This window comes from Ursus americanus, chromosome 33, assembly GCF_024610735.1.
Source record: "Ursus americanus isolate L20-20 chromosome 33, mUrsAme1.1.p, whole genome shotgun sequence".
Lineage (NCBI taxonomy): Eukaryota > Metazoa > Chordata > Mammalia > Carnivora > Ursidae > Ursus > Ursus americanus.
The window spans coordinates 30471126-30608917 of record NC_142159.1 but is presented as its reverse complement, the minus strand read 5'-3'; the positions used below and the strand labels follow the sequence as shown (position 1 = coordinate 30608917).

The 137792-nt window shown below is 56.0% G+C and overlaps 5 protein-coding genes and 1 pseudogene across 11 annotated transcripts; 3 read left to right on the top strand and 3 right to left on the bottom strand.

Moving 5' to 3' along the window:
- Nucleotides 1-14629: 14629 nt before the first annotated feature.
- LOC123802035 (histo-blood group ABO system transferase-like) lies at nt 14630-21703 on the bottom strand (annotated as a pseudogene).
- Nucleotides 21704-71949: 50246 nt separating this feature from the next.
- SAMD11 (sterile alpha motif domain containing 11) lies at nt 71950-96101 on the top strand. 3 transcript variants are annotated; one of them, XM_045798201.2, is made up of 14 exons: nt 71951-73022; nt 74169-74260; nt 78135-78316; nt 79704-79754; nt 83755-83879; nt 86894-86983; nt 87157-87291; nt 89184-89346; nt 90391-90506; nt 90744-90822; nt 90906-91177; nt 91650-91774; nt 92147-92257; nt 92371-96101. In XM_045798201.2, exons 1-14 carry the CDS (start codon nt 72506-72508, stop codon nt 92614-92616), a joined length of 2304 nt encoding a protein of 767 aa, XP_045654157.2. In that variant the 5' UTR covers nt 71951-72505; the 3' UTR covers nt 92617-96101. The 3 variants fall into 3 exon arrangements, with proteins under 3 accessions (XP_087714682.1, XP_045654157.2, XP_045654148.2); XM_045798192.2 differs by having other exon boundaries at nt 90906-91420; XM_087858556.1 differs by lacking the exon at nt 91650-91774 and having other exon boundaries at nt 71950-73022; nt 90906-91420.
- Nucleotides 93131-106070, bottom strand: NOC2L (NOC2 like nucleolar associated transcriptional repressor). 2 transcript variants are annotated; one of them, XM_045798216.2, is made up of 19 exons: nt 105986-106070; nt 105683-105835; nt 104044-104218; nt 103835-103957; nt 103023-103143; nt 102846-102936; nt 101866-101944; nt 101628-101738; nt 101074-101187; nt 100172-100360; nt 99727-99866; nt 98816-98927; nt 97124-97237; nt 96641-96742; nt 95589-95732; nt 95357-95470; nt 94229-94364; nt 93738-93857; nt 93131-93419 (listed from the first exon to the last, which is right to left on the bottom strand). In XM_045798216.2, exons 1-19 carry the CDS (start codon nt 106009-106011, stop codon nt 93313-93315), a joined length of 2271 nt encoding a protein of 756 aa, XP_045654172.1. In that variant the 5' UTR covers nt 106012-106070; the 3' UTR covers nt 93131-93312. The 2 variants fall into 2 exon arrangements, with proteins under 2 accessions (XP_045654172.1, XP_087714683.1); XM_087858557.1 differs by lacking the exon at nt 97124-97237.
- Nucleotides 106071-107434: 1364 nt separating this feature from the next.
- KLHL17 (kelch like family member 17) lies at nt 107435-113409 on the top strand. Of its 2 annotated transcripts, XM_045798167.2 has the most exons (12): nt 107437-107736; nt 108603-108862; nt 108950-109071; nt 109219-109440; nt 109905-110021; nt 110223-110436; nt 110757-110901; nt 110986-111153; nt 111581-111669; nt 111773-111846; nt 112054-112235; nt 112519-113409. In XM_045798167.2, the coding sequence occupies exons 1-12, from the start codon at nt 107627-107629 to the stop codon at nt 112745-112747; spliced, it is 1932 nt and encodes a 643-aa protein (XP_045654123.1). In that variant the 5' UTR covers nt 107437-107626; the 3' UTR covers nt 112748-113409. The 2 variants fall into 2 exon arrangements, with proteins under 2 accessions (XP_087714806.1, XP_045654123.1); XM_087858680.1 differs by lacking the exon at nt 110986-111153 and having other exon boundaries at nt 107435-107736.
- Nucleotides 113410-113531: 122 nt separating this feature from the next.
- On the top strand, nt 113532-122349 carry PLEKHN1 (pleckstrin homology domain containing N1). The gene is made up of 16 exons (XM_045798180.2): nt 113532-114427; nt 114529-114628; nt 117321-117467; nt 117558-117638; nt 117762-117834; nt 118125-118252; nt 118333-118464; nt 118776-118856; nt 119633-119708; nt 119827-119975; nt 120113-120262; nt 120449-120589; nt 120761-120901; nt 121059-121268; nt 121557-121605; nt 121690-122349. Exons 1-16 carry the CDS (start codon nt 114345-114347, stop codon nt 121803-121805), a joined length of 1857 nt encoding a protein of 618 aa, XP_045654136.2. The 5' UTR covers nt 113532-114344; the 3' UTR covers nt 121806-122349.
- On the bottom strand, nt 122343-127610 carry PERM1 (PPARGC1 and ESRR induced regulator, muscle 1). Of its 3 annotated transcripts, none has more exons than XM_045798128.2 (4): nt 127496-127610; nt 124398-126500; nt 123701-123826; nt 122343-123444 (listed from the first exon to the last, which is right to left on the bottom strand). In XM_045798128.2, the coding sequence occupies exons 2-4, from the start codon at nt 126355-126357 to the stop codon at nt 123341-123343; spliced, it is 2190 nt and encodes a 729-aa protein (XP_045654084.1). In that variant the 5' UTR covers nt 126358-126500; nt 127496-127610; the 3' UTR covers nt 122343-123340. The 3 variants fall into 3 exon arrangements, with proteins under 3 accessions (XP_045654084.1, XP_045654093.1, XP_045654087.1); XM_045798137.2 differs by lacking the exon at nt 127496-127610 and adding an exon at nt 126613-126911; XM_045798131.2 differs by lacking the exon at nt 127496-127610 and adding an exon at nt 126626-126911.
- Between the last annotated feature and the right edge of the window lie 10182 nt (nt 127611-137792).

Here is a 137792-nt window from a genome sequence, read left to right as displayed (position 1 = left end):
TGATTTTAAAATGGGCAAAGGAATTGACTTCTCCAAAGATGTATGCAAATGACCAACAAGCATATGAAAATACACTCATATGACTAATAATCAGAGGAGACTAAACCAAAACCACAGAGATATCAGCTCACATTCATTCTGATGGGTACTGAAAAAAAAAAAAAAAAGACAACCAGAAACAGAAAACTCCAAATGTTGGCAAAGATGTGGAGAAACTGGAACTTTTGTGCACTGTTGGTGTGATTGTAAGATGGTGTACCACTATGGAAAACAGTATCGAAGCATCTCAAAAACTAAAAATGCAGGTACAGTATGATCCAGCAATCCCACCTCTGGGTATATATTCAAAAGAATTAGAAAGCAAGTCTGGAAGAGATATTTGCACACCCATGTGACAGCAGCACTCTTCACAATAGACAAACGGCCAAATGGTAGAAGCAACTCAAATGTCCACCAATGGATAAATGGATAAACCAAATGTGGTCTATCCATCAATGAAATATCATTGAGTCTTACCGAGGAAGGAAGTCCTGACACCTGCTACAACATGCATGAACCTTGAGGACACGAGGCTCCGTGAAATAAGCCCTCACAGAAAGACAAATACTGTAGGAATCCACAGCTGGGAGCTCTCCAAAGTAGCCATATTTCCAGAAATAGAAGCTAGACTGGTAGTAACCAGGAGATTCAGGGAAGGGGGAAAAGGGGGAAGCTGTGATTTAATGGGTGCAGACATTCAAAGGCCCGTCAGAGAAAGACAAATACCATATGATCCCACTCATATGTGGAATTTAAGAAAGAAAATAGATGAACATGTGGGAACAGGGAAAAGAAAAAAAAGGAGAGAAGGAAACAAACCATAGAGAATCTTCATGATAGAGGACAAACTGAGGGTCCCTGGAGAGAGGGGGTGGGGGAGGGGCTAGATGGGTGATGGGGATTAAGGAGGGCACTTGCTGTGTAAGCACTGGGTGTCCTATTAAGTGATGAATCACAGAATTGCACTCCAGAAACCAATATTGCACTGTATGTTAACTAAAATTTAAATTAGAAATTTAATGGCAAAATTAATGTTATGATTTCTTACAATTTTTTAAAAGTACATTCTGTAAGATTTCATTTTCTAATAAGGATTTTATTTATTTATTTTAGAGAGAGAGCGCATGGCACGAGAGTGACAAGAGAGGCAGGAGGTGGAAGGAGAATCGTGAGCCCACGCTGCACTGAACCTGTGTGGGGCTTGATCCTATAACCATGAGATCACATCCAGAGCTGAAATCAAGAGTCAGTGGCTTAACCGACTGAGCCACCATCCATCTCCTTGGGCATTAGTGTTGTTCCGTTCCCTGCTCTCTCCACCACTGCTGTGCTGAACACTCCTGAAAATACAACCGAAACACTGGACCAGAGTTCCCAGAGGGGAGTCCGAGGACAAGCGTGCTAGGTGATGGGTGCACCTGCGGCCTGGGATGCGTGCTGCCCACTGTTCTCCCAGACAGGGGTGCCCGACACCCTCCTCTCCAGGGCAGCTGTCGGGGCCACCATGTCCTCAGGCACCTGAGGGCCACCCGGCCCAGGAATTCACCTTCTCCCACAGAGAACAGATGGTAATTCTTTCTCACCAGGAATAGGAACCCTGATCCTGGGAAAGGAGAGCACTCCTGGGACTCGTGGCCCAGCCAGGCAGCCGTGGGCACCGTGTATGTGACGGAGCCAGAGCGGCTGGGCCTTGGAGGGAATGTGTGCCTTACACCAGCCGTGTGCGGGGCAGGCAGGAGCAGCAGCCCCTGCTTCCTGGGGAGCAGTGATGTGTGCAGATGGAAGGAGGCAGGGGCGGAGCCTTCCCAGCCACACCACAGTCTCTCCCTCCGTCCTGAAGCCAGCAGGAAGGGAGCCCCGAGGGCGGAGATGAGACTCCAGGAGGATTCCCACCCAAAGAAGCCAAGGATGTCCCTTTTCCTCCAGAGCTGGGGAAGGCAGCCACTGTCCCGGGGCAGGACCTGATCCAGGTGTGTGTCCTTTCTGAAGTCCCCGCATTCAGTGGGCATCATTGTGCCTGAGAAACGCCCCCTCAGCCTTAGAGTCGGGAGCAGTGAGGGGCTGTCTCTGGCCCTGGCCCAGGATCACGACCCGAAACCATTCTGCCTTTGGGAGGACATGCCCCTCTCCCCTCCCCAGGTCCAGGATGCCCAGGACTCTGTAAGAACTCTTCATTCGAGGAGTCCTGGAGAGCATGCGTGTCTCGTCACCCCAGCAAGTGAAAGAACCAAGCCCCCCCCCCAATGCTCAGGTTCTAACCAAAGCAGAATTTCCATGTACTCAAGTCCAGATTCACTGTGCGCAGCAAGGACGCCTGCCCCTCCCCACTAGGTAAGTGGGTGCTGGGGAAGGGCTGTCTGGGCATGGGGACAGCCTCCTCCCCTCTTACGTGGCCTTGGGGGACCCCAGGGAAAGTCTTCCTTGCTCTCCTTCCCTCAGAGGGAGGGGCTGGCCTCGTGCTCCTGGGGTCCCCACTGTGCCCCCACTCCTGAAGAAGAGCCACCCAGGGACCTCATGTCAGGAGTGTGGTCTGCCACTGCTCCTGGGTCCCAGCCAGGGGCCTGGCGGCTGCGTGGAACACCTAAATTGCTTTTGGGGGGAGGGGTGCTCACTGGTGACCCCACTCACCATCCCCCACAGTGGTCTGCAATCCAGGCTCTGTGCCCAGCGTAGGTCAATCACCAGCACCCCACATGTTCCTGCCATGGGAGCAATCATTCAGCATCACCCCATTGCACAGAGGAGGAGAGCGGGCCCCAGAGAGGGGAGGCAAATGGCTCCAGCCACAGGGCTCCTCCGCAGAGAAGCTGGAAGGCCAGCCCTCCCAAGCCCCCACTAGCCCACCCAGAGACTCCCTGAGCCCAGAGTGAGCCCTCCCCTGCCTGCCCAGCCACTCACTGGTCCCTGAGTTTGATGACGGCCTGTTCTTCTTGGCTCTGAAGGTGTTGCTGGTCGACTAGGAGGGGGAGTCCAGCTGGCGGGACGGGCTGTAGCTACAGGACAGAGAGACACGTCTGAGCTAGCAGGAGCCACACTCTGGTCTCCCTCCCAGAGCCTGCCCGGGAGCTGGAATCTGGGTGCCCTAGGGGCCAGCATGCAACAGAGTCTCTGCTGACCAGGGAGCCGTGGCCTTCAGGGATAGTCCACTCTCCTTTCCCCCCTCTTGCCCGTCCTCACCTCTCCTCACTGTGGGGCTCCGAGACCCAGAACCAGGCCCCATAGGGCTCCTCGGGCTCCAGCTTGTAATGATTTTGCAGCCTCCAGAGCAGCTGGATTTCCTGGGGCTGGAGGGAGGACTGGCTGCAGTCAAGGACTGGGCTGGGGAGGATGCAGGGCCTCGTAGGGGGGGGTAGGATGGGGCAGGGGGCAAGTCCTGGGGCCATTGCTCATATCTAAAAAGGGCTGAAATCCCTGAAGGCCCACGGGGTCCCTCATTAGAGTAACAACACCCTCACACTCGGGCACCCTGGTGGTGGGCCCCTCCTCCCTGGCCTCCTTCCTGTCCCTCTGACTCTAGCCAGGGCTGCAGCCAGGGGCAGGCTGGACCTCTGTCCCGGGTCCTGCCAGGAAGATGAGGCAGAATGAGGAGAAGAGAAGGGGAAGGGATGGACCAATCTTCTCCATGCCCTGAGTCAGCCTCCATTGCTGCCACCAGGTCCCCTGGCCCAGCCATGCACTTAGCTAGACCCTGGGAGGGAGTCTGCATTCCAGGCCAGCTGGGTGGGGGGGTATTCAGTGACCTTTGCATCCCCAGATATCCAACCCACCTGGCCTTGCACCCTGAGACTTGCTGCCCAGCGTGGGCATGGTTCTGGGGCTCAGCGGACTCTGGGGCCACAGAGCACTTGGCGGTGGTGAGGGAACATGAGGGACCAGTCAGGTGTGGAGCCATGGGTCTTGTGCACGTCCACAGCAGGACTGGGTCATGATACACATTCTGTGTGCAGGTCCCCTGTGAACACCTAACCCTCTCAGTGGGGAGGCCTGTGTGACTGGTGCACCTGTCCTCCACCTACCCCAGAAGAGCGGCCACATTCAAGCATTTCCATGCCCAACCCTCAGGGACAGTTGGGAAGCTGAGGTCCAGAGAGGCAGGGACTGGCCCAGGACAAATGAGGGGTGCACAGTCCAAGGAGCAGGGCTGCTCTCCAGTCCTAGGCCAGCATCAACCCACCCATGAGGTTTGCTTTGGGGATGAGAGCCCCTCAGATCCTTGGGGATAGCTCCCCACCCCGTCCCATGTGGGGACATGACCTTGGGCATCCCCAGGCAGGTAGAAGCATGTGTACCTGTGTGCGCAGACACACACACACACACACACACACACACACACACACACATATACTCTGACTGCCCAGCTGGGGGTCAGAAGGGGAGGACACCCTGGGAGCGAGGTGGGTGACAAAAAGAAGAAAGAGGTCGGAGACAGCTGGGCCATGGGGCAGGGGCATCAGGACTCCTGGCCATACCCCAGATCCATAGCATGGGGAGGGGAGACACTCCAGGCTGATGGTCAGGGGGTCCCCAAGGGGCCCAGGAGGGTTGCCAGGGCACTGGGAGAGGACAGGGTCTGGGGTCCGGTGTCCATCACCTCCCTGGGCACCTTGAAGTAGGAACAGAAACCCCCCGCTAGGAGGGGGCTACAGCACAAAAGGCCTCAGCTTACTCTTCTATCAATTGGGCTGTAGAGATGGGTGTCCCTAGGGTCCCACAGGCTTGTAGAAGAGCCTGCTGGCCTTGGATCTCCGTCCCTGACCCACTGTGCTCCCAGTCCTGGGAAAATGCTTTGTACTCCCTTGAGGTCCTTCTGAGCAGAGGGCAGCCTGGGGGCTTGGGGGGCTGAGGACCTGGTATGCAGAACGTGGCAGAGCACTGACCACTGCTCGGGGGACCAAGGTCAGGACCCTCCTAGGTGCAGCCTCAGGGTTCCCATTTGGAAGAGGTTCCAGAGTCAGTGCTCTGGGCATGGTGAGGAGGCCTTAGGAAGGAACTGAGCACCAGGACAGGAAAGGGAAACAGGGACAAGGGAGACTTCTGAGGGTTTCTCACATCGTCCCCGGAGCCCTCAGATCCTGCTCCTGTGAGACACTCAGAGACAGAGACAGAGACTGAACACAGGAGAGAGGAAACCAGGAGAGAGGAAACCAGGAGAAGTCACAGACTTTCCTCCAATGACATCCCATCCATTTGTTCCATTCTCTTCCTTAGAGCGCAGTCACAGAGGCCATCCACCCTGGAGGGGAGGGGACTCCCCAGGGATGTGTGACCAGGATTCGGGAATGCCCGGGAACCACTGTGGAGACTGCCCCGCACATGGGCACAGACAAGGCCCGGGGACCTGAGCCTCAACTTAATGGGAGCCCCTGGAAGTCTGTGTCACCAGGGGAAAAGGTTGGAATCAGTTCATTGCAACCTTCCCACGGGGCCTGGGACAAAGGGGTGGCTTTGCCTGGACCCCAGAGCAGACCCAGCCCCTATGAGCTGTGTTCCATGCCCCACCCAGCCCCTGACTCATCCTTGCATTGCCAAGTGCGTGCCCCAGCCTCCTGTGATAGCAGGTACGAAATGTATGTAGAAGTCCTACCCCTGATGGTGTCCCTAGAAGTAGAAGCCAGAACACCCCACTGTGCAGATGGGGAGCCTGGGGAGGCCCTGAGAGGCACAGGGTCTGTCCAGGGTCACGGCCCTGGTCACGAGCAGAAGCCCGGTCTGAACCCAGCTCTGCGTCCTCACAGCGGGGACACTGGCTGCACCCAGGCCCCCTGGGGGCTGTGGGTGGGCGGTGTGGGTGTCACTGTATGGATGAGGCATGGGGTGGAGGGTGAGCATAGAGCAGCTGGGGGAGGGGGGCCCTTGGGGGCTCTCGTGGGAGAAGGAAGTCGGGCAAGGGAGCCCCAGGCAGTGGTGACCTCACTTCCCTGACAACGGAGCCCAACAGAATTTGGAACTCGGGTAACCAGGCACCCACATTCCAGAGCCAGCCCCCTGCCCAGCTCATTTCGTTGGAGATCCTCGAACGAAGAACATGTTTGCGTGTTGCATCCCCAAGTCCGGAGGCTGCAGGCTGAGGAAAGCGCGCCCTGCAAACACTTCCCCTCGCTGGGGATGTCGTGTCAGGGCTCCCCGACGCCTCTGGCCATTTGGCAGGAAGGACCAAAAGGTGACACCATGAGGCCCAGAGCCGGCCAGCCCAGCCCCACACACTCTGATCTGACTGTGCAGCCCCAGGTCCCCTCCGTGTGTGTGTGTGTGTGTGTGTGTGTGTGTGTGTGTGTGTGTGTGTGTGTGTAAGAGGGGTCTTGTAGGGTGGGGCCACTCCGAGCAGGAGCAGGCTGATGAGGGGTCAATGTCCAGTGGGCAGGTCATGTTCACACCCCAGGTCAAGCCTGGCTGGGTGGGACAGGGTGTGCGGGGGCTGCGCCCTTCTGCCCAAGGTTTATCCTGAGCCCTGCAGGGATGGGTCACTGTCCCGGGTGCAGGGCTGTGCACGCACAGGTCTGTGTCTGATCTGGGAGCAGCAGGGGGCCTGGGCAGGAGGACAGTGAAGACAGCCGGGCAGGGCTGTGATGCCTCTGGGCCGGCTACCGGTCCCTGTCTTTGCAGAAGACCGTGGATGAGACTGAGAGGAAGCTGGTGGACACGCCCTCCTCTCCAGGAGCAGGGACAGGGGATCACCTGGGAAGGGTGCTGACTCCGCCCAGGCCACTGTCCCCAGTAGTCATTCACTCAGTGACTATGATCCAGGAGCCAGAGCCCACGGAGGCCGAGCCCGAGGGTGAGAAGTCTGGGGCTGGGTGTGTGTGGTGTGTGGGGATGGGTCAGTGCTGGCCCCACAGGGAGGAGCCCCCAGAGGCTGGTGTGGGTCCAGGAGCAAGGACCGGGCTCAGAGCACCCAGTGGGTGGACTGCAGTCGGGGACACGTCCTGGTCAGGGTTCCTTCCTGGCTGCAGCTTCTCTGGGAGCCCCTGGGCTGGGTTCTGTCTCTGCAAAGGCCACGAGAGGCAGGCATGTGGGTGAGCTTTCTCCTCTCACAGCTGCTCCACCATCTGAGGAACTAGAGCCGGCTTCAAGTTCATGGGCAGCTCCAGAGGGAGGGGTGGTGCCTGCAGCGACTTCAGCAGGAGACCAGGAGCCAGCGGGTTACCTGGCACCTGCCCACGGAGATCCTGAAGCTGTCCAGGAAGAGCCTGCTGGAGAACCAGCCCACGGAGAGCCTGCCCCTGAGCCCGGCACTGCTCCTGCCCCCACACCTGCCCCTGTCTGTGTTCCTGTTCTTGCCCCTGAACCAAATCCTGCACCTGCCCCTGTCTGTGCTCCTGTTGCTGCCCCAGACCCAGCTACTGCCCCTGCGCCTGCCAGAGCCACTGCCCTTGCCCCTGCCTGTGCTCCTGTTCCTACCCTCCAGCTCTTGCCCCTGATCCTGCCTCTTCCTCTACCGCTGCCAGAGCAGCTGCCCCTTCCCCCGCCCCTGCCTGTGCTGCTGTTCCTGCCCCAGAACCAGCTCATGCCCCAACTCTTGCCCCCTCCCCTGCCAGAACTGCTGCCCCTTTCCCTGCCCCTGCCTTTGCTCTGGTTCCTGCCCTGGACCCAGCTCCTGCCCCAGCTCCTGCCCCTTCCCCTGCCCCTTCCTGTGCTCCTGTTCCTGCCCCAGACCCTGCTCCTGCTCCTACCCCAACTCCTGCCCCTTGCCCTGCCAGAACTGCTGCCCCTTTCCCTGCCCCTGCCTGTGCTCTGGTTCCTACCCTGGAACCAGCTCCTGCCCCTTCCCCTGCCCCTGCCTGTACTCCAGTTCCTGCCCTGGACCCAGCTCCTGCCCCAACTCCTGCCCCTTCCCCTGCCAGAACTGCTGCCCCTTCCCCTGCCCCTGCCCATGCTCCTGTTCCTGCCCCAGAACCAGCTCCTGCCCCAACTCTTGCCCCCTCCCCTGCCAGAACTGCTGCCCCTTTCCCTGCCCCTGCCTTTGCTCTGGTTCCTGCCCTGGACCCAGCTCCTGCCCCAGCTCCTGCCCCTTCCCCTGCCCCTTCCTGTGCTCCTGTTCCTGCCCCAGACCCTGCTCCTGCTCCTACCCCAACTCCTGCCCCTTGCCCTGCCAGAACTGCTGCCCCTTTCCCTGCCCCTGCCTGTGCTCCAGTTCCTGCCCAGGACCCAGCTCCTGCCCCAGACCCAGCTCCTGCCCCAGCTCCTGCCCCTTGCCCTGCCAGAACTGCTGCCCCTTTCCCTGCCCCTGCCTGTGCTCTGGTTCCTACCCTGGAACCAGCTCCTGCCCCTTCCCCTGCCCCTGCCTGTACTCCAGTTCCTGCCCTGGACCCAGCTCCTGCCCCAACTCCTGCCCCTTCCCTTGCACCTGCCCCTTCCCCTGCCAGAACCACTGACCCTTCCCCTGCCCCTGCCTGTGCTCCAGTTCCTTCCCTGGACCCAGCTCCTGCCCCAACTCCTGCCCCTTCCCCTGCCAGAACTGCTGCCCCTTCCCCTGCCCCTGCCCATGCTCCTGTTCCTGCCCCAGACCCTGCTCCTGCCCCAACTCCTGCCCCTTGCCCTGCCAGAACTGCTGCCCCTTTCCCTGCCCCTGCCTGTGCTCTGGTTCCTGCCCTGGACCCAGCTCCTGCCCCAGCTCCTGCCCCTTCCCCTGCCCCTTCCTGTGCTCCTGTTCCTGCCCCAGACCCAGCTCCTGCCCCAGCTCCTGCCCCTTGCCCTGCCAGAACTGCTGCCCCTTTTCCTGCCCCTGCCTGTGCTCTGGTTCCTGCCCTGGACCCAGCTCCTGCCCCAGCTCCTGCCCCTTCCCCTGCCCCTTCCTGTGCTCCTGTTCCTGCCCCAGACCCAGCTCCTGCCCCAGCTCCTGCCCCTTGCCCTGCCAGAACTGCTGCCCCTTTTCCTGCCCCTGCCTGTGCTCTGGTTCCTACCCTGGAACCAGCTCCTGCCCCTTCCCCTGCCCCTGCCTGTACTCCAGTTCCTGCCCTGGACCCAGCTCCTGCCCCAACTCCTGCCCCTTCCCTTGCACCTGTCCCTTCCCCTGCCAGAACCACTGACCCTTCCCCTGCCCCTGCCTGTGCTCCAGTTCCTGCCCTGGACCCAGCTCCTGCCCCAACTCCTGCCCCTTCCCCTGCCAGAACTGCTGCCCCTTCCCCTGCCCCTGCCCATGCTCCTGTTCCTGCCCCAGACCCTGCTCCTGCCCCAACTCCTGCCCCTTGCCCTGCCAGAACTGCTGCCCCTTCCCCTGCCCCTGCCAGAGCCACTGACCCTTCCCCTGTCCCTGCCTGTGCTCCTGTTCCTGCCCCAGATCCAGCTCCTGCCCCAACTCCTGCCCCTACCCCTGCCCCTGCCTGTGCTCTTGTTCCTGCCCTGGACCCAGCTCCTGGCCCAGCTCCTGCCCCTTCCCCTGCCCCTGCCTGTGCTCTGGTTCCTGCCCCAGACCCAGCTCCTGCCCCAGATCCTGCCCCCTCCCCTGCCAGAACTGCTACCCCTTCCCCCTGCCCCTGCCTGTGGTCCTGTTCTTGCCCCTCACCCAGCTCCTGCCCTGGATCCTGCCCCTGCCACTGCTGCTGACCCTGTCCCTCCCCTTGCTCCTGCCCCTGTCCCTGCCCCTATCCCAACCCCTGCCCCTACTCCTGCTCTTGCAGGGCTCCCAGAGCCACATCCAGAGCCCACAGCCCTGCAGGGAGAGCTCCTTGTGCAATTACCCTTAGTTCTTTCACCCGAACCCGATGTCCCGCCAGAATGTTTCATCCCCTCCCCCTATGTTCTTTCTCTCTGGTACATATTGACTGTTACTTTATCTTTTCATGTTCTGTATACTGTATATTATTTGTTTTAAGTAAAATTACTTGTTTTCAATTGAACACGTCATGCACATTGAGTATATTCACAATGTTGTGCCACCCCACCAGAGAACATTGCTGCAGAATATCTCCTTCCCCAAAGGAGACCCCGAACCAGAAGTCTCCCTGCCCATTTCTCCCCCAGCCCACACCCTCAAAACCCCTAAGCTGCTCTCTCTGTTTCTTTACCTGTTCCGGATGTTTCTGTAAGTGGAGTCACAATAGGTACCTTCGTGTCTGCCCACCTATTTTCAAAGGGGACTCTTTTTTTCTGTGTTTATCTGACATAGCATTTCCCTTATTCGATACTGAAATCCCCGATGGATTACAGATCAGACATAATCATAGAGACCACTTTAGGAATTAGGGGCACAATCTCAGGGCCGAGACCCCTGTTCCTGCTGGGACACCACGGCCTGACCTCAGACAGGAAACAGCTGGCTCTTCCTGTGACCCCCACAGAAATCAGGGAAATGCAGAAAGCTAGTAGACACACCACAATGGGCAAAAGCATGGCTCACAACCCAAGGCCAGAGAAACATTTCCCCTGCCTCTGGTCCAAACCGTGCTCCAAGTCACTGGGTTCCACACGGACAGAGACCAAACACATGCAAGTCCAAGGGGGAGGATAGGCACGTGGGGAGTATGTGTCAGAGATGCAGGAGCTCTTGGGAAACGACTCCGGCAAAGGAAACCCTATGGAGGCAGCACTGGTCACGTTCAGATCAGCAGGTTTCTGGTCCAGGGACCAGCAGCCCTGGGGAGAATGTGAGGACACAGAAGTCCCCCGCAGGTCCCCTGGAGAGAAGGGTGACGGGCACCCCTGTCTGGGAGAACTGTGAGCGGCACCCACCCCAGGCCACAAGTGCACCCACCACCTAGCATGCTCCTCCTCAGACTCACCCCTGAAAACTCTCACTCGGTTTTTCACAGATGTATTTTCAGGAGTGTTCATCACAGCAGCGGTGGAGAGAGCAGGCTATGCACCAACGCTAATGCCCAAGGAGATGGAAGTGCCCCGTGTCACCATCCAGGGCCCGGGTTATGATGCCCTCGGACCTCACCCCAAATAATGGCTCCTGATGTAGGGACCCTACTTCCGTGGTTTCACTCCCTCCCTCCCTACATCATTTATTCACTCCATCATTCATTCCCCCCCGTCTCTTTCCTGCCCCTCCACCCTTCCATCCTCCCTCCCTCCCTCCCTCTTTCCCTCACTCCCATCCTCCTCAGGCCCTCCCTCATTCAGCAGAGGATCTGGGGGCCCTGCTGTGTACTGAGCACTGGGGCTTCATCAGTGAGCACCCCCAAACCATGCAGTCACATCCACTGTGGGTGGTGACAGGGGTCAGTCCTCAGGGTGAGCAGGGGTGATGAGCACCAGGAATCTGCTCCTGAAAACAGAGGCCAGTCACGCAAAGAAAAGAATGGAGAGACCCATGCTTAGCACTTCCTCTAGAAAAATCTAGTCCTGAAAAGTAAGTATGTCCTAGACTTAACGCAATGTGAGTTCTCATGGCAGGTACGCACTGATTCCTAGAACCAACGAAGAGTAAATCATCCAGTGTTGATGGGGGTTTGTGACACACCTTTTCTGACCAAATGACAGCGATTCAGCCAACATCTCCAGGACCTCTGAGTCTTCCCAAGGCCTCTGCAATCCTCTGACTCTTCCATCGACCTCCTTGGGAAGCTCTGTCCTGTTGTCTTCCTTGTCGCCTGATTCTTCTGGAACCCTTCTGTGGCCTTCCCACCAGGGCCACCCTCACCGGGATTTCCCGTGACCAGTGACTAGGTGCCCGCATCCTGTGCTGGGCCCCACGAGCCCTGTGCTTTGTGCAAGGCCTGTGTGCTCACTCTGGGTCACTTGGCATCTCCCCTTGCAGCGGCCTGCATCTTCCCGTGCTGGGTCTCCTCTGAGCAGTCTGTGAGGCCGGACTGTGCCCATGTCACGGGCACTGAAGCACGAGTCTAGAAGGTCCAGATGACCTGCTCCCAGTCTCAGCGTGTAGAGCCTGGGCCCAAGGGTGGTTCTCGAGCAGAGGAGGACTTGGGCTCAGGGAGCCTGAGGGAGGACGTGGCATAGTGAGCCTGCAGAAGGAGAGCAAGCACCGTGGTGGCCTGGTGCTCAGGCCTGCTGGGAGACCAGGTCCCACATGCACTGGCTCTGTCCCCAGGACTGGAGGCCATCAGGGTATCCACACTCCCAGGCTGCAGGCTGGCAGTGACTTGCAGGGGGGAGGCACCGTTGGTGCAGGAGACAGCCCTCCGCAGGGAGGAGGGGGCAGGTGCTCCCCCAGCAGCTAGAGGAACTCAGGGTATCCACACTCCCAAGCTGCAGGCTGGCAGTGGCTGGCAGGGTAGGAAGCACCGCCGGTGCAGGAGAGAACCCTCCACAGGGAGGAGGGGGCAGGCACTCCCCCAGCAGCAGGTGCACTGGGGCAGGCCGAGGAGGCATCAGCGGACAGCAGTGCCTCCAGCTGGGGTCCCCACACAGGCCCCCTCCTCAGGCCCAGCACAAGCTTGTTTGGATGGCCTTTGTCCCCGAAACACAAAGTCTGGTCCAGGACCCCTCCCTCAAGTCCCCACTCCCAATCCTTTGTACTCAGCTCAAGGGACAAGAAATGGCCAATAGTTTAGGTGGTGTTGGGTGCACAGGGACATTTGTTTTTCTGGCCCATGTTGTAACATTGCTGGCATTTTAAAGATTTCAGGGCTTTGATTAAAAAACTGTAGGAAGGTAGCTTTCTGGAAACCTGTCTCTGTGTCTGGCAGCCCTCCCATCCCACCAGCTCTGCTCAGAATCCCTCCAGGCCACAGACCCACAGTCTTGGGTCCTCAGATGGCCCAGACGATGTGATCCAGGTGGGGCAGCAGGACACACTGTGGATTTCAGCAACCCCCCCCCAAAAGTGAGGGTACCACTGGGAGAGCTGTCTGAAAATAGCCAGGTCAGGGTTCCAGGAAGACACCAGAGGCACAGGAGAAACTGGGGAGCATCTGAAGGTCAGGTAGGGACAGTCAGACCTTCCAGGCCCTATTCCCTAACACTCCTCATCACTCAGCCTTTCTTCCAGTGAATCTGCTTGGTTTCTGTTTGCCCCAACTGTTACCCATTGCCCTGGGCAGCAGAGACTCACATATGCCTTTAAATGTTTAGGACATTGAATGCCCTCCAGTAGCCACCTCACTACAGTTGGTGGTAAGCAAGAAGTCACCGAGGTCTCCAAGGGTCTGGACTTGGTGTTTCCCTCTCCTGAGATGGGGACAGCTGTGGGAGGAGCAGGTGGCCAACTGGGTGGGGGGTAGGCACCTGACATGGACAGATGGGGTAGGTGAGGCCCGAGGCCCCGGGGGTGTGTGTCTGGCATCTGGACTGAACAGGTCTTCAAAGCTGCAGATTGGCTGGGATCATCTTCAGGCTGAGAAGGAAGATGAGGGGAGCAGAGGGGACTGAGGAGGCTCAGCTTAGACAGGAGAGGGCTGAGCCACTCCTTTGGGGGAAAAGTGGTTCAGGTCCAGGCTCATGGGGACAGACCCTGAGTCTACTATCTGACATGAAATAAGCCAGTCCCTAAAGGACAGATACTGGAGGACCCCACTCGTGAGGGACGGAGAGCACTCCGATTCATAGAGATGGAAGGAGCTGCTGAGTGCTGGGGCTGGGGAGGGGGAATGGGGGTTAGGGTCTCGTGGGTAGAGGTTCAGTTTGGGATGACAATGAAGTTGTGGCGGTGGATGGAGGTGGCAGGTGCAGAGCAGTGAATGTACGTATTGCCACTGAATTGTACCCTGAAACGTGCTTAACGGTATCAGTTGTATGTCCACTACACCACAATAGGAAAGTAGTGAGTCAGGAGGACGGGGCCATCGCGAGTCCCAGGAGGGCCCTGGAGCAGGGACCCTGTATCTTGGTTCTCACTCTCACGCTCTGCCCCTTGTTGGTGACTGAGCTCACAGTAGGCACTCAGGAAGTGCTTGCTAACACATAGTGCAGAGAGAGTCCACAAGTGCAAACCCTCCAGTGGGCACTGAGGGATTCCAACAGGACGCGCATCCAGACAGAGCCAGTGCCCACATCTCACAAACACCAGCACAGAAATAGCCATTTAAAACCAAGGCAGGAACCAGAAATAACCCAGAGGGCTCCATGCTCCTGGAGGCCGTGCTAGCGGTCACAGCCTCTGGCGGTCAGGGGACTGGGGGTCAGAGAGATGGCTCAGCGCACCCCTGACCCTGAAGGCCCATGGCTGCTGCGAGGTGCAGGGACTGGGAGGAAGGCTCAGCCAGGGCCCGTTCTGGCTCCAAGGCTGCTGCAGGGCCGCTCCCAGCCCACCAGGCCGTGTCCGTTTAGAACCAGGGAGAAAACCTTTTCCCTCAATTGTTCTTTTTAAAGATGGTTGCTCAGCATTGACACAGAAAAACATTCAACATAAAACTGGAGCCGTTCGCAGCTGCAAATGACCCAGAAGTTATCGAGATGCACCGACCACAAAGAAAGGAACTTGTGCCCCAGGCAGGCCTCCTGTGCATGGGGGCAGCTAGGGGCCCTGGACATGCCCAAGCAGGCAGTGCCGGACTCCACAGCTGAGGGGACAGAAGAAGGAATCTGCTCTTATGGCTCTGCTCAGGGCAGCACCCCCTGACGGAGACGGGGCAAGCCCCTCATGCGTTCTGGATGTCCTGGTGATTCCTGGGCACTGCCCGAATCTCAGCTTCTTCATGACCTGGGGGGGGCAGCCCAGCAGCCGTGGGTCCCATATGGCCTCCGGGGTTCAGCTCAGCAGCTGTGGGTCCCACAGGTCCTATGGGGCCAGCACATTGGTGGGCTTGTTCAGGTGGCTCTTGTCAGGCCACATGGTCTCCATCCCATTGGCCAGGTCGACCCCCATCACCTGGTGACAGGCCAAGGTCAGTCAGTGAACCTCCGCCACTGTCCTCCCCCCCAAAAAAGGCCCCCATGTAGTAAACGTTGTCCTGGTCCCTGGGGATGTGGGCCTGGGACTGCGGCCAGTGCTCGTAGCTGAAGTCCTCATGGGCTGCCCAGTAGAAACTGGGGTACAGGGTGCCAAAGAAAGGGGACAGGATCTCCACACCCATGTGGTCATGGAACTTCAGGTCTTCGTCCGTGCACGACAGGATGTCCACCTCGTGGAGGAAAAGCTGCTCGCAGAAGCTGATCATCGCCATGTGCTGCATGGACACATCCTGCCAGCGCGGGGCACTGCGGACCTCGAGGACCACCACCCTCCGGCCCCCCCGGAGAGGGACATGGGCCCGGCAGCCAGCTGATCGGTGAAGATGTACTAGGTGACCCTGTGTCCACCATGAGGACCACCACCCTGTGGCCCTCCCAGAGGGGAACGTGGACCCGGCAGATGGTTGGTCGGTGAAGACCTAGTAGGTGACCCTGTGTCCCACCATGAAGTGCTTCTTCACCGTCTGCAGGACCAGCTCCAGGAAGACCACATAGCTACAGGGACAGGGGACAGGGTGAGAGGAGGGTCACTGCCAGAGGCTGGCAGCAGGACACCAAAGCTGAGGGCCATAAACCTGTGTACCTTCTTCAAGGGGGCAGGCCCTGGGCTGCTTTAAGCAACAGCCACTCTCCTGGCCTCTCCTGAGTGAGTCTTCCCATGGGCTCCCAACTTTCTGCTCCCAGAGATGGGGGCCGTCAGCACCCCACCTTACAAAGGGGTACCTAAGGCTTAAGAGGTTGGAAGCCCATGCAGCCCCACATGGGCTCTAGCATGCTGGAGCCAGGAACACTCCCCCTGTGCTGAGCTCCCGGGCAAACCCCCAGGTCCTGTCCCCACCTGCCAGGAGAGGAGCACCTTGGGGCATAGCCCTGGTTTCTATGCTCTACAGTCTGGGTAGAACCAGCAGGGCCGGCCACCTGCCCCAATTTGTTTTGAGTGAGATGTCACTGGCCCCCACAGAGCTGTCTCTACCTCCTGTACGGTCCTCCCTTGAAGGCTACTGGGCATCCTGCTGACAAGGTCCTCAGTAAACCCCTGGTATTCCTAGGAGGTGTCACCCTCGAACTCCCCCAGGTCAGGAATCAGGTCCAGCCCATGGTCAGGGAAGGGGAAAGAGGACCTCTGGAAGAAGAAGGAGCTTGCTTAGGCCCCAGCCGTGAATCCAAGGGTGTAAGCTTCCAGGTCCAGGTCTACATCTCCCCAGACAAGAAGCTGGGAGTCTTGTCCAACCGCCTCACATGGCTGGTCCCCCTTTGAGGGGACTACCTGCTCCCCACCATGGGGACAGCAGCTCCCCCATCATCAGGCAAGTGTGGTGAGCCCCTCTGGGACTGATTTTTTGTGCAGACACTAAGGCTACTTTCTTACACCTGCCCCATCACGGGCAGGTTAGCAAATTGCTCACATCAGGAAGGCGGGCACTACATTTAAATAGGGGACAAGCACACACACACACACACACACAGAGCAGGCATGAGTCAGGTCATCAGGGGGCAATTCGAATTTGTGCCGGGCAATCCCCCGGCCAATGGGGAAACAACCCAAACATGAAGCAGGGGGAGAGAAGAGTGCCCTGGCAGAGGGCACAGTGAATGCAAAGGCTTGGACTCAGGCCAGAGGCACATGTGGGACAACCACACCCCTGGGTGGCCCACAGAGAGGCAGGCCGTGGTGGGAGAGGTGAGGCTGGAGAGGATGGGCAGGAGGGGAGCAGACCACAGAGAGGCCCAAAGGTTATGTGTCGAAAAGATCACTCTGGTTACTGGAGGAGAATGGGCTCTGTGCGTAAGAGGACAGGGAGACCCCTAACCCTAACCCTAACCCAACCATAACCCTAGCAACCCGTAACACCAATCCTAACCCTAATACCAACCCCAATGAAATCATCACAAAACCAGCAAATACATCCCTACACCTGTCTTAAAATAGATGTAAGAAGCCTGATCAGAGAAATTGCAAAACCAAGAGCTCTTAAATATATTGTGCATCATAAGCAAGTGTCTCTTCACAAACATCTCAAAGCTTGTTCAATATACTGAAAACAAGCAATGCTATACTCCGCAATAAATTTTTGAATAAAAACATGTGGTCATATTAATTGATGCAGAAAAGGTTCTAACCAAAATCCAATGTCTGTTGCCGATATAAACACTCATGAAAACAGGAATAAGGGGTAATCTTTTTCAATAAATCTATAGCAAGCACCATGCTCAAGTCTGAAGATTGACAGCTCTACTCTGAAATCAGGAACAAGGACAGGATGCTGGCTTTCACAGAAGGACAGACACTGTGTGATTCCACCTGTATGAGGTTTCTAGAGACAGAAAGTTGAACGTGGCTGCAGGGCTGAGAGGAAAGGGGAATGGGGAGTTGGTGTTTCATGCATACAGTCTCCCTCGGGGAGAAAGAAAAAGTTCTAGAGAATGGTGTACAACCATGTGAACTCACCTAAGGCCAGAGAACTGTGACCCTGAAATGTTTTAAGTGGTAAATGTTACTATGTTTAGTCACAGTGAAAAAATGAAGGACTGATGCATGTCACCACGTGGATGGACACTGAAAACAGCCCAAGCGACATAAGCCATCCAGACAGGCCACCCAGATTGGAGCCATCTGTGCTCCTAAATCCATCAGGGTTGTGCAAATACAGGAAAGTCTCGGGAGCAGTTGCAGAAGAAGAAAACTGGATCCGAATGGAGCAGGACATTTCAGACAGCGGGGCAGGTGGCGACAGTTCAAGTGGGCCTGTGGTCTGGATTATAATATGGAAACTGCAATGATTTCCTTGCTCAAGGCTATGTGGTGGTTCCGCGGGAACGTGTCCCTGTTCGGGGTAAAACGCACTGAAGTATCCCGTGTGGTAAAGAAACGACAGCTGGGGAGTCCGAGTGTGGAGATAAAGCGTATTTGTGCTGCTGTGACAGGTTCACTGCACCTTGAAATCACCACAGAGTCAAGTACTCTTACAAACAACCAGGTCAGCACCAGGTCACAGGAGCTGAGACCACATCAAGCTTCCTGATGGAGGCCAAGTCCTCCCAGACCTGGTTCACCCACCACAGAGAGGCCACTCGCCAGTGTAGGACGCCACAGGTTAGCAAGAGACTTGTGGGAGGATGACATCGGCGGCCCCTGTGTCTTGGGTTCAGGAGAAGCAGCGGGATCTGGAATTCCAATTTTCCACGACGCTCCACCAAAAACCGGTTAGAACTGTGAAAATGCATGAAGGGAAGGCTCAGTACAGTGGACTAGGGTCGCCAGAAGGGGGGCTGGGCAGCGGAGCCGATCACAGTGTCAGTCACAGGAACAACTGTCAATTACAGACCCCACATTAGAAGCCCCACAGCAGAGACTCATCAGTCACAGGCCCCAAAGGGGAACATGCAGGTTTCACCACCTCCCAGAAATCACCACCCCTACAGCTCAGCCGGGGAGAACCTCCATCACCCCGAACCCCGCTTTTCTCCAGGGGACTTTCCTCCAGAACAACCCTCCCCTTCCCTCCTCCTCCTCCATGAAATACTCAACAGGGGACAGCCCTGCCCTCGGACACCCCTGAGACACCAAGGACAGACGTCAAGGGAGATGGACAGCCCTGCCCTCGGACACCCATGAGACACTGATGACAGATGTCAAGGGAGACGAACAGGCCTGTCCTCGGTCACCCAGGAGACAATGAGGGCAGACGTCGAGGGAGACGGACAGCCCTGCCCTCGGACACCCATGAGACACTGATGACAGATGTCAAGGGAGACGGACAGGCCTGTCCTCGGTCACCCAGGAGACAACGAGGGCAGACGTCGAGGGAGACGGACAGCCCTGCCCTCGGACACCCATGAGACACTGATGACAGATGTCAAGGGAGACGGACAGGCCTGTCCTCGGTCACCCAGGAGACAACGAGGGCAGACGTCGAGGGAGACGGACAGCCCTGCCCTCGGACACCCATGAGACACTGATGACAGATGTCAAGGGAGACGGACAGGCCTGTCCTCGGTCACCCAGGAGACAACGAGGGCAGACGTCGAGGGAGACGGACAGCCCTGCCCTCGGACACCCATGAGACACTGATGACAGATGTCAAGGGAGACGGACAGGCCTGTCCTCGGTCACCCAGGAGACAACGAGGGTAGACGTCGAGGGAGACGGACAGCCCTGCCCTCGGACACCCATGAGACACTGATGACAGATGTCAAGGGAGACGGACAGGCCTGTCCTCGGTCACCCAGGAGACAACGAGGGCAGACGTCGAGGGAGACGGACAGCCCTGCCCTCGGACACCCATGAGACACTGATGACAGATGTCAAGGGAGACGGACAGGCCTGTCCTCGGTCACCCAGGAGACAACGAGGGCAGACGTCGAGGGAGACGGACAGCCCTGCCCTCGGACACCCATGAGACACTGATGACAGATGTCAAGGGAGACGGACAGGCCTGTCCTCGGTCACCCAGGAGACAACGAGGGCAGACGTCGAGGGAGACGGACAGCCCTGCCCTCGGACACCCATGAGACACTGATGACAGATGTCAAGGGAGACGGACAGGCCTGTCCTCGGTCACCCAGGAGACAACGAGGGCAGACGTCGAGGGAGACGGACAGCCCTGCCCTCGGACACCCATGAGACACTGATGACAGATGTCAAGGGAGACGGACAGGCCTGTCCTCGGTCACCCAGGAGACAACGAGGGCAGACGTCGAGGGAGACGGACAGCCCTGCCCTCGGACACCCATGAGACACTGATGACAGATGTCAAGGGAGACGGACAGGCCTGTCCTCGGTCACCCAGGAGACAACGAGGGCAGACGTCGAGGGAGACGGACAGCCCTGCCCTCGGACACCCATGAGACACTGATGACAGATGTCAAGGGAGACGGACAGGCCTGTCCTCGGTCACCCAGGAGACAACGAGGGCAGACGTCGAGGGAGACGGACAGCCCTGCCCTCGGACACCCATGAGACACTGATGACAGATGTCAAGGGAGACGGACAGGCCTGTCCTCGGTCACCCAGGAGACAACGAGGGCAGACGTCGAGGGAGACGGACAGCCCTGCCCTCGGACACCCATGAGACACTGATGACAGATGTCAAGGGAGACGGACAGGCCTGTCCTCGGTCACCCAGGAGACAACGAGGGCAGACGTCGAGGGAGACGGACAGCCCTGCCCTCGGACACCCATGAGACACTGATGACAGATGTCAAGGGAGACGGACAGGCCTGTCCTCGGTCACCCAGGAGACAACGAGGGCAGACGTCGAGGGAGACAGACAGCCCTGCCCTCGGACACCCATGAGACACTGATGACAGATGTCAAGGGAGACGGACAGGCCTGTCCTCGGTCACCCAGGAGACAACGAGGGCAGACGTCGAGGGAGACGGACAGCCCTGTCCTCGGACACCCGTGACACACTGACAGACGGCGAGGGAGACGGACAGCCCTGTCCTCAGACACCTGTGAGACACCGACCACAGACGGACACCCGTGAGACGCCGACGACAGACGTCGAGGGAGACGGACAGCCCTGCCCTTGGACACCCCTGAGACACCGACGACAGACGGTCACCCGGGAGACACCGACCACAGACCTCGAGGGAGACAGACAGCCCTGCCCTCGGGCACCCAGGAGACACTGACGACAGACCTCGAGGGAGACGGACGGCCCTGCCCTTGGACACCCGTGAGACACCGACAACAGAAGGTCCCGCGGGAGACACCGACGACAGACCTCAAGGGAGACGGACGGCCCTGCCCTCGGACACCCGTGACACACCGACAGACGGCGAGGGAGACGGACAGCCCTGTCCTCAGACACCTGTGAGACACCGACCACAGACGGACACCCGTGAGACGCCGACGACAGACGTCGAGGGAGACGGACAGCCCTGCCCTTGGACACCCCTGAGACACCGACGACAGACGGTCACCCGGGAGACACCGACCACAGACCTCGAGGGAGACAGACAGCCCTGCCCTCGGGCACCCAGGAGACACCGACGACAGACCTCAAGGGAGACGGACGGCCCTGCCCTCGGACACCCGTGACACACCGACGACAGACGTCGAGGGAGACGGACAGCCCTGCCCTCGGACACCCATGACACACTGACGACAGACGTCGAGGGAGACGGACAGCCCTGCCCTCGGACACCCGTGAGACACCGACGACAGATGTCGAGGGAGACACGCGGAGACGGAAAGACCGACGCCGTGAGAACACCTGCTCTCCCCACAGCCGTCTGTCTGCAGAGCGCGCGCCGTCGCTACCGAACCTCCAGACGCCGAACCGACAGCCCGGACCGCGTGTGGACGTGGGGAGGACCCTGCGGGGCCGAGGCCGGGGGAGCACGAGCACCAGGTGGGCGGCCGGAGGTTCCCTGACTGCAGACCGCCTGCGGAGCCCCCGGAACCGGATCCGTGTGCGCGTAAACACGGACCCGCGGACCAGCCCAGCGGATCCGGGCCCAGAAGGGGAGACCCCACAGCCCCGCTCACAGCCCCGCCAGCGACCCCACGGCACCGCACAGAAACCACGGAAACCCTACCGTCTACACAGCGCGCCCTTCCTCCGCGGGGTCCTGTGAGCACGGACCCCTCGGCAGTCCCGGCTCAGGAGGCTTCTCCTCACCTTCTCCTCCCGCGGCGGGTCCTGGGGAGACCCGGGTCCGTTGGTGTGGACGCGGAAACACGTCCTCCACTGCAGGTCCTGTCCGCGTGGACGCGGCCCCACGTCCTCCCGAAGTCTCCACAGCAGGTCCTGAAGAGGCCGGGCTCCTGACCGTGGATGAGGCCCCACGTCCTCCCGGGGCCTGGGCGTCAGCACAGAGGGTTGAGGACTTGGAACACCTGCCAGCGCACCGGAAAGCGCATGCCCGGCGGGAGTCGCGGAGCGGGACTCGGGCGCCCCCTGCGGGCGGTGGGGGCGGTGCAGGGCCGGTGCGCTCAGTTCAGTGGAGGCACCTGTCCGTTCTGGGGTCCAGCTGAATCCACTACATTTTGAAAATTCAAACTGAAATGGAGTCCAATTATCCCCTGACTTCTCCAGAAATATAAACAATTAATTAGAAACCCTACGGAATTAAGTGAAATGCAGGCACAAGCTTTACAACTTACACCAAAATTCATTCAAAATTGTAGATAAATTTAAAATGTGAAACTATCAAAATATCAGAAAGAAAACATAAAAGAAAATCTACATGACCTTGGGTGTGGTGATGAGTTTTAACACAACACCAAACGCCAGTATGGTGACTAACATAATATAATAAAAAATCATTATTAAAAAAAAAAAAAAAAACACCAAACGCCAATCCACAAAAGAAAAAAACTGATAACATGAACTTCCTAAAATTAGAACTTCTGCTCTGTGAAAGACCTTGCTCAGAAACTAAAAGACAAGCCACAAACTGGGAGGAAATATTTGCAAAACATATATCTGGTAAAAGATCTGTATTCAAAATATACAAAAAACTATCAGAACTGAACAATAAGGAAACAAACATCCGAACTGATAATGGGTAAGGGTCTGAAAATGCCTGGACAAAGAAGATATGCAGACACAGAATAAGCATACAAAAATATGCTCGACGTCATCATTAGGAAAGAACAAGTGTAAACGACAGTGAGACAGCACTGCACACCTATCCCAAATGCTGAACTCCAGAAACAAGAATACCAACTGCTGGAAGGTGAGGAATGGCAGCAACTGTCCCTTCAGAAGACAGTTTGGCCATTTTCTCCAAACCTAAATAAGTCTCACGTTAAGGTCCAACAATTGTACTTCTGGTATTTAGACCACTGCTGTGAAAAGCTATTTCCAAACAAAAACATGCAGTTATGCACAGCAGCTCTATTCATGGTGGTTACAAACTTAACGAAGCCAGGACGTCCTTCCATAAATAAATCCATAAGCACACTGAGTGTATCCATGTGAAGGAAATATGCCACCCAAAATATGCCTCTTTGGCACAAGGGTTATTTGGGCGGATTAATTTTAAGGAAGAGCAGACATGGAAGAATCTCTAAAAACTGGGTAAAAGTTGCTGTTTGGTGAGTGAAAGTTACGCTGATAAAGGAAAGCTCCATTTGTAAGCCTGTCTCCCTCTGTATCAGGAACAGAATGACTAAATCTTAAGAAACTCTTACCGAAAGAGAAGGCACAGACTTAAATCTGTGCAACCACCATTCCCTCGTTTACTGTGCTCACCTGATAGCATCCCTTAACTGGCCTTCCCACCACCCAAAATCTTCTGGTCTTTAGCTGAAGATGGCATTTAGGGCCGGGTCACTTCGAGGAGTTACTCCGTTTTCCTGGGTATCTCCCATGAATATGGGACGTATGCATCATATTAAACTTTGACTTGTTTTTCTCTTGTTAATCTATTCAGCAATAAAAAGAAATGAACCATCACCCCCATAAAATGACACGGATGAACTTTACATTTTTCTAAGTGAAGGAATCTAGTCCGAAATGGTTACACACTGAGTGACCCCATTTGTAGGAGATTCTGGGAAAGGCAAAACTAGAGGTGATAAAAGGATCAGGGGGTGAATTCCATGATGGTTTAATGATTTATACCTGCCATGATGCATTTGTCAAAACCCAAACATTTTGGGGCACCTGGCCGGCTCAGTCGGTGGAGCATGCAACTCTTGATCTTGGGGTTGTGAGTTCAAGCCCCACATTGGCTGTGGAGATTACTTAAAAATAAAATCTTAAAAAACACGAACATTTTTATATCCCAAAGAGTAAATCATAATCTACTAAAATTAAGTTATTTAGGATGTGGGAATGTCACGAGATGGTGTAGGGGCCAAGGGCACGCTGCCCCAAATCTGCCACTTTGGCAGATAGATCATTTTAAATAAAAGTTACTTAAGAGTCGGTCTATGAAATGAGGACCCTCAGACCCTCCTCTGTCCCCCTGGAAGCAGGAAATCTATCTCCCATGTGAAGATGTCCCTGTACCAGGAGGTAAAGAGACTTTGACATCACCAGAGATGGGCATTTGGAGCCCAGAAGGCTGTATAAACAACCCTTGTTACTTTTTACTAACTTACTACCCCAGCCCAAATTCTGTTTAGAATTCCTTACTAATTGAAGCTCCCAAGATTAAGTTTTCTTTGTCCTGTGATTTCATCACAGGTTTATTTTCTTTTTGTCCAAAAAGTATAAAACCTGGCTTCCTTGGTCATTTCTTTAGAACCCAGTTTCCTTGTTGGGTCTCCATGTGCACATCAATACACTTTGGGTTTTTTTCTCTTATTAATCTGTCTCATGTCAATTTCATTCTTAGTCTTGTGGTAAGAACTTTGGACCAAGGAAAATTTCTTCCCCCCCTTCAATGGAGTATAAATGTGACACATAACCTAACTGTATTAGAAACATATGGAAAAAAAACCCTCACTGTAGGTTGTATGACAAAAGGTGTAGACCTAAGTATCTTTGGAAATGAATGGAATCTGTAGATTAAAGAAAAATGTACCGTACGTACACAGTGGACTCTATTTGATAAAGTTCTTTCCCATCAGAGTGGTAGCTAACAGTTCTGAAAACACCACATCTGTAATCTGGAACGGAGCAATGAATTAAATAAATGGCAGGTGGGGAGAGCCAGGTTTGTCACTGTTGGAGTGGGAAGGTACAGATCAGCAAAGGGAGAAGATCACAGTCTCCACATGGTGATGGACCAGGTTGGAGACATCAGTATAAACTCGTCTTTAGCTTCCTATGGACACAGACAGTTCCACGTAGAAATCTTTATAATTAGGTGTGTGAACATAGATGGAAATGTATTGCCTTGCATTGTCTGCGGAGCACATTTAGCTCCCACGTGTAAGACTTTAACACCATTCTCTACTAACCAGGGCTCCATGAAGAAATTGCTGGCACTGGAGCTGAGACAGTAAGTATAGGAGCCAGGATAATCTTGACGTATCAGAAAGTAAGGAAGTGCCAAGAAAAGAGCCACGGAGACGGAATGATGTCAATGGAAAACAGGAGCCAATGGAAAGTGCTCTCAATCACCAAAGCAGGAATGAGCCAGCGACCAAACACTTTCGTGCCAGAGCATAACCTACCCTGGTGTCCACACTGGTAAAATAAATGAGCAACAGACCCAAAATAGAGTCAGCTATGTCAAGAGACCCAAGCCAGCAAACCAAGAATTACTGCCTAACCTAACTGCAGCTCCACACACCTTCACTTCCACATAAACTTTAACCAGTGAACCTGGAAAATGAACTGAATGGCCCCTTTTGTTCTCCTTAGAAGGGGAACATTGTCTAAAATAGTGCATCCTTTTCTAGTAATTTCTGTTTTTCAATCCCCTCTCTGCCTTTAAAATCCTTCCCTTCCCTGCAGCTCAAAGGAGCCCCTTTCTTTTGCTAAATGGGATGCTACCTGTTTCATGAATTGTTCAGTGAAGCCAATGGGATTGGGATCTTTTAAATTACTTGGTTGGGTTTTTATTAACAAATTACATAGTTCTGTATAAATGGGATTGAACAGACCTCTCCTGTAAGAATTCCAAATAATTAGATGTAGATACTCAACCATTCATTAAGGAAATGGAGCTAACTCCCCTCTCTAAAGTGTGAGCTCAGGGCAATGTCTTCCTACACATGGGAAAGAGTAACTTCATGGGGGTGGGGGGAAGCCTGACCAACACTGCCTCAGCCAGGTGACCAATGTTAACATGGACAGTGACAAGTGTTCCCTTGTTATAAAGTAACGACAGCCCACTTTACCTCCCTGATCTGCTTCCTCAAAACCCATAACCCCAGTCTAATCGTGAGCAAAACAAGTAAATCTCCATGTGGGACTTTCTACAAAATGCCTGACCAGTCCTCCTCAACACTGCCAAGGTCATTGAAAGGAAGCAAGTCTGAGAAACTGTCACAGCCAAGACAAGCCTAGAGAGACATGAGCACATGTCACGTAGCACCCTGCACGGGATCCTGGAGCAAGAAAAGGTGGAACAGAGGGAACCTGAATAAAATACGAACTTTAGCTAAAAATAACATATCAATATTTGTTCATTAATTGTGACAATTTTGTAGAAAACTAGAAAAAGAGGAGAAATTGGGGGCCCCTGGGTGGCTCAGTCGTGAAGCGTCTGCCTCCAGTTCAGGTCATGATCCCAGGGTCCTGGATGGAGTCCTACGTCGGGCTTCCTGCTCAGCAGGAGCCTGCTTCTCCCTCTCCCACTCCCCTTGCTTGTGTTCCCTCTCTCTCAATCTGTGTCAAATAAATAAATAAAATCTTTTAAAAAAGAAAAGAGAGAAGAAATTAAAGGTCAAATAAGAGAACCTGTTGCATCAGACTAGAAACCAAGAGAAAAAGGGTTATTTCTTAGTAAAGACACACATTGACAAAATGGACCCTAAAATAAGGGGGAAAACAAGCAGACCAATTAGCCATCCAGGGACCTCTTCCTTCTGCTGGTCCTCCTCTTACTGTTCTGGGGTTTTCCTCTCCCAGCACAGGGAAGGAACAGGGACAGAGCTATTCTGGAGCTCCCCTGAGACCTGACCCCACCAACTTCATCTCCCCCAGACATGCTCCCCCTGCTGAGGACACCGTGCACAGAGAGTCTCGGGGACTGTTAGTTCCGATGTGATAGCTAGGACTTCCTGGCTTGCAGGTGATTGGACACATGGAAGTAAAATTACTATTTTAAATGGTAGAAATAAATTAATACTTGCAAGAGGCAAGTTTAAGAGAGGGTTTGCACCTAGCAGGCCCAGGGGCTCACACTCTCACATTGTGACCTGGACCCCTGCCAAACCTCCATCCTGCTAAGTGCTCTGGGGTGGCCCCATTCACAGGCACAGTCTCTCCCACTGCATCTGAGGCCTCCAGCAACTCTAGGCTAACACCCACTCACCATCCATTCTACTGGGAAGGGTTTCTCTTTCTCTTGGGTTCCACAAAAAGTCATGGCTTTCAGTGCCTTTGACCTGGCTTCAGTCACATTCTCATCCTTGGAGCCATTAAAGCACCCAGAAAACAGAGCAAGGGGTTGGGTAGACTTGGATCATACGCCCATCTCTGAGGTGGGTGGAGAGTGGGGTCTGCCCTCTGAAAATGTTAGGATGGGAAGCAGGTGAGATGTGGTTCTCAAAGGCAAGCTAAGGTTCTGGACTTGGACGTGAGAATGGATGCCAGGCTGGGAAAGCAGCAGATTCCACATGTCACTGGTGGTTAACTGCAGAGCTGTGGACTCTGGAGCCTAGGGAAGGAAGGGGTCACTTAGGGTCAGGGGCTGCAGCCACCCTTCCAGTGCTCTTGCTCTTCTCCCACGATGACAACACACTCTTCCACTTGCTGAAAGAGCAACTTTGCTGTTGGTGGGAAACAAGGCTCCTGCCCTGAACATCAGGCCCCTGAATTTCAAAGACTGGAAGGCTCACAGACCTCACTCATGCCCTTGGGAGGAGGGAGCCCAGGAGCCCACCACATTAGTCACCCATCCCCAAAGAACAAACTGGCTCATTTTCCAGTCTCTTCTCTCTCCTTTACAAAGAGAGAGACAAGATGTGTGGATGGTGAGGAGATTATTACTCAGCGAACCAGTGGGAGGCTTGAGGATTATTCCACAACGAAGAAGCCACCTGTGGCAGGATTTCTGGTTCATGCATGCAGCTCCCCAAGACTGCACACTGGGAGACACAGTTGCTCCTGTATGCTTGATTCTTAACAAGTATGTAGGTCAAATGTTTACATTATAACCAGGAGGCCAAAGGACTGCAGGGCCAGTCTGCTGTATGGGTGCTGTGGTCACAGGCCACATTCTATGTTTGGAAGGTTATGACCTCTCTTCACAGGCAGCCAGGCTGTGAGGGAAGAGGCACGTGTCTCAACCACACAGACTTTGGGATTGAAACATCCCAGGAGGTGGTCTGTCTACACTGTCTATGGACCTGTTAAATCGCAAGGAACACAGTCACCTCAATAATTGGCCATGGCGGGGGGGGGGGGGGGGCGGCGCCTGGGTGGTTCAGTTGTTAAGTGTCTGCCTTCAGCCCAGGGCGTGATCCCAGGGTCCTGGGATCGAGTCCCGCATCGGGCTCCCTGCTCCACTGGGAGCCTGCTTCTCCCTCTCCCACTCCCCCTGCTTGTGTTCCCTTTCTCGCTGGCTCTCTCTCTCTCTCTCTCTCTCTGACAAATAAATAAATAAAATCTTTAAAAAAAAATAACAATTGGCCATGGGGGTTGTCAAGACCCAGACTGGCCTAAGCTGGAGGACCACAGATGCCTGCCAGGATGGTCGGAGGCCAAGGGCTGTCCTGTCTACTGACTGTCTACTGCTGATCACTCGGATGGGATGAAGGATCCAGCCAGTGCCAGGAGGGCTTCACCAGCCTGAAAGAAGGCTGTCACTGTACCCAGTCCTATATAAATCCACACGTGTCTACTGAGTGCCCTTGTGGGTCAGGGCTGTGCTGGAACCTGGGGCAGCCCAGGCAGAGTGGGGCCAGCAACACCCAGGGGGGAGCGTGGAAGGACCTTGCACAAGCTCTGAGGCCCTCCACAACCCTTGACTGGGCTTGAGTTGTATTTGAAATAGTCAGTGACCAGGAAGACATTTTATTATTTTTCTGTGAGAGACCAGGACTTGGGGGCAGAAAACCAATGCTCCAGGTCAACCCCTTGATGCATGTGTGACCCTGGCAAGTCTTGTCCATGCCAGAGGGCCAGAGAGATAGAAGAGGGGGAAGAAAGCCAGTTATGCTTATACCTAACCCTGAACCTGAACCTGACCCTGACTCTGATCCTGACTCAGAACCAGACCCTGGCCCAGATGCTGACCCTGACCCAGACCCTTGACCCTGATCTCAAATCTGGCCCTGACCACAACCCATGACCCTAACCCTAACCACCTAACCATAACCCTGACCATAACCCCAGGGAGAGAAATGTAACAGCTCTATTTACAACACAAAGGTTATGAAAGCTCTAAATATTGAATTTCTACAGGATAGTCACAGAGGTAAGTAATCACACACAGAAAAAATTTTCCTTTGTGCAACATTTTTCTCATGAAAGGCCTTCTTTATAAGGCTATTTTGAATACTGTTCAAACTGCATGATTAAAACCAATCGTATTAACGCAGCAATCACACATCACTGTACCCTTTGTGTATATACAAAGGTTGGCATGGGTGCGGCCCGGTGGAAGACACTGCTGGGGTGTGGAGACCGATGACACATCCTTCTGGACTGCAGGCTGTCGGCACACGTATTCCACGGCATGGCACTCCCACCCCAGGCCAGGCTGGGGGCGGTAGGAGGGCAGCTGGGAGGGAGATCGTTGCAGCTTTGTGCGTGGGCGTTAGAAGCACCTTCTGGCCCATCGTGGGGGTCACGATGTAATGCACAGGGATCGATACGAAAGCAGTCCTGAGCAAGGGGTGCAAGCACCACATCTACGGCTGGATGATATGTACGTAAATATGATAATACATACACAAATCTCACTGCGTGACATACACGGGTACATGCATAACCAAAGACACATTGACTCAGGTGTCCAAGAGGCTTGGGGGGATATTCGAGAGGGTAGGAAATGGAGGGGAAAATAAAATAAAATCCAGGCAGGAGGACGGCATGTTCAAAGAATTGTGAAAGAAAGGAGAAGAGATTTTACAGTTTTTACTGTACAGTTCCAGCTTCTCCTGAAAGAATCAGAAGATCCAACAACACGGGGTCCAGGTGTCTTGCAGCAGCTGTCCGCGGTCCCAGGGAGCCACATCCTCTCTCCAGTCTGGCTGTGCCACCCACAGCCTCCCTCACTCCACACCAGTCTGGCTCTGCAACCCTGAGGTTGCTGCTGCTTAAGGACATGAGTTCGGGGGGGTTGTTTGTTTCTTTGCTTTATTGAAGCATACTTGACACACAAAATCTCACTGGTTTCAGGTGTACCATGTAGAGATTAGAAAAATCTCTACGTTATACTGTGCTCGCCACAAGGGGAGCTCCCATCTGAGGACATGAGTTTTGATTCCAAGGACCAAAGAACATGGTCAGATGACAGGATCAACAGGTGCCTTCTGGCTGCAGAGGGAGCAGCTGCTTGTCACTGGTTCTGGGGCAAGACCAGGTGGGGAGCTGGACCATTCTTGGCAATGCATCTGAAAGCACTCTAGGGTGGTTCACAGGTGACACGGAAATGGGGGTGAGATCTGCATTTCACTCTTAATTAGCTAAGGAGGTGTTGATCCTGCCTGCAGACACAGGGCATATTGACGCAGTATCTCCCAGTGTGAAGACTTGGAGCGCCATCTAGGACATGTTAAGGGTTAGATGCACTTTAAGGACTCTCACTGGAGAACTGGAGAATTCTGCTGTAGAAACAACCAACTGGACAGTGTTTTTTCTGAAGCCAAGAGAGGGGTTTAACTCTCTTTGTGGTGAGAACTATTTGGGACTTCCAGACCCCACTGTGCCATGATGCAGTCACTGACCACTTAAGCCCAGCCTTAGCACATCCATTCTTATGTGGAAAAACCACTGCCCAACTGGCCCATATTGTCCTGCATCTCCAGGACTAGAGCCTCCTGGGGGACACCACCACCATCCAAGAGCAAAAGGGGCCTTTGCTTGCCGCGGCACATCCTGGGGGGCTGACGTGCCCAATGGCATGCAGCAAATGGAGGACAATGTACCGGGAGGATGCTGTCATCTGTGTGAACCAACATGGCCCTCTTCAGGGCAGAGGCAGAAAACATTTAGTGAAGGCATGTGGACCCCAAGCAAGTCAAGGATACTGAAGGGTAGTGCTGCCCAGTGGATCCCTCAACCCCCCATGCAAGATCTTCCAAGACCAGGACATCATGAACTTCCAAGAGCATCAGACAGTTTGTACAAAAAGGAGACATTTCCCCACAGAGAACCTGAGAACCAACCACTAGGTATGATGTAGGGAATCTCAGAGACATGGTTGAGAGAGATTTCTGCCACTTCCAGGAGAAGGGTCACAAGAGAAAGTATGTTACCGAGTCCCAGTCTGGGACCCACACAGCCTGAGATGATATCTGAGTATTAATGATGGGGCAGATGGCTGGCATCTCCAAGGACAGTCCCGGCTGGAGATGCACAGAGACAGCACAGAGATGCCCACTGAGGCCTCAGTTATGGCCAAGGCCATCCAGAGACAGGGTGCAAGAAGACAGGAGGACGCCTACTGCAGGACACAAACATGACTGACAGGCAGAGGGAGGAGGGCCTCCGAGGAGCAGCAGCCAGAGAGTAAACCGAAGGCCAAAGGCAGAAGACGTTTCAGGAAGGAATTGACAGTCTCACAATCAAAGGCAAAACCCAAGTGGCTGGTAAAAAAAATGTACAACTTACATCAAAAATAAGGAGCTAATCTTTCTAATATATAAAGAGCTTTTAAAAACCAAGAAGGGTTACCTGGGCGGTGCAGTTGGTTGAGCAACTGACTCTTGGTTTCAGCTGGGGTCATGATCTCAGGGTCCTGGGATTGAGCCCCCTGTCATGCTCCACGCTCAACCCAGAATGTGCTTGAGACTCTCTCTTCCTCTCCTTCTGCCCCTCCTCCCAATGCACATGAGTTTTCTCTCTCTCTCAAATAAATAAATAAATCTTTTTTAAAAACACAAAAAAAAGACAAAAGACATGAACAGACTGTTCACAGAAAAGACAGTGAAAATAGCCCTTGAACATATAACAAGATACTCAATTTCACTCACAATAAGATGAACGCAAACTGACTTCTCATGACTTATTTCTCAGTTACGAAACTGACAAAAATCCAAAATGTTGACAAAATGATCCATGAGTGATGCTGTGGGAGAATAGACACTCTGCACATGTTGGCAACGCAAAATAGTAGGGTTACCAAAGAGAAGGTTCTGGCTCCGTCTAGCAAAGTCACATCTGCCCTTTGACAATCCCACCACTCGGAATCTATCCTGAAGATTTGCCTCCACAAGTAAAAATAACACATGCATGAGCTTTTCACTTAAAGCAATATTTATTTGTCAAGGCAAACATTAGAAACAACCCAAATGCCTATCAGTAGGAAACTGGTCAAATAAAGTAGTTACACCCACACACTACAGTACAATGCACCGCAGCAAGAAAGAGGCATGTCCCTGTGTGGACAGGTGAAGGGGTCCCCGAGGTGGAGTCCAGAGCAGGCCACACAGCTACCTTCCGTGAGAACAGGGGAGTGAATAAGAGTGTACATGTAGACATTTGCTTCCAAATAAGGGTACGCCAGGAACTGACCAACGGCACTGTGTGTGGAGGGCAGGTAGCGCAGGGACGCGGACGGAAGCAAGACATCCATGAATTCGTCCTTTCTTTGAACCATGGAAGCAACTACGGTCCTGGACAAAATAGGAACAACCGCTTAGAGGTGAGGCAGGTCTGTAACCCGTGAGAGAAGGGAATAAAATAGTGAACCCTCAAATCACCTTGGCTTTCTGTTCCTTATCCCTGCTTGGGCCTCCCTTGTTCTGAACACCCAGAAGTGAGCTCGTTTACATAAGACTCCTCCACTTCAGAAAAGAGAAATAGCAGACACAGTTCGACGCTCTCCTGACGACAGCCATATGTAATGATGAGAGATCCCTCTGGTGAGTACAAAACTCAACACAACACTGCCAAGTGCAGCCATGGCACAATAACCCATCCCGAGAGGTCTGGGTGATCACGGACCAGGGCATTCCCTGCATCTTTGCCAAGAAATCTGAAGGGGCCAGCAAATTTAATAATACAGAAAACTACAGAGTCTCTCAAATCTAACTGAGAGGCCAGGATACAAAATATCAAATCGAGATGGCCAGAAATATATTCATGACAGGGTAAAGTCAGTTTAAAAACAATGACAATTGAATCAAAACTATAGAAACCTGTCTGCCTGTGAAAATAATACGTCAGCAAAAGGGCAAACTCAACAACAGTTTTATGTAGAGAAACCTCGGAGCAGAATTGATGCCTGTCACCAGGCAGCACGCTCTGGACAACGCACAGCCCTGGGCACCTCTTGTGGAAAAGCTTGGCCCTCAGGGGCCACTCACAGATCAGAAGCCTGAATTTGGTTCCCACCACAGAGCACTTAGGTCCTGTTTTACTAGTCAGGTGGTGCCACGATCAAAATGCTTGTGTCCCCCCAGAATTCACATGTTGGAACCCTAGTGCCCAGCGTGAGACTGCAGAAGATGGGGTTTTGGAGGTGACTGGGTCGTGAGGGTGGACCCATCCCTCGCGAATGGGATTGGTGCTCTTATAAAAGACAGCCCGCCGGCTCCCTCACCCTTCCGCCACGTGAGGACAACAGTGAGGAGGCACCTGACGCAAACCAGGAAGAGGGCCCTCTTCCAACTGGGCCAGCACTCTGACCTCCAGCTTCCAGCCGCAAGGACTGCGAGCTCGTCAGCTCTGTTGTTCATGAGCTGATGGTCTGTCCTATTGCTTAGAGCAACCAGGACAGACGAAGACGGGAAGAGAGCCACAGAACGTGCCTCTTTCTTCTTTCTTTCTTTCTTTCTTTCTTTCTTTCTTTCTTTCTTTCTTTCTTTCTTTCTCCTTTTCTTTCTTTTTCTGGGTTCTATTATATCATTTTGTCTTATTTTTTTTAATCTATTTTTAGCTTCACTGAATTATAATTGACAAAAATTGTATCATTAAAGATGCGAATGTGCCTTTTTCTTCCCTGCTCATACGTTGGCTCTAAGCCATCCCTGTAGGCTTGCAGTTTGCTCCAAGTCCCTTCTGTTGTTGACCAGTGGAAGTGGAACCAGGACGCCAGCTCTGAGCTCTGCCTAAGACCTGGACAGCAAGCTGACCAGAGGAGGAATGTTTGGGGCCTGGAATTTGCAGGTTGCTCCCTCTGAGTGTCTTGAATTCTTGGGTGTCTGTCCCAGGGTAGAAATCTATGGGGAAAGGGTAAGATAGGAGTGAGGCATCTGTCACTCCAGGCTCTCGGTTGCTCCAAGCACCTAGTTCAGCCAGACCTTGGGCAGGGCCCTGCAGCTGCATTATTTCCTTTAACCGTCACACAATCCTATTTCCTCCTCGGGCGAGCAAGCTGAGGCTCCGAGAGGTTAGCTGACTTGCCTGAAACCACAAATCTCCCACATGGCAGATTAGAGCCTCACCAAGGTGGGGCTCCCGTCCTTGCTGCTTTCCTAGCCAGAGCCTTCTACCTGCTGACTCGCCCTTTGGCTCGGTCGCAGGCTGCCTCCATCTCCCTCACGCCCCCCGTGACCTCATTCAGCCTAGCAGCCTCAAAAGCTATTTATACCCCGGTGACTCCCAGAGTTGTCCCTACAGCCTGCACTTCCCCACATTCCAGTCTCATGTCCAAACGCCCACTCAACATTTGTAGTGCGCGTCCAATAGGCTTCCTGAGCTTAACATATCCAAACCTCAATTCCTGGTGCTTCCTCACAGCCAGGATTTCCCAGGCTTCCAGCGCTCAGGAAATGACCCCGTCGTCTTCCTGGCTGTTCAGGCCAAAACTCTTTCTGTCACGCCCTTCATCCAACTTCTCAGCACAGTGTGTGGGCTCCACCCGAAAACCGGCTCCAGAGCGTGACTACTTGTCATGCGCCTCCTCGCTACGGTTTCGGGTGGGAGAGTCTGGGTCGTGTGAACGGAGGTTCCGGTTCTAGGATCTCCTCACCAGAGATTTACATGAGAATCCACGCTCAGATAAAGACACCCAGAAGGAAGGGAGCAAGCACAAAGCAGTTTATTAAGGACAGTACACTCTCGGACGCCTGCGTGACTCAGTCGGCTGAGCGTCTGCCTTCGGCTCTGGTCATGATCTCAGGGTCCTGGGATCAAGTCCCCCTTTGGGCTCCCTGCTCAGCAGAGAGTCTGCTTCTCCCCCCACCCCCTCTCTCAAATAAATAAATAAAATCCTTTAAAAAAAAAAAAGACAGTACACTCTCAAAAAGGGAGGGTGGGTGGGCACAGAGGCGGCAACTGCACCGGGGTTAGGGGTGTCTTTCCTTTTATGTTTGCAGGGGTTATGGGTCATAGCCAGAGCGGTCTCTGACTGAGATTGTTTCCAATTATCTAAGGGACTCCTACCGGCTGGGAGGGGTGTTTTTGGCCCTACAGGGTTCTACCTGGAGCTGTCAGGGCCATCTTTCGCCATGGAGGAGGTAGAAACCACAACGTAAATATATTACAATGAAGCTATAGGTGACCCTGGGGCAGAGGCTGAAGAGAAGAGTGCATGTTTGGCACCTGTGGCTCTTGGTCTGTCAACCCCCCGGGGGTGTTGGGAGTCACAAAGTCAGGATGTTGTGCCCTCGGCCTTCTCCTGTGTCACCTACTTATCACAAGCTTTGCCTCCAGCTCGTGTCTAACTAACTGCCTGCTCTATCACTACCACCTGGCCAAAACCACTTCTACCTCTCACCTGGCTGGTGGCATTGGTTTTAATAATGAGAATTATTAAATTGTGCATGGATCTGTCTCTCTACTAGGCACTACTCTTAATAATTCTTCTTCATTAACTCTGTAAAAATAAAATTCAGCTGAGTAAATTTGAAGACCTAACTGGCTTTATTAAATGATTTGTGAATCAGGCAGCATCCCATCTAGCAAGCAGAGGAGAGTTTCCCTGAGTTAAACACAGGAAAGGTTTTTAAAGGCAGAGAGGGAGAAGGAAAAAGGAAATTATTAGCAAAGAATCCTTTATTTTAGGCAAGGTCACACCCCTAAGGGGAACAGAAGGCATCTATCAGACAATCTCCTCATGCTCACCGGCGATGTTGACTGGTTAGAGGTGACATTCCTGGGGACTTGAAACTGTCGTGACATTAGGTAATACATCTTAGTTTACTGACTTGGAGCCTGGGTGGATACTATTATTATACTCAGGTTTAGATGGGGAGACCGAGTCATAGAGCTGTTAAATGACTTGCCCAAGGTCACACAGAGAGAAGTCTTGTTAAATAACAAAAATTCAACAGAGTAAATTGTAAAGATCTAATTGGCTTTATTAAATGATTCATGAATAGGGCTTAATTCCATCTAGCAAATAGAGGGGGTGTACAAAATGGAAGGTTTTTATAGAAGAAGGGGGCCCAAGAAACTTACCAGCAAAGGCAACAGATTGTTCCAGACCACTTTCCCTTGGGGGAAAAGCAAAGGTATCATGCAGATTACCTCTTCTTTCTTTGGAGGATGGAGAGGGCCCACGTGGCAGAGCCAGGGATGCTGGTTGAAAAAATCCCTGCCTGGCGAGTTAAGACCACATTTCTGGGGGAGGTTAAATCTGCAATTAGATTAGGTATCCAGCCCCCGTTTGGTCTAAGTGACACTGCTTTGGGGCCTGTGGTTTTCTTTCCAACAGTCTCTTCACGGATCCCCCTCTTCAGCCCTTGCCCCTCTATCGGCCATTTAAATACAATAACCAGAGTCTTCCAGTTACAACTACACCACATTTGGGACATATCCAGCTAAGGGTTTGTTATCTGACTCCCGGGCTGCCTATCCAGCCTGGTAAGCCGCTGGCGGTCGAATGCTGTTGAACCAATGAATGAAATGGTGCGCGCGGTCCTCCGTGGGGAGGTGTCCACGCAGAGGCGGGTGACATGCCAGCCCGTCATTCAGGCGACGGACTCCGAATGTAAATGTTCCCACACCAGAAGGTGCACAGATAATGAGGCACCTGCGAAGGGCGCCTGGCCCACCCTGGCCGGGAGGGAGTCCACAGACTTCCCCCTCAACCAGACGAAGAAGGCCGAAATCTGTTTCGCCAGTGGGTACATCGCTGGCAAAGGCCAAACAGCCAAACAGCCAAAAAATGGACGCCCGACCTAGTTCCCCAAAGCGCCGCAAAAAAGACTGAGCGGCATGGACTACACCTCCCAGGAGGCTCAGCGCCACAACTCAGGAGGCGCGACGTATGCTGGGATTTGTAGTCCTAGGACCTGCGGGTCTGAGCGACTTCTGGGACAAAGGAAGCGGATTCACCTCCTCGGGTGGGTCCCCCCAGCTTGCAGAGGGGTCTCAGAGCTGGTCACCGGGTTGCGGTCCGCGGGTTGCGGAAGAAGCGTTCCACAGATATTTATCGCGTTCCTTGTATGCCTGGCACTGTTCGTCATAAATAGCACAGGCGAGCCCCGCCCTCCGCAAGCTTGCACCGCGCGGAGGCAGGGGGACAAATGCGAAAGAGAAGGCGGGCGGAGGGCGGTCCTGGGGTGGGGTGGCCCCGCGAGGCCGCCCCGCGGGAAGAGGTGAGGCACCGGGCAGAGGGGGCGGGGGCGGCGGGCAGGACTGAGAAGAGGGAGTCGCAGAGGGCAGCCCGAACTGACCTGCGGTCCGACGAAGTCAAGAACAGACTGCGGATGGGGCGAGAGCAGCGTGGCCCAGGGCAGTGGCGGTGGACAAAGAGGGGGTCAGATTCCGAGAGAGGGGTGTAGAGTGCGACAAGAGAGAGGGCTAGCGATAAGGCCAAAAGTTTGCCCTGCGCAACATTCAGTTCCACGACATAGAGGTGTGACACAGATCGGGTGTAGAAACCTAGGGTTGAGAACGGGTTCTAGGCTGTCCTTGGGCGCAAGTACTTCATCTGGACGGAGGCTACTAGGAGGGAGGTGGGCGGGCAGGTTATCAGCGTGGGCAACGGGACTCAGTCCTTTCGGGGACTTCAGAGAGCTGGAGGGCACGTCTGATTTGCACCCTAGCACGGAGGGCTGGGAGATCTGTTTCCAGGGCATGAATTCTCTGGCACTTTGGACAGGCACATTCCTGTGACCAGAAAGCCCTGAGTAGAGTGCAGCAGCTTGCAGTAAAAAGCCATAGGTGAGTGTGAAGGAAAGGTGGGTGGGCTCCCACGTCCGTGTGGAGGTATGAGCAGAGAGCTGGGCACAGATACAAGTCCACGCGAGAAAGAGAGTGGGAGAGGCACATGTATAACCAGATGAGACCATGACAGTCAGTGTGAACAGAGAAAAGGTCCGGAGGAGAAAGAAGAGTCAGGAAAAGACACTGAGAAGCCACAACCAGGGAAACAGGAGAAAAACCCGGCGCCGGGGCATCCTGGAAACACAGTGTAAACCAGTGACTGAAGAAGGCGGCATCGACTCTATGGCTTGTTGCATTTACCAATGCAGAGGTCAGTGATGACCTTACAGTAACAGTTCTGGGGTATTGGGATGGGAAACCTGACTGGAGGGGGATCATTCTTTATTCTTTTAATAGCTGCTCTTATTAAAATCACACTAGTAATCTAAACATTGAAATTTGAATGTAAAGAATTGTTGACGGGGAGAGCTGGGTAATAACGAAGGGGTAAAAGTCTCTTCCAGGTTCTCCTGCAGCCTAGATTTGTGGTCTCCATGGCCAGACCTCAACTGCCCTCTCTTCTGTGTCAAATGACTTTTCAGATGACACCAGGTGAGCCTCTGTGACCAAGGCCTCAGAGGCCACATCTGGAAGTCAGTAAGGGGGATGGGGGCAAGTGCTGACCTCAGGTTCCTGAGCTGCCTGCCCAATTAGTCGCTGCCTTTGTAGCACACGGGACAAACAAGGTCCCCAAGTTTCCTAGGAACAGCAGGGAGGGGCTAGGACCATTTTTCTGTGAAAGAAATGCCCCCAGACCCTGATGACCAAATGTACCCAGGCCTACAAAGAGCACTCTGTCCACCCTCCCAGGCCAGGAGTCTCTGGAAAGGGTCCCAGGGAAGAGATGCACTTGGAAAAACCCCTCCCTTCCCTCTAAGTGTGTGGGAAAGAAACTGTATGAAAGGGGAATCTACACGGGCAACCAAGGATGGGTGGGGTGAGGTGATGGGGCATGAGCACGTGGGGGGGGGTTATATACTGTGTGTATAACCTGTGGGTGGGGCAGGGTCCATGGGGACTGAGTGTTGGGGGCAAGGATGTCTGTGAAGGGGAAGGGTCATCTGTATGTGTGAAGGGATGCCATGTATGTGCAGCCATGTGTAAGAATGTGTTTGTGAGTGCAAGGTCTCTAAGGGGTCAGCATGTGTGACACTAAGCAGAGCAGTGGCTGGGCAGGTAATTTTATTTACTAAGAAATGTCACTGTGGAGGTGTCCTCATGTGGCCAGGGGAAGAGTTCAGTCTTTGCATGCTCCTGCCCCGGGTTGCGGGACTGCCCATGTGTGATGGGTGTGAAGCAGTCTGTGCTTCATCCTAAGAGGGCAGGAGTCTTGGGGGTGGCTGTGACACCAAGTTAACCAGAAGCCCCAAGAAAGTGGCTTAGTATCTGGGGTGCCATGGGGAGCAGATGGGAGGAGCACTGGGGGGCTCTCCTGGCCCAGGGTCCTAAGCTGCAACTGGGCAAAGCCTGAGGGGCTCCTGCAGACAGGTCTTCTGCTCACCCTCAGGGTCTCATCCTAGCTGAAGAAGGCTGCTTGAGCTTGGTGGCCCTTCTCGTCAGCCTGCGCTGCCCTGAGAACCATGCACCCCTGCACTCCCTGTAAGAAGTGAGTGGGCCTCCCGGAGGGAGGAGTGGCTTAGTGGGAGTCAGTTAGTAGCAGCCCCTTCTCACCTGAGTCTGGGTGGTCAGTCAGGGTTCCCCCCTTTGAAAGGCAAAACCTGGTTTGCAGGAAATGGTGTTGCGTGTGGCAGAGTCCAGGTGTATGTGGGCTGCTGAGTGTTACCCACTGTATTCATTTGCCAGGCTGCCATCACAAATACCACAGATTGTGTGGTTTCAAAAACAGAAATTTATTTACTCACAGTTCTGGAGGCTAGGAGTCCATTTCCGTTATTCAGGTCACCCAGTCTATGGTGTTAGCTTCTGGCAGCCCAAGCCACTAAGACAGTGGACACTGGTTAACCAAGAGAGTCACGTTTAACCTTTGGGCCTCAGAACATTGGAGACTCTCCATCCCCCCCGTGAGACCCCAAGCCACACTCTCAAGAAGGAGTCAGCAGGGATGGTGCCTAGATGGCAGTCCTGCCTGTAGGGGAGGAGAGGTAGGGGGACAAGTGACCCCTGCAGAGAGGCTATTTGAGCACAATTTTGGGGCAGCTTCATTTGGGACAGGCCAAGCCTGGGTGTCTCCAGCCTTCAGATGTGGGGCTGGAGATGGAGCCTTGGGAAGGTCAGTGGGGGAGGGATCAGTGTGAGGCCGTGTGTGGGCTGTGCAGCATGACGTCCCGAGGAGCAACCCTCCATGGGCTTGTCCCACAGAAGTCCTGCTGCACTTGCCAACAGGTCCACCTCTGCATGTCAGGTCCCTGTTTCTGCCCAGCATTTGCCTGGACCCTTTGGCCACAGGCACACTGGACACTTGTTCGAAAGCAAGGGGCTATAACTTGGAGAGAAAAGCGGGAGCAAGAGACAAGACCCATGTGGGGTGTGACCCTCTGGCCACTGTCCCCCACACCAGTAGGAGAAGCATGTACATGGCTTTGTGAGGCTGTAGCTTCCAACCTCTGGAAACGCAGATTGACGTCCTGCCAGCCCCAGCAGATGAGCAGGGGGCCTCAGCTATTTTCAGCAGAAGCCAGGCTAAAGCCCACTCCCTTCTAATGCCCCTGAGTCCCAACCCCCTTCTCCTTCCATGGGCCCCCAGTGATGAGGGAGCAGAACACCGGCTGAACACAAGGTACAAGCTCGCACCCTGCAACCTCCCCCCACCCCACCCCCACTCTTGGATGGGACTTGAGTGACATTCTTCCAGGAAGCCCCCAACCATCATAATGCTAATACCTTGCGAGAGGGGAAAACAACCTTACCTTGACAGTGGCAAGGCCTCCCTATCCTGTGAGTCTTCTTTAACATATAAAAGTATTTTCTCAGCCTCCCTTTTTCCTTACCTCCCCCAACCCCATAGTATATAACCAGCCACCCCTCACAACCCAGGGCAGCAGCTCTTTCTGCCCACGGGTCCTGTCCCTGTGCTTTCATAAACCACCATTTTGCACCATCAAGAATTCTTTCGGCTCCGGACTCCACCCCACCGAACGTCACTTATCTTCCAAAACCACATCAGATAGCACACGAACATGGGGCTTTGAGTCTTTTCATCCGGACTCTGAGCTTCGGTGCAAAATTGGTGAGTACTTTCTCTCCTCTTCCTTTACTCTCATTGCAAGGGCTCTTCAAGGAGTACGGTCTTATTGGAACCTTTCATGTCAATAGGTCAGGCTGCAATCCTCCAGCCCATGGCTACTCTTTGGGGAGGAGAAAGCCTGCCTTTTGGCTGGAAGTTAGTACCCTGGCTGGGATGGTAATAAGACCTGGAAACTTGATGGCCTCTCTTTACTGCTGTCCTTATACAAAGTCGTCTGTCTTGGGCATGGGACAGCCACCTAAGTGACCAGCACGGCTGCCAATCTTCAGATCCCCATGTGAGGTTTCCCCCTGATGGATCTAATATGATCCCCTCCACATCCCGGGTCTAGTGCTTATGGCCGCGGGACCTCCACTCAGAGCTGGCTGAAACCAGTACCCGATGGAATTACAACCCAACCAGGGACTTCCTAGGGAAGTTGGCTGTAAGGACCACCTGTGTTGGAATGTCGCTTAGACCATGATGGATTTCCATCTTTACTGTTTCCTGTCAATGTCCTCTACTAACTACTTAAGCTTAAGTAGTTATTATTAAGAAATTCGTTAATTTCCCCTTGTAAAACTTTTCTAGTATTTTCCATGGGTTAAAACGGCTGGGCAGTACACATCCTTCAGGACGTATGATGGCACGGCCTGGGCATTTCATTCCATTCACCAAGCACCCATCGGCAGCCGAGGATGCGATGGGGTAGGGGAGAGACACCCTCCTACGGGCCTTTTATGGCAGGAATGCCTTCACGGGAAGGCAGGATTGTGATCAATAGCGATGTCTTGTTTGAGGGACGCCTCTGGTCGCTTTTGACACACAGGAACCTCTGACATGTCCTGCATGGGACACCACCTGGGAGTCGGGGGGGATTTGGTAATGGACCTTCTTTACTTTTCTGTAACCGTGGCCTCAGTAGGCTTCTCCTTTGGTTCCCAAGGATTCTCCCTTGTGATGCCTTTTAACCCATTGGAAACAATTCGGATTGCAAAATTTAAGAAAGTACTGATCTCCTGTAACACTGCATGGCCTCAGTGGGATCTATCAGTTAGATCTCTTCTGTAAGGAACAGGGCACATGGACCCAGGGTAGCTTCGTTGCTCGTACCTAGGCCATTGCTGCTCTACACCAGGACCCCAACAGCATCTTGCAGAACACACTTGGCTAGTAAACTCTCCTGACATATTGGATGATAATTATCTAAAATAGGTCCCCTCTGAGGAAACCCAGGTTGCTGGAGGAAACACAGGCCATCCCACACAACTGGAACTTGACTCTCTTCTCTCTCACTGTTCCTTCTTTTTTTTTTTTTAAGATTTTATTTATTTGACAGAGAGATAGAGACAGCCAGCGAGAGAGGGAACACAAGCAGGGGGAGTGGGAGAGGAAAAAGTAGGTTCCCAGCAGAGGAGCCTGATGTGGGGCTCGATCCCAGAACCCTGGGATCACGTCCTGAGCTGAAGGCAGACGCTTAACGACTGAGCCACCCAGGTGCCCCTCACTGTTCCTTCTAACAGACATGGGGGTGTCTCCCTCATTCATCTCCCAGGTTAATGGCTGTAACTGGAGCCATCTGTGGTTAGTCTACCTCAGGACAGGGATTTTTTTTTAAAGAATATTCCCAAGCAGCTGCCAAAACTCCCTTAGTTTCAGGGAAATTCCCTGTCTTCTCTGGCCCGATATGGACTGCCTATTCCCCCTTGTTGGCAGGAAAACATGGCGTCTGCTCCTGTTGGAGCTGGTGAGCTCTAGAACCGGGAACCCTTTCTCTGCCTCACTGTCTCCCCCTCCCCCCTCTTTCCGCAACACCTGGGGTGCGGCCTGCACAACTGGCTTCTGTACCATCCTCGGTATCCCAAGCACCATGGCTCCTCCTACCCTCACCATCAAGGAGCAGGAAGAGCACCCCCTGGACCTAACGTTACCCACTCCCGATTTCCCCACCAGCGTCTCAGGTAAAAACTGACCCTGGGGAGGATCCAGGTGGAACATAATTCGGTATTTAAACTAAGTTCAGTTTGTCAGTTTAATTAAGATCGACGTGTCTTTTAAGTTATCAGCACTACATGTAAAACTTTTATTCTATCGAGGTTTACTGAAGGTCAAACAAACTTGTGTCATCTCTGTTGCGAGTTGTTAGTAAAAAGATAACTAAAATAATGGTTGATTGTCTCAAAGTTTTCATGGGTAATTGTTAAAATAGCTTTCAAAGTCTTTGGTAACCTGAAACTTTAAAGATTTGCTTGGATAATGGAATTAAGTTTATTGGACATCTAGGTCTTTTCCACATAGTATTAAGTGCTAAAGCATTGAGCACTGGATGTAGGTTTGTGCTTTTGACTTTTTATTGCAAAGAGACTATGGATATTTAAATCTGTTGGTAAACATGTTTTGTGCTTAACTGATTCAAAAATTTGGCCTCTAAAGAATTCTGGTGTAACAGTTGGCAGTTGGTTACAACTTAGTTTTCACTGGACACTAAGGTTTCAAGAACGCAAAAGAAAGTTATAGAAGTTTTGGGAAGGGAAATCTTTGGAAAGGAATTTTAGGTGTGGTCAGGACAGACTAAGATTGAAATGAACAGATTTTTAAGGTACAGTAGTATAAGATATATAAGTCTGTTTTCTCTTTTTAAAAAGACAAAGGTTGGGGCGCCTGGGTGGCTCAGTCATTAAGCGTCTGCCTTCGGCTCAGGGTGTGATCCCAGGGTCCTAGGATTGAGCCCCACATCAGGCTCCCTGCTCAGTGGGAAGCCTGCTTCTTCCTCCCCCACTCCCCCTGCTTGTGTTCCCTCTCTCGCTGACTGCCTCTCTCTCTGTCAGATAAATAAATAAAATCTTAAAAAAAAAACAATGTCTCAATATTAAAGGAGCTGAGTTTTGCTAACAACTATAGAACCCTATATATTTGCCTTTCAAGGCTCTTATTATCACCTTGGTTAAATAAAAATAGTTTTGTAATGACCTGTGATCCTATTCAGGCATGTGCTATAATTTTAAGGTTTTAACAAACTTTACCAAGATTTAAATTGTGAATAAAGTCTCTTTAACTCGTTAGGCCTTTTAATTCCGTAGGTTAAGTTACTGTTAAACAAACGATAAGCCTTAGGTTCCACTTGGGTAAAGGTATTTGACTATTCTAGAGATACTATGCAAGCCCTGAAGTGTTAGTGTGTGAATACAAGGTCATCCTCGCTCGATACTCTGGCTATTGAAGTGGTATGTGTCACAGAAATAACCTGACTCCCTTGCCAGCTATAGTGCAAACTCTCATCTCATCAGATTCTGACCATGCCCATCCTGAGTTTTTGTCATTTATAATTGCTCTTATTCTCTTGTAAAACGAGTTTCATTTTCAAGGAGGTTCATATAAAGGGCTTTTAGAACAATACAGATATTCAATATCTTTAAGGTAAGAAAATAAAATGGGTAAGAATTTCCAGAACTAACTAAAGCTGCATTCAGACTAAACAAGAATCAGTAACATGGGGCCAAATAAAAGATTGTAGTGTTGTGACTCTTGTTTAAAACATTGCTGGTTTTCTTAATGTTTGCTCTTCCAGATTGAGGAAACTTTTTTTTAAAGATTTTATTTATTTATTTATTTATTTATTTGACGGAGAGAGACAGCCAGCGAGAGAGGGAACACGAGCAGGGGGAGTGGGAGAGGAAGAAGCAGGCTCCCAGCGGAGGAGCCTGATGTGGGGCTCGATCCCAGGACTCCGGGATCACGCCCTGAGCCGAAGGAAGATGCTTAAGGACTGAGCCACCAGGTGCCCTGAGGAAACTTTGTCTTAAGACATCAGTGATATACAGAAATAATAACAAAGCAAATTAAAGCATTTAACTTTTCTCTCTACCTGAACCCTCTGAAACTAAAAAGGTCTCAGTAAGTATTCTTTCTTCCATGGCAATCATAATCATTTGCATAAGTTCAATAAGTATTTTTCTTGTTGTAACAGGATGCCATTGGAAACATTGGTTATTTTACCAAGGCTTTGACTGGAATGTCGTATTTGAGAGACATGCATAGACTCAGATATGACCAAACAGCTTTAAGGAACTAAGGTTGACTTAATGAAACCTGGAGCCATAAAGCCCCTGGAAATGGCCTGATACCTTGCTTACAGAGTTCCCGGCTGCCTCACCAGGTGAGTAAAGAATGTCACTTCCTGGCAGGTGCAGGAACCTCAGGATGCTTTGGGGACCTCATGGAGAGGAATCTTCCCAAATCTACAGGTATCGTAGGCATGACTGATGACAAGTACTTGGCTTGGCTTCTGGCCTGGAGAGGCTACTAAAAGTTCAACCTGGAGATTCCTTACAAAAGTTCCAGCAAAGCAGATTCTGAAAGATCTATGCGATCAGTCACTATTCTTGTTGAATTTATGTAAATAATTAGGCCAAGTTTGTTAAAACTGGACTTGTTTTTCAAAAAAATTAGTCTTGATTTGGCTATTTCTGGAAATGAGGGTTATTTTAGGGAGAAAAATTGTTTAAATAACACACCTTTGTGGATGTTAAATTCTAGATTTGATTGTCCTTAAATGTTTGCTTAAGCTAGACAACTTGAGGTGAACTTCAGAGAAATAGCTTTTTTTTCTATTTCTATACAATAGCTCATGTATAGATAATCTTCATGCTTTTTATTCTGTGGGGCTAATAACAGGGCCCCATGGGCATATAATTAATTATTTAAACAACTGGGAAATGGGATTGATTCCCCAATGATTGTATAACTCGACCATCACCTTAGCCCATTCTATGTGGCTGGGATGATGAAATCATTCCCTAAAAGCCAGGGCATACCCCACTCCATAGGGTTAACTGTGGGCTTGTGGAGATAATGGAGGAACCCACTTTCCTTGTGATTGGACTGGATGATGACTTGGGGATGCCCTCATCTCTTGACAAGTCTTCCCGCATTTGCCAGTGATTCCTTGTTAATTAAGATATGAAGGCTAGACCTCAAACAAAGAGGGTTTCTTAATGGTTTCATCCCACATAGTTACGTTTACCCTAGAAGCCACCTCTGTGGATGTACAATTATAAGGCTTTAGCCGAGCAGACAACAGCCCTCCTGGTAAAAGGAGCCTCGAAGCTCACTATGGGACAGACCCTCACTGTAACGACTTCACGTCAGGTCCAAGACCAAAAGCCAGCAATGGAGAATGGGAAGCCGACTTACTAAGTACCAGGTTATGCTCATAGATACATGCCTGAAATAATAATTGGAACCTGTCAGACTTTAAGCCCAGCTCCCCTGATTCCTGGACCTGACCATCGTACTTCTATAGGGCATAGCTGTCAGAGGGTATTGATCTTGCTTATTCTAGACGACCAGATTTAAGATGCCCCTATTGAAAGTGCAGATGACAGTTGGTTTACTAATGGTAATAGTTTCATGGAAAAAAGGGGTAAGAAAAACTGGGTATGCTATAGTCAGTCTAACTCAAGACGGTTGAGGGCAAAGCCCTGTCAGCAAACCTGTCTGCCCCCAAAGCAGAATAGTGCCCACTCACGCTTTGCAATCGGCAAAGCCTTAACAGTTAATATTTATACTGACTCCAAATATGCTTTCCTAGTCCTACATGCTTACAGAGCAATTTGGAAGAAAAGGCATTATTATCAAGTCATTACTCCCCAATCAAATATGGGCCTGAAATCATTGCATGTATGGCCCTCCAAAACCAAGTAGCCCTTGAAATCCTGACTGCAGTTCAAGGAGGCCCAGTATTATATGACTGGCTCCTGGCTGGGATCCAATGGCTATGTGACTCTAACCTGTGACCATGACTTCCCCCAGGCTGGATAGGCCACTGTACTCTGGGTTTTGCCTGGATGCGGGAATGTATTATTAAAACCATTACCAACCCAGCCAACCTTCCAAATTTAAAACCATGGTGGACATGTTCTGTGCCTCATTGGTATGACCACCTACCATCTATCTTTGTTACCTCTTTGAGACTGGAGAATGTTGTTTGGCACATGGAAACTTTTAAGTACATGGTCAAAGCCCTAAATAACACTCAAAATAGCGTTTCTCTATAAAGTACTGAAGTAATACAAGCATGTGAAGCAGCTTTACAGAACAGAATGGCATTAGGTGTTTTAACTGTTGCACGAGGTAGCACTTGTGCTATCTAAAAACGGAATGCTGCGTATACAGTCCACATTACACCAAACTGCTTCTGGGTTTCTTCCTTCCATGAATGCTCAAATTGGTGCTTTAAATGATCTCATTCCTTTAGGGATTGCTTTAAACTCCTGGACTAGAGGAAAATTATCAAAGGTCGGCTGTCAAAGATCTTTCTTTCTTGTTACCACATTAACCTTATTTTGTCATTTCTGGTGTCTCACTTCCTAGTGTCAAGACTCCTTCACTGCCATAACTTCCAGCTAACAGATGATCCTTTCTACTCAAGGAGGTTCATATGTGGAAGTTCCTATATGTTGACCCACGTTGGATTCAGCTGCCTCCCCTTTCACAACTCCTTGTATGTTCCCCAACTGACCAATATTGACCCATAGGTTAGGGACGTCTCTACCCCCCTATTCAGCAGGAAGACGTTACAGAAGATGAGACTTTCCACCTTCAACAACTTAAAGATTTAAGGGTCAAAATTGTTCAGGGGGGAAATGACAAGGAAGCAGAAGGCTGGCTGAAGACAAAGCATAAGCTGACACCCTGCAACCTCCCCCCACCCACCCCCACTCTTGGATGGGACATGTGCGACATTCTTCCAGGAAGCCCCCAACCATCGTAATGCTAATGCCTTGCTAGAGGGAAAACAACCTTACCTTGACAGTGGCAAGGCCTCCCTATCCTGTGAGTCTTCTTTAACATAGGAAAGTACTTTCTCAACCTCCCTTTTTCCTTACCTCCCACAACCCCATAGTATAAAACCAGCCACCCCTCACAACCCAGGGCAGCAGCTCTTTCTGCCCACGGGTCCTGTCCCTGTGCTTTAATAAACCACCGTTTTGCACCATCAAGAATTCTTTCGGCTCCGGACTCCACCCCACCTATATTCCAAAACTACATCACCAACACCCCCCCAGGTCAGAGCTCCTAAGGCCCCCTTTCATTTTCTTCCCTACAGCCCTCCCTGAGGGTGAGTCATTGAGAGAAGGGGAAAAATGGAAGGAGAGTGTAATGTCCCCCCAGGCTACACTCTGGGCAACCGGACAGCAGGGTGCTAAGTGCTCATACACAAGCAGGTAGCAGCACAGCACAGACAAGCTGAGGAAAAGCAGCAGGTAAGGAAAAGCCCAGGTGAGGAGGGTACCATGCGGGTGGGGCATGCCCCAGCTGGGACTGCAGACAGGGCAGCCAGGCCTAATGGGGACTGTCCTGCTGGGAATCTGGGGACATGGCTAATTTCAGGCCTTTCTGCCTCCACAGTGCCGCGCAGGACTCAGCCATGAGCATGGTCCTGTAGACTGGGTACCACAGTGATTTTGGGGGCAGGCTTGGAGCTCAGACGCTTCACCTGTATAAGAAAGGGAATGTAGTTTTTTCCAAAGGAGGAAAGGTGAGTTTGGTGGCAGGGGAGCCTGGGGAGAGCAGAGGAGGGACATGGAGACAATGGGAGAGTGGCCTGGCATTTACACAGCATGCGACAGTCTTGGAGGGTAAGAAACAGAGGGATCTGCTTTGTGGAAGCTTTGAGAGTCTCTGGGCACAAGCAGAGGGCATCAGGTCTAGGGGATGTAAGCCCCTCATGACTCTGTCCCTGATCAGAAGAGCTGGGGCAGCCATCAGCTGCAGTGGCTGTCCCCTGCCACTCTGTCAAGATACTGATGAGAATGTGAATTGGAGAGGAGCTCCAGGCAATCTCCAGGTACCTCCGAGAACTTGCAGTGGGTGGGACTCAGCCGGTGTAGACTCCCTGCCTGCTAACTCTCCTCCATAAGGCCAGTCTGTTTGATCTCTACCTTCAAGCATTTCAATATAACAGACTTCTTCTGGTGGCTACTGTGTCCAGGATTGGGAGAGTCCAGTGCCTTTCCTCAGGCTGCTTCATGCATTCCTTTTCTGGAAAAGTGGCTTCCATTCCCTAACCTCTCCCATCTCTCAACACTGCAGTCAGGATCTGGTGTGGCGATTAGCAGCCTTCACGTAGCCAGTCCCAGACAATCCTCCTCCCTGACTTCAGGGCAAGGGTCCTGACCTTGGCTGACCACACAATCCTTGTGGGATACTCTTTCAAATGTCCCTCTGGCTTTCCACCTCTGCTCAGGGGCCACTGCCCCCACAAGGAAAAGTTCCCTGGCTACCTTCAGAGCTTTGAATACACACACACACACACACACACACACACACACACACACACTGGAGAATGCACCCATGGCTTCGACCACTTGTGGCTTTGGTTTGCTGATACCTGCTCCCCAAATATGCATCTACATTCCAGATTCATGTTCTAAACTCCAAACACACATATTCAAACTGCCCACTCAACAACAGAGAAACAGAATGGACAGCTTTTATGCACATCCTCTCCCTGTAATAAACCATAACCGTGAGCATAGCTGCTTCTCTCGGTCTATGAGTGCTTCCAGCAAATTGTTGAAACTTGGGATGTTCTTGTGCCCCACAAACAAGCTGCAGTCTGAAGCCACACTGTTCAGTCTCATCTTCCGTACTCAGAACCCACCCTCCTTCATCTGGTCCAGTGAAATTCTCTCTCTCCCTTTCACTCTCTCTGCTCCAGCCACACCAACTTACTCTGTCCCTGAAACATATCAAGCTTGTTCTGATTTGGGGTCTCTTCCACCAACTCCCCTCCACCTTCCAGTGGCTGACTGTTCATCATCTAAGCTCAGCTTAAATGTCACTCCTCACAAAGCCTTTCCATTTTTCTGCCTGAGGTTGTTTTCATATCTTGGCTATTGTAAATAATGTTGCTGTGAACATGGCGGGTGCGGGGGAGTGCATATATACTTTCCAGTTAGTGTTTCTGCTTTCTTTGGATGAACACCCAGAAGTAGAATTGCTAGATCATGTGGTACTTCTATTTTCAATTTTTTGAGGAACCTCCATAGTTTTTTCCACAGTGGTTGCACCATTTTACATTCTCACAACAGTGTGCAAATGTTCTCCTTTCTCTACATTCTAGCCAACACTTGTCAGGTGTGAGGTCATGTTTCATTTTGCTTTTGATTTGCATTTCCTGGATGATGAGTGATGTTCAGCGTCTTTCCATGTGTCTGTTGCCATCTATATGTCTTCTTTGGAAAAATCTATTCAGACCCTCTGCCCATTTTTTCATCGTTTGTTTGTGTTTGCTATTGATTTACATGAGTTCTTCATATATTTGGATATTAACCCCTTATCAGATACATGATTTGTAAATATCCTCTCCAACTCCATATGTTGCCTTTTCGTTATGCTGTTGGTTTCCTTTGTTGTGCAGAAGCTCTTTAGTTTGATGTTGTCCAGCTAATTTATTTTTACTTTTGATCCCTTTGCTTTTGTTGTCAAATTTAAAAAAACATCACCAAGACCAATGTGAAGGAGCTTCCTGTCTATAGTTTCTTCTTTCTTTATGGTATCAGGTCTTACATTCAAGTCTTTAATCCATACTTAATTTTTGTGTATGGTGGAAGAAAGTGGTCCAGTTTTATTCTTTGCATGTAGCTGTCCAGTTTTCCCAATACTATTTATTGCAGAGACTGTCCTTTCCCCCATTGTATATTCTTGCCTCCTTTGTAGTAAATTGGTTGAGCATATTTGCATCAATTTATTTCTGGGCTCTCTATGCTCTTCCATTGATCTATGAGTCTATTTTCATTCCAATATCATACTGTTGTTACTATATTTCTGCAATATAGTTTGAGATCAGGGAGCATGATGCCTCCAGGTTTTTCTATCTCAAGATTGCTTCGGCTATCTAGGGTCTTTTGTGGTTCCATTCAAATTTTAGGGTTGTTTGCTCTATTTCTGTGGAAAAGTATCACTGGAGTTTTGATTGGAATTGCATGAATCTGTAAGTTGCCTTGGGTAGCATGGACATTTTAACAATATTAACTCTTGGGGCACCTGGGTGGCTCAGTCAGTTAACTATCTGCCTTCCGTTCAGGTCATGATCTCAGGGTCCTGGGATTGAGCCCCACATCGGGCTCCCTGCTCAGTGGGGAGTCTGCTTCTCCCTCTCCCTTTGCCCCTTCCCCCATCTCATACTCGCTTGTTCTCACTCTCTCTCTCTCTCAAATAAATAAAATCTTTTTTTAAGTATTCACTCTTACAGTCCATGAGCACAAAATATCTCTCCATTTATTTGCATCTTCTTCAATTCTTTCATTACTGTCTTTTAGTTTTCACCTTCAAATCCAAAACAGGTTCCATGAGCATGAAATATATTTCCATTTGTTCGTGTCATTCGCAGTATCTTTCATCTATGCTTTTATAATTTTCAGAGTACAGATCTTTCACCTCCTTGGTTAAATTTTTTTCCTAGGTATTTTATTCTTTTTGATAGAATTGTAAATGGGATTGTTTTCTTAGTTTCTGATACTTCATTATTAGTGTACAGAAATGCAACAGATTTTTTATATTGATTTTGTATCCTGCAACTTAACTGAATTCATTATTAGTTATAACAGTTTTTTAGTGGGTTTTCTATATATGTCATCTGCAAATAGTGACAGTTTTACTTCTTCCTTTCCAATTTGGATGCATTTTATTTGTTTTTATTGCCTAATTTTCTGGATAGGACTTCCAATACTGTGTTCGATAAAGTGGTGAGAGTGGGCATCCTTGTCTTGTTCATGATCTTAGAGGAAAAGCTTTCAGCTTTTCATTGTTGAGTATGATGTTAGCTGTGGACTTGTCATGTGTAGCCTTTATTATGTTGACATACATTCCCTCTATACCTACTTTGTTGAGAGTTTTTTTTTTTTAATTTAAGTGCATGTTGAAATTTGAAATGCTTTTTCTGCATCTATTAGGATGGTCATATAATTTTTATCCTTCATTTTGTTAACATGATATATCAGATTGATTGATTTGTGAATATTGAACCATCTTTGCATCCCTGGAATAAATCCTGCTTGATCATGATGTATGATCCTTTTAATGTATTACTGAATTCAGTCTGCTAACATTTTGTTTGGGATTTTTGCATCTATATTAATCACAGAGTCTGCTTGTCCCTCTCCCCCTGCTCCTCCCCTCATTTTCTCTCCCTCTCTCAAATAAATAAAATCTTTTTTTACAAAAGTCTGTTTTGTCTGCTATAAGTATAGCTATCCCAGTTTCCTTTGGGGTTCCATTTGCATGGAACACCTCTATTCATCCCTTCACTTTCAGAGTGTGTCTGTGTCCTTATATCCAAAGTGAGTCTTATAGGCAGCATATAGATGGGTCTTATTTTTTTATATGTTTAGTCATGCTATGTCTTTTGATTGGAGAATGTAGTCCATTTATACATAAAGTAATTATTTGATAGGTGAGTGTACTTATTTCTATTTTATTAATTGTTTTGTGGCTGTTTTTGTAGTTCCTCTCTGTTCCTTTGTTCTCTTGCTCTCTTCCTTTGTCCTTTGATGAATTTCATTAGTGCTATGCTTAGACTCATTTCTCTTTATCTTTTGTATACCCACTATAGGTTTCTGGGTTGTCATTACCATAAGGCTTACATGTAATAGCTTACATTTTAACATTCTATTTTAACTTGATAACAAATTAAGTTTGAATGCATTCTAAAGCTCTGCATTTCTAGGGGCACCTGGGTGGCTCAGTCAGTTAAACGTCTGACTCTGAGTTTTGGCTCAGATCATGATCTCAGGGTTGTGAGATCGAGCCCCACAGCAGGTTCCCAGCTCAGCATGGAGTCTGCTTGTCCCTCTCCTTCTGCTCCTTCCCCCACTCTCTTTCTCTTCCCCCCACCCTTGCCCTCTCTCATAAATAAAAATAAAATCTTTTTTAAAAAAGAAAGAAAAACATTTCTAAAGTGTTCTAAGTGCCAAAGACAAGGTTGAGTACGAGGCTTGTGCATGGGGACATGGAAGAGTCCAAGTCAGAGAGAGATCCAGGGAGAGGGGTATCACGAGCCACAGACAGCATCACCAGTGACCAAGCCCAGAAAGAGCTTAGCTCTGGGCTAGGGGGACCTGGAATTTAGGCCAAATGAGGGGTCTGTCAGTGAGACAGATGTGGCTCTGGACTAAACCACTGCAGCCCGAGTTCCCTCTGTTTTTGCAATGTTCTCCCAAGCAGTGAGAATAAGGACCACGCAAAGCCACCAGGGCTCATGGATGAGCACTGTGCCAGCCGCCCAGGATGGTCCAAGTCCCAGTGGCCCCAGATCCTGGTCTCACAGTTTTGTGATTTGAAACAAGGCCTTCTATCCCTCAGAGCTTCATCTGCTGTGTCAGCAGACTCTTCTCGGCAGCCTCGACACTGGGAAGAGCAGCAGAAGGGTGGTAGGGCCTACCCTAGGTCACTGCTTCTCTGGAGCCAGAGCCTTGAAAATACGACTGTGGAGGCCCCTTCCCACCCTCAAACCTGTGAGGTCCAAAGAGGCCCCTGCTCCCCCGAAGTCTGGTGAGGCTCCAGGGTTACCTGATATCCCTTCCCATCACCCAAGACACCAGGGCCCCTGGGGCTTGGGGGTGCTGGGCCCATGTGCCTGCTTTCACCTGCGTTTCCTCCTCCAATACCTGGATGACTGAGGGGCTCCCTACTCCCACCCTCTTCGCGTCCGTGTCCTGTCCCTAGATACCACAAGCACTTGCCTTCTGTCCCTGAGAGGGCGCCCATCCCCATCCCTGGTCCTGATTTCCCAGGGTGGACCCGCTGTGGGTCCTTCGCGAAGGAACACAGCGCCGCCACGAGGGGGCGCTGCTCCTCCTTGAAATGCCGTTCCAACCCCTGGATTTCCCGCACACTGCTGAAGAGTTCCAGAAGATAAAGTGGGAACGAAGGGGAGCAAAAGGGAAGCGGCGGGGGGGGGGGGGGGGGGGGGGATCATAGCAATGGCCAGGTTCCCAAAATTCTGGTCTTATTCTAGACCCCAAATTCCCAGAAAGGGGCTCACGTTCCAGAAAGTATCTGCCTATAGAAATTTGGTTCTGACATCTAACCAGATCCCCCACTTCTGGGTTGGAATTTTGTTGCCACGGCGTGCAGGTTTGGCCATTTGAGCTCATCTGGGGACCAGCCTAATTCCTAAGACTTATAGGGACAGCAGGGAATAGAGGAAAAGGAGGCTTTGGAATCAGCAAAATTTTCCCCAGTAAGCACCTGAATGTCCCTGAGCAAGTCTCCCACTCTCCGTGAGGGTATTTTGTCACAGAGAGAATAGTGCCCCCCAGAAGGGTTGTGAGAGCCATCAGAGGCAGTGTATACAGTCCTCACCCCACCACCAGGCAGCCTGACCTCTCCCACCCTACCGGTAAATCACTGCCACCTGAAACCACCGTTCAGCTGAGAAAACAAATACATAAATAAGCCAGGTACCGCTCCACATCCACAAGAATAGAAATAATGTTTTTTAAAAAGGAAAAGAAAAAGAACAAGTGCTGGTGACAATGCAAAATGGTGCAGCCACTGAAGAAAACAATTTGGTGTTTCCTCAAAAAGTTAAACACAGAATTGCCGTTATGATCCAGCAATTCCACTCCTAGCCGTGTGCCTGCCGGATAACTGAAAACTGGTATCGAATACATATACACGTACGTTCACTATTCGCAACGGCCAAAAACGGAGACAACCCAAATACCCACCAACTGATGAACGGATGCACAAACTGGGTTAGATCTATCCACACAACAGCAGTGGGAGGGAGGGAGGGGAGGAGGGTGCAGGAGCGGAGATGAGCGGGACGCTAGTCCTGAGCAGGAGACAGGATCCTGTTCAGCTTCCTCCACTGTGACTTTGGCCAAGTCCTTAGCCTCTCGTCCATCACCTGGGCAACACGGCGACTGATGTGAAGGGACAGCACAGTGCCTAACACACGAGTAATACTAGTAAAACCAGTCCTCGTTACTGGTGTGTCATTCCTGCTATCCGTGAGGTTGGGAGGAAGGACAGGAGAGCAGATGTGGCTGCAGAGAACCTGGGGGGACAGGGCAGGGCGGTGTATGGGACCAAGGAATGAGGGGTGGTCTCCTCCCATCCAAGTACTAACCAGGCCTGACCCTGCTTAGCTTCCGAGATCAGAGGAGATCGCCCGTTCAGGGAGGTATGGCCGTAGACAAGGGGTGGTCTCCTTAGTGACTGGGGAGATGGCACTGACCACAGATAGGGCCAGAGGACCCAGCTGGGCCGGTCCTGTACTGGCAGCTTGCTGAGGCTGCCCACCAGCACTTCTGTCTGGGCAGTATAAGCAGGCCCCTGGGACACTCCAAGCTCCGAAGGCCAGATTCGGGCCCTCCCCCACCCCGGCTCCGCGCCAAGCACCCAGGCTGAATCACCTGGGATCCGAGCAGCCAGTCCCCTGGCCCGCCTCCCGACCCGGAGGGGGACGGAAAGGGAAGGGTTAAGCTACCGGCGCGCCGGGCTGGGGGTTGGAAGGGGGAGCTGCCGCCGCCGGCGAGTCGTCGCGATTGGCTCGGCCGCAGGACCTGGGGGCAGCTGCGGGCGGACGGCCGCCCAGACTTCCCGGACGCGCCTGGCGCCTCCGCTGCGCCGCCGGCGGCCTCCGGGGACGCGCTGCCCGGCTGCCTGGGGACAGCTCTGCTCCTGCGCCAGACCCCCACCCTCCCCCCAAGTCTCCCGCCCCCGTTGGGGGCGGCGGGGACTGTCTTTCTCGGTGCTTGTCAACCGCGGTGACAGCGAGGTTGTCAGCGCGCTCCAACGCGTGCCGCTAGGAGGGCGCCCACCAGCCAGCCAACGGTCATGCCCCTCCCCGCAGACTCCTGTAGGGCTGAATGTGTTTGTCCTGATGTCTAGCCATGGGGCAATCTGCCAGGTCCCACGACGCTGGGGGTAGGAGCTGACCCCCTGGCTGATCACACCTAGGAAAAAGCCTTCATTCCCCTTCCCGAACCCCAGGAACTTCTCATACCATACAAATAGGGGCAGACTTGTTCCCTGGGCACCCTGCGCCTGCCAGCACCCTCCCGTGCAGCCCTCAGCTACCCCACCATGGCTAGAGACCTTGGTGGTGGGTGGGCAGGCCAGCACTCTCCCCCTACCACCACTGGCAGCCACGCAAGCTAGAATCCTAATTGGAGCTGGAAGAGGCTCCAGGAAATCCAAAACTATAGGCTCTAAATGTATATGACGAGTGTGGATAGTGTTGGTTGTTATTTTGGAAAGGTATGCTCATGGTAGTGAGATGGACACTGTTGAAAAGGGCTATCGATTCAGAGAATTTCACTGCAAATAGAAGACAAGGTAAAGACTAAGACGAGAAAAGATTATGGAGGTTTTCAGAGAAAACTTTTCTCCACTTTCTCTGTCTGGACACTGGAGCCACATACCTGTGCCACCCCAGTAGGACCTTGTGGGCCTCAGCCCTGAGCAAGATTTGGGGGAAGGACTTGTCCACTTCTACCTGGGCCTTGCCTCATTTTCCTCATGGGTTCCTGGACCTAGTGTTCATCCTCTGCCTCCCTAACCCACTCCCACCCTGGCCCTGCCAGCCACTCTATCTTGGCTCCTCCCTCCTCATCCCACTCCAAGGGTGCTCCCCTATAAAAGGGCAAGCATCTTCTTCCAGCCTCCTCTCCAAGGGGAGGGAGGCAGTGAGGCGGTCACCTGTCCCACTCCCTCATCTATCACCCTGAACTGTGTTTCACGATAAAATTACTCACCCTCAGCCAGTGATAAATGAAATCAGTCTGGAAGCGACCACACAGAGTGGGGGTGGGGGTGCCCCATTTAGGGTTTCTGGGCTTGGGAGAGGGAAACCCGGGTGAATTGTCTCTGTTAGCACATCGCCTGGTGAGGGCCAAGTTAGTGGATTTGTGGACCTAACGTGCACTCTTGGTCAAAAGACGTGTGTGTGTGATTCTGTGTGTGTGCTGAGCCAGCCTGTCCGCCTTGCAGAGTAGTAATGGTGGGTGGGGTGGGGGCTGAGCCTTGAAGCAGCTGGGATGCAGAGTCCAGGCAAGGCTGTAGAGAGAAGAGGCTATATCCCCAGAGGAGGGGCTGGAGGGATCAGAAAATTGTGGTGAGCCACAGAATGGGGTGCTGAGGCGGAAAGGAGGAGGGGCTGGGTGTCTCTGAGCTTTGGCTGGTGCTGGAGAAGGAAGCAGGCAGCTCGTGAGCGCAGAGGCAAGATGACGGTGACAAAGCAGCCTCCAGCAGCGTCAGAAGTCAAATGAACCCTTGCCCATACTAACTGCAGCCTCTGGACTTGAGGTGTCCAGAGGTCAGGCAGCTCTCAACACCAGCTCTAGGCAGCAGGATGATATCCAACGGCTCCTCTGAACCCTTCTGGATCCCCTGCTTTCTTCTGCTTCAGCCCAGGAATCCATGAGAACTCCTTAGCTGATGACTCAAGGGTTAGTTAATAATCAAATGACGAGCTCAGGGGCAGGCCTTGGCCCGAGCAGCTGTGGGCCCCTTTGCTAAAGCACAGAGGTCCAGAGGACCAGACCTCAAAGTTGCTCGGCCACCCGCCAGCTGTCATCTGTAAAAGGAGGTGGAAAGAACACCTGCTGCACAGGTTGCTCTAAGGGCACTCAAGATTATGCTTGTGAAATGCAGAGTCATTGTGAACTTACTTCCAAGGCCTCCTGAGGGCTGGCTGGCCCCTGGGGTAGAGAGGAGACCCCTCTGGGGCTCACAATTCAGGTAGGACTATCGGATTCCTGTGCAAGTTAGATCCAGAGTCAGAGCTCTGGAAATGCAGGGAAGTGTGCTCAGAAGTTCGACAATGGACTTATCCAGACCAGAGAGATCCAGGAAGCTTCAAAGAGGAAGCAGCATTTGAAACTGGCATGGAAGGATGAGTAGAGCTGGACAGAGGAGACTGGTGTCAAAGTGCTGTTCCGGATTGTGGGTGGTCCAGCCTGCTTCCTTTTCCGATTCCCACACCTGGAAGAAAGGGCCGTGTGAACCATTCACTTTTGTCCCTGGGGTTGCGCCACTGTGCCTGGCACAGAGGCAGACTTAGCGCTGACTGCACAAACCAGGGAGAAAGAATAAACGTGTTTTCACCTTGCAAGCAGTGGGGCCGTGGAGTTAATGAGTCGAGAAATGACAGGTTGAACGTTCTGGACGGTCCGGGAGAGGCCAGTGGAGAAATAGCAGGATCCCATGAGGGCCGCCCACAAGGCCACACTCAGGGGAGGCCTAAGACTCTAAAGGGGAGCAGGAGTGGGACAAGCAGGAGGGGTCTCATCAGACGGACAGCTCAAGGCTTAGGAGGAAAACGCCTGGGCAGAGGGCCTGTGGTGTCTGTGCTATTTGGGCACTGAGCTCCCCATAGTCACTGCCCTTGAAAATAGTGCCTCGTGGGAACAGATGTCACCTCCCGGGAGTAACACTGGCCTCTAAACTCCCCAGGGGCGGCTGGGGGTAGCACCCTCCCCCCCATGTAAGCCTCTGACGTGGGGTGATGCTGGCTGTGCTGAAGGTGGGTGGCATTTTTTTTTAAGATTTATTTATTTGACAGAGAGAGAGGGCACAAGCAGGGGGAGTGGCAGAGGGAGAGGGAGAAGCAGGCTCCCCGCTGAGCAGGTCCATCCCAGGACCCTCGGATCATGACCCGAGCCAAAGGCGAACACTCAACAGACTGAGCCACCCAGGCACCCCGGTGGGTGGCATTTTGAACTGACACCAGATTCTCTCTCTGAGAAAGAGGTTGACCTGCCACTCAAAGAATGTCTGGTTCATTGGAGCCTTTGGGTCCAACATGTCCCCCAAACAGAAGAAACAGAGCCCGGTTCAAGCCCACGACTCAGGTGGATGGTGCCCTCACTCCCCTGTATTCTGTCCCTCCGCCCTGATCTGGAATATCCCATTCCTGACACCGTCTGCCCACCTGCCTGCAGAGCTAGAAGCCAAGACCCCGGTTTGCCTGCAGGTCAGATGTCCACCTCCTCCAGGTACGATGCCCAAGGCTGCTGCTTTGGCCAGAGGGCCAGCCCTGATGAGTCCCACCCCTCCGAGTTCCCTGTGTCAGAAACACCCTGTCCTTGGAGTCCCTGAGCAGTGACAGGCCAAGATCTGAACGCACGTCTGTTTGAGACAATGTCCACTCCTGCCTGTGCTGTGTATGTCCGCACGTTAGGGAGTGCATGCCCTTGTGTGGCACGTGTGTGTGCTTATGACCAAAGCTGCTGTTCCTACAATCTACAGAGTAACCACTTCCAGGTAATAAAACAAACCCGGCATCTTTGAAGCTCTCCACTCTCAGGGACTGTCCAAGACTGAATTTTCTTCCCTAGTGCCAGCACCCTAGGGCACTGGTGAGGAAGCCCTCCCAGCTGAGGGATGGACCCCTGGTCCACGGCTCATCCGGCTCTCCCCATGTGGACTCAGCCCCCACTCCCAGCTCTTGCTGCTCCAGGCATAGGTGACCTTCACAGTTCATGTGCCGTGGCCCTTTTCCTCTTTCCCTGTCCTCCTGGTCCCCACAGCAAAGCTATTAGTCACCCCAGGCAACAGAGATTGACCGAAAAGTCCTGGAGGTAGAAGTGACCAGTGGATACCAGGCTGGGAGTGCTTCAGGGAGCTGCGGCTCCCAGGCCTCTGACCATGGAACCCCCTCTGAAGCTCCCTCCCTGGGCTGAAGTTCAGGCTGACCCAGCCTTTACCAGGCTGTGGTGGGTCAGCAAGTGATGGGGCCAAGGGTCTGTTGTGCTGCAGGTTGTAGGGGCCATGGAGCTGGGTCACATAAGCGGTCCAGGCATGCTCAGGAAACATGCATGGAGAGCCTCCTATGTGCAAGGCCCTGCACCAGGTCTGGAGCACATTGTAGGCACACTCATGGGACAGACGCTCGGACAAGACAGAGCAGCCAGACTTACCCTCCTGCCAGAAACAACTCAAACACCAGATAAAATACAGAAAACATGGCCCTCAAAACACTGGACCTCAGCTGATGAAGGAGGAGGAGTCCCTGCGAGGCCCCAGCTCACTTCCTGAGCATTTCCAGCTGTGGTGCAGGGAGGGGACCCCGCAGGTCCAGGGGTCCCCCCAAGGGCAGAGATGGAGCTGGGAGTCCGAGGAAGCCAAGGCAGCTAGAGTCTGCAGGAGGGAGCCCAGGAGAGGAGCGCGTCCTGGAGAGATCTGCAGAGCGTGAGGAATGTGCTTCGGGCCGGGAAACCTCAGAGACTGTCACAGAGTCCTGCCCAGAGCTCACACGGGGCTGTGGGGAGTGCTTGGTCCGGCGGGCAGTCCAGACGACCTCACCCCACTGGGGCGGAGTACCAGTTGGGTCTTGCTGCAGTAAAATGGGACAAAATTAGCCTTAGACCAAGCGCTGTTCTGGTTCTCTCGGCAAAGCTTAAAAGCAAGACCTGAAGGGGCCAAACTTCTTCCAACTGACTTCCTGATGTCCAGAGCAAAGTAAAAGAATGTTTCTGAAAAATAGTCAGCACCCATCAAAGTTCACAATCCCAGTCACCCGATTAAAAATCACCAGGCATGCAAGGAAGCAGGAAAATGCAACCATTGAGAAGGAAAATCCGTCACTTGATGCTGACCCAGAAATGACGGGGACGGCAGGGTGAGAGCACAGGGCATAAAAGAGCCCACTGCAACTGTCTCTGGGTGTTCAGGGAGCCAGAGGACAGGCTGAATGTGTTAAGTGGGGACCTTCTGGGGCTGCTAAGAAGAGGTCAGTTCTGGGAAGGGGTGGACTGTTTGGATGTGGACGGAGTAGGATCTCTGCCAGGGTCATTTGGGCTCAGACCCAGACCCTGCAGGCTGCTGGCATGGCTGCTGGGATGAGGCGTCTCCATCCCACCCTATGCAGACTTGGGATGCCTGGCACACAGTAGGTGCTTGACACATATTAATTGTCTTATTTAATTCTTCCCGTTCTACAAATTGAGACTCAGAGAGGTTAAAGGTCTTCCCAAGGCCAGGCAGCCAAGAAGTGGTAGGTTCAGGGCCCTGGGCATGCAGCCCAGGCACTCTGTACAGCACGCCTCCAAACACCAGGGCGCACAACCTGGTGGGTCTGCGGCAGGATCCAGGTATAACCCCATCCCCCAGGAAGCAAGCCTAGACAGGAGGCACATTAGCTGGGAAGAGGCAGGTGTCAGTGCCCACACACTCACTCCTTCCACATCCTCCATCCAGGATATCTGGAGTCTGGAGCCCCCCACCCCAATCTCCCAACCTTGCCTCCGCCTCCCCAGTTTGTGGGTAGAGACAGGGAACCACAGTGGACAGGCTGGGAACCCCGCCTGAGGGCGCTCATTTCTGTAATTACCATAATTGCCTTAATCACTGCTTGGGCTGGAACAGTCCCCTGCAGCCTTTGCATTCAGCCCCCACCTCTGCACACCTCAGCAGCTCCTGGGGTACAGATGCACGGCCGGGGGCACAGCACACTGTGCCAGCCACCCCGACAGCCCCCACCTTGCTGCAGCCTGGGCACCGGTACCTCCTTGAGCACCCCGCCTAGACTGTTTGCTCTACGCCTGCCTGCCAGACCAAGAGCCCAGTGCTGGACGCGGGAAAACACAATGAGCCAGGGAGCGAGTGCCATGCCTGCAGCTGTGCGCAGGCCGCCACGGGCGCGTGCTCTGAGTCACCCGGGGAGGCATGCTCACACCCAGAGGAGTGACACCCGGATACAGACCTTTCCTCTCCCTGGACCAGGGGGGTGGGCCAAGGTGGGGGGCGGTTTGTGGGCCTCTATTGTATTGCTCGTAATGACCACCGCCCTTTTTGAGCAAGTACCACGGGCCAGGAGTGTGCAGTCGCTTGACCAACCTCCCGCGGTTTGGCTTCACTTACAAAGAGAGAGGATCTGTGGCTCAGGGCACAAGCACTAAAACCCCGGAGCTCCCCTAGCTCCAGAATTGGCCTCAGTGCCAGCTGCAGCCCCTGAGCCTACACTGAAGGTCCGGGGTCCCGCCAGTGAGGGGCTGGGGGAGGGGCAATGAGGGTCCCCACCCAAAGTCTCCACAGCATACAGCGGCTGAGAGTCAGGCCAAGGCAGGCGGTGGGACTGCTGCTGGCTCCTGCCAGGCCCCTGGCAGCATGAGCGATGGCAGGCTGAGCGATAAGAAACTAATAATTTATGTTTCCAGCTCCCGCGGCCCCGGCGCCAAGGGAAGGCTGGGCCACTGCCTCCTCCTCACACTGAGCGGCCGCAATCCTTTATTGCACAAATTATTAACGACCAAAGAATGAATGACTCTGTAATCAGATCAGGGCTGCCAGCACTTTTCATTTCGTTTATTTGTATAAATCCTGAAGTCAGGGTCTAGCCTGAGCTCAGAAAGCCAGTCTCACGTTAGACGGGTGCTCAGGCCCCCACTTGGACAGAGCACACCCCTCCCTCACCCTTACCCAGGACTCCACGGGGTGCCGAAGACAGAGGGTGTCAAGGAGAGGGCCAGGGAGGTGGGCCTGACTGAGCTGGGCCCCTGGGCCGGGGTCAGAACTCTGTCCTTCAGCCTGCCTCGAGGCCATCTCCTACCTGTTCTCAGGGCCAAGGGGCTAGCCCAGGACTTGGTGGTGAGAGAAAGCTCCCCTGTCCCTGCACGGAAGCCTCTGCTCCCTCCCTGTCCTCATCCTTCTTCCCTAGTGTCTGCTGGTCCAGGCCGGCAGTAGCCCCAGGCCCCGTGTCCCACTCTGTCAGCTTCTCCTGCCTGCCTCCCACCCTCTTTCCCCTTCTCAGGCTGATCTCTCCCCTGCCCTCCCTTTTCCTGTCCTGCTGCTGGGCTGGGCTGGGCTGGGCTGTCCTCCCTTGGGTGCAGGGACTCAGGCCATGAGGTTCCTGTGGCAGCACCGAGGACTGAGCCGCCGTGGCCCTCTCACAAGCCCACTTTTAATCCCATTGACCTGTCGTTATACTACGGCGCATAAATTCAGATTTGGAGAGCTTATGCTCCATCATAAATTGGGCTGGCAGACTTCCGATCAACAAGATAAAGCTGTCTCCTGTGAGGGGGTGTTTTATTAGTCTTGGCCTCAGTGCTGCAGGCACTGGGATTGGGGGAAGGGGTGAGTCCTCTGCTCTGGAATCCTCCCGTGCTGTTCAGAGCAGCCTGATGGTGCCCAGGGGTCTGAGTGCTTCCTGTCACCATGGGCAGGCACCAGGAGCCTAGGCATCCCCTGGACCTGGGCTGTAACGGCCCTTAGATCCCCAACCCCACATCACCAGGCTGAGTGGCCACTACTCGATCCCCAGGCTCGGCACTCGGGGGTCAAGACAGAGGCTCGGTGTGCACCCAGGCGTGTGTATGTCTGTGCCCCTCCCTCCCTGGGAGACCTTTGAGAACCTGGCCAGGGCCAGGGTAGGGTTCAGGGACTGGGGGCAGCTGAACCTGCCTGGGAACCCTGGGCGCCAAATGGCTGGAGGACGGGGCCCGGAAAGAGGGAAGTCAAACCCCCGACTCCAGGGAGGTGATGGCCTGGCCCAGCTTTACTTGCAGGTGCAGACACAGGCAGAGTCCCCACAGGCAGACGTGGGGAGGTCTTGGCAGCTCTGGGCACTCTGGGCCTAGGCTCTTGCCACTCACCCAGAACTGGGAGTGATGTCTGCTGGCCTTGCCTGCCCCTCCCTAGAGGTCAGGTCTTTCTTCAGAATCTCAGTCTGTGTCAACACCACCTCCCTCTACCACTGACCCTTCCAGCCCAGCTTCTGTACCAGCCTGCCAGAATCGCTTCTCAGTGAAGTCACCCAAATCAGCTTCCCCAAGGGGGCTCCACCTGGCCCCTCTGAGCACCGTCATCTGCCCAGGGCCTCAGCAACACAGTAAGAAACCTGTGGGTCCAGGGTATGTGCTGGTGTTCTGGGGGTACAGGGGACACTGACAGGAAAGGAAGGTAATCCAGGGAGGCTTCTTGGAGGAGGGGTTCTGCTGTGAGTCTTGAAGATGAGTAGGTGGTAGCAGAGCCAACATTACCACCATGCACAGAGAGCATAGAACCTGGATCCCTGGTGCTTTTAGAGACCACAAAAACATTTTATTTTTAATTTCCCTTAAAACCAGAAGGAGAAAAAATATATAATAATAATGAATATTGAATAATGAATCTACCATGGATTATATTTGTCTTTCTATCAATAAAGTTATAAAATATAATTTGAAATTTTTCAATGGAGGAAAGGACTCCCAAATGCAGAAGTTGCTGCACAAGTGGTAATGGGGCCACAGAACAGTGATATCAGGGAGTGGCGCTCCGGGCAAAGGCGACAGCTCAGCCATGCTCAGGCACTGAAGGAAGACGGGGAAACAGGAGGTCGAGCCCTGGGGCAGAGGCAAGGCCTGGGGGCCAAGGGTCCCGGACTGCTCCCAAAGGAGCCCCTGCAGAGCAAGTTGGCCAGATGTGCCCATCAGGCACTGGGTGTGTGGGGGCAGAGTCCGGGAGCATCACAGAAATATCGTAGGTGAGAGGGGCCCGACTAGGTATATGGAGGAAAGGGATCTCGAAGGGAGCACAAGTGAGGCTTGCTGCTTGGCTAATGCGGAGGAGCGTGGTGCCTGCTCTCTGAGGGACTGCAAGCGAGACAGGGAAGACAGCATGGTGGCGGGAAAGGGGCTCAGAGGGCTGCGGGGTGGATGCGTAGGGCAGGCTATAGACTCCTGAGTGTCAGGACTGGAGCCAGAGATTCAGGTCACAGTCTGTAAAGGGAACGGCAGCAGTACTCACGAAAGAGAAGAGCGCCTAGTACAGAGCCCACCCACTTAGCCACTCACCCGTCATCCATCCCCCACCCATCTACCCCCAACCCAGCATGTGTGTGAGGGGTGGGTGAGGCAGGAAGGAGAGGTGAGGCTGATCTGAGGGACTCATGTGCCCGTGAGTACAGCTCAACTAATACACAGCAAGGCGCCAACCAGAAGCACGAAGGAACATTCCAGCGTGTTGAGGCCAAAACTGTAGGTATCAAGCACAAGCTGACAAGTTTGCTGAGGGCCATGTTCCTGGCTGGAAGATGGGATGACCCAGCTGGCGTCCTGGCTTTGCCCCTCACCAGTCAGGAATCACCCTGTCATGTCTCTGAGACCCCAGGAGCTCAGGAGCCCACACATACCTGCTGGACCTTAGACACACAGTAACTCAACTGCCAACATGTGGCAGACTCAGATTCTGGCTGGAAGAATGGTCTGTCTGTTCTCCTCGAAGGGTCTACAGCATGCTGACATCTGCTAGCATCTGCACGTCCACAGAGCATCGAAGGTCAGGCTCCTTTGTCCTGACTGGGGCATGAGGACTCCACATTTGGGGAGGTCCATATTCCTCCATGCAGAGGTAAAAACCCCCTCACACCAGCCCCAGTCTTGCCAGCTGCCTCTTCTGCTCCCACTTCCCCTGGGGCCTCCAAGCAGCCTGGCCAGTCTGCAGGTGGGAAGTCCCCAGGGCCAACCCGGAATTTTGTTAAATGCCCCGGAGAAAGTGCCAGGTTGTGGTCTTGGACAGAGCCCTGGAATTGCTGCCCTTCCCCTGCTGGAGGTAGGTGTGGGTCTGGCCTCTGCAGATGGGCTCTCCTCAGGGTCTCAGCCCATAAGATACCAGGCTGTGCTCTTCAGCCTACCCACCTCGGAGACTGCACCTGGGGCACCGTCCCTAACTTCAAAAGGTTGTCTGTCACAGAGTTCCCGTTCTCATGGCACCATGAGCAGGGCCACCCCGCTGTGAAACCGCAGACACCAGGGCGGAAGAGGAGTTGACCCATGGAGGACTCAGTCGGTTTTGCAGTAGTAGAGGAACCCTCACACCCAGGGGCGTCTGGGTGGCTCAGTTGGTTGAGGGTTCTACTCTTGGTTTCAACTCAGGTGGATCTCAGGGTCGTGAGATTGGGCCCCGCATCCAGCTCCCCACTCAGCGGGGAGTCTGCTTCTCCTCTCCCTCTGTCTGCCCCTCCCCCTGCCAAAATAAATAAATCTTTACAAATAAAAAATAAAGGAAACTTCACACCCAGACAGGCACTCACAACTCTCAGTGCACTCAGTGCACCCCACAGGGGTATCACCAACTCAACTAGCCCTTGGAAGAATGGGTCCATTGGCAAGGAGGCCTGGGCCTTGGATGGGGTCAGGCTAGGTCAATGACCTCAAAAAGCCAGCCTGGGCTGGACTCGGGAAACAGTGAAACTCACGGACCACCTCAGCTCGCTACTTCTGAAAACCCTTGATGTGACAAACCGGTCCTGTCAAAGTGACTGTTGGTCTTCCTGGTGACCCTGACGGCGGGACTGTGTGTGAGGTACACCCGGACCACTCACCCCTCCTCCCAGTGTAGGCAGGCGCAGAGTTGCAATCCTGCTGGAGCATAGTGGATGAGGCCCTGCCAAGAGGCTCGAGAACTTTCTCTCTCTCTGATGAAGAGGATGCCTGTGGCCAAACTCTTAAGAAGCTTCTGGGGATAGGAGGGTATTCAGAGTCCTGCCCGGGCAGAAGCCCAGGAGACAAGTGGTGCGGGAAGAGGTGAGCAGGGTTGGTGCAGCCCCAGGCCAGGGAGATCAAGCTGGGCTGAGTGGGCCACACCAGGACGGACCCCTGTATGCAGCCCTCAAATGCTGACACATGGGTAAGTCTTGCTCATGGGGAGCTCACACTCGGCAGGAAGCCCAGCATATACACGGTTGCTCCCAGGGCCAGCCTGGACTCCCTGTGCGGCCTGGGAGTCTTTCAGAGCTGAGCCTAGAGACAGCCGCTGTAGCCGCCCACCCTCCTAGCCCTCCACCAACAGGCCTCTCACCTCCAGTTTCCCTCTGCCTCCAGGCTCTCTATGCTGAGGGTCCCTAGCTGAATGTCCCCTGTTCTCCTTCAACTTCCACCTAGCAATCCTGGCAGAAAGCCCACCTGAGCCCACTCCACCCCGTCATGCTCATCACGCTCAACTCCAAGCCCACTCCTCCCCCAACACCCACTCCAGCCACGGGGGCCTGATCACTGCCCCGTGACTCTGAGGGTGGTGCACCCTAATGTCTCTGTCTGCCCAGGCCAAGACAGGGGACCACGCAAAGAGCGAACATGTGACCAGCCGAGTCGGGATTAATCCTCCGGGGCTTATCCCCACAGTGAGGAGCAATGGTCCCTAAGGCCTTCATGTGGGATCTATGCTGAGAGTGAGCTGACGTGGACAGCAGGACCATGGTCACACTGGGAGGGAAGCACATTCATGTATAAGCACACAGTATGGACACACACGAGCACATAGGGAACCCTACACTCTCAGGTAAGGGTCTCCTCGTCGCTCACACCCAGCCCGATGGCACATTCCTGGAACATGGGGTGTAATGGGACTGGAGCTGAGTCTGCGTGCTGCACCCTAGCTCTGCTATTCCACTCTGGTCATCTCCCTGACCTGACATCTGAAAGAGGGGGTGACTGGTGCTGTAGAGGCTTGTGCCATGAGGGATGACGACCACATGGGGCTTTGGAGCCCACATCCACCCAGCAGGGCAATAGCTGCATCCAGGGGTCCTCCCAACAGGCAACAGGCCAGCAAAGTCCACAGGGAGAGAAAGGGGTGAAACCAGCCCTCGTGCCCATTCACTGGGATAGATTCTCTTGTCCCTAGGGGCCCAGGAAGACTCTGCTCCTGCCCTTTGCTTGGCCCTACCTTGGAGTGAACCGCCCCAGGTCCTGCACTCTGGGCCATTTATGGAGAAAGCATCTAGGGTGTGCCAGGCCTGCCTCACTGTGCTGACCAGGACACCTGTAGCCACATCTCACCCTGACTGCTCTCCTCTGGGCCAAAGGGAACCCACAGATTTTGAGCCCCCATCTCATTTTCAGATGGAGAAACTAAGGTCCAAAAGGGCAGAGAAGACTGGGTAATTCAGTGGCTGGCCAGGAGGACCCAAATCTCGGGCCACTGCAGAGTCTGCTTTCCTTACCACCTGTGTCAGCCTACCCCAGCGTAACCCAAGCCCAAAAGGGGCCACAGCACCCAGCAGGCTGCTCTGAGGCAGGTGCTGCTCTCGGTCCTCAGTGATGCCCATGAGTGGGTGTCTTCATTCCTCCTCAAGAGGGGCCAGGCACGCAGAGCCGGGGGTAGCCAGACTCCCACCCCTGTGGCCAGATCGACAACTTCCTCTGTACCCAGTGCACCCTGCGTGCTGAGCTCATCTGTGTCATTGTGTGTGTCTGAGAAAGCGTGTGTGTGTGTGGGAGTGAGCTTCCGTGCAACACAGCAGGTGGACATCATGCTACCAGTGCTCTGGCAGCACGTGCCCTGTGGGTGCCGCAAGTCTGCACACCCACGGGGGAACGTGAGGTTGACCCTAGGTCCTATCTCTTTTCTCCTTTAAATAGCATATGTTAAGGTCAGTGAACAGACTGGCCTCAGAAACATCTCTACTCCTGAGACGGAGATGGCATGGCCTGCAGCCAGCTCGTGGCTGGCCAAAGGTTAAGGCACGTCCTAGCGAGGCAGCGCCTCCTGTGTCTGACCTGCAGCTGGAAACAGACACATTCCTGGAAGCTCCAGCCACTCTGGCAGGGAGTCCGAGGGAGCCCCAGCTGATCCACCACTGACCTCTGACCTCCCAGGTTAACCCTTCCTAAACCAGACCCTTGCCCCAGCCATGCTGTCTTGAATATGACAGCTATCTGGGGCTCATGCTGCAGGCCTGTGTGTCTATGGATGTGTTTGCACAGGTGCTGGTGGTGTCTTTCATCTTGTCTGTGGCGTAAGTGAGCACATATGCTGTCTGTGCATGCTTGTGGCCAAGCTGTCAGCACATCTGCACGCCCCTGTCCTGTGTGCAGCTTTGAGAATGGACACGTCTGTTGCTGGCTTTGGGTGCTTGCCTGAGCACACGGGTGTGAGCACATGGGTGTGTCCGCTGTGCCCACCCCTGTGTGATCTGTCCCTGCATGCCTTCCTGTGTCTGGCATGTCTGGGCCCCGCTCTCCCACCCTGATGAGCTCAGGAAGACTAAGGCTGAGGGAGCAGGCCCCTACTGCGCTCCTTCTGCATCTCCCAGCCTCACCTCTGGATCCCTCTTCCTGGGGTTCCACATCTGGTGCTCAATAAATGATTGATTGGTGAAGGAATGGATGAAAAGGGGCTCTACGGGGCACAGTCTGGAGACAGGCAGGCACTCCAAGATGGGAGGGAGGCTTCTGGCAGGACCGCCAGTTGTGGACGGGGTCGGATAGCTCCAGGAGAGGCGGTCAAGGCTGGCCGAGCCTGGGTTGGGGGCAGCAGGGTCTTCGGGCCGCCCCGCGCTCCTCGGGGACGTCTCGGGTCACCGTCTGCACCGCCCAGGCCGCGCCGCCCCGCGGGTTATTTATGACCCCCTCCCCCTCCCTGGCGGCGGCGGCGGCGGCGGCTCCGGCCCCGGCCCAGCGGCAGAGGGCCCCCAGCGGGGGGACCGCGACCAGCGATGGCGCCGCGGTGGCCGTGAGGGAGGCAGGGGCGGGGCCTCTGAGGGCCGGAGGAGGGGCTTTGGCCACCGATCGCACCTGTGTTCCCCAAGTTGTGCCAAACCTGAACTCCAGGCGGGGGGAGATTCTAGAGCCAAAATTCTGTCCTTATGACCTCTGGCTCCAGTCAGAAGCGCAGAGGCGCGCACAGGCTACCAGGTGCCAAACCAGGACACGAGGACAGGAGGGAGAAAGTGAGCAGATCCTTGTGGAAGGGGTATAATGTCTGGGAGTAAGGATGACTGATCCCTGTGGGAAAGTGGCTCTGATCCCGTGGGCAGAGAGGTCTATTTCCCATGAAGAGGGAGAAACAGGTAGGGGTGGGGGTAGGGTGAACTGATTAGCCTAAGCCCTGGAAGGGGGTCTCCTGAGAGTCAGGGCGTGGCCCTTGGAGGAGAAGGGGTCCTGCAGGGAGCTTTGAACCCAGTCCTGGTCTTTTCAGGAAGCCGCCTTGGTCCTCCAGAGAGAGGTGGAGCCAGATAGCAATATGGAGGTTAGGCTGGGTGAGCTAGCTTAGTTTAGCACCTGTACCTTGCCAGCTGGAACCAACTTCCGAAAGCCAGAGTTGGGGCCTTCTTGCCCCTCCTTCACCACTGTCAGACTGTTCAGGATGAAAGAGGCCAGGGGTGAGTCGGGGTGGTCCTGCAGAAGGGAAGGGAGGCCCCCTGCACAGGCTACATGGTACCTTCTCAGATCTAGAGATAAACTTCACCAGCCTTTCCTCCCCGAACCTCAGTTTAAAGGTCAGGGGTGAGGAGACCTAAGGGTCAGTGAACAGGTGCAGGCAAACATGGGAAGAACTGAGTGGAGGGGACTGTCTTTTGAAAGCAGTGTCAGGGCTGTTGCCAGACAGTTGGCCTCCTGCTGAGCCCTGATAACCTTCCACACTGAGCCACGACCACAGATTAGCATGATGGCTCCTCCGTGGACCTTGGCTCTTGGGCAGGAACAGCCTCCTGCATCCATTAGACACGGGGGCAGCACACCTGAGAGCAAGACACGAGCCACAGAAGGTGAGTGTGCACCTAGGGTCAGGCATGTGCAGGTGTCCAGTTCGCACGTAGGGCGATTGGGCTGAGGGTGGCAAACTAAACAGGATCACTCACCTTCACACCCACACTCACACCTGGCCCCTGAAATCCCAGCTGCGCAGATGTCCAAAGGCAGGTGTACAAAGAGGACAACAGAAGGGGGATGCAGAGGTTTGGGTGCCTAGGTTCGCAGACGCGTTCCTGGTCTCAGCCCAGACCTTGCTCCCCAAGTCAGTCTTGGGGCTGGCTGGCACCTCAGCTGTGGACGGTTTTGGCAGTGTGCATCAGCAGGGGAGAGCAGAGCAGTAGCCAGTGGTCAGGCTCACACCCAGCTCGCGCTGGAGCCTGGGAGGAGATGGGTGATGGTGCTATGTTCTCTCACTTCCATCCCTCTCTTGCACAAGGTGCGAATGCAAGCACACCTGCGATCCAGCTCAGCCCCCGAGACCCTGGTCAGAGAGACGCCCACACGAATGCCCTGCCAAATGCATCTCAGAGGGGTGGGGGTGGGGGTCTAGGCACTGGGACAGGATCTGAGGCTACTTTCTAGCCTGTTCAGAATAACACATCAGAGAAAGACAAACCTGTCCCATCCGCTATTAGTAGGTCTCTTTCTCTTCCTAATGCTTCTGCTGCAAGGCTGACATGCTGGCATGCAGGGAGATGGGGTCTGAACACCAGGGACAAGCCATCCTCATTCCAGGGCTGGGCCAAGGCTGACCTGCTTCCTCAAAGCACCAAAGTGGACATGGATGTAGAGGGTTCCTCTTCCCCAGACTGGCTCATACTAGAGAACAGAAATGTACTCAAGTGTGCAATCTCATATTCATCGGCCCCTCTTCCTCCCCACATCCTCCATCCCTCACCCAGAGTGGGTCTAGCCCACCTTCCTGCCCACAGCACGGCTCAGATGGTGTTTGTCCTGGTGTCAGAGAGCCTGGATTTAAAACAGCTGTCGACGTCACGAGAGTTACTTAACCTCTCCGGGTCTCACCTTCCTCATCTATAAACTGAGAACAATGAAGAAACTCATCTCGAGATGATCAAGTGAACTAAGGCATGTAAAGTGCGGAGAAAGGCGGCAATAATCGACAGAACTGCTGTCGTTGTTATTCACAGAACAGGAAACCTCCCCAACACATTGGCCGAGGCCACAACCACAAACCCACGGCCTCACACCCTGCAGACGCAGACGAGACCACCCACGCCCGACACTGGTGCCCACCACCCACCGCCGCTGTGAAAACACTCCTACCCAGAACCGCCAGGCAAGCGGGCCGCTCCGAATCACACATCCCTCCTGGGTAAGGAGCCCACTCCGGGTCCTGGGCCCGCCCCCTCCCCACGCACGTGTAGTCCGGGACTCCAGCTGCGCCCAGTGACTCCCTCAACAATGGCGCGGTCCATGCGCGCAGCTTCTCGCTAGCATACGCCCCTTCCCACACCCTCGCCCACTCGGAAATAGGGCAGGGGTGCAGCCCTGTCCCGCCGCCCCCGCCGCCAGCCCTGTGAGCCCAGTCGGCCGTCACGCACCCCCTGCTGGAGCCCGCGCCCGCCCGCCCGCCGCGCCGGGGCCGTTTAAATGGGCCAAGTTGTGGCGGCGGCGGAGGAGGCGGCGGCGGCGGGAGTCTCCCAAGTCCCTGCCGGGCGGGCGGGCGCGCGCCAGTGTACGCGGGTGCGCGGCCGGGGCGGCGGGGCCGCGAGGCGGGGCGGGGGCCTGGGACCCCCGGGCGGGGCGGGGCGCAGGGCCGGAGACTTCTGGACTCCCCTGCCCTGCTGGGCCCTGCTGGCGGACCAGCGAGCCGGGCGCGGGGCCGCCCCAGGGGGCGCGGGCGCAGGTGGCCCGGCGCCCTGTAGAGCCCTGGGGTCCGGAGCTGCGGCGTTCGGCAGGTCGATAGGGGATCGATAGTAGCTCCCGCAGCACTATGTCTCGGGTAGCCAAGGCCCCGCCAGCCGGCCGAGAAGCGGTCCGAGGTGGCCCGGCGGGCGGCGCGGTTGCAGGTGCCAGGGCGCAATAGCGGGCAGGGCGGGCGCGCGGCCGGGAGACTCCTGGGCCCCCAGCCCTCGAGACCCAACTCCAGGCCAGGCCCGAACAAGTTGCGCCGGCGGCGGAGAGCCAGGCTACAGGGCCACTGGCCCGCCATGCCGGCGGTCAAGAAGGAGCTCCCAGGCCGCGAAGACCTGGCCCTGGCTCTGGCCACCTTCCATCCGACCCTGGCCGCACTACCACTGCCGCCGCTCCCAGGCTACCTGACACCACTGCCAGCTGCGGCCGCCCTTCCCCCGGCCGCCTCGCTGCCCGCCGCGACCGCCGGCTACGAGGCGCTGTTGGCTCCACCACTCCGCTCCCCGCGCGCCTACCTGAGCCTGCACGAGGCCTCCCCGCACCTCCACCTGCCCCGGGACCCTCTGGCCCTCGAGCGCTTCTCGGCCACTGCGGCCGCAGCACCGGATTTCCAGCCGCTGCTGGACAACGGCGAGCCGTGCATCGAGGTGGAGTGCGGCGCCAACCGCGCGCTGCTCTACGTGCGCAAACTCTGCCAGGGCAGCAAGGGTCCGTCCATCCGCCACCGCGGGGAGTGGCTCACACCCAACGAGTTCCAGTTCGTCAGCGGCCGAGAGACGGCCAAGGACTGGAAGCGCAGCATCCGCCACAAAGGTGCGGCCGCGGTGGGGGCGCAGGCCGCTACGGTCCCTCCCCTCGGCTCCCCGAGGACCCCTGGGTCCGGACCCCCTCATTCTGCCACCTGGGAGACTCCATCCCCGCCCAGAGAGGGCGCTGCGACTCTGGGGTTGCCGCAGGGACACCCCCCCCCCCCCGCCCCCAGCCCGGTCGCCTTGGTGGACCCGAGCATAGCGCCCTCGACCTCCACGGTCACCCCAGCTTGAGCCGCTGTGCTCTGGGCTCCCAGCAGCACACGAGCCGGCCCCTCCTCCCACTCGGAAGGTCTTTGCGGGATTCCTGGGCTTTGTGGCCCAGGGGAAGTTTACGGGAACTGGGGAGACTGCGGGAAGCCGGCTGGGCGGGACACAACTTCCCTTCGAGGTCGGGGAGCCATCAGGTTCTAGCGGGAGTAGAGGGGCACACAGGCGGCCGAGGTGCGGGTGCGAGTTGCTGGAGGGAAGAGAAAGGTGTAGGGGTGTCGCAGGCAGGTGGGGGCCGCGGGGGCGCGCGTCGGGGCGGGGGCGCGCGCGGAGCTGGAACGGAGGCGGGGCTGGGAGCAGCCTGCTTGGAGCATTCAGGAGTCTGGCTCAGAGGGCGCGTTGTGCCGGCGCCCTAGCAGGCAAGCGGGGGAAGCGCAGTGAGCGCTAGAGACGGGGGTAGGGGTGGGGGGTCTTTAGAAAGTTAGGGACCCCGTCGCGCTGGGCTTTGGGGTGCGCGGCTCTGCTGTGGCCGCCCTCTTCCCGCTGCGGGCTCAGGCACAGCCCCGGTCCCCACGGCGCCGCTCACCTGCGCGCAGCCTCGACCTTCCTGGGCCCTGTTCCCAGTTCCCCCGGACCCGCTTGGAGAGGGTAGAGCGCGGGAGGAGGGACACAGGGGGCGGGGAGGAGGCCGCCCTTGGTGAGGGGAGGGCGCTTGCCCGGATCTTGAGTTTCTCTGCTCTGCAGATCCCCGCGGCGTCCGTGAGGGTGGGGTGGGCGGCAGGGCCGGGTAGCGGGTTCGGAAGTTGGATGTTATTACACGTGCCAGGAGGGGGAACCGGCCTTGCAGCTTACTGCGCCCTGAAAGCGGGCCCGAGTGCGCCGGCTCTACCTGTGCCCCAGCCCTGCTCTCTCACCGGTCCTGCCTCGGCTCTCCTCACAGGAAAAAGTCTGAAGACGCTTATGTCCAAGGGGATCCTGCAGGTGCACCCTCCGATCTGCGACTGTCCGGGCTGTCGAATATCCTCCCCAGTGGTGAGATGTGGGAGAAAAGTTGGGGCTTTGGGGGTCTTCCTTCTCCCCTGTGGAGCTTGTGTCTGTTCTCTAGGATCCAGAGTCCTAACCTCAACCCTGCCGGTGTGCAGGAGTGAGCCCCCCAAGGGCAAATAGGGCAGATTTTGCTTTGGGTGGGAATCCTGGGGGAGCCCTCTCCTTTGGATGCATGGCCTGATCATTGCCTGTCTTGGAGCCTCTCCTTGGGAGCCTTGGAGCTGCTTCGCCTGAGGTCCTGAGGACAGCCTAGGCTGTAAAGGTCTCCTCCCTGGACAGTGCCATCCCACTGCGGTCTGGGGACCCTTCACTGTCACAGGTCTGGGGCAGGGAGGGGGGCTGCGAGCGTGGGAGAGGGGCTGGTCCTAAGGTAACACTTTTTCTGGGATGTGACAGTGTTGGCTGGCCTGGATGTGCATTCTGGGGTGGTCACAGCTTGGATGTGAGTAACATGTGTCTCTAGGATGCCGGGAGCTAGAACCCTGCTGGGCAAGGCCCTGGATGTCCAGGGGATTCTGAGGATACAACCCAGTTGGGGGCAGAATCTGAGCAGTGTGGGCCTGTGGTGTCAAGAACTGGAGTTGGAGGCTGACGTGGGACCCTCCCCAACCCAGTGTAGTCGTACCTTGACCCCCTCTTTGGCCTAGGGGAGCAGCAGAGATTGGGGTGCTGTGCCTGCCCCGAAGCACTGCCCTCCACACCGTATGTCCTCCAGGCAGCAGTAGTTGGAGGACTGATCTGAAGAAGAAATTGCATCTTGAGAGGCACCGGTTTTGAGCAGCTAGGGGAGAGCCGATTAGGGCCCTGGCTCCTGGGGGTGGTTGGGATTGTGCTGCTAGCACCCTCACACAGGAGGGAGTGAGAGAGGACCCCAGACACCCACCTTCAGCTTCTTTACTTTGGACTAGAAGTAGGAAGGAAGAAGGCATGTTTTGGTTTCCTCGTGGACCCTGGAGGTGGGTAACCTGGGGAGGCTGGGAAGCCACAGACACACATGTGAAGACAGACACCAGATCAGACACACAAGTTGGACAGGGGAAGGGGGATACAGCCATGCCTCACCTGTGCACCCACCCCACACACCTGTCTGCCATGGGCTGGTCGTCAGAGTATGTGTGCATAGCCAGCCCACCTCCCACCCGCTACCACAGTACCTGCCTGGAGCAAGAAGCTGAGCTCCCTCTCCACTTAACACACCTTTTCAAGCAGCTAGTACTGGAGAAGAGTCTTTTGGGCACCCTCAAGGCTAGCCTGGGTTTTCTGTTCGGGTTGGAGGGGCCCAGCCTCTCTCGACCCATCATTCCAGAGGTCTCTCACAGGAGGGTGAGGGTACAGGTGCTCTGAGCCCAGTACCAATTTCCCCAGGACATTGCTTGGATTGGGGAGGGGTGAAGAGGTCAGGCAGGGATGAGGTCACAGCCTTGGACTGCCACCTGTCTGGGGGTCCCAAGTCCCTGCCCTACATGAGCGATGCCTCAGACCTGGGCCTGCCTCTCCTGAACCTAGTCCCTCCCAGGCCCATCCCTGTACCCCTTCCTTAGGAAGGAGCTCCATAGACCCCCTTGTCTTTCTAGCCCCCACTTTTGCCACGTAGAGATGGTCTTTCTCCATCCCCCACAGCCAGGCCCAAAGGTACATACACACCTTACAGTCACAGATGCCCAGGAGCGCAGTGTGGGCAGGCATGTGGTGCAGGGACCACGCAGCCAGGCAAGCTGGCCTTCCCGTACCCACCCTTGCATTCTGAGGAGCCAGAGCTTGACTAGCAGCAGAGCTTGTCACAGAGCTTTCAAATCTGCGTGCTGCCGAGCAGGGGTGAGTGGCTGAGGTCTTGGGCGTGCGTGGGAGGAAAGTATGCTCCCTGTCCTTGGTCGGGGTCAGGGCTGCCCATTCTGGTCCCTCTTCCTCAGCTCCCCTCCCACAGGAGCACCTCCCAGAGCCACCCCAGGCCGGCATACCTTGTCTGGCCTCGACCCAAGTGGCAGTCTTACTGCTCTTATTTTCCTCTCCTCCTTGTCGTCCTACAGATGAGAAGCAGAGGGAAATGCATTTCCTTTTCTTCTTGAGAGAATAGTTTAATTAAAGCAGAAAGGCAGGAGAGGAGGTCCTGGTGCTTGGGCCACAGACTAGAGAAGGGCAGAGCTGAGTGGGACTTCCCAGCAGTGCACACTTCAGACAGGCCAGGGGTTGTTGAAAACACTTCCCTTGGAGCCCACTAGCTGGCACGGAGAGGCACGGGGACCAGGCCGCCACACCTGCAGCCTCACCCACTCCGTGCTGTTGCCGTTAGAGCACAGGGCCAAGGCCAGGGTCTCAGAAGGGTCCACAAAGCAGGCCATTTCATGTTTCAGGCCTACCCTCAGACTCCATTGCCTCACCCCGCCTCACCCGGCCCCAGCGCTGTCCAGTGTATCTTACTGAGTGTGTCGCAGGGAGGAACGCGGAGGGTGTCCCAAGTGGATTCAGAAGGGCAAGTGTGGGGGGACTGTGACTCGTAGAGTCTGGCAGGGGGAACTGGGGAAGGGGGTAATTGTGGCCCCCAGACCCAGCGAGGGGAGAAGACTAGACCCCTGGCCCTGTTGGGACCACTGCCCAAATCTGGGTCTGAGGGGAAGGACCCTTGTTCTGGAGGCAGGACCGTGGTGGCTGCATAGCTGTCCTTTACTTCCAGGATGACACGGGTCCAGGGTGAGACAAGACCCTCCTTCACACTTTCCTCCTCGAGCTCGAGGGTGCGGAGGCATTGTCCTGGCAACAGGAAAGAGGGTGTCCGAGGGTCCCCAGGTGACTGAAAAGATGAGAGAGAATTAGAGAACCCTAAGGTTCCTGCCACCTCCCTGAAACAGCAACCGCTTATTAAATAAGAAAAAGGTTCCTGCCCACCAGAAAAGAATCAGTCACTTTTCTTCTTCCACTGGGGCAGCAAGACCTAAAGACACTGGAGGAGCCATGGTGTGTAGTGACTGGTGTGCGTCTGCGCACGGACAAGCTCAGTGTGGAGTGCCCTCCGTGTCTGTGCACAGGACATGCCTCCCAGCACACAGCGCACACGTGAGCTGACAACACGGGTGTAGGGAGCGGGGAAGTAGGTATTGTGGAAGAAACAGAATCTCTGTTTCTGACCCAGAGGGTGGGCTCACTCTGGGCCCGTGGGACAAAGGGTCTAGGCTGGTAAGGGCTCCCCACCAAGTGACCTGTGCACCCCAGGCCTGCAGTTTACAAGGGGTCAGCAGGATCAGGCCCCAGACTCAGGCTTCGAACCACCCCTGAACTGGACCGTGCGTGGCACTAGCAGAATAGAAAAAGGACCTGGCATTGATTGGGGTTCACACAGGAGCTGTGTGGAATTGTCCGGCAGACACAAGCACACAGAGGTAACTGCACGTTGAACACGTGGCAGAATGCACATGAGCTCTGTTGTGCCCACATGGCCCCTTGGGGCTCCCTGGAGCCAGGAAAGCTGGGGTCTGCCTCCAGGTGGGCATCCCCACACTCAGGCTGATAGCCTGGGGAGGGAGCTAGGCTGGAGTGCGGAGTCTGGACAAAGAAGTGTCACGAGCAGCCTGGCCAGGGCCTACAGCCCTTCACTCTAACCCTTTCCAGTGTGGCAGACCCAGGCCCCATCTCTCTGCTCTTGTCTTCACCTCTGGCCACTGGGACTTATGTGGACCGTTGGGCATGTCCTGCAGGCTGGAAGCCCTGTAGCAGGGCCAGTGATGGTGCCTGTTTGATGTTGGCAGCTGCTCTGAGGGCTCCTGTCACCGGCACCCTGCCTGAGGGTTGGGCCTGGAGTGCAAGCCTCCCAGGAGCCTGAGGGTCCTGGCCCAGCCTAACGTTCCTCTCTTCCCTCCCTGCCCAGAACCGGGGGCGGCTGGCAGACAAGAGGACAGTTGCCCTTCCCACTGCACGGGTCCTGAAGAAGGAGCTGACCCCCAGCTTCTCGCCCAGTGATGGCGACAGCGATGGGAGTGGCCCAGCCTGTGGGCTGCGGCCGGGCTTGAAACAGGAGGACACCCCACATGTCCGTATCATGAAGAGAAGGTACTTTTACTGGGGACCAGGGTGGGGAGGGCGCACGGGCTCTAATCAGCACATCAAGACTGGTGTCTCCGGGCAGCTGAGGGCTGAGCCAGGCCACTGTGAGGGCCCCCTGCCCTGGGGACAGGGCCCAAGCTTCGCTTGTCATGTCTTGGTATCTGCCAAAGCTGGAACAGCCTGAACTCCTGATGTCACAAGACCATAGTGAGAACCTACCCTGCCCCATTTGGAGGGAGGGGGTTGGCGTGGGTCCATGTGGGGAAGGAAGGGGGCTCTAGGAAGAGGACAGTCAGGGAGACCCGGGAAGGGAGGGCCTGGCACCACCACAGCCAGGCAGAGAGAAAGGTGCTGAGCAGACCCCCCGGGAGCAGCTCCCTCTCTGGCAGCAGCCCCTAAAACACCGGTGCTCATTCTCCTTGGCAGGCAGCAGCTCTCCTGGCTCCCTAGTGTCCCTTCCAGGCTTGGGACCACTCTTCCTGACTTCCCACCCTCTCCTCTCCTGGCAGAGACACCTCCCTGTCTCCACTCACCTCTTCATCCCTCCATCTATCTGTCGTCTGTCCATTCATTTGTCTGCCCATCCAGCACGTTACTCACCCCCGGAGTTTCTAGGCCTTTTCTTTTCCCACCTAGTCTTTCAACATGTTCCAGTTTCTCCTACCCCAAAATAACCCTCCCAAACCCCCAACACCCCCACTTCCCAGCCCTCATACCCACACTTGCTAAGGTGACACACCCACACAGGCTTCCAACTGCCAGCGCTCAGCCTGAGGGTCTTCCTGGGAACGCTGCTGTGGGTGAGGGGACAGGCACAGGGCAGCGCTGTTTCCTCACCTGACCTCTGGCATCCCTCCTACCTACAGTGTGTGGTGGTCGCTTTCAGGAGGCAGACTGGTAGCAGCTGGGACCCAGGAAGCTGCACCCACCTGGGCTGACCCTGGACCGACCCTGGACCATGGGTGCCAGTAGCGGTCATGGCGCTTGCTCCCTGACCTGTTCCAGCCTGGCTGGCACAGCTCTAGCAACAAGGAGTTTGGTTCAGCTGCACGCTGTTGGGCAGAAGAGGCTGCGGCTCCCACCCCCAGCACCACGTGGCCGCTCTTCTGGGTTCACTGCAACAACAAGGAGAGATACGGCACCCTCCATTCTGTCCTTCCCAATTCCTTTGCCTGGTGAGACCAGGAGTGGGCTCCTGGCCCACTGGTCTATCCTGGTGGCAGCCACTGGCTGGTTGAGCTGGAACCAGAAAGCACTGGAGGCAAATCTGAGCCAGCCCAGTTCCCTTGGGGCCAGCGCTCTGGGGCAGATGAGGGCTATGCCACACACACGCCCTGCTGTTCAGGTACCAGATCCTGGAGGCCACTTTGACCCTCTGCTTCTCTCCTTGCAGAGTCCACACCCACTGGGACGTGAACATCTCCTTCCGAGAGACGTCCTGCAGGTAAGGTCCAGGCCTGGGCCAGGGTTGTCCCCACACACCGTGCGCGGGCAGGATGGAGCCTTGTTACTCCATTTCCCCTGGGTCTGCTTCTGGATCTCTGCAGCCTCCCTCCCTTCCTCCGCTCCTTATTCTGTGGTCTGTCCGTCTGTGCCCAGGCCCTGACAGGAGCACTGGTGCAGGTTCTGGGCAGCCCAGCCCTAGAGCCGGAGTGCGCGCCTCCTCCCACATGGGACTGGCCATTTGAGGCGATCTGCCCAAAGACGAGGCCGTGACCTCTCCCTCCCACCCTCCCAAAGACCCCCAGGAGATGAGAACGGCGATGTGTGCGTGGGGTCTCATAGGGTGCAGAGGTGTTCACTACGGAAAGAGGATGTCTGCAAAGATATGGAAGAACAAGGGAGGGGGATGTGGGGGTGAGGGGGGCTGGCAGGTCTGGCCCACCTGAATTCTAAAGGACTCTGGGTGCCGAGCCTGTAGGACAGGGTGCCCCAGGCAGTGAGGAGCCACCGGAAGTTCTTGAGCAGAGGGCTGACAGAGTGTGTTTTGATGGGAACCTTCTGGAAGCCCTGCCCAGGAGATTGGAGGTTTGCTCCAGTCTGCAGTGGTTCAGGCTGTGGAAGCATGATGGAGGGCAGGGGGGCTGCGAACCCAAGACATAGTAAGGGGACAAAAATGAGGGGACCTGATGAGGAGGTGGGGGGGGCACTGGGGAGACCCAAGTTCTAGATTCCAGATGAGCAAAGGGTGGTCAGTCTGTGGACGGAGCCCAGGCTGTGGTTTCTGGTCAGTGGGGTCAAGTCTTACCCCGGGGCTTCCAGGGCGGGCACAGGAAGGGCCCAGCCAGGGAGACATTGGGTACCCAGCACAGGCCCAACTTCCCCAGCCAAAGCTGAGGGGCCAGCCCCCCAAGGTGGGAGCCTGTCCTCCCCACTCCCAGCCTGGCTCTGTGCCATATGTATTATTATTTACATCTCCGAGAATATCTGGGTCCTAGAGCCGAACTACAATGAAAACATCTTTGAACTTATTTCCACCTCATTCTGAAGTTGCCTGCTCAACTGATCATTTTTATGAACCGTTATGAACATTGATGACATTTTATGAGGCTTTTGCTTGGGAAGCTACAGGATGAATTTGTCAGCGAAGCTTAGGGCAAACCCAAGGGGGGGCTCCTCCACTCCTAGAATGACTCCTCCTGCCTCTGTCGCCCCCTCCTTACCCCCTGGCCCTGCAAAGTGAGAGAAGGTCCCAGGTGTCCAGACAGAGGGTGCCCCTGATAAGGGGCCAAGTCCAAGTGCATGTGGGCACCTTCAGTCCTGCACAGGCCTCGAGGTGGCTGGGGTGATTTCTGGGTTTTACCGGAGGGGAGGCTGCAGTCTGGGGGCATCGTAGTATGGCCGCGAGGACTTACAGCCTATCAGCCCCCCACCCCATGCGGCACCTCAGCATCTGGGCACAGAGGGCTGCAGCAGGCAGACAGCCTGGCTTGTCTCCTCCTGGCTCCTTTCGGCCCTGTCCATCTGTCCTTCACCTCTGGTCTCCTGTCTGTTCTTTAGGCTCTGTCCGTTTGTCTCTCTGCTCTTCCCACCCTTTCTGTCTCTGCACCCATCCGTTCAGTAGTGCCGATCTGTTCATCTTCCACCATCTCTCACTATTTGTCCCTCTCCATCCATTGGTCTTCATCTGTCCTTCCATCCCTCTGTCCGTGAGCCCATCCACTGGCCCACTCGCCTGCTTGGAGCTCCTGCTTCAGCGCCCATGCGTCCCAGACCGCTGGCGGGAGATGTGGTTCCTGCCCTCCTAAGGCCCCTGAGCTGGCCAGGATATGGGCAAACACTGGACAGTGTGACGGTCGGCTGAGGGAGCCTGGGGGAGCCCAGGGTGCCCCTCGGGGGGAGCTGGGTTCGGAGGGGCCAGACCCTTCTCCCTCAGCCTCCTAGCACACACCGTCCTCCGTGCAGCCCCTTCTGTCGCTCAGGCTCTCCCCCTCTCCTCCTGGTACACAGCCCCACCCCACGGTGCCCTCGTGGGCTTGGTCGCTCGTGCACGTCAGGGTGCAGATGGTGTTTTCAGAGCTGCGGGAACCTCACACCTGGGATGCCAAATGCAGAGTTCCTGTGTCTTCAGCCTGGTGTTTCTTTGTAGTTCTTTAGATAAAACCTGGCATAATTTGTTCCGTGAGTGACCAGAACATGTTTTCCAGAGCCGGGCCAGGCTGTCTTGGGGCCTGTGGGGTGAACCCCCAAGGCGGAGAGCAGGGATGGGGTGGGCGGTGGTGTCCCGATTCCCACCAGGCCTCACCCCCACGGTGCCACAGCACCACCTGAGTGCCTGAATGACTGACCAGTGGGTGAAACTGCTGATGGCCGGAATGGTGGTGGGAGGTGGGGAGGTACAATCCCAGGTCCCTGTGTGGGCGCTGCACTAAGGATTCATGGGAACAAATCGAGGGGCCTTTCCTCACCTACTCAGTCTCCGGGAAGTTGATCCACTTCCTGTAGGAATCCTGGGGACACGAGAATTGGATCCCCTCAGGGGAGAACTCAGAGGAAGCCTGCAGCCACCCCCACCCCTCCCCAGTGCTGAGGACAGCACTTCTCTCCTCAGCACCCTCGCACTGATGAGGATGATAGAGGGATGAGAACTGCTGCCAATTAATCCCATAAAGTACTCACTCCCACCCACCTGCCCTCCTCTTTGCATGGGGGGGGCGCCTACTCTCCTCCTGGGAGAGGGGGTGGGGGTGGGGAGAGAACCCGCATCTGGGTCTCCCAGAAGGCTCTAGAGCCCAGCCCTGGAGTCTTTGGGGCTGAAACTGATCTGCTTAGGGGCCAGCCTGGATTAGCCTGCTCCGGCCGCCCAGGCCAGGGGGGCTGGGGGCTATTTAATGAGGGTTAGGGTCGGTTCCCAGGTCACTCCATGGAGGCCCCCTTGCAGTGGCCCAGCTGGTAGGCTGCTGTATTACAGGTGGGTACTGGGGGGGTGGGGTGCCCAGGGCCCTCCCTGCCCTTCCTCTCTTCTGTCTTGACTTCCTGCTGCTCCGGGCTACGTCTGTGAGGTGGCAGGTGACCCTTCTGTATGCTAAGAACACCAGGAGCAAATGGGGTCGGGGCCGTTCACACACACAGTCGCACTGACATTTTCTCACTCCACCCTTTCTCTGGGACTCTGCGCTGTAGGGTTGAGCTGCTTTAGCAGAAAGAGAAATGAGGGAACCAAAGAGTTAAATACGTGTTTATTCCAGGCCCACCGTGCCTGGTGGCTGGGGTTCTTAGCTGGGAGCCTTGGGGAGAGCAGAGTGTCGTGAGCGCCCGGGGCCCAGCCTCCCCATTCATGTCGTGTGTCTGCGCGTCTGTGTGCGTGTGTAGGGCTCTTGCAGGTGCTCGTGCAAACGTACACGTGTCCCTGTGTGTGCACACCTCTCGCTGGCTGCAGGACTTCGGTCTGAACCTTGGTTTCCTTATCTGAAGAAACTGAGGGTCTGTGGGTGTTTGCAAGCTCTCACTGAAAGAGAGACTTTCTTAATGAGGCTGCTGGCACGGGTCTAAGCGCCAGATGCGCGTGTGACAGTGTGTGTCCTCTCCGGTCACTGTTCCTCATGAGCAGACACCCCCTTGTCGGGTGACTGCTCGGGTCACTATGGGGCGAGCGTGGCAAGACCGAGCTGGGCTCCTGTGCTCTGCACACACCCTCCCCGGGAGCTGCGGTGGGGCCTGAGTGTAGGCCCGTGCCAGGCAGACGCCCGACAGGTCCTAGTGGTGCGGGGTGAGACCTGCATGGGTCACACACGCTAGATGTTTCCCTTAGGGCCTGCTCTGGGGATGCCCACCTGGTGCCGTCACAGACCACACACAGAGGGCTGCGGGAGGCATTGCACACTTACACACTGTCCTCTGGCACTACGCACGCCCGCCCTCCAGCTGACTCAGGCACGTGCTGTGCCCAGGGCTGGGCACACGGCCTTGTGGGGTCTCACCTTCAATGTCTCGCTTTGCTGCAGCCAGGACAGCGACCTGCCCGCCCTCGTATCCAGTGTCCACCGCAGCCGCCACCTCGTTATGCCCGAGCATCAGAGCCGCTGTGAATTCCAGAGAGGTGGTGTGGAGATAGGCCTGGGAGCCGCAGGTGAGGAGCTGGGGGGGGGGGGAGCACGGCTGCCAGGGCCACTGCAGCTCAGTCTGGGGACAGCCTGCCCTGCCACCCTCCCAGCGTCTCTGCTCAGCAGCTCTGGATGCCGCCACCCCCAGCAGCCTTGGCTGGCGGCCAGGGAGGCCAGCGGAGGCGGGAGGTGGCAAGGCCGGCTGTCCCCTGGGGCTCCGTGTGATGGTAATTGTGTTAATCCCGGCCAGCCGGGCAGACAGGAGGCAGAGGCAGTGGCTCCACCCTGGCTGCTTCTGGGGTGGGCTTGGAGTGGTCAAGGCCACTGCCCCCCCTTCCCGCCCATGGGAGCAGAAGCAGGGAGGACAGGCAGGGACGTGCAGGCCTCACACGGGCTCAGAAAGGCACATCCTGAATGGCTCACTTGCAGAGTGCCCACCGACCCCATGCAGCACAGGCTCCTGGAGGCAGCAGGAGCTCAGGAGGAGGAGGGAGCTGGGAGACCCAGGCCCTCCCCAGAGTAGCAGGGCAGAGGGGACTTGGCCATGAGGCTTTCCTGCAGAGAATGAGGCATAGCTGAGCTTTGACTGAAAGAGATGAGGTCAAAGGAGTTGGCGGGAGTCCCCTGCAACCCTATGGACCCAGGGCAGGGACGTTTCCAGCAGTAGCTACAGCTCTTAGAACAGCTGGGCAGGAGATGGTCTTCCCCACTAGTGCCCCCAGGCGTGCCTGCGCCTGGAAAGGCCTTTGTGGGGTGGGTGTGAGGGGGCTGCTTCTGGAGCCTTGTTGGAGGCCTCGAGCAGGCAGCTGATAAAATCTAATTGCCCCATCGATCGGGCGGAGCCACGGGAGCCCCACAGTGATTGAGATATTCTGAGCCGGCAGGCTGTCCGCCTGCTGCCCGCACATGTGGAGACCTCACGGTACACGGGCACAAGTGTACATGTGTGGAAGCAGGCATGTGCGCCCTGCGCCCTGTTAGGGCTGCGTGCTTGGGGCCTTGGCGTGGCCCGGGCATCCAGCTCACACTCTGTGTCTGGTGTCACCATGCCACGCTCCTGTGTCCGCACTCTCACTTTATGCTGAGGTGCAGGGCGGGCGTGCAAGCACGCCAGGGGTCACATGTGCTCTGCATGAAGTGTCACGTGTGTGTACTGTGTCCAGCTTCTGTGAGTTTGCTCTCTCCTTGAGGCTGTCATCCTCCATTGGCTTCCACTTGTTCCTGTCAGCCCTTGGGTGGGGACATTTGCCTGCTATCACCTTCTCTTGCTTCCCCAGGAGCCACAGGTCAGTCCTATTCCCCCAGGAATGGACCCTGGACAGGAAGGTCCATGGAGGCCTGTGAGGGGCTCAACCCGGGTCGATGCTGGCGTCTTATAACTGTGAATATGTCTATGAGTGAACATGGCCCTAATCAGGGACTGGTGAACCCCCAGATTGCCATGGCAGACCTTACTGCAGCCATGGGGCTGGGTCTCACTGTGGGTCCTCCTTCTACCACCAGCAGCACCTCCCCCAGACAGAGAGGAGCTCACACCCTACACCCCACTCCTGCGGGGGGGGGGGTAGTTTCCACTGTGGAAAACGGGAATGGGGCTCAGGGAAGTGAGAGTACTGGGTTATTTGCTAACCCCAAAAGGGGTGTGTGCAGGATGGGGCGTGGCAGCAGGTGTGGACCCAGCCCACACCCACCTCCAGGCCTGACACTGCTGGCAGTTGTGGCTCTCCTACCAGCAGGGCCCTGATGCCCCAAAGCTGTTGGGGGCCAGCTTTGGCTTCCTCAGGGCACCCTCATGCTGGTCCTGCCAGGGCCCTGAGGTAGGGACCTTTCAGCCAAGCAGTAAGGGCCTCGTCCCTCTCGGGGCAAGGCCTGGGGCTGGGCTGCGACGTGGCAGCGAGGTGGCTGAGATCAATAAGTTATTAGCACCATTCTGTCAGCTGTAAAGTGGAGATTGATCGGCCCCTCGCTGCTGCCGCACTTCCCCGGCCTGATAAAAATGACAGATTAAGGGAATAAGAGAAAGGAATTAGGCTCTGGGAATTAGGCTCTGGGAAGCCTGCCTTGCTGAGCTGTCATGGCAGGCCTGGTTCACAGAGGGGGTAGCCCTCAACCCACCCACCCAGGCAGCCTCCCGGGTTGGAGAGGGGCAAGAGCATGGGCTCTGGCTTGGAGGCCAGCCCTGTGGTGGGCCCGGGAGACCAGGACATCTGCTGAGCTGTTCCTCAAACCCCCATCCCAGGCCTTGAGCTCAGGAAGGAAGGAGCAGGGGCTGATCTGGGGAGATAGATGAGTATGACTGGGATGTAGGACCTCAGAGAGGCCTTCAGGGAGGGGTGGGGCTACCCCGCCCTACTACTATGGCCAGGCTGTGCACAGCCCATGAGACTGTTCAAGAGCTCAGAGCCCAGCGGGGATGTGGGCAGGTGTGTGACAGGCAAGGCCAGGATGCTGGCTCAGGCCTTCTGAAGGCAGTGACAAGTGTGGCCTAGGTGGACGTACCCAGGAGTGGATGTGGCAGGTGTGCTTGACCTTGGGGGCTTCAAGGTGTCCTTGGGGGCCTGCTGCCTAGCGACTTCCCTGAGTGGATAGAGGCTAGGGTCCTCACCCCGGGGAGGAAAGGTGACTTCCAGGCTAAACCAAAGCCTTCAGTTCCTCTGCAGCAGAATGACCAGGAGGGCCTGTTAATTTGCACAGGACCCTAGTCTGGCTGGGTAGGGGCAGCAGGGCACCTGTGGAGTCCTGAGTTACCACCTGAGTCTGCTACCACAAATCTCCCATCACGTATACACATACCCCAAAGTCCAGGATCAGAACTGTCCCTTGACCTATCCAAACCCTGGCAAGGTGTCCTCTGGCTGAAGGCCTGGGACCCTGGGCTGGAAAAGGCTTTGACTTGGCCGGGACCCAAGGGCACCTGAGCAATGATGGTTCTGGGCCAAGCTGGGTCTGGCTGGGACTGAGGCCTGGGCTAGGTCCCTCCCGGCCTCCATCCCCTCCAAGCCCAGAGATGCATGATGGGGCTCACTCTAACCTCCCCCAGGTGACCTGCTGGGCAAGAGGCTAGGCCGCTCCCCCCACGTCAGCAGTGACTGCCCACTGGAGAAGAAGGCACGAAGCAAGTCACCCCAAGGTGGGAGCTCAACTTGGAGGTGGAGGGACAGGTCACAGAGAAGGGAAGGGGACAACTCAGACGCTGTGCCGGGCAGAATCAACCCAGCAGTAGGTTCTGAGAGGGGAGGTCCTGCCTCTCCTGTGGCAGCATCTGAAGGAGAATCCCCTCACCTTATGCTCCACCCAACACAGAGACTCTGTTGCTGCCAGAACGAGGGCCCAGCATGGCCCCTGAGGACCACTACCGCCGGCTTGTGTCTGCTCTGAGCGAGGCCAGCACCTTTGAGGACCCCCAGCGTCTCTACCACCTGGGCCTCCCCAGCCACGGTATGTGCCCCCACCCTTTGGCACCGTCCCTCACCAAGTGTCTACCCATGTGTGTTGGGCTCTTGCTGTCCCTGGAGGCCTCTGCTCACCCTGGAGAGAGCCCCTGGGGTCTTCGGCTGCTGACACCAAGACTGGGTTTGATGCGGATTTGTAGGCCCCTCAGACCCCATGAGCCCCTTGTAGGTGGGCACCGAGGGGTGACTCTCCCCCTCCCTCTGCCCAGGCAGCCACTTGTTTGGGTAGATCTGGGAGACCCCCCACCTGCATGCCCCTACAGTCCACCCCCACCATCTCCCACAGACTCTGCAGCAGGGCCGCCCCTCACTTGGGACATGCGAGCGCTGTCATTCCACAGATGAGGAAACTGACTCTGGGATGAGCCCCAGTGAGAGTGGAAGGTGGGGACTGAGCCAGGCCCCCTGCCCCCCTCCAGTACATGCAGCTTCTCGTGGTCCCTGGTCTGTATGCTGTAGTCCTTCCTACCCCAGCTGCCCTCGGGGTGGTGTGTGAGATTGTGCTGGACACCTCCCCTGGGGTCAGCCTGGGTCTCTAGAGGGAGGGGCCCAGCGGAGGGAGCAGTCAGGCTAGGACATCCATCCAGAAGGCAGGGTGGGTAGCAGTTCAGATGTGGCCACCAGGACCTACTCACTGGTGCTCAGGAGAAGCCCCAGCTGGAGGCACCGTCCCTGCCCCACCCAGCTCCCCACCCTGTGCTCTGTCCATCTGTCCTTCCTGCCTCTCACGGACACACCTCGCCCACCCACCATCTGGCACCCTGACCAGCTGCACCCTAGCCTGGCAGACCCAGCCCATGGTGCTGCCCCTAGCTTGGCTTTTCTAGCTGGAGGTGGGTGAGGAGTGCTGGGAAAGGGGGCAGGATTTCTTCTCCTTACACAAGGCACTGTCCCCCAGGGCAGTCAGGCACCGAGAGCCTGAATAATTCACCAAATGTTAATAATTTAAAAATCTTCCTTTTTAATTGCTTTCCCTGCCCTGCCTGGGGCCGCTCGGCTGGCCTGCGCGGGGGAGGGGGCGCCGGCCACCGGGGAGCAGCGCCGGGAGCCGGGCTGTCAGTCATGTCCCTGCGCCGCCGCCCCCGCCGCGTAGCCGACTGTAAATAACCGAGGCCGCCGGGCGGGCGCGGGGGCGAGGGGCCCCGCTGGGATCGATGCAGGCGGCCGCGCCGGCTGGGCTCTGCGGGCTGGCACCCGGCCCGGGCAGGACCCACCTCCGCTCTTCGGGTAATTAATTTATAAACAGGCGGCGGCGGCGGAGCCTGCACAAATGGGGGGCTGCGGGGGGGACTCGGAGGCCCGGCTCTGAGCAGGATGGAGGGACCCGGACGGGCAGCGGAGTGCTAGGCGCCTTGAGCGTGCACTGCGTGTGATGTAGAAGGGGGTCACCTGGGCATGGTCAGCACTCCTTCAGGAGCAGGCCTGCTCCCTCACTGTGGGCTCGTCACACAACCCCGTCCCTCAAGGCTTCCACGGCCTTGCTGTCCACAACCTCTCAAGTCCTGTCAGTGCCGACATTCACGCACCACAGAATCGCCTGCCTTCGGAGCCGTTCCCTCCCTCCCGCTGCATTTTGGTTACTGAAATCCCCGTATCCCTTTCAAATACTTACCTGCCCCCCTCCCAATACAGGTGGGCGCCTCCCAGCCCCCATTCCCAAGACCATAGAAAGCTAGTTGCGCTGTAATGATTTGAGTGTCTCTGTTCATCTTTCTGTCCCCATGACCAACCGGCAAGGTCACTGTAAGGATGTGCTCTCATTGGCTTCTGGTCCCCTTGGTGTCCTTGCTCAGTGTCCTTCGCTCACCAGGGTTGGGGTAGTGAGAAACCTGGGGTAGCCTGGCCTCTGGGTCACCACTGACCACCCCCCCCCCCCAGATCTCCTGAGGGTTCGCCAGGAGGTGGCAGCGGCAGCTGCTAGGAGCCCGGGTGGCCTGGAAGTCCACCTGCCCTCATCCACGGCAGGTCAGCGTCGAAAGCAGGGCCTGGCTCAGCACCGAGAGGGCACCGTGCCAGCTGGCACCCCATCCTTCTCAGAAAGGTACTGGGGTGCCCACATCAGAAAGGCCCCCATCTTCTCCTTGCTTGTTTCTTGGATACGCTGGGGTGGGCCTGTCGGGACTGAGTACCTGGTTTCTGCAGGTCACGTCCACAGCCTGCACCCCCTACCTTGTCACCAGTCGTGCACACTCTTCTCCCCCGTCGCAGCCACACGCTGTCGTGTGGTACAGAGCGTGCCAGGCATTGTGCTGGCCCTAGGTTCATGGTCTGCAGAAAAGTCCTGACACCCACTGAGCTGGTCAGAGGCCCAGAACACTCCTGGAGTAGAATGTGTGGGGGTGACCACCCCTCTGGGCAGGGTGTTAAGGGTGACTCGCTGAATCCAGGTGCCCCAGAGACAGCTGAGGGCTTTGCTCCCCCAACAGGTAGGTGAGGGGCTGGAGGCAGACTGGGGGAGTCCGTGGAGAGGGGGGTGTGGAGGGGGGCAGAAGGCAGAAGAGGGGAACAGCGAGAGGTCTGGAAACCCTGAAGTCCGAGAGCTGGGGCAAGGAACACACACACACCACCAGCAACAGCACACCTCCCCCGCTGGTCCACCTGCAGAGGCCAAGGGGTGAGCGAGCTAGGGGGCGGTAGGGGCTGGGCAGCTCTCGGCGGTCTCCTGCGGGGCGCCAGGGTACGCCCCCGCAACGACGCGGCGCGCCCCGCCCTCCTCCCCCGAGCGCTATTTGCAGCTGCCTCCCCCGCCTCCAGGATTGCAGCTAATTGCGCCCCCCCACCCCCCAGCCGCTCAGGGTCCACCGCAGGCAGGGAGGCGGGGGCCCGGCGCGCCCCGCGCGGTAATTACCGCTGCAGTCGCCGCCGCCCGCCGGGTCAGCGCCTCCGCGCCGCCGCCGAGATTAATTGGCGCCGCCAGCCGGGGGCGGGGGCGGCGCACGACCCGGAGTCGTAAAGAGCAGCGCATCGACCGCCCGCGGGGCCGGCAATTAGTAGAGGCGGCGGCCGGAGGAGAGGGGGCGGGGGCGCGCGGGGCAGTTACCGGAATGGAGGGGGCGCGCACTGCTTACCGCTCTGTCGTCCACAGGGAGCTGTCGCAGCCGCCCCCCTTGCTGTCGCCCCAGAACGCCCCACACATCGCCCTGGGCCCCCACCTTAGGCCCCCCTTTCTGGGGGTGCCCTCGGCCCTTTGCCAAACCCCAGGTGAGGAGTGGGTGGGGTGTGCGAGCTCTTTATGTCCTAAGGGGCTGGTGAGTGAGCGCGCCGCGAGGCCGTCGTCGGTGTGGGCGCGTCCGGGTTTGCCGGTGACCGATTCGTGTCCCCGAGTGCGCCTGGAGTACCCACCCCGGCCCCGTTGAAGCCAAGAACAGACCAGGTGGGGCTTGGGTGGCCCTAGACCACTCGGCCACCTGGCCTCGTGGTCTGTCCCCTTCCCACCAGGTTACGGGTTCCTGCCCCCTGCCCAGGCGGAGATGCTCGCCCGGCAGCAGGAGCTCCTGCGGAAGCAGAACCTGGCCCGGTAGGTGCGATGGCGTCCCGCGAGGAGGAGGGGGCCCTGCCGAGCTACATGAACCACACTGCTGTCTGCTTTTCCTGGTCCAGGCTGGAGATGTCGGCAGAGCTGCTGCGTCAGAAGGAGCTGGAGAGCGTTCACCGGCCGCAGCTGCTGGCGCCCGAAGCCGCCCTGCGCCCGTCCGATGGCGCCGAGGAGTTGCAGCGGCGCGGGGCCATGCTGGTGCTGAGACACAGCTCCGCGCCGCTGCTGGCCCTGCCCCCCCAGGGACCCCCAGGCCCCGGCCCACCCACCCCTCCCCGGGAGCCTGTCCGCCGAGCCCCTCGGAAGGGGGGGCCCAGCCCTGCCTCAGCCCACTCCAGTGAGTCCAAGGAGACCACGGGGGCTGGGCTCTGGGCACAAGATGGCTCTGAGGATGAGCCCCCCAAGGATTCAGAAGGAGAGGACCCTGAGATGGTGGCTGCTGGGGGCCAGGGCCCCAACCTGGGCCAAGCCCCAACTGGAGGGGCCAGCCCTGAGGGGAAGGGGCTTCTCTCAGGGTCCATGCTGCCCCCTCCACTGCCCCTGGGCTTACCCTACGCCGTCAGCCCCTACTTCCACACAGGTGGGCATCCCCCCTCCATGCTTTAGATCTCTCCATGGGGTGGAAGGAACCCAGTCCCCACCACCACCCTGGGTCTTAGGGAGGGAGTCCATGGGGAGAAAAAGAAAAATCCCTTTTAGTCATCATCGGTCCAACATCTCTGAACAATTTGGGCGAAGGTCAATAGATGTGGGTGGGAGAATAGAAAAGAGCTGGCCATAGTCCTAGTAATACCACCCCCCCAACCCAGGCACCATGGGGGGACTCTTCATGGATGGGGAGGAGGCCACAGCCCCTGAGGACCTCAGCAAGTGGACAGTGGACGATGTCTGCAGCTTTGTGGGGGGCCTGTCTGGCTGTGGAGAATATGCACCGGTGAGGGGGCGGGGGTGGACACACACCTTCCTGAGATGGCTCTGAGTTCTCCATTCCCCAGTGCCTCTTCCCACCCCAAATCTCCCCTCCTCAAAAACAGTGTGTGGGGAGGGGGAAGGATGCTGTTGCATGCCCCTCCCTGCCCCCCGCCTTTGCAATGTCAGTGCTTCTGCCTCCAACGTAGGCATATGCCCAACACCGAGATCTTCATTCGCAAGTTTTTCCAGCAAACACCAACAAGCTTCTCTTGGCCCTGCTCTGGAAAGCCATGAGGCAACCCCAGGCACTCAGCCCTTCATGGGCTGGAGGGACCCAACAGGGTGGGTAGGCACTGGTCCTGGCACTCAGGCCCTGACATCCCCCTCACCGCAGGTATTCAGAGAACAGGGGATCGACGGGGAGACCTTGCCCCTGCTGACCGAGGAGCACCTCCTGACCACCATGGGGCTGAAACTAGGGCCTGCTCTCAAGATCCGGGCCCAGGTGAGTGCCAGCTGGGGGCAGTAGTCTCCAGAAATGGTGGGTCAGCACTGAGGCTCTTTGTGGCTGAAAGCCGGCAGTCCAGCAGTCCTCCACCCAGGCCCATCTCTCCACAGGTGGCCAAGCGCCTAGGCCGAGTCTTCTACATGGCCAGCTTCCCTGTGGCTCTGCCCCTGCAGCCACCAACACTGCAGGCCCCAGAGCGGGAGCTCACCTCTGGGGAGCAGCCCCTGTCCCCAGCAATGGCCCCCTCCCCTTATGGGGGGGGGCACCCCCCTGCTGGCCGAGCCTCGCCCAAGCAAGAGAATGGAAGTGTGGCTCTGCTCCCAGGGCCTGCAGAGCCCCCCCAGCCTCTGTGCTGAACTGGGGGGTTAGCCACCCTGGCCCCGAAGTCCTTCAGTGCCAGCAGCTCTGATGCAAAAGACCCACCCCACAGCTTGCTTTCCTTTCGGATTTGGATGCAAACACACAAAGAATTTTTAAAAGAAAAATGTGACTTAAGAGGAAGAGCTTCCAAAACTTTCTGGGGGTGGCAGTCGAGCCAGGTGCAGACGGCCTGGGGACCCAAACCTGAGCCCAGGCCTGGGGAGTCTGCATCCTGGGTGCCTGCAGACAAGCCAAAGAATGACAGAGCAGGCACGTCACGCCGCACTGGCCGTGGCCCTGCCCGCTAGCTCTCTCTGGAACTGGGACTGCTCTCTGCGAGGCTTTCGGTACCCTGTCATCGGGGGACAGGTCGGGGCAGAGTACCACTCCAGATCAGCTTCTCGCACGGGCTGGATGTATCCAACCCAACACTGTGGGGTGCAGCTAGACGGGCTCCCCCGGGGCTGGTTTCCATCCCCACAGCCACCACGCCAGGGATCTGCACAGGGCTCGGCACTTTCTAGTCTTTCATGTTGTAAAAATAAAGCCCCTTCCACCCTGTACTGCCCTTCCCCCACAGCATGGGTCCTGACCTCGGGGCTCAGGGCCAACCAAGAAGCTACATGCCCAACTGCCTGGTGAGGTGGGAGCTGCTGCACAGCAGTCCCCACAGGTCCGCAAGCCGGCAGCCCTCAGTCCTCCTCAGAAAGCTGCAGATCCTGTAACTCATCCTCCGGTCCCTGGGCCAGCCGCCACAGCTCCCGGAGGTCCAGGCCCGCCTCTGTGTCTGGGCCTCCATCTGCAAGGAGAGACCAAGGCTACATAAACTCTGCTTTATCAGGAAAAAGCCAGCCTTGGCGATTATTCATCACTGTGATTATTAATCACAGCCCTAATTAATGTATTGGTGCCACTGTTACTGGCTGCCAGAACCAGCGAGAAGAGAGCAGCTGGCCTGGCATCCCCAAGGAGGGGCATGGGCCCAGCTTAGAGCCATCCTCCCACCCAATGGCCCTGCCCGCCCACCCACCCACCCATGCCCATGACAGCCTTGGGCTCCTGGACAGATAGGCTCAAAGGGCCACAGCACCACCCCTCACCCCCAGGAACCACTTACCTTTTGAACTGCCGGCTTCTTCTTGGCTGCTACAGCTGCCATCCTCGTCCTCGTCGTCCTCGTCATCCTCATCATCCTCCTCCTCTAACCCCTGACAAGCTTTTGGGGACCCAAGCATCCCTGGGGACCAAGGAGAAGAGCCCATGGGAGTGGGCCTGCCAGCAAATGCACAGTGGGGGCAGCTAATGTAGGAGGGTGGGCCAGGCTCACAGCCCCACACCCACCCACCTTTCCCTCAGGCCCCCTTTGGGCAGGTGGAGAGGATTCCCAAGTGCCCAGCAAATAGTGGGAGCCAGGAAACAAGGTCTGGGGACATGTGTTCCAATTCCAGGAGGCCCTCACCCCAAAGCAAGCAGAGTGGTGGGAGAAGGGCCCCAGCAAACATGAGCACTAAGGTGGAAGCTGGCACCCCTCTTCTGGTTCCATGAGGTGTCTAAGGAAGCCTTCCAGGTCCACCTTCCCCTTTCCCCACAGGGAGCTCAGGCCCCTACCTCTCTCTGAGAAGCCCATGGTACTATCTTCCTCATCACTGTCCAGGTCAAACAGATCCTTAAATTCCACTCTGTCTTCATTCTTACTGTCTCCCACCTTCCGTCGCTTTATCTCTGGCAAGTTCAAATCTTCCAGCTGGAAGGACCCGGAACCAGAGTAGGAGGTGAGGGTGGTCACGTGGCTCTGAGAGCCCACGCTAGCCCAGTCCCCAACCTGCCCTGTCTCAGCCCTGAGCCCCACCCTCCACGGCCCAAGGCTTAGCCCACAGCCACAGCTAGGCCACATCATGCGTCACACAGCAAGAACCCTGACCACATCTACCGTCTCCCTCTCCCTCGCGTTCCCAAAGACAGGCTTCATCCAAACCCAGTGCCCCGTTGCCTTCTCCGTTCCCCTTCAAGCTTCGCCTCCCAACCGGTCCTCCACACAAAGACTCTGCTTGGCCACTTTTTCTAGCCAGCTCTTGGTCAGCATCACTGGATAGGACTCCTGGACAGCCGCCCTGCCAGGCAGGTGAGGAGGCCCCAACCACACACTGGCCACAAAGTGCCATCAAAGGTACAGCCGCCCCCACTGGCTGGAGGCCCAGCTGTAGCCCCTCACTTTTCTGTCTCCAAATCTTCAACCATCAGTCCCAGAAACAACAGCAGACCCATAATGATATCAGTGCAGGGACACAGCCAGTCACAGGCATGCCACTCAGCATGAAGCTGGTCCCCTCAAGTCACACCATCCCATACCCACTGTGGGTCCAGACTCAGAGGCATAGTCCCTCCTGTGCCTCTCTGCCTATCCTCCTGGTGTCCAAGGTCAGTCTAGCCACTCACTCCGCCAAAATCCCCAGCGAGTCTGGCCTCCAGTGACCTCCTCCTGAAGGTCACGAGAAAAGCCCCGACTACCCAGTTCTGCATGATATCTGCCCCTTCAGAGCAGCCACAGGACAGGCTGCAGCTGGGAACAGGCCCCAACCATCCTGCTGACATTGTCCCTAGGACTGTCCTCTCCCACAAGCCCCCTTCCCCACTCTGGTCTTAAAGTCACAGCCAGGGAGCTAGATCCCTGTCTCAGAACAAACCAGGTGGTCATGCCCACACCTGCCCCCCAACAAATGTCCCCTGCAGACATACCCGCTCTTTGCCACTGATCTCTAGCTGGACCTCTCGCTCCCTCAGCTTCCGCCACTGGCTGTAGTACTTGGTGAGAGGGGTCCCCTCCTCTCGGGTCTGCTTCTCCCAGGCATCCTGTGGGGAGAGGTTCAGGATCACGTCCCACCCTAGGCAAACCTCCAAAGCCCAGCCCTGCATGGACTTGTGCCCTCAGGAAGTGCTGCCCACGCCTCCTCCCAAGCTCCCAACTGACCACTGCGTGCTGGTCAGCCACACCAAAGGGGGCCCCCTGGCGGCGGCTGCAGATGTAATCCGCATTCTCCTGCACCTTCTCCAGCAGCTGGCGCAGCTGCCGGCAGTAGTTGGCCACCTTGCACTCCCGGAGGAAGGACTTCAGCTGCAGAAGGAAGGGGGCTCAGTCAAGGTCCAGACACAGTGCTGCTCTGCACCCCACAATGTCTGGGTCACACATGACCACAGGGAGGTGATGGGGGAGCAGAGAACATGGGTTCATGTGTCTCACAGCTCCAGTGCACATCTGCCCTTGGGGGGCCCTCGTGCACACACCAGACTGGGGGGGGGGGGTTGCTGCATGACCTCTGTGGCCTGGGCCTGTCGGGGTTGGAGAGCAGCTGGCCCATCCCACAGGCCAGGCAGAGGCCCGGAGGCAGCAGTGGGACAGCATGGATTTACGCTCCAAGTCAAATCCCACCCTCAGCCTGTCTCTGTAAATAAAGTTGTATTGGTCCATGTCCACGCTCATTCACTTATGTATTTCTGTGGGTTTTTTATACGTCAACTCGAAGACCTGAGCAGTGAGAGATCACGTGACTGTGAAGTCTAGAATACTTACCGTTTGACTCTACCAGAACAGTTTGCTAAGCCCCGTTCTAGACTATGATCTCTGGGACCTGGAGTCCAGAAATAAAGCCTTGCACACACAGCCACACCTGTGTCTGGACAGGCCTCTGAGCCGGGTGCAGTTCTGGTGTGAGCAGCCCCACCCCTACGATGGTGCGGGGCCGATTCTGCCCACCAGGGCCAGACAGGAACAGGCAGTGCCACCTGGCCCTTCCCATGAGAGGCACCTGCCTCCTTGAGATGGGAAACATCTGGGCTGAAAGCAAATGGACCTCTGACAGAGGTCAGGTTCTGCTACTGGCCCCGTGTGGCTGCGACAAGGATTCCTCCCTCTGGTCATGACGTAAACGGGAAGCCAAGCCCATTCAGACAGCTTCGTCTGGTATAGGGCAGGCCTTCGAGGGATCTGGGAAGGGAAGGGGGAGCCAGACAGTGGGTACACACCTGGAGGACGGCGGGCAGCGCCAGCTCAGGAAACGCAATGCTGTGGGCCTGGCTGTGCAAGTACTCCAGGATGAGGTCATACAGCTGCTCCACCAGGCCATCCTGAGGCAGCAGGGAAGAAAGGAGAATGTCGGGGGCGGGGGGGGGGGGGCAGTGGGTGCTGGGAGCCCGGCGCTCTTCCAAAGCAGTCCAATGTGTCCGCTCACTCTCCAGGGTGGAAATCAGAGGATGTGACTCCACAGCCTCCCAGGAAGCCACATGCACACTCAATGTGGCTGAGGCCAAGGGACACTACGCCCCCAACCCCAAGAGACCCAGCAAGGTCCACATAAACTCTGGAGGGCAGCGAGCCCCCTCCTGTCCACACTCATCTGACTCCTGTCACCCTACACACTGACTTCAGTGCCCTATGACATCTGGCTGTGACCCCCATCCAAGACACCTCCCCAAGCACCTCCACAGGAGGCCTGAGGCCAGCCTCACCCGGTACGCCTTCTCCTGCAGGTTAACCTTGGACAGCTTCAAGATCACGGTGAAGTTGATGGGCTTGGAGCTCATGCGCCCCGGTCTCCTGTTAAAGTCGACCTGCTGGAAAACCTGTCCCAAGGCCACATCAGCCTGGGCTGCTGTGCCCCGTGCCCCACTGTACCACACACTCCATCCATACCCTGGGTCCTTAGAGACCCATTTTGGAACCAAGGACAAGCAGCCACATGCAGTGCCAGTCCTGTGGCCCCACAGACCCCCTGCCTTGCAGAGCTCTGGCCTCCAAGGGAATCACTTTATCCCAGAGTGGAGTTCTGGCCGATGGGAGTAGGACCAGGAGCACACACGCTATTGACTCTCTCCTAAGACTAGGCCACGAAGCTGTAAAAATCAGCATCTAGAGACCAAAGAAAGGTCCTTCCTGCACAAAGCCACTGCCACCGCACTGTTCTCACCCGTAATTGCAACCCCGAAGCCTGATGCCAACCCCAGGGCTGCATCCCGAAGGGAAATCTCAGATGAGGGCTTGGGAGCAACCACTCCCTCATCCTCCATAGACCACAGGCTGCGTACGTAGGCCTCCACATCTTGGAGAAGCCCCCCGTAGGTCCGAATGCTGAAGGCTGCAGGGTGCCCTGGGGCAGCAGAGTGGAAGCCATGCCTGGCCCCTCCTCACCACCCTTGCAGAGGTGATCCAGGATGTTGTCCTGAAGGGGATGGGTGACCAACACTGAAGATACCACAAGGCCGGGGATGATGGTTCTCAGCTGAGCTCAACGCATCTCCAGATGAAAAGCACCCATGACTGTGGTAATAACAAAGTGTTTCCCTAGGGGGAACGCTGCCCTTTCTCGAACCTGGCTCAGCCTGAGGTCGGCGGGGGCGGGGGGGGGGGGGGGCAGGCTGCTCTCAATACCCCTTCCCACCCACCCAGGAAGGGAAGGGCAGAAACTGCCTCCTGACTTGTTTTCTCTGGAAAGGAGAGACCTGCACCCCTGGGTGTGAAGGGACATGCCAAGCAGAGCTGTGGCATGCTGAGGAAGGGGTCAGTCAGTACAAGAGCTGTGCGAAATTAAAAGAAATCAGAATAGGAACCCTCCAGGGGCTCCCTTCTCTCTCCTACACAGCCCTGGGACACACGGCACACCACACTGAGGCCTCTCCAACAGGAAGATGTGAAGCCTAAGTATATGGTGGGTTGGGACCTAACCCCTAGTGGATTTCTGGGCTTTAGTCAAACCACCTTCCCCTACCTGAGCTACACGCATGTGCAGGATTGCAAGTACACACACGCACATGTATACACACAGATGTCCACGTACGTACAAATGCACACAGGAGTGTGCAGGAAAAGAAACGCAGCTTTGGAATCAGCCCTAGGCTTCTGGCCCAGCTCTCCTGCTCACTGTAATAGACCGGACAGACCCAAGTGTGCCCTAAAAGCAGCACCCTCAGGCCAGCCCTGCAGAGCAGCTGTCCATGTCCTCACTGCCACTCCAGCCTACCCACACACACCACCACCTTGGGCGGGTAGCAAGGCACCGCACAGAGCAAATGCCCTCCCAGAACCTGCCCTATGAATGAAAAAACCAGCACTCAGGAAGTACTGTCTCAGAACAGACAGGCCACATACAGCCAGAAGAGGCACTGGACCACCCTCCCCACCCAACGTGGTGCGTACCCTCTCACCTCCAGTATGAAGGGCAGCACTGGGATGAAGGTGCCGGTGCTCTCCGAGAGCAGTGTCAGAGCACGCACACAGTGCATGCGCAGGGGATAGAAGCGGGCAGTGGGGACCAGCCTGGGAGCACGGAAAAGCGGAGTGAGCACAGGCCTGAGCCTCCGAGGCCCCACAAACCAGCCTCACCCTCCTGGCCTGGCTGCCCATGACCCTTTCCCACCCATGGGGTTCTAACTTCATTTCTGTCAGGGTCAGTGGCCATACCTGCCCCTTCTGATTCCTCCAGACAGAACATGGCAGAACAAAATGCCCCGACTGAAATCCTGGTCTTAAGGACCTGTCTCCTCACTCAACTGTCAGGGTGAGGGAACACCCCAAATGACTTTTGACTTAATTTCATTTTAATGCAGGAGAGCAACAGAAAGAGATGGTTCATTCAAGGCTTGCCTTCTTCCATCCTCCATGCTTTCAAGGCTCCCCTCTTCAGGAGCTCAGGGGTGACCCGTCCTGGCCAACAATGGCAGTCACCAGGCCCCATGCAGCAACTCCAGTCCCTGCCCCCACAGACCAAAGCTCAGGAGTCACAACTGACATGTGGCATACTACACAGCCCTGCTCTGTCCAAACACCAAATTCCTTTCAACTGCACATAGCCTTTTCTACCCAGCATCACCCAGAAGGCACGAGTCTGGGACACCTGGCCCCAGACAGCACCACCCCCAGTCCTTCCTCGGGCACTGCCAAACAACAGACCCCAGGGTCCAGGGATTGCCCAGACCCTCCTAAAGAAGCAGCTCCTCCTGGCCCTCCAGGATGCCTCCCTGTGTAACCCTGACCCTGAGCCCCACAACAGCCCTTGTAACCCTGGCCTCCCTTGGCTTCAGGGCGACACCCCGCCCCGCCCCTGCCGCGGACTCACTTGATGCAGCCGATTACCACCTGGGAGAGGGGGTAGATCAAGGGCTGGAGGGCTTCGCTGGGGCAGACGGTGCTGAGCGCACGGCACCACAGGTACAGGCAGTGCACAAACTGCCAGTTGTACACGGACTGGTACGTTTCCTGGGCAGAGTGAAGTCCATCTCCAGGTCAGCGCAGGGCTCCCGGAAAGGCCCAGCTCTTCCTCACCTACCATGTGCACAGGATCCCAGCCAGCAGCAGCACTGTGCCCACCTCCCCAACCCCACGCCCCGTCCCCAGAGCTGCCCCCACCCGCCACCTACTGCCAAGACCCCCACCGGCAAGGACCCTGATCCCACCAAGATGCTGGGCTGTCTCTCCCAAGAGACTGAGGCTTCTAGGAGGCCCCGGGCCCTCGGCTGGGTCAGGCTGGGGCCGCCCCCCACTCCACAAGCACAACCGCACACCTTTTTGCGCGTGGTCATGGCGTTGCGCAGGTGGATGGCGAGCTGGCGGATATAGAGAAAGGCGTGCTGGTAGGCGACGCCAGTGTCCAGGGCAAGCAGCTCGGTCAGGGTCCGCTGCATGAAGCTGATGAAGGGCAGGGTGCTGGGAGAGGTGAACTTACAGTTCCTCACGTACGTGATGTACATTTGCTGCCAGAAAGACCCCAGTCAGAGCCACCCGAGCTCCCAGGACTCTAGGTACCCACCACCCAGCTCCAAGCCACCACCAGAACCTGGGCCTTCCCCTCAGAGCTGCTACCTCGGCAGGAACCAGTCTGGCCACGTCTGCTGCAGACCCCTCCCCCTACACAGCACCTGCTCCTTGGGCCCCCCGCTGCTGCTCAGCCTCCACAGGCGTACACCCACCAACCTCACACAAAGTTTGCAGTGCAGGGAGCAGGGGGCCCATGGGTAGGGTGGAGTGCCAAGCAAGCTGCAGCATGAACAACTGCAGGAGGCGGCAAGGACACCGTGGAGGGACCGGGAAGGGGTCCCAGGTACGTGCCTGGCCTATGCAGGGGCTTCTAGAGGGACTCCATGTGAGACAGGCCACCCCAAGCTTGCAGCTGGGGAGCAGGGTCCCTGTCCCTCTCCATACCTATGTTCTCATCCACTGAGGGAGAGACCTGTGCAGAGTAGTCCATGTGGAGCCCCAGGGGGCCAAGAGCTCCCACCCCGTCACTGTCCCCAAGTTCTCAGGGAGGAAACTGTGATGACGGTGTGGGTCAGCCCGTAGCCACAGTGCCAACAAAGGGCACCAACCACAAAGGCAGCTCCCCAGCCCTCAGGCCAAGACTTTCAACCCAGACCCTGACGGACACAGACTCGGGGCACTAGAGGCAGGAGCCCTGGGCCTGCACTACCTTGAGGATAGGACTCAGGAAGACATCCTTCTTGTGCCGGCAGACCCTGACGAGGACCAAAAAGGCCAGTACACGCAACGTCTCTTCACCTGTGCTCCACAGGACCACCATTCTCTGCAGAAGGCAAGATGTCACTGCCTGCCCCAGCCTCCCCAAGTCCAGCCAGAGGCCCCTCCGATCACTGCTGGGAGACAGACCTTCCCAAAGCACCTCAGGAGAGAACCACTCAGAACTCAATTAAGGAGTAATAAAAACATAAAACTAACTCTGTGAAGGCAGTACGACAAAAACACGTGACACCGGTATCCAGAACCGCACATGAGAAAACAACAAAAGTACGTCTTGCTTCGTTTCTCGTCAGAAATGTCAGAAAGCTGCCACCTTACGTGACTGGCCTTGCAGCCCCAAGAGTAGAGAACTGACGGAGACAGAAGCCAAGCAGGGAGGAGGGTGGGGATGGGCGCAGATGCCGCCCGCTCTCTAGCTAGGAGGAGGGCGTGTCTGAGGGGAGCGACAGGCACCCCCACCAACGACACGGGGAGGGGCCCGCACACCTTGAGCAGCATGCGGCACTGCTTGGGGAAGGTCAAGAAGTACGGCACGGAGCTGCTGACATGCTGGAGCACGGCTGCTGCTACCGTCACCTCCGCCACGCAGGCCACCAACTGGGGAAGCAGGAGAAGGCTGTGAGACCCCAAACCCACTCGGGTCTGGGAAACAAGGAGGGACTGGACCACCAGATGTGGCCAGGCCCCATGGAACACAGCAGGCCCTCTCCCATGGGCACTGCACCTGGATAACGGAGCTTAGGTAAACCTTGATGTCCAGCCGGAGCTTCCCCCACAGCGGGCTGCTGGACGGCTGCAACACCCTGCAGAGAGACCAAACCCACACCCGTCTGAGTGAACCCCCACAGTGCACACTTTCTCCCAAAATCCGCCACCCCTCATGGTGACTCCTCTCCCAGTGCAGCGGCCCCCTTCACGCAAGAGTCCACGCCTGGCCGAAGCCAGCACCACACTCACCTGTCTGTCTGCTTCCCCGCCCCTCCCGACATGGCCACCTCCACAAAGCTGCACCCTCCTGATGACGAGTCCAGCCCTGGCAACGTCCCCCAGACCCAGACACTCCTGCCTCCAGGTCTGCCACTGCTCCATGCCTCCTTCCAGGTAGTAACAGCAGGACCCTTCCCTGGAGCCTTCCCTTTTCCTCTGGCAAGTGTCTGGGGGTAGTCTGACCTTTCATGACCTTACTACCTCCTAGTCATACGGCTGCAGGACCCTCTCAGGCAAATGTCCCTTCCCTTTTACCAAAGGTCTGCTGCTCTTCTCTCCCCTCTGAAGACCTTTCACAGCCTCCTCTACTCAACCTACCTCTAACATAGAACTTAAGGTTCTCAAACTCAGCTTTGAAGAAGCACCTACCTACTGGCACACACACCTCCCCAGAGCAAACAGCGAAGGAGTGGACAAGATATTCAATTAAAGAGAGAAAAAGAGAACAAAAAAAGAGAGAATTCTGACCTAGAAAACCAGTGGTGCAGAGCCAAGCACACACTCTGGGCCCCCTAAAAAATTCTGGGTAGAGAATGTACCTTTTCAGAAAGAAAAGAGAAAGGAGGAAGGACAGAGCCACCCAACTGGCCCTGAGTGCCCTGCCTCTCCCAGGAACCCTGCAAAGGGCCTTGCTCTATCTTCAACATCTCTCTGTCCTGGTTGGGTCTAGAGAGGGCTCCTAGATCACAAGGCCTCTACCTCCCCTCTCCCTTTCACCTGCTACTGTCCTTTGGGACTTTTCCAAACAGCAGCTTCTGGAGACAGCCAAAGAGATCCCGAATGCAGAAGGTGACCAGGGCGTTGAACACTGCAATGAGGGGACCACAGATGCCATTCACAGGACAGAAGATGGAACAGAGAGCCTGTACCCCACGTCCCCTCAGCCCAGCTCACCAGCACTGTCCGTGACCTGGAATTTGCTGGCTTCAGCACCGTCTTGGTCTCCTTGGGTGGTGACCACAGCAGCTCGGAATGCCTGCACAACTTCATGGAACAGCTTTGGAGTAAGGTGATGCTAAAGGGGTTAAGAAGACCCAAAATGTTGGGGGAGAAATCAGCTGTGTCAGACACAGCATGAGGCAACCAGACCTCCAGAAACCTGCTTTGTGAGAGAAAGGCACCCCTTGCCCACAGTCCGAGATGTGGAGCAGAGGTGGACGCAGAGTTATGGAGCCACATCCTGGGAGCAAAAAAAGGAGTCCGGAATGTTCCTGGAAGGGCAAGGAGCCTGGCTCAGGGCCATAGGGGAGAGACTAAGGGTCCCAGATCTGGATGGTGACCTATGACAGGTAGTATCTAGAATTCTCCCTTCTGTCCTTTCCTTTTCCTGCAGAAACCAATGCAAAACCCTTGGGAAAGGGGCTCTGGCTCCACTGACTGACAAAGGCACAGAGACTACGTCCTGCCCATAGTGGATTTCAGGCAACAGGGAGCCTGAAACAGAAACTGAGGGAAGAGAACAGGAAGAGCCCCTAGAATCTCTGACCGAAGGAGATAGTGCAATCCTGGAGCCTCTTAGCATCAAGAAAGAATTATGTGAGATTCTTTGGTGCTAAATAGGACTCCAGTGCCACTACTCAGAGAAGGGCTCCTCCCACCTACCTCCTCCCAACTGCACAGATCCAAGTAACTGGAATGAGGCCAGGGCAGAGTCCTAAAGCGGGGTGGGGGTGATGTCCAATTGCCCACCCCATGCCACTTCTCACCTTTGCTGCCTGCTTCCATCTCTCAACCATCGCAAGGGTCACAGGAGTAGAATCCCTTTTCTTCCCCTTCAGTCCTCTGGGGACCCCATCCTCCTCCTCATCTTCCTCCTCCACACTTGCTTCCTGCACCAGACAGAGGGCCAGGCTGGAGCAGGATGTAGAGGCCATCCGTGTGCCCCTGCCCCCACCAATCCTGCCTAGGTCCTCACTTCCAGCGTATCTGGCAGAGAGTGGAGGTGCTCCCCTTCATCCTCAGTGCCGTCTGAGTCACTAAAGTTCAGCAGGCTCTGGTCGTTCTCCTGCAGGAACTTGTAGAACTCGGGATCTCTGTCTTTCAGCCGAGAGAGCTGGTCCTTATGCTCAGATGCTTGACCTTTATGCTGGCTGAGAAGGTGGAGGTCATCAAGTACAATGGGCAGGTACAGCCCACAGAGGTGGGGGAAGTGGGATGAGGCTTCCTGTCCTCCACACTGTAAGCCTGCCATCCTCTACAGAGAAGCTACAGGGCTTGATCTGCCTCCTCCACAACAGCTACTGACAACCAAGGCAGGCGGATTCCCAGGGTTAAGTTTTCAGCAGATCCCCCTCTCCCCTAAACTCCAGACTCACATATCCAACAGCCTCTCTATACGCGCTTCAACACCTGCATTTCAAACCCCACACGTACAACACTGAACTTGTGGTTCTCCCAAACTTGCTCTGCCGGCACTCTGCTCCACCTCAGGTGTCGGTAACCCTACCTTTCCAGGTACTCAAGTGAAAGACAACCTCTCTATGTCTCATACCCAGCATGCAAAGTGCCACAAGATCTCATCAGCAAAACCCCTTCAAAGCCCGTCATGCCTCCTCTTAAACCAGCACCATCTCTCAATTCTCTCAATTACCATAGTGGCCTCTCCCTACCTCCGTACCCACCACCTCCAACCTATTCTCAACACAGCAACCCAAGTGACCCTTTGTGCTATGTGTCATGTGACATTACTTCACAGCTCAAAACCCGGAGATAATTTCCCATTTTACCCGCATGTCTTATAAAAGGCCTGCAAGGTCCGACTCCACCATCATCTCTCCAGGTTCATCTCCTACTACTCTCCCCCTCACTCCTCCTTAGACACTCACCTGTGTAAGAGCTGCCCCCACTTCAGGAGCTCTGCTGTTCCTGATACCTGAAACACCACAGCATTCGTCCCCTGTCTGTGTGGCTTTCTCCCTCAGGTCTCTGTTCAATTACCATGTCCTCAAAGGTCCTTCTCCACCAAACAGCAACAGGAGCCCCCCAACATGCTCCCTATTTATCTAACCCCTTGTGTTTTTCTTTACTGTTGGCCACACTTATCTTTTCTAACCTACCATACATCTGGCTCACCCGGGGTGCGTGAACTCTGCCTAACCAGAAAAGGACCCTTTCATTATGGACCAGTGTATGCCCACCACCTAAAATAAGGTTTGTCGGGGCGCCTGGGTGGCTCGGTCAGTTAAGCGTCTGACTTGCTCGCAGCTCAGGTCCTAATCTCTCAAGCCGGTGATCTCGGGGTACAGGGCTACGTACTCAGCGGGGAGTCCGCTTGAGACTCTCTCTCGCCTTCACCCTCTGCGCCTGTCCCCTCCCCGAGCGCGCGCGCCTTCTCTCTTCCAAATAAATAATCTCTAAAAAAGTAAGTAAATAAAATAAGGCTCGTCACCGAGCAAGGCCTCGGCAAACACTGGAAGAAAGCAAGAAACAGCCGACGGGTCTGGGGGAGGAGCCGGAGGTCCCTGGGTCTCAGTCCCGAGGCCAGGTGATGGGTGGGCCAGGACAATGAAAAAGCTTTGGCTTTACAGGCGTCCCATGGGAGACGCTCCCCTCACCTGGACGAGGGGCTCCCGCCTAGCCCCTCCAGTCTCCGGTCGGCTCCACACACCGTCCGCGTCTCGGCTTCTGCGGCTCCTTCGGACTCCGATTCAGACTCCGAATCAAAGCCGGAAGCCAAGAACTCGTCCACGGTCAATTCTGCCAGGCGCCTGCGGGTTACGACGTCGGAGTCAGGACTCCCCGCCAGCCCGGTTTGCCCCAGCCTCTCTGCACCAGGAACATGGAGGTGCTTAACGAGAGGCCCTTTGGATAGAAGCACCCGCCGGAAGGCCGAATCCGTCCTCAGACTCTCAACTTACCGCTTACCACCCCGCGCCGCCGCCATTATTGCCAGCCCGCAGCGTGCACCCCACTTCCGGCCCCAGAATGCCGTCCGTTAGCCGCACTTCCTTCGGGCCAGCCCCGCCCCCGGCCCCGCCCCGTCGCGCCGCGCCGCGCCCCGCTGGTGGCTCTAAGTTTCTCCACCGGCGGCTCTGGTGGCATCCAGGCGGGAGGGCGGGTTCACATCCTCCATGGTCCGGGCTCCCAGGGTGGCAGGCTGGATGCAGGCTGACGGCGCAGGCCTGGTTCAGTCACGGCTCCCGCACACATCGCTGAGTGTCGGGCCGTAGATCTCGAAAACCGGGCAGGACTGCGTAGGGTGGAACCCCGTGTCCTTCCCGGTACGAGGCAGTAACAGTGGCGCCTCTCCGAGGGACGCTGAGGCCCGGGACCCGGGGCACCCTGTCCCAGCCCTCCCACAGCCTCCCCGGAGCTCCGTAAGCACGTGCCTGTGAGGGTGTCGGTGCACTGACGACGGACAGCACGCATCAGGCGCCAGCATTTGACAGGCAGGACTTCTGTGCGAAGAGCTCTTAGCGATCAATAACACAGAGCCAACAGCCTAGCGGGAAAAGCGGTCTGGCAGGAGGGGCAACGCCACGGGCGGCCAATTCGCCCCAGAAATGGCCCTCTGATGGCCAGGCCGGTCTTGCCTGGGTCACATGTGGATCAGAATGGTGAGCGCCACTTCTACTCCGCCGGCTAGTCCACAGCAAGGGGTGGGGGCAGTGGACAGATCCCAGAGCGGTTATCGAAGCCTGTTTGCCCAAATGTTCCCCAAAGTACTGCACAGGGTACTTCGGTCCACCGAGGCCTCTGCGGAGAATTTGCCTAAACCCACAATATGGGGCTGGGCAGGAATGGCCACTTGTCATTGCCCTCTCCGTGGGAAGGGCGGGCACAGAGGCGCAGAGGCTGGAAGGCTGCCTTGCTGGAAGAAAGGAGGGGGAAACCAGATTATGCCGGCCTATGCACACACACACACACCCCCAGGGCAAGGGTTTGTGGGCCTCGGACGCCCCATCCCGCAGACTCCTTCGGAGCAGGCACGGCTCCTGGCAGTTCCCCCAGGCCCTGCGTCCCCCACCCCACCCCCCCGCGCAGCTAGCGCGCTGTTCAAGGCCTGGTACTTGTAGGGGTTCAGGGAGCGAACCCAGCAAAGGCCAGCCGGGCAAAGTGGTCTGCCTGGGGTCACAAAGGGGCAGGCAGGATGTGGTACTGGGCTGCCTCAGGCCCCGGGGGCAGCAGGGACTTCCAAGCAGCGTGCCCTGGGCGCTTATGGGGGCGGGGCTTCTTAAATGAATTGGCGGGGATGGATGGTCCAGGAGGCTTCTCGGAGGTAGGCGGCGGGCGGGGCCCCGGGGACTTCCTGGAGGAGAAAGCGGGCGGGGCGCCCGGACATTGACTGGGGCGATTGGAGTGCTGTGTTCTGTCCCCGCAGATGCGGGGAGCGCGGGAGGCGGGGCGGGCGGCGCCGAGAAACAGCGGCTGCGGGCGGGCGGGCGGTGGGAGCGAAGGACGCTGAGCGGGCCGCCACCGCCTAGCAGCCCTCCAGCAGTCAGTACGTCCGTTCGTCTGTGCGTTCTCCGCGGGTCGCGGCGGGTCCGGCAGCCGAGCCCATGCAGCCGCGCAGCGAGCGCCCGGCTGGCAGGACGCAAAGCCCGGAGCACGGCAGCCCGGGGCCCGGGCCGGAGGCGCCGCCGCCGCCGCCGCCGCCACAGCCGCCGGCGTAAGTGGGCCGAGGGGCTGGGGACCGTAAGCCAGATCGGGGGCTGAGCGGGTCCGGAAAGGAGACAAGGAGGGGCGTGCGCCGAGCCTGGCTGGCTGCCCGGAGGAGGCGGCCTCGGCGCCCCGCAGGCTCGGCCCGCCCCAGGAGGGTACAGCTCCCCCTCTGTTTATCGCGCACACAGCGACGTGGGACAGGGCGTCCAGAGGTGGCTGCTTCCCGGAGGCTCTGCCCTCTCCCGCCGCCCTTGAATTCCGGCTGCGCCGCTTAGACTTAGACGACTTGCCTGCAGGATGGGGGGAAGGGGGGGCGGGTGGAGCTGCTCTGGAGGGTCAAGTGAGGTCAGACCTTCTGGTGGGCATCGGGGTCTTCTTCGGAGCTGTCATGAAGCATTAGCCATTGCACTTAGTGCACATCCTGTGTGCCCAGCCCGTGCTGAGGACACTGCGCTCTGATGGGGAACGGGAAGGGTGGCCCGTGACAGAGGAGCACCTGGTCCCAACAAGGGTAAAGGAAACCTGGTTCTTATGAGAGTTACAGGCAGAGAAGTTCTATTCTGGGGGCACACCTGGGCAGAGGGGAGTATGGTGCCAGGAAGGGTCCTGACACAGAAAGCTGTAGGTTCAGCCATGGCATCAGGTGTGTGACTAGACCTCATGCTAGGAGCAGGTGTGGAGCAGTTTTGCTGCACTCCAAGGAGGCTCCCTGTATGTGAGAGAGAAGAGTTGGGGGAGGTCCTTTATGAAAGCCAGGTATGGGCTGTCAGGGAGAGGGGTGGCCTCCTAGGTGCCCTGGCCCTGCCTACGGCTTCAGGGGTGGGTGAGCAGCTCCCTGCAGAGTGCACCTGACCTGGCACTGCCCGTCTGCAGCCCAGAGGCAGAGCGTGCACGTCCTCGGCAGGCCCGGCCCACAGCCCCAATGGAGGGTGCAATGCAGCTGCTGAGCCGTGAGGGCCACACTGTGTCCCACAACTCCAAACGGCACTACCACGACGCCTTCGTGGCCATGAGCCGCATGCGGCAGCGTGGCCTCCTGTGTGACATCGTCCTGCACGTGGCGGCCAAGGAAATCCGAGCGCACAAGGTGGTGCTGGCCTCCTGCAGCCCCTACTTCCACGCCATGTTCACAAGCAAGTACCACCACACCCAGCCTGGGCACTCGGGGGGCTCCCCAGGTCTCCCAGGACAGGGACCGGCCTGACCCGCTGTCCCCACAGATGAGATGAGTGAGAGCCGCCAAACGCATGTGACACTGCATGACATTGACCCTCAGGCCTTGGACCAGCTGGTGCAGTTTGCGTACACGGCTGAGATTGTGGTGGGCGAAGGCAACGTGCAGGTGAGGCTGCCTCATCTCACATCACACCCTCTACTGGGCCCCTGTGCCTCAGCTCCCGGGGTTTCCTTATGCCTCTCCCTCAGTTCCTCATGTCCCGTTTCCCTGTCCCTGCTCCCCTGGCTCTCTGTCTCTCATCTCACCCCACAGACTCTGCTCCCAGCTGCCAGCCTCCTGCAGCTGAATGGCGTCCGTGACGCCTGCTGCAAGTTCCTGCTGAGTCAGCTCGACCCCTCCAACTGTCTGGGCATCCGGGGCTTTGCTGACACGCACTCATGCAGTGACCTGCTCAAGGCAGCACACAGGTACGTGCTGCAGCACTTCGTGGATGTGGCCAAGACTGAGGAGTTCATGCTGTTGCCACTAAAGCAGGTAACGTGCCAGCTGGGGCACGGCCTCCACACTGACCCAGCCCTCGACCCTGGACCCCAGACCCAGCCCTTGGACTCCTGGCTCCCTTCGACTTGGCCTTTGGCCCCCGAACCCTTATTTCCAGCTTCTGACCCACATTCCAGCCTCGCTACCCATGCCCTGCCCTCTCCCCACCTCCACCTCACCCCCTTTTTCTGACCCACCCAACCCTTCAACTTTGGACTTCTGATCCCACCCTGTCCTGACCACATCCCTGCCTACAACCTCCAGGCCCGGTTCTACATCCCTAGGGTTGTTCTGGGCCTAGGCCCCCAGGAACCGAATCTGTGGTTCCTGACCCTGCTTGGCCCCTTCTCATAGGAACACTGGGCTCCCCATTGGACTCTCCCTCCTGGGCACAGTCAGGGCTCCATGGGCCCCCAAGATCCTCCCTAGATCTCAGGTCTGAGGGTCCCCACCCCCAGGTGCTGGAACTGGTCTCTAGCGACAGCCTGAACGTGCCTTCAGAGGAGGATGTCTACCGTGCCGTCCTGAGCTGGGTCAAACATGACGTGGATGCTCGGAGGCAGCATGTCCCAAGGGTGAGGCCAGTGCCTGGGGGACCCACTGTGCTTAGGAGGGAATACACCGTGGCTGAGGGTCTGGGTGCACCCAGGCTCTGTCTTGTCCAGAGACCCCCTCACAGGATTGATGCAGACACATGTTTCAAGAAGGGTCCAGCATGTCTGAGGGGATCTCTTCACTGGGGCCTGACACCTGACTGTGGCACCCCTGCACCCCAGCTCATGAAGTGTGTGCGCCTGCCGCTGCTGAGCCGAGACTTCCTGCTGGGCCACGTGGATGCCGAGAGCCTGGTGAGGCACCATCCTGACTGCAAGGACCTGCTTATTGAGGCCCTCAAATTCCACCTGCTGCCTGAGCAGAGGGGCGTTCTGGGCACCAGCCGTACGCGGCCCCGGCGCTGTGAGGGCGCCGGCCCTGTGCTCTTCGCGGTGGGTATGTTCACCCGTCATGTCCCCTCATGTCTGGGCCCCTCCCCAACACGCCCTCCCTCTCCCCTCCCATCCCTGACCTGTGCTTTCTATCCATGAGCCCAGCACAAGCCTACCTCACACTGCACTGGTCACATCCTGTACCCACCCACACCTACTCCTCTGTCCGCCTGTGGAGGACCCCATGTGGTATGACCCACTCGCCAATCCCCATCCCCACCCACCCTTGGAGCCCCCATACTCTTGACCTTGAGCTATGCTAGAGACCCCCAGCCATTGCCTCGCTGGGTCCCTTGTCCTGCCCCGTCACCTCCCCATTCCTAGGTGGTGGGAGCCTGTTTGCCATCCATGGGGACTGTGAAGCATATGACACACGCACTGACCGCTGGCACGTGGTGGCCTCCATGTCTACGCGCCGGGCCCGGGTGGGCGTGGCAGCAGTTGGGAACCGGCTGTATGCTGTGGGTGGGTAAGTGTGGAGGCTGGTTTTGGGTCAGGGGCTTAGCATGTGCCCACTGGGCCTGTCCTGACCGGCAGCGGACCCCTCCCCTAGTTACGATGGGACTTCAGACCTGGCCACCGTAGAGTCGTACGACCCTGTGACCAACACCTGGCAGCCCGAGGTGTCCATGGGCACGAGGCGCAGCTGCCTGGGTGTGGCTGCCCTGCACGGGCTCCTGTATGCAGCTGGTGGCTACGATGGGGCCTCCTGCCTCAACAGGTAGTGGCCGGGGTCAGGGCCGGGTGGCCTCTTGGGGTTGGTTCGGCTGCAGGTGTGGCTGCATCAGGACTGCAGAGATCATGCCTAAGGGGAGCAAAGAGGGATCCAACCTGACTCAAGTCACCAGGGCACCCTGGGCCTCTTCATCTACACCAGCCCAGCTGCCCCTTCTTTTCCTCTCAAGTTCTTCCCACCAGCCCAGGGGCTGGGTACCACATGGACGCTTGCCCAGGATCATGCAGGCAGCCAGCTAGGGGCCCATGTCCCCACCCGGAGGGCCCGCTACTTGCTCCAGTGGGATTCTGGGGTCAGTCTCTGTGACTGACCAGGACGGGATTTTAATCATTCCATGGGAGAGGGCAGGTCCTGGGACCAGGGCAGCCTTTCTGCCACTGCTCAAGGTCAGCGGCAGGCCTGGTGTCCACAGTGCTGAGCGCTATGACCCTCTGACGGGAACATGGACATCCATCGCTGCCATGAGCACCCGGAGGCGATACGTGCGTGTGGCCATGCTTGGTGGGTGACAAGGCCTGTTCTGTGTAGTGTCCACCCCCCCTGCCCCCCCCCCCGGGGACTCCACACGTAGCAGGCACACCACGGGCACATTGGCTCTCTGCAGATGGGAACCTGTATGCTGTGGGTGGTTACGACAGCTCCTCACACCTGGCGACTGTGGAGAAGTATGAGCCCCAGGTATGAAACACACCCCAGTCACATGAATTTCCCTTCCCGAGAACTACTTACGGTTCTCGCTCTGGTCACCCACATCGCCCAGATGGTCAGTCCTCTAGGTCCCACCCCGGCCCGCAGAATGCCCTATCTTGGAGGAGGGTTCTTGCACTGTGAAGGAGGAGGGAGGCTGGTGATGGGTCTGCCCCCAGCTGGTCCCCTCAACCGCAGGTAAACGCATGGACCCCCGTGGCCTCCATGTTGAGCCGACGGAGCTCAGCAGGGGTGGCGGTGCTGGAGGGAGCCCTCTACGTGGCCGGCGGCAACGATGGCACCAGCTGCCTCAACTCTGTAGAGAGATACAGCTCGAAGGCCGGTGCCTGGGAGAGTGTGGCGCCCATGAACATCCGAAGGTGCGCCGGCCCCTCCCCCACAGGCCCGGAGCGTCCCCCGGGGACCCACCAGAGACTGACACACGTGTCTTAAGGCCTCCCGCCCGCGTGGTGTGTCCACGCCTCCCGTCAGTATAGGGACCGCCCAGCCCCGGGGCCCGCCCAGCTCCGGGCCCCGCCCAGCTCCGGGGCCCCGCCCAGCTCCGCCCCCGCCCCCGTAGGCTCCTCCCATGACCCCGCCCCTCGAGGCTCTTGTAGTCCCGCCCCCGTGGCTCACCTCCCGCCTCCCTACCCCCCCCCCCAGGAGTACGCACGACTTGGTGGCCATGGACGGCTGGCTGTACGCCGTGGGGGGCAACGATGGCAGCTCCAGCCTCAACTCCATCGAGAAGTACAATCCGAGGACCAACAAGTGGGTGGCCGCGTCCTGCATGTTCACGCGGCGCAGCAGCGTGGGCGTGGCAGTGCTCGAGCTGCTCAACTTCCCGCCGCCCTCCTCGCCCACGCTGTCCGTGTCGTCCACAAGCCTCTGACCCTGGCGCGGACTGCACAGAGGCCCGGCCCCGCGGCCTCCCACATGCCTTAAGCCCCACAGGGCGGCCCCAGCGCCTCGTGTGTCGGGGGCGGGGTGCTCGGCCCCCACCAGGAAAGTCCTGCCTTGTCTGTCCTTGTCTCTGCGTCGAGGCGGTCCATTTCTGTGTTCATTTCTCAGTGTTTATGTGTGTGCCGTCTATTTACTTACTGGTTTATTTATTATTTATTGATCGATGAGCAGCGCAGCACCTATTAGTTTACACGTTTCCCCTTGAAATGTCCTGTGTCTCTGGGACCAAGCTGCCTTCCCAGGTGTCCCCCTGCCCCACTGGGGGCACCAAGGAGCGATGGGGGTGGACACTTGCGTTGCGCATGGGTCAGAGGTGAACTCAGACTCTGTAGACCTGGAGGGACTGAGGGGGCAGGTGCAGAGCAGCAGGCCAGGGTTAGTTTTCTGAGCAGGTGCAGACCCTTCCAGCCCGGGCTTTGCACACCACCCCTACCTTACCCAGCCAGGCACACTCCCAAGAAGGGCATGAAGCAAGCTTCCTTCTCGTGGGCATGGTGTCTCTTCTGGATCCTGCACTGAGCTGAGCACAAGTGTGCCACAGACCCCACACAGCAATATGAGCCACCTTGAACAATAAACATGTTTCTTGGGCTCTGTGGGCTTGAGGCTGAGTGTACATCTCCACCCTTTGGGGTCCTATCTGGGGTGACCAGGAGGGCCTGGGGACAAGTGTGCAGCTGGGCTGAGGCTCTGCTTTGGTATCTGGGGGCTTTGAAGCAGCATCATCACATCCAGGTGGGTCAGGGATGTGACATCACGGATGAGCAGCCAACCAGGAGTGTGGTTCACTGTCAGCCTGGTCCTGAGAGGCCCTCTTGGTCCCATCTCATCCCAGGCTCTGGAGAGAGGGGGGTGCACAGTACTAACCCTACCTCACCATGATGGTCCTGGGTGCACCCAGGAGGTTTGTGGCTTCCTTGGACTTGGCCTGGGGTGAGGTTTGGGCTGAAGCAGGAGAGGTTGGGGGAGGGTCCTGGCTTCCCCTTCCCCAAAGTCACAAACTCCTGTTTTAGTACCTGAGAGCAAGCACACACCGCCTTACAGACAGTGGTGACTCAGACCGAGGCATTTAGGTGAAAACAGGATGTGTGTTCTCCATGGGGAGGGGTGGTATTGGGGGGAGGGAGCCCTGGGCTTATAGAGCTCTCCAGCCCCAGGCAACCCCAGCCTGAGTGAGGGCAGGCTAAGTACTAGCAAACCGGGCCTTTGAGGCTCCTCCCATACAGATTGGAGGCTGAGATGGGTACTCTTGGCTGGACCAGGGGAGAACCCCCCCCCGGCCCCCGCCTCCAACCACCACCAACTCCAACCTGGCCTGCATGTGTGGAGGACCCAGGTCAGAGAACTGAAAGGCTTGGGCCCAGGTAAGGGCCAGGTTCCTCCCAGAAAGGTTCCTCCCTCCTCTGGCCCTTAGGCATAGGGCAAGACTTCCCAGAGCTCCGCCTGGGAGGCGGGACCGGAGGCTCAGTACAGAGGCACTCAGACCTGCCGACCTGCTCCACTAGGGCCCGCCGCCACTGCCGCCCATGGGGAACAGCCACTGCGTCCCTCAGGCCCCTAGGAGGCTCCGGGCCTCCTTCTCCAGAAAGCCCTCGTTGAAGGGAAATAGGTGAGGGGGGGGTGGAGCACAGCCTTGGTCCCTAGGTCACAGGGGTGTCCCTCAGGCTGCCTCGGGGGCCAGGCTGTGAGCCCCCCTTCCCTTGTCCCCAGAGAGGATGGTGCAAGGAAGCTGGCTGGCCTGTTTGGCACCGAGGCCGGTCCTGACCCGGACGCCGCCGCTGACAAGATCTTCCACTACATCCCTGGGACGGTGAGCCGGCGGGTGGGCGTGTCCCAGCTCACGGTGCGGGGCGGTGGTCTCTGTGTGACTGTGTGTACCTGTCCTACCCTCGCTCAGCTCAGGGTCTTCCCCCGTCAGCCTGGGGGAGTCGATCCAGAAGGGAGTGAGGAAGTAGACACTGCCCCGCCCTGGGGAGCTCAGCTGGCCGAAAGTCTGAGTGGAGAGCGAAACTGAGAGACACTGAGTCAGTGGCGTGAGGGAGCACACGCAGGGGCGGGCCACAGGCGGGGCCTCCAGGAGTCTCTCTGCTACAGCGGAGGGGGTGTTGTGGCCAGGCTGTCCACTTAGAACCATACTTGGGGTGTCTGCCTGCCCCCCCCCCGGACTTGGGTGCAGGACAGCATGTCCAGGCACATTCGAGGTGGACCAGGCGCGTATATCTGTGTTGCTGTGTGGGCATGGGTTAGGGTTGGTGTGGCTCCCATCACTCCGAGAGAGTAGGGGGCTTCAGGCAAACGGTGAGCCAGCCTCTCACCTACTCCAGGCCTCAGTTTCTCCCAGGGGGTGTCTCGGCATCCACCACTGCCTCATTCCACAGTAGCCCTCTGTGATTCCCCTACCAAGGCCACACAGCAAGGACGTGGCTCCCACCTCTGAGCTGAACACCGCCCCCTCTCACCCTGACCAGCTCCTGAGGGGCTAAGGGTTAGCTGAGAGGGGAGAGACACCCAGCCCTTTTCCCTAACCTGGGTAGCATTAGGTATGGTGGGAGGCTCTGCTATGTCCAAAAGCCCCAGAATGGGAGGAAAATGATACCCCAATATCTCAGCCCAGGCCAGAGAAGGAGGAACATTTGTCACTCTGGGTCAGGGCTCCCACCCGGCACTCTTCTCCTCACAGTGTTCTTTTGAGGCCTAGCAACTGGTGGGAGCTTCCAGAGCCTACCTTTCCAACTTGTTCCCATCAGGCTGGGAAGCCCACGCCTGTCCCCTTTCCTGCACTGTGAGGTCCCAGGGCTCCCTGCAGGCAAGCGCTGGCTTGAGAAACCATGCTGCCTCAGAGACATGGACAGGGCACTTCTGTCCAGGGTCTGGCTGGGCTGGGATAGAGTCCCTCCGTGTGACTGCATCTCGGACCTCAACTCTGTCCCAGCCTGGGACACATCATGTGATCCTGGTGGAATCACATGAGATGTGGCGGCCCTGGTGGTCCTCTCTTGCCAAGACACAGAAGCAGGAGAGGGGAGCAGGCCTATTGAACCTGGGAGGTGGGGCTGGGGGAGGAGCCGCTTCTTAGGCCCTGTGGTGGGTTCTGCACCTACAAACGAGCCAGCCTGCCAAGGCTCTGAGCTGACTCCTCCCTAGGCCCTAAGGCTGAGCCTGGGCCACAGGGACAGCTGCATGGCCCTTCCTATTCATGGCCTATTTTTCATGGGTCCCATCCCCTAGTTGTTCCCCACGCTGGGTGTGGGTACAGGAGGCCCCACCCAGAGGCAGGGAGGCCTCACATTCCTGGGCTTGCCCAAGGGGCAGCTTAACTTGGTCAGGGCTCAGCAGCCCTCCAGGCAGCCCCTGCCAGCACCCAAATGGAGCATGGCCTCTCCCCAACTCACCCCTGAGCCCCTAGACCTCAGCTCTTCTAGCCAGGGTGTCGGGTCAGTACCCATCCCTATCTGACCTCCAGTCTGATGATCAAACCCCCGATTACAGAGGATTCTCTGTGTGGCAGGGTTGGCTAAGTGTTTGTGGGCCCCAACACTCCCTCCCCTCAGCAGGCAAGCATTGAACCCCAGCTCATCGCAGGCCTGGCCTACTTCTGGGGGTACAGCAGTGGGCAAAGCAAAGACCCTGTTCTCTTGGTGTTCCCATCTCCATGACAGAACCAGGATAAGACAGGTAAAAGACATGATAAGCCAGATATGGCTAGCGTAGAGAAAAATAAGGGAGGAAAGGTGTGCGGAGGGGTCAGGGAAGGCTACAATGTTAGGGTACCCAGACGGGACCTCACAGAGCAGGTAACATCTGAGCCAAGTCCTGACGGGTGAGAAGAGAGACTGAGTAGTCTGGGCAGAGGGGATAACAAGTACTAAGACCCCAAGGCAGCCTGTGCCTGATACTGGAGAAGAGGACTGGAGGAGGGGCAGATCAAAGAGGTCCCCCAGGGCCATTGCCAGGACCATGGCCTTCCCTGTGGATGAGGTTAAGGGCCTGTGCAGCCTGCTGACGCGGTCGGCACAGGCTCTCAAGGGCTGATGTGGGGCATCTCTTTCCAGCTCCCCATTAACTGACGTGCTGGTTGCTTGAAATGGGCCATGGTGGGAGTATTTATGTGGACCCCCCACGCCGCGTAACCAGGCATTAAACACTAGAGCCACGGGAGCCTTTAGAGCACCGTCTCCCTCAGACACCCAAAACCCCTCCGACCAACAAGTCCTGGGGGGCTGATAATCAAATTGAAGGGTTAGGCTAGGAAATACCAGATAAGGGTCGCGCGTCCACGGAGTTCAGACTTCATGTCGTGACTGGCAGGGACTGTTAGCGCCCGTGTGTATGCGGCCACCCTATTGCCATGTTAAGAGGCTGTGAGCGTGTATTGGGTTCTGTACGTGGGAGTGATGCCGTGTGTATGTTCCTAACCTTCGTATTACGCAACTGCAGGTGTGTGTATGGGGGGGCAGCTGGACCCAGGTCAGGCCCCCTCCCCTGAGCTCTGTTCCCCACAGGACATCCGGGGCCTGGAGAGCCAGCGAGAAAGCCTAGAGCAGCCGTTCCTAAGTGCGTTCAGGAAGGGGCGGCGGAGAGTGCCTGTGAGGGATCTGGGCAAGGTTGTACACTATGCCAAAGTCCAGCTACGGTTCCAACACAGCCAGGTGGGGCAGGCCGGGCGAGTGGGGGGTGCTCGGGGGCCAGCCTGGGGCCTGCCCCCAGACCCTCAGACCAGCAGCCCTGCTCTCCCCCAGGACATCAGCGACTGCTACCTTGAGCTGTTCCCCTCGTACCTCTACTTCCAGGCCCATGGTTCCAAAGGACTCACCTTCCAGGTGAGGGGAGATAGGCAAAGGGAGGAAGCTGGGGTAGAAGGAGAGAGCAGCCTCTTGGGAGGTGGGTCTCCATGTCCCACTAGGGGTCCCCCAGCCCTCCCCTCCCCCCATGTGCTCTGGCAGGGGCTGTTACCACTGATGGAGCTGAGTGTCTGCCCGCTTGAGGGGTCCAGAGAGCATGGCTTCCAGATCACAGGTGTGTGGGGGGCATGAGTGGACCTGGCCCCTAGGAGGGGCCTCTAGCTGGGGCTGCTCAGTGACCTTGGCCTCTGGCTGAGCTTCAGAACCCTGGAGGGACCCTGAGTGCACTGAGGGATCCTGGCGTTTCCTCCAGTGGGCACATGAGCGTTTGCCAATCTGGGGTGCAGGACAGCAGGCAGGGGACCTCCAGAGCTGTGACTGTGGCCCTGGGAGGCCCCTGGAACCCTTGGGTGGGGCCTTTCCTGTGGGCTGCTGGCTCAGCCCACTCCAACCCTCTACCCCCAGGCCCGCTGCCTGCTCCCCTTCATGTGCTCTGCCCCAGCCAGGATGAGCTGGGCCGCTGGCTGTACCACCTGGAAAAGCAGATAGCCCTCGTGGGAGGGCTGCAGCACTGCCACTCAGTGCCCCCGCAGGTCAGTGCTGGGAACCCCCACACCCCTTTCCTATCCCCTCTGTGCCAACACCCTCGCTGCCCCGACACCCCCTTCACCAGGGCCCCCCGGAGGACGAGCTGCCCTGGACTCTGCAGCGCAGGCTGACCCGGCTACGGACGGCATCAGGGCACCGGATGGTGGGCAGCGCCATCTGTGCCTCGAGGGTCAAGCTGCAGCATCTGCCCTCACAAGTGCGTGGCGGCAGGGGGAGGGTACCCTCGGGTGAGAGGACATCGGGGCACAGGGTAGGTGGGAGGAGATGGAGAAGGGGGTTGAAAAGATGGGGGCAGAGGGGTGAGACGAGATGGAGGTGTGAGGAGATAGGGACACAGGGTTGAGGACATGGAGGCACAGGGTAGGTGGGAAGAGATGGCGGAGGGGTGAGGAGATGGGGGCACAAGGGGTGAGGAGATGAGGGAGAGAGAGGTTCAGGAGGCAAGTGGGGGCCAGGCCCTTGCACACACTGGTCGAGCCCCCACCCTGTCTTTTGACCCCCTCACAGGACCAATGGGACCGGCTCCTGGTCCTGTACCCAACATCCCTGGCTATCTTCTCCGAAGAAGCAGATGGGCTTTGCTTTAAGGTGGGTCCCTCCCTGCTCTGGACCCACCCCGGGAACGCCCTGTGTGTGGGGGTGGGGGAGGGCAGCGGCTCAGGAGGAACCTGTATTTCGGGGCCTGCTGAGACAGAGTGCTAGCCCCACCCACCCGGCTTGCTGCCCTGGTCAGTCTGGTCTCAGCTGTGACGTGGCCAAGGAGGGGTCCCTGCGTAAGTACCCTTACCATTCTAGACGGTCCTCCACCACCAGCAGGACCATCACCTGGGGCAGGTGGCATGGGGGCAGAACCACTCCTGGGAGACACTCCTGTGCTAGGCCCCAGTAACCCTGAGAGGGGCCCATACTTCTGAGTGGACATTTTCCTGGTGCCTGAGGGGTATGTGTGCATGCCTGTGTAGGAGGGCCCTCTGGGGCTGGAGTGTGTGCACCACAGTAATCTTCTACTCCGGGGGCGATCGTGGCCTTCAGTCACTGAGAAAAATGCAGGGGTCTTCCACATGCTCCCTCCCCAACCTACCCCCAGTCTTAGCAGGTGACCCAGGGGACCGGTCCCCAGAGGCTTCCATCTGTGCCTGCTGTTGGCTGATGAAGGCCCCACCCAGAGTCCAGGGGTGAAGAGATCCCTCAGGATGGAGGGAGCGCCGGCCCCCCTCAGGGATGTCAGCCTCATCCCTATCCTGCCCTCTGCCTGCCATCTGAGGGCCCAGCCCAGCTCTGGAGGGTGACAAGTATGGGCCCAGGCAGAGGCCCAGGGTTTCCCCCCCAGACTAAGGCCCCATCTTCCATCCCTGCCCCCAAAGGGGGAGCTCCCACTCAGTGCCATCCACATCAACCTGGAGGAGAAGGAGAAGCAGATCCGTTCTTTCCTGATCGAAGGTGGGCAGAGGCCTGGCCGGGGAGGGAGGGCGTGAGCCTGGTGGGTGCCCCAGCTCTTCAGTGGGGCCTTGCCTGGCTTTCTGCCTGCCAGGCCGCCCTCACAGGGTCTGTGTGCTAGGCCGTCTCATCAACACTATCCGTGTGGTGTGTGCCAGCTACGAAGACTACAGCCGCTGGCTGCTCTGTCTGCAGACCATCGCGCCCAGGGATGGAGCCCCCCCGCCAGCTGGCCCTGAGGGCTTCCTGGGGCTACGGATGTCCCCCCAGGTGAGGGGTCAGCCAGGGGAGACGCTGCCCGCACATCTCACATTCTGGGCAGAAGGGTAGGTCTAAGGCACAGGTACTTAGGGAAAGGGGTCCTGCTCTCTGTCTCACCTCCCCGCTCCCCGCCCCCTGCTGTCCAGGTCATGGGTGGCGGCCAAGGCTCAATCTCCTCAGACGGACGAACCAGCTGGGACTCAGGGTGCCCAGCACCCCCTTCCACCCACACCAGCCACTCTCTGCCCGAGTCCTCAGTGCCGTCCACCACAGGCTGCCCTACCCAGCCTGTGCCTGTGAGTATCTGGGGGTGGGGAGGGACAAACAGAAGAAAAGGGCAGGGGGTCACAAAGAGAGTCTGTGTTGGGGGACATGCGTCCCCATGGCACTCCATCCCAAGCAGGACCTGGAGGAAACTTTGTGCAGCCACTGAGGGGGTGAGGGCCCTTGGGAACCTTCTGGAAGGTCTTTGGTCCCCACAGGACCAGCCCAACCCTGGCTGCACCAGCATCAGCAGGCAGAGGGCAGAGCCGAGACGGAGCAGCAGCAGTCGGTCACCCAGGAGTAAGGCCCGGGGTGAGGGGCCCAACCTGGCCACCTCGTTGTACTTGGACCTGACCAAGGTGGGCCCAGCAGACTGACCCCATTCTCCCTCCCACCCTCCATCTCCCTGGCCTCCATCTCTCAGGCCCAGGTGGTCCTGGAGCCACCTGGAGGCCTTCTTGCACAGAGAAGGGAGGACTCAGGCCACCTGCAGCTCCAGGAAACCTGTCTCTTCTGCCTCTTGACTGCAGCTGAACAGGCAGAGCCTAGAGGACCACCCTGAGGCCCCAGACCACCCCCTGAAGACCCCACACTCCCCACTCTATGCCGATCCCTACACACCACCTGCTACCTCCTACCACAAGATCACAGACGTCCAGGGCCTGGATGAGGTCAGTTCCCTGTGGGTGACAGAAGGGGCTAGATGTGTCCACAGCCTGAGGTCCGCTCAGGTCATGATGAGTGGCCAAGGGGTTTTGGGGGCAGGGATCCCTCAGCTCCACGGAGGTTCCGGTCCAGGGCCTCAGGTCCCCACCCCTTTCCTGGCAGTTCCTCAGCGCAATGCAGAGCTCACTTGGACCTGAGTCCTCGAGCCCATTCCCCTCGGTCCCTGTGTCTGTGCCGGTCTCTGATCACAGCTCTGGACTGTCCAGTCCCCACTTGCTCTCCAAAAAGGGAGCCCTGCAGCACAGAGCCTCTCAGCGGCACCGAGGCTCCATCAAGGGCCGGGGGCCACCACCTCCAGACTCCCCTCAGCGTGTGAGTAGCAGCCCCCACCCCTGCCGGGTAAGGGGTTCCGTGGAGGGGTGGAAATAGTGTGGGGGCTCTGGGACCCTGGGAGAGCAGGAGAGATAGAAACAGGAAGATAAAGCAAGCTGAGACCAAAGACAGGAAGCAGTGGGGGTGGGGGTGGGAAGGGGGGGCGGGCAGGAAGGGAAGATACACAACCAGGAGGAAAAGGTAGGGCTGGGATCTGGCAGATTCGCAGGCTGGTCTCCAAGCTCCCTCCCAGGGCTCAGCTCTCAGACTTGTGGTTGGGGTCCCCAGGTCTCCCCTGCGAGGGAAGTCTCACCCGACCCCCTGCCACCTCCCTCAGGTGAGTGAGGGCCCTTGCCTCTTTCCGAGGGGAGCTCTGGGTGTTGCTTCCTGAAGGTACATGCGTCTCTGTCCTCCCCACCAGGTGGCCATCCCCCCAAGAGCTATGGCAACATCTGGGACAAAGCTTCATCTCCCTCCCACAAGCGGTGGCCCCAAGGAGGACCTGAGGCTGCGGGGGGGCTCATCCAGTGGATCTGATGGCCTCTGGGTGGCTGGTTCTCGGGACCACCTGCCAGCATGGACCCTGGAGTGGGGTCTACAGCAGAGCCTGGGTCTTTCTTTGTAGGGCCACAGGCTGACCGGCATCGAACACCTGAACCCCATCCAGTGGTGGGTCAGTGTTTGATCCCAGCAGGGTGAAGGGGTCTCCAGAACTATGAGCTTCCCCGGGCTCTGAAGGGGCCAGGAGGAAGGCCTCATACAGAAGATGGCCTGGCGACGTGGCTGCACCACAGGTCAGAGCAGGCCTTGTAGAGGGAGCAGACTTCAACCTTTCCTCCAGGGAAGGAATGAGGGAGGCCGCTTGATGCAAGCTTTACCTGGCGGTGGGAAAACGGTGCAGGTGGGAAGGTCAGAGGGTTGAGAAAGCCAGGTTAGTGAGGGTCAGGGCACGTGAGATCAGAGAGCGTGAGGTTAGGAGGTCAGCAAAGTCTGAGACATCGCAAGCAGAGATAGAAGGGTGTTCCGGGCGAATGTCAGTGGGCTCGGGCTGGTTAGGAGAAACCGACAAGTGACTAAACAAGAAAGAAAGAGATTTTATTTGTGCTGTGTGTCCATGCGTTTTCTGCTCAGCAGTCTGGAGTCCTCCATCCTGGGGACCCTGTGCACATGCCCACCTGGCACCCAGCCTGGTGACCTCCAGGGCTCTGCCACCACCAGCCTCCCACCCACCTTCCTGCCCCATCTCCGACTCCTCAGAGCCTTGGGACAACCCTAATGTCCAGTGCCTTTATCTGACACCACCGTATTCCGCTTCTGCACCTCGTCCAGGGTTCCCCAGAGGAGGGTCTCCTGCTTCTGCCCTACAGACCCCACCCTGCATGGGCCGCTGGGGCCACACCCCTACACGCCCCTGTGGGCACCTGCTCACTGTCTGAGGCAGGAGCCAAGGAGGCCTTGGGGCTTAGGGGTCACAGAGTCCTCAGAAGCTTTCACTACTCCAGCCCACTTGTTAACAGGGCAGAATCCCTGGGACACCCCCCTCCAACCTGAAGGCCATCTAGTCTCCTCACTCTTGCCCCCTGCCCAGATTTCCAGCTGGGGCTTTGCTGCTGCTCTGACACCTTCTAGTTTCCAATGCCTTATCCTGCCTCTCCCCCCGAGCTAGATAACCCAGTAAAATACAGGATACCCAGTTAAATTTGATTTCAGATAAACCACACATAATTTAGTACAAGTACATCTCAAATACTGCATGTCTGAAATTCAAGTTTCACTGGCACCCTATGTTTTTATCAGCTAATCTGGCCGCCTCACCAACCAGCTCCTTGCTCAGCACCTACCCACCCAGCCCTCCGGAACCTCCTTCCCCCCGGGTGTGAAGCACGGCCTTGGCCTTATAGCCTGGGGTCAGATCTTTGGGTGGAATCCAAGGGGGCAGGACGGAGAACACTGGCTCCTTCCTAGACGCCACAGAACACAGGGGTCAAAGGGCAAGACCTGAGGGCAGCACCTCGTCCTCAGCACCTGTGGCCATTTCTTTCTCCTGTGTCTTCCTGGACCAGGCCTGTGTTCTAAGAGCTGGGGCTGGGGCTGCGGCTGCGGCTGCGGCGTCCCTGCCCCACCTGCCGGCGGAAGTAGTGGATGGCAGAGATGGTACCAATGTTGGCCAACAAGACTGCAAGAGAACACAAACCCTCCTGAGTGCCGGCTCCATTCCAGCCTGGTCACCACCTGCTACCCGCATGGCCTGGTCCTCAAAGGGCAAGAGGAGGCCAGCGGGGCAGGGAGTGGGTCAGCAATGAAAGGAGCAAAGTCAGGGGAGAAATCTGTGCTTCCCCGTGCACCCCTCATCCCTGCTGGCCCAGCAGGTGAGACTGGACCCCACTGGTCCTCCTGGCCACCAGCCCACTCCTCCCCCAGGGCCCCCAAACCTGTTTTCCAGGCATCTGGGGTATGCAGATCTGACGTTCTCACAGCCCAGGTGGCAAAGGCCACGAACACCAGGCACATGTCATTCTGGCTGAAGGTAAATGAGGTGAGAGGATCTCGGGGCTCCCCTAGGAGAGAGAAGCATGTCCGCGCTCTGGTTGCCCCACCCAGACTCATCTGCCCCAGATATGCTGCCTGAGCCACATCTTCCCCTGATACCTCTGTCCCAAGACACGGGGAGTGCAGCATGGTTGAGTCGGGCTGACTTGGGTGGGTTGCCTCTGTGGTACCATTTCCTGGTTTGTAAAATATCTTCCAAGGGAAACGTGAGACGAAGTCTATTGAGTGCCTGACCCGGCAGGCAGCAAGGCCTGAGCGGGAGCCGTCCCAGTGTCTACCGTGCTAGAGGCTGGGGGGCAGGGCACTGCTGTCCTCTGGGTCTGGATACAGAACGATGGTCAGCGCAGACAAAAATCCCAGAGTAGCTGCAGTGTCTGGCCTAGTCTGCCCCACCTGGACTATGTCCTGCGATGGCCAGGAGCTAGTCCACCCTTCCCAGATCATCCCTGAGCACCTCCCCCCCACAGGCTCATGACTCGGGGTCCTAGCCTGCCCCTCCCCAGCGGCCCTCCTGGCTGGACTCCCTGGACAGTATGTTCCCAGGACCTGGACAGCCCATGGGGCCCACACCACACGCACCTGCTTGACTGACTGCCAGGTTGAGCTGCTCTGCTGTGGCTGGGCTAGGCTCTGGTGGGGTGCCAGGCCCCACGCCCCAGGGCACCAAGCTGGGGGGCTCCGCGGCCTGTAGCTGGAGAAGAGCAGCCAGCTCCAGCGTGCTCCCTGACGAGTCCTCCCCAAGGAAGTGTTCATAGGCCTCAGGGATGGAGATGGGCACAGGGTCTCCAGGTGGAAGGGCTGGCACAGGCTCAGCTTGTGGGGGTTGGGCCACAGAGTGGCTCCCCCAGTGCCCAGACCTCTGGGCTCGGCGGTCCTGGAAGAAGAATTCACACATGTCTGGCCACTGTGCTTCGTCCAAGGCCTGGTCAGCTTCAGCCACCTCCTCGGCATCTTCAGTCTCCTCCTCAATCGTGTCACAAAAAAAGAACTCATAGGCCTCTGGGAGGGTCACTGCACAGCTGCTCCTGGGCCTGGGCCCCACTGAAGCAGAGGGGGAAGGGGGAGGCTGGTGTTTGAGGATCCGAGGCTGGGGAGACCGGGGCCCAACTGCCATGGCGTCCCAGCCTCCAGGCCCCCCTCGGCCCCCTACTGCTGTCCTGGGGGGTGAGGGCCGGGCTGTGGCTGGCGAGGGTGGGCCTGAGGTCTCTCCTGAACCTGGCTCCTCGGGGCTGGGCACAGCCACGGAAAATCGCACTTTCTTCTTCTTGGGTGCTCGGACAGGGCCTAGTGGGGGCTCCCCTGAGTGATGTCCGGGGGCCCCTGCTGAAGGCTCCTCTCTGGGCTTCTCTCGGTGTCCTCCTGGAGACACAACAGGGCTCAAACATGGCCTGGCCGTTGGGGCAACCCCCACCTTCCCCACGTCAGGCCCAGCCTGGGGAATGGGAGCAGCTGCAGACACACCCACGTCAGACTGGGCCTTGGAAACCAGGTGAGGTGGAGCCAGTGTAGATGAGTCCACCTCCTGCTTAACCACTGGGCTCAGCATAGGCAGGTCCATGTCCAGTCTAGACTTGGAAGCAGGTGTAGACAGAGCCACATCTGACTTAGCCATTGAGATATCTGGATGAGTCTCCTGGGCAGGTGTGGACACGGTGTGTAGCTCAGCTCCGGGGGTCATTCTGAGTAGGTTTGCACCTTCCTCGGTCGTAGGGACAGGTGTAGACAGATCCGGATCTGTTCCTTGCCTGGTCACCTGTGCAGGGGCTCCTGCAGACTCTGGACCCAGTTCATCCTGCCCGGTTCCTGCTGTCTGCTCTGCTGTCCCAGCCGAGAGACCCTTCCCCCTGGACCCAGCCAGGCCGAGGCCCTCCTTGGGCCTGGCCTCAGCAAGCAGCAGGGAACCGTGCTGGGTGGGAGCAGAGCCGGGGGTACTCAAGCACCCGCCCCCCTTGGCTCCAGCAGCACGCCTCTTCTTTCGGCTAGGGCTGCGTGGCGGGGCTCCAGGGCTGCCAGGGGGCCTCTGGGGAGCCGTGCTGCAGCCAGGAGACTCAGAGCTCTGGGGAGGCTCACCAGGGGGGCTAGGGGCAGGGCCTTGCGGGGCCGGCCCCTGCAGAAGCCTCTGCATCTTGTTTCTGGAAGACACTGGCCCTAGAAGGGACGAGCTCTGGCCTACGGGGGCGGCATCAGATGTGACGGACAGCAAAGCTTCTGACCGTGCGGACGTGCTGGGCGTCTGCTGATCGGCCCCCAGGGCCAAGACAGGCTCATGCCAAGACCTGCTGACCAGCGGCCGGGTAGCTGCCTTGTCCTCCTCCTTGAAGCCAGGCCAGTCCCTCCCCCCGGAAGCCGGCTGCCCCTCGAGAAGGGGTGGAGGCCCAGGAGGACTGGTGCCACTGCTGTCTCCTTGGTCAATGTCACTGGACAAGAGCTCGTCCCCGGAGGCCAGGCTGGCCTGCAGGAGGTCACACTCTTCCGTCGTGGCCGAAAACTCAGCCCAGTCCTTGTCACTCAACTGGATGCTGTACTGGAAGTTTTCCATTTCAGGTCAGCAGAGGCACTCGAGCAGCCAGGCTTGAGGCCAGGCGGGGGCTTCAGGGACCCTGGTCCCGGGCACCGGCCAGCATACACTCGTCGGGGCGCCCCCCACCTCCTTGGCTCAGGGGCCGGCACTCCATCTGCCTTCTGAAAGAAAGCAAAACGGGGAAACCCGAGGGAAGCTGAGCGGCTGTCAAAACTGACCCCTCCTCCAAGTTAGAAAACCCGTAACTCCCACTCTCCCTATTTCCAAACTGACCCCAAATAATAACCTTGTGACGATATATCGTTACGTTCCTAGACTCGAATATGGCTTAGGTTAGTGAAGTACACTAAGAAAATAGGATTCCTCGTGTTTGAATTTTTGTCCCCGGAAGTGGTTTTCTTCTCATCTTTGAGGGTTTTCTGTTCCACTGGGTCAGCTCCCCCGTCTCCAACCTTCCTCCAGAACTGCAGGTACCAAGTCAACTTCATACAGCAAAGCCTATTTCAAGGATCACTCCCTGGGAGTCAGCTCCCCTGGGCGATGGTCAGCCCCGGTCTGTCCCAGCACGCCTCATGTGGCAACTGGCCATGGAGGAGGGGCCACAGTGTCCAGCAGGTGACCACCCTTTGGTGATGACCTTCTACCAGCCGTGGCTGGGACAGGCTTCTGGACTTCCCCTGAGATCATCGAGGTCACACTGGTACTGGCTAGAGCCCACTCAGGGGTCATCAGGGAGTGCCTGGCTCTGCCCCCTGCCTAGGCAGGAGGTCACAGAACAGAAATGGGCCTCCTAACTCCCAGTGGACCACTAGGGCCAACCTCAAGGTCTGTGCCCCTCCCCCAGGGCTGCCCAGCTGGCAAAGCTCCCTCCTTCTGCCTCATCTCAATGAACACAGGTGACCCTAACTGCTTAAGAGCCCCTAGTGTCTCAGCCTCCTATGGGAAGTACTCTTTGGCCTTTGGTCAGCTACCCCCACACCCAGGGAGGTGGGAGGTCACTCTGGCCAGGCCAGTGCTGAGATGAAGATGCCTCGAGACCAGAGCAGTATGGCTTCCTGACCCCTGAAATTTGTCCTCCTCACTGGCCCTTGGGGAATTCCCTCTGTCTGACTTCGGGACTTCTTAGGGTGGGAAGGAGGGACCAACAGTGTCATACCTGGGACCCTGTGGCCAGCCAGGGCAGCGGAGCTGGGCGTCCGAGCTGCCTGTCCCAGAGCAGCATGGTGCTGGGCTCACCACGCAGGCCCCACCCCCACTGCCAAAAATACCCCATCCCTGTGGTCACATGTCTCCTGCCAGCCGTCAGGGTCCAGGACACAAATAGATGGCATTTGAGGAGCCTCCAGCTATGTGAGGGACGCCTTCCTGGTCAGGTCAGATGCTGGCCAGAGAATGCTGACCTGCAGTCAGTCCTGCACGGGCCTCCTTTTCCCAAGCTGAAGGCCACTCTGCACTTCATCTCTCGGCCCAGGCTGACCTTTCCTCTTCAAGTGGCCCCACCCGCTGCAAACCCTCAGGCTCTGTGCCAGCAGTTCCACCTTCCATCTCCCTACCGACCGGGCCCTTTTGGGTCTTAGGGCTTTACCCTGTCACCTGTGTGGAATAGAGAGTTGTGGGGTGATAATTGGGAAATCACCATTCCAGAATATTCTTAGAGGTCCTTTGGAGGTGGGCTGCTGCTGACTGGGGGTGAAATAGGGGAGCAAGGCTTGCACCTCATTCCTCTGGCCTCGAGTGGCTCACTGGCCCCTTCCCTGGCAGCACTGCTGAATCTGCCAGTGGCGCTCAAGGGACAAGTGGGGTCATTGAGGGCTCTTGGTGGCAGGAACCCCAAGGAGTATGGGCCTTGGGCCTCTAGAGAGGGTTGGGAGGGTTCAGGGGTGGAAAGTGGGTTACTCCCCACCAGCATCTCTCCCGACCTAGACTTGCAGACGGGCCCAAGAGGGAGGTGGCCGTACAGAGTCTGACCCTCCAAGAAAGGGGGCCTGGTGCTGCCACCCCCAGCTGAACCAGTCACCAAGAGTAGGCAGGTGAGGATGACAGGGCCTCAAAGGTGGGTCTCCGGAATAACCCTTCTATTCCAGGCCCCCATGAGCACTTTGCCTTAAACTTGTCCATGCTGAGAGGGGGCACAAGGAGGACTCCTTTCACTGTTGAGCTTGGCGGGGCACAGAGAGGGTGAGTGACTTGCCTACAACCACACAGCTGGCAAATGGCAGAGGCGGGTCCCAAAGCTCCTACTCTTAGTCGTTCTCCGGGCCGTCCTGATCTTGGGGCTGCTATTGCCCATCTCCACGCAGGTCACTGTGACACCCACGCTTGTGGCTTCCAGGCTAGGGGACAGGAAGAGGGAGTAGGGGAGCCAGACAGCAAGCATCCAGATAGGTCAATGAGATCATTTCTGACAGCAACATAACGTAAGAAGGAAATACTGTGCTGCCCTGGAAGGGCTGGAGACGCTCCGAGAAGAGGGCCTGAGTGGGTGGTGATGGAGGAAGAGGCTTTTCACAGGGTGAGAGAGGCTGGGGCGCGTGACTCCAGGTGAGCTAGTCAGCGTATCACAGTTGCAGGAAGGGAAGAGCTGGTGAGTGCAGCGTGTAGCTGCAGCCAGACCCCACCCAGAGAGGAGCCCACCTGCTGGGGTCGGCCACTGGCCACCTTGCACAAGCCAACCCGGCCTGCAGTGAACGCTACACAGGTGGACCCTTTCTGTGTCTGTGGAAAAAGAAAAGCTAGTTTCCTTCTTATTTTGTTCTCCTGTGAGTCTCCTGTACCAGCCACACCAAAGGCTTCCCTTCTGTGTCTCTGACACCAACGGGGTGTCCCGCAGTTTCATCCCATTCTGACACCATCCGCCGGGAGACACAGGTGAGGGCTCAGTCCCACAAGACTGCCGGTCACAAGCAGCAGGACCTCAGCTTACCAGCCTCTTCTGTCCAACGTGGCTACAAACCAGACTTCCCTGTGACCCCTCCCCTTGGATTCGATGCATTTCCTAGAGTGGCTCACAGAGGTCAGGGAAAGGGTTCCTTACGTTTCCGGTTTATTGTAAGGGGGTATGGTAAAGGGTACAGAGAGAGGAGATGGATAGGGGGAGGTATGTGGGAAGGGCACACCCTGTGCAGGTACCAGTCTCCCCACGCCTGCAATGCGTTCAGCCTGCAAGTTCCCTGAGCCCCAGAGGACTGGGGTTTTATGGAGGCTTCCGGACAGAGGCACGGCGGATCGGCGGATCGTTAACTCCATTTCCAGCCCCTCTCCCCTCTCTGGACGACGGGGAGCTGGGGCTGAGAATCCCAAGCTTCCAATCACGGCTGGTCTTTCTGATGACCATCCCCCACCAAGAGCCTGCCCGGAGTCGCCTCATTAGAACAAAACATGGTCCCGGCACTCTTATCACTTAGGAATGCGCGAGGGTTTCAATAGCTCTGTGCCAGGCACAGGCGGACACCAACATGTGCGCTTTCTGTGGTCCATAGTCGGCCTCCTTTGAGCCTCCGCATGCCTTCGGGCACCTGGGGGGCTGTGCCGTCCGCTTCACCACCGAGAGTGGCCCCACGTGTTCATGGACACACCCCGCATCATTTTTCTGCGGGTGGAAATCTGGGTTGTCCCCACTTTGCCGCTATTATAAATAACGGTGCTGTGAACATCCCAGAACATTTCTTTCGGAAAACCCGCGTCCTTGGTTTTGGAGAGGTCAGAGGGCGTGTTTGTTCGGCAGTGTGCCCGCGCTCCGGCTGCAGGCCTCGCTGGGGTCGTCCGCGTGTGACGCTCCTCACCGACGGTCTGTCACCCCGGCCTTCCGGACGCTCTGTGGCGGCACGGCGGTCTCGCCCTGCGTCTCCTCGTGCTGGCCCCGGGCGGCTCTGTTTCTGCGAAGCTGTGTGTGTTCTCGGTGCTTCTGCCACCTGTGTGCCTTTCCTTCTCGGTTTATAGGGCTTGCGCCTTCTGGACGAGAGTGACGTACTGGCGTCCGTGCGATCAGCATCTTCTCCCTCGGTTTTGTCTGTCACTCTCTCCACAGAAATTTTAAATCTTAACACAGCCCAGGTTGTCAACAACTTCCTTTATGTTATCACCCTTTCTGTTCTTTTTTTAAAGACTTATTTCATTTATTTATTTTTAAAGATTTGTTTATTTACTTGGGAGAATGCGAGGGCACGCGCACGGGGGAGGGGCAGAGGGCGAGAACCTCAGCTGTGCTGAGCCCGGAGCCTGATGCGGGGCTCGATCTCACCGCCTGAGCCGAAATCCAGAGTCAGAGGCTCAGCCAACCACACCACCCGGAGCTCTTTGCCTGGCCCAGGTCGTAAAGACTTCACGAAGATACCCTTGCGTATTTGTGTGAAGCTTTGCTGGTTTACCTTTCACGTGGTCTGCAGCCCGCCTGGTGTTGGTTCTTGTGGGTGGTGGGTGCTGGCGGTGTTGCCATGTGGACCCTGGTTGGCCCAGTGCCACGTCCAGGCCCACTGGCACACACGTGCGGTCCTGTCTGTCTGCAGCAGGGCCCCACATGGGGTTGGAGCCCTACGAGGTGTGAGGTTCAGAGGGTTTGGGGCAAGGGCTTTTCAGCAGCTGCCCAGGCTGCCCTGGGAGAAGAGAACACAGAGCTTGAAGGGAGGCAGGGAGGCCAGGTCTGAGGCCGTGCGGAGGGAGCAAGTGGACTAGGGCGATGGAGGGAAGGGTCTTACCTGAGGGCAGGCGAGGACTGAGCTCAGCCCTGAGGCTCCCATTTCCTCCCCTCCCACCCAATCAAGGAGGACCTCCTGGGGGGGGGGGCGGGCAGTGGAGGGATGTCGGCGGTAAGATGAGGAAACCAGGCAGAGCTCTGTAGCACCACAGTGGATGTTAAGTCTCAGTGGAGACCTGGGCCGGGGAACAAGTGGACGGACAGATTGGCAGTCAGACACACATCCCACGGAGTGGGGAGCGGAGGCCCAAGCCGGAAGAGGTGCGCGGGGAGAGCGAGGTTAAGAGAAGGCAGCCTGCTATACCCCTGGGGGCCACCTGGGGGCACCAGGACTCCACTGGAAGCAGACCGAGCTCAGCCCTTCCAGCCCTCCTTGCCCTGGTCTGGGGGGATGGAGCCTTGGGCGATGCCAGGCCCCCTCTCCTGAAGCCAGATAGTCCCCTTTGAGCCCTTGACCTTGCGACAGTAAGCACCCAAAAATAGGAGAGTAAGAGCCAACTTTCAATGAGGAGCTATTACATGCCAAGCTGTCTTAAATGATTACACAGATTATGGGCTTTTAACTTAAAAAAAAATAATTTTATTGAGGTATAATTTACATACAGTAAACCGCACATATTTGAGTGTGAAATTTGTTAAGTTTTGACCTTTGTGACACCCAGGAACCCATCACCACAATCCAGAGAGTGAACATGCCTGTCACCCTGAAAGGTCCCCGTGCCCTTGGTGCTGCCCCCTTCCCCTGCTCCAAGCTCACCGTCAGTCTGTGTTTGGTCACTATGGTTAGGTGACAGTGTCTAGAACTTTATGTCAACGGGATTATAAAGTATGTACTCATTTGTACGGTGCAAAAGAGCACAGTATGTCTGAGTTCTGGCACTCAGCATAGTTTCAGATTCATCCGTTATATTGTATATACCAATAGTTCTTTTATTTATTTATTTTTTTTTTTTAAAGATTTTATTTATTTATTTGACAGAGATAGAGACAGCCAGCGAGAGAGGGAACACAAGCAGGGGGAGTGAGAGAGGAAGAAGCAGGCTCCCAGCGGAGGAGCCTGATGTGGGGCCAGGATCACGCCCTGAGCCGAAGGCAGACGCTTAACGACTGCGCTACCCAGGCGCCCCCAAGTTCTTTTTTTTAAATGAAGATTTTATTTATTTATTTTAGAGAGAGAGCACGCACAAGTGGGGTGAGGGGAAGAGGGGGAGGGAGTGAGAGAATCCCAGGCAGGCTCCAGGCCCAGCACAGAGCCCGGTAGGTATATGTTTAACTTTTAAGAAATTGCCAAACTTTTTTAATGTGGGTACAATTTTTCATTCCCATCAGAAATGTTTGCAGGTTCCAGTGGTTCCACATCCTTGGTATGGTTGGTCTTTTTAATTATTGTAATAGCTATACAGTGGTGTCTCATTGTGAATTTAATTTTAATTTCCTTAATGACAGACGATGTCGAGCATATTTTCGTGTGTTTATTTACCATCTATGAAATGACTGATCAAATCTTCTGCCCATTTTCTTAACTGGGTTGTTTTCCTATTGTTGAGTCTTTATATGTCCTGCATATAGTTTCTTTATCAGACGTGTGATCTGAAGATATTTTCTCCTAGTCTATGGCTCATCTTTCTGTTTTCTTAACAATGCCTCTGGAAGAGCAGAGGCTCTTAATTTTGATGAATTCCAACTTATCCATTTTTCTTTCATTGATTTTTTTTTTTTTTGGTGTTGCAGCTAAGAAAACTTTGCCTAACCAAAGTTCACAACGATTTTCTAAGTTTTCTCCAAAAAGGCTTATAGTTTTAGATTTTGCATTTAGGTCTATAACCCATTTTGAGTTAATCTGTGTATATGATGTGAGGTAGAGATCCAGGTTAGTTTATTTGCATGTGGATGTCCCATTGTTCCCATACTATTTGTTGAAAGGCCCTCTTTCTCCACTGAATTGTCTTTGGAACTTTGTTAAAAATCAACACAAGTCTGGGTAAGTTTATTTACAGAATTCTAGGTTAATAGCTTTGATTTTTAGTATTTTAAAGATGTTGTCCCACTGTTCCTTTGCATGCCTTGTTTCTTTTTTAAAGATTTTATTTATTTGAGAGAGAGAGAGAGAGCGCGCGCGCACACACACACACGCACACACACGCACACACACGCACACGCATGAGAGGGGGGAGGGGCAGAGGGCGAGGGAGGCAGAACTGAGCCAAGGCAGCGCTTAACGGACTGAGCCACCCAGGCGTACCAGACGCCTTGCTTCTAACAAGAAATCTGCTGTAATTTTATTTTTGTTTCTCTACATATAACATGTCTTTTTTTTTCTCTATCAGCTCTTAAAACCTTCTCTTTGTTGCTGTTTTTGTAGGGAGGGGGTTAACAGCTTTACTGACATGTAATTCACACAATATACAATTCACTTCTTTAAATTAAATGGCTTTTTGTATAATCACTGTGGTGTGCAATCATCAGCACAATCCAGTTTAGAACATTTTCGTCATCCCACTAGGGAACCTTGTGCCCACAACTGTCAGCCCCCATTCCCCTCAACATCCACCCCCGCCCCTGGCAACCACTAATCTACTTTCTATCAACTTGCCTGTTGAGGACCTTTCATGTAAGTGGCATTGCACGATATGTGGCTTTTTGTGACTGACTTCTTTCACTGAGCATGATATTTTCAAGGTTCATTCATGTTGTAACAGGTGCCAGGGCCTGGCTCCTTTCTACAGCCAAATAATATTCCATGGTATGGGTATGGCTCATTTCCTTGATCTGTTCATTAGTTGATGGACACTGGGTTATTTCCACTTCTTGGCTATTCTGAATGCTGTTGCAAGACCACTCGTGCACGAATTTCTGTGTGGACATGTTTTAGTTTCTCTTGGCTGTGGAACTAGGAGTGGAATTGCTGGATCAATTGAGGAACTTCCAGACTGTTTTCTAAACTGGCTGCGCCATTTTACATTCTTATCGACAATGTAAAAGTGTTCTAATTTCCCCACAAGTTCACTAACACCTCTTACTATCTGTACTTTTTAAAAATTTTAATTTTATTTTACCATTTTTTAAAGTAATCTCTACAGCCAATGTGGGGCTCAAACTCTTGACCCTGAGAGATCAAGAGCCACATGTTCCGCCAACTAAGCGAGACAGGTGCCCCCTCTCTCTTTTCAGTCGTAGCTATTCTAGTGGGTGTGAAGTGTATCTCACTGTGGTTTTGATTTAAATTTCCATGATGACTAATGATGTTGAGCTTCTTTTCAGGTGCTTATTGGCCATTTATATACCTTTGGAGAAATGTCTGTTCTGATTTTTCACCCATTTTTTTTTAGTTGGGTTATTGAATTGAGAGCCATTTTAAAATATATATATCATATGTATGACACTATCAATATATATTTACATATTATACATATGTTATGCAATGCTTTTCTCCTATGTCTTTCACTTTTTTTGGATAATGTCCTTTGAGGCATTTTTAAAATTTATGAAGTTCAATTTACTTTTTTTCTTCTTTTGTCACTTATGCTTTTAGTATCATATCTGAAAAGGCTTTGCCTTCATCACCCAAGATCATTTTCTTCTAAAAATTTTATAAAAGTTTTAGCTCTTTCATTTATGTGTGGCACCTATCTTGAGTTAATTTTTGTGTATGGTGTGAGGAAAGATGTGGATAATCAGATGTCCCAACAACATTTGTTGAAATGGCTATTCTTTCCCCCATTGGACTGTCCTGGCATTCTTGTTGAAAATCAATTGACTGTAAATATGAGGGCCTGTTTTTGAACTCTCAATTCTATTCCACTAATCACTATGTCTAACCTCAACCTCATACTAGCACCACACCGTCTGGATTGCTGTAGCTTTGCAATGAGTTTTGAAATCAGAAAGTTTGAGTCCCCCAGCTTTGCTCTTCTTTTCCAAGACTGTTTTGAACATTTTGAGTGGCTTGAATTTCCATATGAATTTTAGAGGCAGCTTGTCAGTTCCTGCAGAAATCTTAGTAGAAATTTGATAGAGATCGCATTGAACCTAAAGGCCAATTTGGGAAGTATTAACATCTTAATGATATTTAATCTTCTGATCCATGAACATGGGATATCTTTCCATTTATTTAGAACTTCTTTAATTTTTTTTTAAGATTTTATTTATTTATTTGAGAGAGAGAGAGACAGCCAGCGAGAGAGGGAACACAAGCAGGGGGAGTGGGAGAGGAAGAAGCAGGCTCCCAGAGGAGGAGCCTGATGTGGGGCTCGATCCCAGGACTCTGGGATCATGCCCTGAGCAGACGCTTAACGACTGAGCCACCCAGGCGCCCATATTTAGAACTTCTTTAACCTCTTTCAGTAATGCTGTGTCGATTTCGAAGTCTGAGTTTGCACTTCTTTTATTAAATATATTCCTAAGTATTTTATTCTTTTTGATGTTTTTGTAAATGGATTTGATTTCTTAATTTCATTCTTTTTTTTTTTGCAATGAGGATTTTTTAAAGTCAACATTTTATTTTTTTATTTAAATGCAATTAATCGACATATAGTGTATTAGTTTCAGAGGTAGAGTTCAGTGATCCATCAGTCTTATATAACACCCAGTGCTCATTACATCCTGTGCCCTCCTTAGTGTCCATCACCCAGCTACCCCATCCCCCACCCCTTAATTTCATTTTAAAATTTTCACCAGTGTATAGAAACACTATTGGGGCGCCTGGGTCGCACAGTCGTTAAAGCGTCTGCCTTCGGCTCAGGGCGTGATCCTGGCGTTCCGGGATCGAGGCCCGCATCAGGCTCCTCCATTGGGAGCCTGCTTCTTCCTCTCTCACTCCCCTGCTGTGTTCCCTCTCTCGCTGGCTGTCTCTCTGTCACATAAATAAATAAAATCTTTAAAAAAAAAAAAAAAGAAACACTATTGATTTTTAAAATATCGATCTTGTACCCTGCATCCTTGCTTAATTTATTAGTTTTAATAGTTTTCTTAGTGGATTTCTTGGGATTTTTCATATCTAAGGTCATGTCATTCGAACATAGACAGTTTTACTTCTTCCTTTCCAGCCTGGCTGCCTTCTATTTCATTTCCTTGCCTAACTGGCCGAACTAGAACTCCCTACACTGCTGGACAGAAGTGGCAAGAGCAGACACCATTGTTTTATCCCTGTATTGTAGCAATTTGATTATGTGGTTCCTCCATGTAATTATCTTCAAACTTCTTATGCTTGAGTTGCATTGAGCTTCTTGGATCTGGGGGTTTACAGTTTGCATCGAGATTGGAAAAACCAGTCGTTATTTCTTTCAGTGCTTTCTAGCTCTTCCTCCTCCTTCTGGGACTCCAATTACATGTATATTAAGTCACTTCAGGTTGTCCCACAGCTAACTAATGCTCTTTTCTTGTCTTTCCTTCTTTTCCAGTTTTTAAATCTCTGTTTCAATTTGAATAGTTTTAATTGTTATGTTTGCAGGACTTTAGCTTCTTGAATGCATGAAGTGTGAATATCACAACCATTTTAATGTCCTTGTCTACTAATTCCATTATCTGTGACATTTCGAGGGTTCCTTCCAATTGATTGATTTTTCTCCTATTATGAGTCATATTTTCCTGCTTCTTTGTACTCGTGGTAATTTTTTACTGGCTGCCAGACATCATGAATTTTAATGTGCTGGGTGTTGTGTTCCTATAAATATTCTTGGGCTTTGTTCTGGGGCACACTTGAGTTACTTGGAGACAGTTTGATCCTTTGGGGTCTTGTTCATAAACTTTCTTAGGCAACACCAGAACAGCACTTACTGTAAGGGTAATTATGTCTCACTACCAGGACAAGGTCCTTCTGAATACTGTGCTATGTGCCCTATGAATTATGGGCTTTTCCAATCTGGCTAGAGGTGACCCTGTGTGAACGCAAAAGATTTTTCTCTCTAATCTTCTCTGGGGGTTCTTTTCCCGGCCTCGAGGAGTTTCTCCCAGCATGATCTAATCAGCCTTGAGGGAGACCCTCTGCAACTCTCCGAAGTCCTCTCTCCAGTATCTCTTTTCTTGCTGACTCTAGCTGCCCTGTTCCCCACGCCCAGCCACGGAAGTCTGCCGAACTGCCTGGCCTCCCCGTCCCTGCAGTCCCGGCCCGAACACCGTCTGCTGGCAGTCAGCTGGGGCGGTACAGGGCTCACTTCATTTGTTTTCCACTTCTCAGGACCACTGTCTTTCACGCCTGCTATTTCATACATTTTGTGTTTTAGTTGTTTTAGGCAGGAGGGTAAATCTGGTCCCTGCCACTCCGTCTGTGGTGGAATTAATTGTCACCATGCAGATTATTTCTTTTACTTAATTCCTTCAACCACACAGCACTAGAGGTAAGTAGTATTACTAATACTATTTTACATTTGAGATTTTGCGACTTGCCCAAGGTCACACAACTCAGTGACAGCAGAAATAAAATTCAATCCCAGTCCGTGCTAGAAGCCTTCCCTGAACCACTCCTGCGCTGACAAGATCTCGAGGGGGTGCCCAACACAGGAGCCCCACGTGGAGATCGTGGATGTAGGGTGCGCGTCTGCGGCCTTCCCAAACACAGGGCAGACTGAAGGAAGTTCAGAGACACGGGAGAGAAGGTGGAGTCTGTCTTTGTGGGAGAGGCCCTGGCCGCCCCTGAGGGAGTTCTCTATCTGTGTCGGACCCAGACCCTCTCTCTGACCATGGGATTGTGTGTCTCTGGCTCTGTGTGTGTCCTCACTTATCTGCCCAGGTGGAGCTGACTTCTAGGTGGGACAGTTCCTGG

What these genes read in the sequence shown, in the direction of transcription:
- SAMD11 (XM_045798192.2), top strand. Translation starts at nt 72,506, where the DNA reads ATGCCGGCGGTCAAGAAGGAGCTCCCAGGCCGCGAAGACCTGGCCCTG. An exon ending in GTCGAATATCCTCCCCAGTG is followed by an intron (nt 74,261 to 78,134) that starts GTGAGATGTGGG and finishes CTCCCTGCCCAG; the next exon opens with AACCGGGGGCGGCTGGCAGA. An exon ending in CTCTCAAGATCCGGGCCCAG is followed by an intron (nt 92,258 to 92,370) that starts GTGAGTGCCAGC and finishes ATCTCTCCACAG; the next exon opens with GTGGCCAAGCGCCTAGGCCG.
- PLEKHN1 (XM_045798180.2), top strand. Translation starts at nt 114,345, where the DNA reads ATGGGGAACAGCCACTGCGTCCCTCAGGCCCCTAGGAGGCTCCGGGCC. An exon ending in CCAAAGGACTCACCTTCCAG is followed by an intron (nt 117,639 to 117,761) that starts GTGAGGGGAGAT and finishes GTGCTCTGGCAG; the next exon opens with GGGCTGTTACCACTGATGGA. An exon ending in CTCCAGACTCCCCTCAGCGT is followed by an intron (nt 121,269 to 121,556) that starts GTGAGTAGCAGC and finishes TGGGGTCCCCAG; the next exon opens with GTCTCCCCTGCGAGGGAAGT.
- KLHL17 (XM_045798167.2), top strand. Translation starts at nt 107,627, where the DNA reads ATGCAGCCGCGCAGCGAGCGCCCGGCTGGCAGGACGCAAAGCCCGGAG. An exon ending in CCGCCGCCACAGCCGCCGGC is followed by an intron (nt 107,737 to 108,602) that starts GTAAGTGGGCCG and finishes GCCCGTCTGCAG; the next exon opens with CCCAGAGGCAGAGCGTGCAC. An exon ending in GCGCCCATGAACATCCGAAG is followed by an intron (nt 112,236 to 112,518) that starts GTGCGCCGGCCC and finishes CCCCCCCCCCAG; the next exon opens with GAGTACGCACGACTTGGTGG.
- PERM1 (XM_045798128.2), bottom strand. Translation starts at nt 126,357, where the DNA reads ATGGAAAACTTCCAGTACAGCATCCAGTTGAGTGACAAGGACTGGGCT. An exon ending in CCTGGCAGTCAGTCAAGCAG is followed by an intron (nt 123,827 to 124,397) that starts GTGCGTGTGGTG and finishes TCTCTCTCCTAG; the next exon opens with GGGAGCCCCGAGATCCTCTC. An exon ending in CCCAGATGCCTGGAAAACAG is followed by an intron (nt 123,445 to 123,700) that starts GTTTGGGGGCCC and finishes GTTCTCTTGCAG; the next exon opens with TCTTGTTGGCCAACATTGGT.
- NOC2L (XM_045798216.2), bottom strand. Translation starts at nt 106,011, where the DNA reads ATGGCGGCGGCGCGGGGTGGTAAGCG. An exon ending in CTCTGCCAGATACGCTGGAA is followed by an intron (nt 103,958 to 104,043) that starts GTGAGGACCTAG and finishes TGTCTGGTGCAG; the next exon opens with GAAGCAAGTGTGGAGGAGGA. An exon ending in CCAGGTCACGGACAGTGCTG is followed by an intron (nt 102,937 to 103,022) that starts GTGAGCTGGGCT and finishes CCCTCATTGCAG; the next exon opens with TGTTCAACGCCCTGGTCACC.